General features: G+C 38.8%; 2 protein-coding genes across 2 annotated transcripts; one reads left to right on the forward strand and one right to left on the reverse strand.

The window, feature by feature from the left end:
* Positions 1-2,020: 2,020 nt before the first annotated feature.
* On the forward strand, positions 2,021-7,420 carry LOC134678751 (ADP,ATP carrier protein 2-like). The gene is made up of 6 exons (XM_063537446.1): positions 2,021-2,216; positions 3,016-3,139; positions 3,790-3,927; positions 4,915-5,055; positions 6,109-6,199; positions 7,157-7,420. The coding sequence occupies exons 1-6, from the start codon at positions 2,021-2,023 to the stop codon at positions 7,397-7,399; spliced, it is 933 nt and encodes a 310-aa protein (XP_063393516.1). The 3' UTR covers positions 7,400-7,420.
* A 1,480-nt stretch (positions 7,421-8,900) lies between these two features.
* Positions 8,901-86,189, reverse strand: LOC134678764 (dynein axonemal heavy chain 5). Its single transcript, XM_063537462.1, has 50 exons — positions 86,107-86,189; positions 85,173-85,310; positions 84,365-84,464; positions 82,553-82,724; positions 80,647-80,750; positions 78,828-78,988; positions 78,508-78,624; positions 76,990-77,271; positions 75,762-76,086; positions 72,685-72,908; positions 67,760-67,907; positions 60,814-60,995; positions 58,202-58,405; positions 57,777-58,050; positions 57,350-57,404; positions 56,829-56,968; positions 56,150-56,298; positions 54,969-55,107; positions 37,188-37,354; positions 36,334-36,609; positions 32,933-33,161; positions 32,338-32,537; positions 31,987-32,082; positions 31,635-31,820; positions 31,166-31,425; positions 30,688-30,907; positions 28,928-29,127; positions 28,110-28,585; positions 27,665-27,876; positions 27,077-27,301; positions 26,571-26,743; positions 23,247-23,402; positions 22,593-22,803; positions 21,135-21,329; positions 20,110-20,406; positions 19,703-19,821; positions 19,238-19,599; positions 17,950-18,936; positions 17,386-17,878; positions 16,666-17,308; positions 15,665-16,459; positions 15,302-15,550; positions 13,654-15,222; positions 13,255-13,423; positions 12,688-12,840; positions 11,494-12,469; positions 10,973-11,129; positions 10,365-10,517; positions 9,662-9,794; positions 8,901-9,154 (listed from the first exon to the last, which is right to left on the reverse strand). The coding sequence occupies exons 1-50, from the start codon at positions 86,173-86,175 to the stop codon at positions 8,901-8,903; spliced, it is 13,974 nt and encodes a 4,657-aa protein (XP_063393532.1). The 5' UTR covers positions 86,176-86,189.
* Positions 86,190-120,724: the final 34,535 nt, after the last annotated feature.

Consider the following 120,724-nt stretch of genomic DNA (forward strand, 5'->3'; position numbering starts at 1 on the left):
TGATAGCTAGACAGTTGAAATTTTCACAGATGATGTATTTCTGTTGCCGCTATAACAACAAATACTAAAAACAGAATAAAATAAAGATTTAAGTGGGGCTCCCATACAACAAACGTGATTTTTGACCGAAGTTAAGCTACGTCGGGCGGGGTCAGTACTTGGATGGGTGACCGTTTTGTTTGTTTTTTTTTTGCATTCTGGTACGGAACCCTTCGTGCGCGAGTCCGACTCGCACTTGTTTTTCACCAACTGTCATAGGCGTCATAGCATTTCTCCTTCGAAGTATGGAGTGTAGAAGTAATATACTGATATATAAATACTTATAAATACGAAAAAAGCTAATAAATGCTCTTATCGGGATTCGAACCCGGGACCTCCTGCTTCATAAGTGGGATCACTACCGACAAGGCTAGTTACCGTCAAAAATTGTTTCGCGATGCACAGTGGTTTAATGTTTTTGAGGGACACTTTTTAATATATGAAGATTGTTTTCCTTACCTCTACCTTCCATACTTCGAAGCTTGGTTTGCAGCTTATAACTACTCTTTGGTTTGCAGTGCCCGTACAGTCATAAATGAATACATTTTACTTTAATAATCGCAAGTATTATAGTTGGTCAATGGTCATGCAGATCTTGTCAGTAGTAAAAGGCGGCAGAAAAATGTAGGCGCGAAGGGATATCGTCTGATAGAAAATGTCGCGCCCTTTTCTACTGACGAGATTTGCTTGACCATCTATATACTTTGATCATAAATATCAATAATTCATTGTCTTTACATCTAATAAGCTCGGGTCACACTTATCCCATGCGTTGCGTTGCGTATTACAAGCAAAGAATATAATACTCATGACAAGTATGTTTCTAAGGATACACATTTCAGAGTTCAGAACATAAAGTCGGACCAAAAAAAGTCTGCAGCGGATTTGATAGCTCACGCAGTGCAAGTGTCATTTATACGTCATAATTTCATAGAAGTTTGACGTTTAAAATAACACTTTCAATGCGTGGGCTATCAAATCCGCTGCAGACTATTCTTGGCTCGGAGTAATTAACAACGGAGACGCCATGTCTAAAATTTTCGGTACAAAATAGTCTGTCGTTTTTTGCGGGGGAGGGGCACATCAATTGTATAGGTACGTCATGTCAGATAAACGTCAGTCCATACATATGGTTGACCATTGGCCGCCTATTTTCGACAGAGGGGAATGCCTGTTAATGGCGGCTCCATTCTTAATTACTCCGAGATTCTTGGTCTGACTCTACGTTGCGTACGTGGGATAAGTGTGTCCCTGCCTTTACATCATTATTCTAAATTCAAAGAAACCCCAAAAAAATTAAACCACTTGAAAGAAAATTTGACAGAAAGTCGCACGTCTTTTGTAACAAAGTCTCAAAGTCAATCAAAAGTCAATTTGTTATAAAAATTATCTTATTTCACAACAGAAAACTGCAAAATTTTGTTAAGAGTTGTGAATTTGAATACTAGAAGATGGATGATCAAAATAACATTGGAATAGTGTGATCAAGAGTTAGTAAGTGATGCTTAATTACCTACTTAACTTCTTCTACCTACTTCTTGTGAAGAATGGGAATTCATTTTAATTAATATAGACTAGTCTGTACGGAAAGAAAAGAGTCGTGGAAGGTACCTATACATATTTTCCACGACTCTATCACAACGACGACGATTATTAGACTCTATCCTAATGGTTAATCATATACAATAAGTATATGTTGTACTCGGTTAGTCTTAAAATTATTATGGTACGGTCGCGTTTTTATCGCCTGTTGAGTTTTGTCAGTTTCATACTTGTTAAAACATGTCAGTCATGGTGACAGCCGATAAAAATGAAACCATAACCAATATTATAGTACCGTCGAGCTGATCTGATGATGGAGACAGGGGGTGGCTAGGAATTTAACTCTGTGATAAAACAACAAATGTGTTTTTTTGCCAAAAACTTTGATTATACATAATATCGTCCTTTCAGGCTAGTGTATAAAGTAGATACAAGCACCATGGGTGACAAAGGTAAAGAAGGTAAAGGTAAAAAAGAAAAAGAAACTGGTACCGCGGCGTTCATAAAAGACTTTGTCGCTGGTGGGGTATCAGCAGCGGTGTCGAAGACAGCTATGGCTCCGATTGAGCGGGTGAAGCTGCTGTTGCAGGTGCAGCACATCTCCAAGCAGATTGCGGAGAAGGATCGTTACAAAGGTCAATATTTCAATACTAAATTAGAAATTTACTTTACTGTCCTGTATCCCCTAGATGGGCCCGAGGGAGTCCACAGCCAGGGCTATCTTAAACTATCCTGGGGCCCTTGGGCACATAAGAAGGTATCGTCTTGGGTCGTCCCCTTCGTTTTTCGTCAAGTTCTTAAATTAGTCCTATTCTGCTTTCATCACTCATGCTACATTCGTCACAATCGTCAGTGGCTTTCAATGTAGAATGAGTGACGAAAGTAGAATAGGACTAATTTAAGAAATTGACGAAAAACGAATGGGACGACCCAAGACGATACCCATAAGAATTTAGGCCATTTTGGAAAGTAAGGAAAGCGAATAAAACTAACATTTTTCTATTATGATCTTCTATTTATTATGTTATGGGTAATTAAATATACTGTTACTGTCCTTCGGGCCCCCTGAGGATGGAGGCCCTGGGCACGGGCCCCGTGTGGCTTATGGTAAAGACGGTACTGTCCACAGTGTGACGTTATCTGAATCGATCTTGAGCATCGTGCTTGAGTTCGCTTCAAGTCTTGAAAATAGTCTGCATAGCCAATTAGCCAGGTCTGCTTTGGACGGCAACGTTTTCGCTTTTCTTTGGGACTAGCCTAGGGATTCACGCAGTACTGTTGCGTCAGTACTGTTGGTCGTCAGCTTTCTGCTGTCAGCGTTATTATAAAACTCTTCAAGAACATCCTAAATCATCAGCGCAGACGCTCAGCGTGGCACTAAAACCATCCTTAATGTTTTAAAAGCACGCAGTGAATGTGACATTCTCCCTACAGGTATAATGGACGCTTTGGTCCGTATCCCTAAAGAGCAGGGCCTCGCCGCCTTTTGGCGTGGGAACCTCGCCAACGTCATCCGGTACTTCCCCACGCAGGCGCTCAACTTCGCCTTCAAGGATAAGTATGTTTACATTGTTTACTAATAATCATCAATGCTGTAGCGGCACTGTGAGCTGTGGACCTAGCGAGTCTATCAACCCCCATAGCTCCACCGTTTTAAAACATTTAAAAAACTTAATCGGCAAAAACTGCTCAGAATAAAATTTGCCGAGAGTCGGTTGAGAAATCGACCTGTAGAAAACGGTATCGTCTTGGGTCGTCCCATTCGTTTTTCGTCAAGTTCTTAAATTAGTCCTATTCTGCTTTCGTCACTCATTCTACATTGAAAGCCAGTGACGACTGTGACGCATGTAGAATGAGTGACGAAAGCAGAATAGGACTAATTTAAGAACTTGACGAAAAACGAATGGGACGACTGAAGACGATACCTAGAAAACAGCTGAGGGTCTTTCTCTCTCTCTCTGTCGCACTTATAAATTCGTACGTAAGTGTGACAGAGAGGCAACACGTCGAACGTGGTTCGTGGTTGGCTCTCAGGACACGAACGCATTTTTGTCAAAGCAAAAACGGAGACTCAGGGCCCGTGCCGCACTCGGTTAGCCAATTATAAATGCAAAATCAAGTCATCTGTCAGTCTTCGATTAAATTTGGACAATTTGGTGTAGAGACAATTTGAGTCTAGGGGAAATTATCATGTGACATCTTCCATAGGTACAAGAACCTGTTCTTGGCCGGTATAGACAAGAACAAGAATTTCTGGAAACATTTCGCCGGGAACTTAGCTTCGGGAGGCGCCGCTGGCGCGACTTCTCTGTGCTTTGTCTACCCTCTGGATTACGCTAGGACCAGGTTTGTACAACGACTATAATCAAATTATTTTATTAAATATCGACCAATCTCTCTCGCTATACCGTTATTCCGTACCTACTGCTCGCTCTTGGAAGTATGGTTAAAGACTCTTAGGGGCTGTCCATAAATGACGTCATCTGTTTTTGATGATTTCATCCAAAAATAATACTCCGATTTCCTCCTACTTCATGGTACCATCATCCGATGTCCAGATTACATTGAAATGACGTAATTTATGAATAGCCCCTTAAGGCCACTTGCAACATCGGACTAACCCGAGGTTAACCGGTTAAACCTAAAGCCAAGTGTCAAATTGTACTGGTAACCATGATAACTTTGCAAGTGGCCCTTAGCCTCACGATACAGTCGAGAAATTACGACCGATATGACGTCTGCCGCGAATTTAGAAGACGCAGCCGGCCTAGCCAAGGTTACAATCGCTATCGCTTCGACAACGAAAACCATTATGTCTCTCTATCACACTTCCATATTAGTGCGACAGTGACAGTTGCGTGTCGATCGCTACGGAGCGTTAGAGATCGGCATCTTGGCTACGCGGCCTGGTCCGAACCCAGGTCTTTCGTAAAGTTATCTATTTCAGTTTAGGTTCACCTCAACTCTAACTTTTTTTGCCACTACCCTTAACCAGGGGTGCGAAACTCTTGACTTCAGCTAAACCCGGCTCCGCTCGACTCAGCATTGCTCCGAGCAATTATTAGGGTTGGCATCACTTGACTTTCTTTTGCGTGCACGACCACAGATAAGATAATCACTTGAATTTTGATAGCCCTAAACAACCGAAAGGGAGAGTGCCATATATTAGAAAGGGATAGCATGATTCGACCCTGAACCGCTGTCAAACTTCGGTTTTGTAGGAAGTTTCCTTTCTGTACGGCAGTACTATTATTTATTCTGTGCCTTAACTTTCAGACTAGCAATAGGGTCTGAATCAGATTTTCTAACATATACTTTGCAATTCACCGCCAGGTTAGGAGCGGATATTGGCAAAGGCAAGGATAAGGAGTTTAACGGTCTCATCGACTGTCTGGCAAAGACCGTGAAATCTGATGGACCGCTCGGTCTGTACAGAGGGTTCATTGTCTCTGTCCAGGGCATCATTATATACAGGTATTTTTTTTTATTAAAAACTAATCGGCGATTGGCTCTAATCACACCTCATGGAAAGTGAAGACAGAGCCTAAGATGGAGCTCACCGGTTCAGTAATAGCCCATTCACTCTAACTTTAAAGAGACCGAGGTTATTTCTCAGGGAATACAGATGACGGGAGCGCATTCCATTCCTTAGCCGTCCTTACCAAAAAAGACGAGGCAAATCGTTTTGTGCGGTCAAATGGAATATTAACCACGAACGGGTGCATTCGCTCCCCGCGCCTGGACGTCCGATGATCGAAAGGGGATGGTGGGATCAGGTCATGCAGCTCTTGTGCGCACTCTCCAGAATTATATATATTTCCAGACTTCGTCTGCTTATAACTTCGAGCAACACTGGCTTCCGACATGCTGGAAGGGAGGACCCCAAGCGATACCTTTCCGTACAAATCATTCTGTCATTTTTTGCACACAGTCGAACTTCTCACTCACTACATACAAAATCCAATTTGCAAGTAATGACGACACAAATACATAGAAAATGACACACGTCAAAGACAAATCTTGCACGCTTATGCTTCGGCAGAGGTGTTAGTGGTGTTACTCGAAGGCGAGCATTGCATGTGTCGCTTAACTTCAAACCCGGGTAAATCCATTCGACCCTCTCAACAAATATCTACCCTATTACCTTATCTTAATACCAAAATCGCATAATCTGACAGATGGATTTACCCGTGTTTGAAGTTAAGCGACTCATATATGCACTACATAACAATAATAACTAGATGTTTTTTTATTCGTATTAACTCTGTAACTAGGCGAATTTCAAAAAAGTTTATAACTAAGACATTTTTGTCTCTAAATATGACCAGGCCCACTGTTAAAATTATTCGGTTTCCTCATGTTACACCGTGTATAACCCTTAGCCTGGTCCCTTACTAGTCTTACTACCTAGAACTTAATTTTAGCACATGGACGCTGGTTTTGCATTCTTGGGAGGCAAGCAAAGCTCCGGCTTTTTGAGAACAGTTTTAATGTGTTATCTTTTTAATGTAATCTCTGTCTGTACAGAGCCGCCTACTTCGGGTTTTATGACACGGCCCGCGGCCTCCTGCCCGACCCTAAGAACACCCCGCTCCTTCTATCCTGGTTTATTGCGCAGGTACGTAAATATTAGAGGTGCACCGGATATTCGGTTACTATCCGGTATCCGGCCTATCAGGACATTATTTTAATATCTAATATAATAACTTATTATCCGGCCGGATACCATATATATACTAACCTACTATCCGGCAGGATACCGGATAGTAACATTGCTTGATTTCGGAGTAAACAAATTGGATTTAAGAAACAGTCACGGTGTTAATCGTACTTGTTCATTATTTTAAAACAATTTAAACATTCCACTGACTTGCACACGCACTCTTTTCTAACCTAGAAAAAAGAAATGTGTCCGCTCGAACGTTCACTAAGCAACAGGTGAAACCTACACAATGCGCACCTGAAAATTCCGAAATGTATGTATATTTCCACCGGCCGAATATTCGGCGGCGGGAGACCGATTGTTCGGCCGATGATCAGGCCGAATATCTGTATCCGGTATCCGGCCAAACAACTATCCGTTGCATCTCTAGTAAATATTTTTTATTAAATCATAGGCTGATCTGGCTGATCAGTCACAACAAACCACGTGACTATCATTTGGACTATACGGCACAACATTCTGCACTTACAAAAGACCACCTCGGCTTAGCCGAGACCAATCGTTTGTAGAAAACGAAACAATTTTAGTTTTACAAGTTATTTGTTTTACAAGGGGGCAAAGTTGTTGTTTAACCCATGTTTAACCGCTCGTGCTAATATTGATACCCGAGCAAGCGAAAGATTCTTCGATAAATGGATTCTTCAGCGTTGTGAGGGTTTCAAAGCAAGAGGGTTAAACAAAGGCTTTAATTGGTTTGTTATTTTCTGATTTGTTAGGAGTGGTGAATTACTATGTAGTGGCCAATAACTATAGTGCCACCCTACTAACTACCCGACGAAACTCAATACAGCTTGGACGATTTCGGAGAATGTTCCGTCTTCCTAAAGTCCGCATGTTGTTCTTTTATTACAGACGGTAACAACAGTAGCCGGTATCCTCTCGTACCCACTGGACACGGTGCGCAGACGAATGATGATGCAGTCCGGCCGGCCGGTGCACGAGCGCACTTACAAGAGCACGGCCCACTGTTGGACTGTAATACTCAAGACTGAGGGCCCCAAGGCCTTCTTCAAAGGCGCGTTCTCCAATGTCCTCAGAGGCACGGGAGGCGCTTTGGTGTTGATCCTTTATGACGAAATTAAGAAACTCCTTTAAACTCTGCGCTCCTAGTCAGGGCATTTTATTGTGCTGAACTTTTTTCTCTGAACTTATTACACAAATATATTATATATTATAACAAATATACGTCATTTTTAGAAGTCTGTTTTTAACTGCATGCTACGCACTAAAAATACAATTTTCAATTTGAAATACAATCTTCCTAGAGTTCCTAGAAATAATGTTTGGTACAAAAAATTTAATAACCCTGAAAAAGTTGTCCCTATTTGCTTTCTGAAATGTTATGTTTGACGGGTAAATCTGCCGAGCATATATTTGACATAATGTCAATTATATTACAGATGTGGTGCATAATTATTTTCCTTCATATTTTCACGGAAACGTACGAACGTGTCTTGCTATTTCAGCCAGTCTCGGTACAAAAAGTACTGACGTTGACTGAAGTAGCATGACAAACGCTTCCTAGAAAATACGGTGGAATACAATTATGCGCTACGCCTGTAGTGTTATGCGATGTGGGGCAAGTTTAAACGAAAAATGTAATACAAACATGTAAATCTAAAATATAAAATTAAAAAGACCCATTGACGATCATTTGATGTAAATAGTTTGCCCTGTGCCGTTGGGTGATATAGAGACAGCTGGTGATTTTAACAGGTGATGTTTGACTGACGTCTGATAATGCATTTTAATGTCCATGTATTATAATTTTTGTATTAGAAAGAAGAAATAAATTACATTTATTCTTGTTTTTGTTTGTTCTTGTTTCAATGGTTTTATCGTGGTTTGTTATTTAAATATTGCGAATCTTAGTAGAATAAGTGGGTCATACACATTCCTGTAGACATCGTAAAGTTTAAGAGAATCAATAGTTATTTGTACAACAAAATATCAAAGTTTGATAGCTCTTCGAGTGCTTATTTTGAGTCCCTTACTACGCTCAAGATTCTAAATTAGATTCACTCGATTAGACCTCCCATGGTGACATGATATTTTTGACTATAAAGGTCACTTGATGAATGTAGTTTTGTGTCACTCAGTGAGCAAACTCGCATTTTGCTCACTCTTTATATTAGAAGCAAAGTAACCTTGTTCGAGCTGCTGAGGTGAATAAGTTATTCATTGAACTGCACCCTTACACCCTTGTGGTACTATCGGGCGGTTATATTTTTAGTAAGTACTTGACGCAAATAAGAAAAACGTGACTTAAATGGGCTATCAACTTTTGATATTGTGTCCACAGAAGTGACCTTTTTCAGAAATGTGTTTGACCCAGATACAGCCAAAGATTTTGCTCTTTATGATAGGCCTACAATCAGGAAAGATTCCCTGTGGTCCATTTATAGTTTGCCATTGGTCAAAGGCCTGTCTCAACCAGAGACACAGATAATCATAATACTATCTTTGTTTTACACTAGTACTAGCACCCAAAACAAAAGGATGAGTATAGTTTTCCTGGTTCTTACTGACTGACAAATCGGTTTGTCCAACTATACTGATGAAAAGAAAAAGCCAGTTCCACAGTAAACACCTTTATTTACTTAATATCGCACAGCAGCGCCACTCCCCTCAACGCCCAATGCCTCGGATTGCTGTCTGTCTCGAAATCTATAGAGCCCACGTATTTAGCATCAGTTCGTTGGGGTTTCCGATAGATGGGGCACTCGTAGAGCCTGGGATCCTTGCCAGCTGTGGTGTTGATGGCGAAGATGTAGATGATCGGCATTTGCTCGTACAGGACTTTGGGTTTTGATTCGATTAGCTTCCCCGACTTTCTGTCCAAGGATGCGCCTGGAAGATATTATATGGAATTCAGGGTATCGTCTTGGGTCGGCCCATTCGTTTTTCGTCAAGTTCTTAAATTAGTCCTATACTCTGCTTTCGTCACGCATTCTATATTGAAAGCCACCGACGAATGTGACGAATGTAGAATGGGTGACGAAAGCAGAATAGGACTAATTTAGAAAAACGAATGGGACGACCCAAGACGATACCGAATTCAGTGAGAAGCTTAAGATAGAGCTAGGATACTGAGTTATTTCACCAAAGCATTAAAAATGATTACTATAACGAGCTAGTTTCTTTTCTGATACTTGAAGATATTTGAGTATGTTGGATGGAATTTAACCTAAAAACTATAGTCAAACAACAATTGAAGGGATGTTTACAAAAAAAAACATAACTGCTTAGAGCGGTTGACACTTTTTTAAGAACATTGTTAATAGTTTCAGGTGTCAACCAGTGTAGTCATAGTCAGTTATGTTGTTTTTGTAAACATCCCTTCAATTACTCGTATACCTTCAAGAAACAGTCCGTGTACGTAAACTCCTTCGGCCGGGCCCTCGTGGACGTCCTCCCGGTTCAGCTTTGTGATGTGGTTCTGCAGCACCACGGAGTCCAGCGCCCACCCTTTGTGACTTCGAGTCACCTCCTGCCAAATTAAATTTTCGAATATCTACAGCTTGGCAAAAAAGAGTAGAAATTAAAAAGTGGCAACACCGTAGTGCCGTCCCGTTTTCTTATACATATTGGTTTAAAAGGGACGATACTACAGTGTTGCCACTTTTTAATTTCTACTCTTTTTTGCCAAGCTGTACTCGTATTCCGTTTTGAAACGGAATACTGTATTTACGGTTGAGATTGAGTTCGCACTAAAGCTTTCAAACTATGATTTTGTTTTACCAGTTTCCAAATTAAAATTAGAACTCCTATTTCACTGGTTGGTATCGTCTTGGGTCGTCCCATTTGTTTTTCGTCAAGTTCATAAATTAGTCCTATTCTGCTTTCGTCACTCATTCTACATTCTTCACAATCGTCGGTGGTTTTCAATATAGAATGAGTGACGAAAGCAGAATAGGACTAATTTAAGAACTTGACGAAAAACGAATGGGACGACCCAAGACGATACCAACTGGTTAAAGTCGAAATTTATAGCAAGTTTAATGCAAGGGTGTCAAAATTTCACGATAACGTGTAGTTGTTGTTGTAAAATGTTCTCTACCTGTCTCATAGCGGTGAGGAAACCCTGGGGGTTAAAGAAGCCGGTCATCCAGAAGGCGGTGGGGCGGCCGTTACGCAGCCACACACGGTACTGATGCTCCCGCTCCAATAACTCTGTGTACCAGAAACCTAGCGTTGCTGACTCCCATGATACCTATAATGCGAAAAAATATATTGTGAATGTAGTAAAATATATATTATAATAACTTTAACATATTCTCGTAACAAGCCAACACTTTAGTCTCAACTTGTATTGTAACCTAATTTCGTCGAGAACTATCTCAGTATCCCATTTAGTAATTATTTACCAATTAAAAAAGCTCAAAATTAATACTTATATGGTGACTTGTTGGAAATGTTGGATATGTATACTTGATATGGTCATTCCATGAGTTTACAAATGATAAACTCGTCTACTGGCCGTCAACTGCAGACACATCCAGCAATATTCGATGGCTCCTCTACACTAAGGGCCAGCGCCGGCTATTCCAAGAGACGCAGCCACACGGTAGAATGAAATAGCAATATCACTTGCTCCCTCTAACGCATAAATGCGTCCCTTGGAGTGGCCGGCGCTGGGCCATCGTTTAGAGGAGCCATGATAGTTACCTTGAGCCAATTCTGCGGTATCCTCGCATCATACATAGCGTCAAGACTCTCGCGCAGCCCCTGACTCATCACTATGGTCCCGTCGATGGCTAGCTTCAGGTTGCACAGAGTTGACTGCACTGACTTGATCACTCGCTGGATGCGGTCGATCTCTTGTCTGAAACATATTAATTATTTTAGCTCAACTTATATAATTGCACAAAAATAAAAGACCTTACGCTTTGGCATCAGACGATGATGCTTAGGATTGTTTGATTGATTGGTTTTTAGGTTAGGTTACTTGATTAAATCATCTAACCCTAACCACACATCAACACCTAGATCACCCATAAAAAGGAAGGGAAGCTCGGTCTTATAGTTAGATTAATTTCACTTATTCGAGAATGAAGACCTGACCTGAGATAAAAGTACAGCGTAATCATAAAATTGCTGCCACAATAGTTAAAAACCATTAGTGTTTAAAAAGTGAAATATTTTAAATAAAATGTTGGTTGACAACACTTTGACCGGCTCAGACTTACCTTAAAAAGATATTCATTGGCAAAAAAGCACCCATTTTCACTAAAGCTTCTCTAACTTCAAAACTCACGTATTGTTTTGGTAATTTTTCCAACATGTCTTCAGCTAGCCTGTACACGATACTTTCTCTTGTCTCGCCACCTTGGCTGCCACCTTCTTTCGGTTGCACGCTCAATATAGTGTCCAGTATATCTTTAGCACTATTGATCTGATACGTAATGTCAGCGTTCCCGTGAAGACCGAATACTTCGGGAGTATCAGTCAATGGAAGCTGATTGATATAATCAATATAGCCAGAGAGATTCCTTGTCTGTGGCACTTTGTAACCCTTATAGAATTCAAAACCCGGTCGTAGCAGTACATCACAGAACCACACGTTTGTGAAAGTCGTCAAAAGGCGTTTGTCGAAGTCATCAGTGACACGACCGCCATATTGGACTTCCCCAAGCATGTAACAGATTGTTGGCCAAGATATACCTTTTTTAGGGTCGATATCGTCGAGATGGTTTTGTATAAACTGCACGCTGGCTGCGTAATCGGCTTGATTGAACTCGTAGGGAATATTCCATCCTAGAGGCCCGAACTTTCGTCGTTCTTGCACTATAGTGTGTAGGAAAGCAACTGCATATAACAGCGGTGGCCATTGGGATAAAGATGAGTAATCTAACGTATCTTGAGTGATGTTTTGGTAAGTTCTTTTCATGCTAGCTCTGATGCCTTGAGGAGGTTCATTGGTGAATTTAATGGCCATTTGCAGTAGACCTATCGGGAACTCCGTGTGAACTTCAGTTGTGAGCCACAGCCTAAAAGATTCCTGTACATGTTCAGTTTCTATTAAAGCATCCATGGCTTCTACACAGAATGGAAGGGACAAGTGGATATTTTGTAGAAGTACCCAGCCCCCTTCGTTCATTGAGTCTGATATCATTTTTCTTGCGACGATTTCTTGACCCTGACCCATCGACACGGCTTTTATTTCTGGAAGAGGAGAAGTTTTTATAAGCAAGGTAGGACCGCAAAATGTTTTGATATAATTTTGGAGATGAAATATGTAGGTATATTAATGAAAGACTGATAGCTCGTTTAGAAACGCTGATGAGATATAAAGAGACGAATAAGACTTTAGCGGCTCGGTTGTCTGGATTTGGACGGTTCTTATTCTAGCTAGAATATTATAGCTAAGCCAAATTTCTTACGAATTTCCTTAGACTTGGCCAGTGATGCGATCTGCGCGGAGGGATCAGAGCCAATAGACAGGATGCAAATGAGTGGTGTACGTGGTTCTGATTCTTCCCAGGTCGCTTCAAGATTCAAAATGCAGCCCTCGCCGTACTCCGGGCCGAGGGAATCTAGAATACAATGTAAATAATAACAAGTAAGCATCCATCCATTACTCAAATCATCATGAATGTTGCCGAATGTATCAAGTCAAACTAGAGCAAGGGTTAAAATTCAATTCAATTTATGGCATTAGTATTTATGGCTATCACGTTAATTATATACAGGAATATTACATATAGTAAACAAGAGCTTTTGTAATATTCTCTCGTGTCCCACAGTCCTAATAGGTATTAGTATTAAATAAACGAGTTGCATTTGTTTCGATTTCAAAACAACAAATTGCATCCTATTTCCTAACAGTATTAATTCAAAAATTACTGACTTTTTAATGGTGTGCCGTTATACGTTATAAAATGGTGAAATGATTTGCCCGAAAAGCTGATTCTGTTAGAGGAAGTCCATCCTCTTCTACTTATACTTACCGACAATATACTTCCTGGCCTGCGACAGGGTTCGATCAGGGCTCCACGAGCGGATAAGCAGCAGCTTACGGAACACATCGAGGCTGTCGTTGTAACCACTGGGAATAGTTTCTTCTTCTGGCTTCGCCTTTTCATACCAGACTCGCCACTCTTTCTCGTTAGATGAGATCTAAAATAGGTGATAAAATAATAAAGTTCTTCTAATCATCATCATTATCATCATCATCAACATCATCACCAACTGGATTGTGTGTCCCAATCCAGGCCTCCTCTTAAAGTAAATATAAGATAAAAGTCCTCGTCGCTAAAGCTAACCCGACAGACTACCCATACAAAATTGTCGATCTAACGATGTTCTCTTAAATGACCTATATAATTATTGTTTCCAAACACACATACCTTTTGCAATACGTCAGAGAAAGTCTTCAATTTACTAATCTCCACCAGATTCAGCCATGTTATATCCAGAATCCATCTGAAAGGCTTCGGAGTCACTGCATTCAAATCCAGTGACGCGCCTCCTTTCACAAACGCCGTGAATTCGTCGTGGGATATTAATTGACGGTGACAATCGATTTTCATTGCCAGCATCAACGTGAACAGAGCCTTGTGACGTTCATACAAGCTTCGCAATGTAAATGCCCACACTTCATGTGTAAGGTATTTCAGTATTATATTAATACGCTCCTCAGTCACATTGGTTTTAGTAGACTTCGTTATTGAATTGTCGAATATTGTCAAAAATTGTTTTAACGAGTTCTGGTACATGATGTTCACATTGCTCATTTCTACTATTAAGAAATACAATATCGAGCCCCTTGCTGCAACTGCTCTAAACTCTTCGCGAGCTTTTATAATTTTCTTTTCTGTAACTTCTGCTACTTTTAGTTTTTCATTGACTTCTTCTGCTGTCGTTTTAGTTACTTGCAAGACTTGGATCAAGGCTTCGTCATCTACTAATGAGCCTTCAGATGATGTGAGTCGGCATAGCAGATTGCTTTCCAGTTCTTTCATGCTGCGCTGATTCTTCATTACGGATTCGAAAAGCGCCACTCTTTCTTCTTCTAAATCTGATTTCTCCATTAAAATCACACGACCTAACAGTTGATCTTCTAAACCTCGCATAGTAACAGTGAAATCAATTATCGATGTCTTAGCACTTATTTCAGGAGAATATGCGGGATTAGGTAATTTTGTTGTTATATATAGCATAAAGCCAGGCATAACATCGCATTCCTTATCACCGACGATTACCTTCTCTATTGAACCCGATTTAATAAAGTTCTTCTCTAACACATTGTCAATAACTGGATCTAGCTCTACGCCGACATCTTCTATAAGCAATGGTCTTCCTAGCGACAGACTGTCCTCTAGATGCGTTCTGAAATACTTGTGGTTGAGTGAAGTAATTTGTAATTCATTTGTACTTTCTTTGTTTTTTATCCAGTTCTTACCCTGACTCTGTGGATCGACTAATAAAGGGTAAGAGCTAGATTTAGTAACAATAAGAGCATTCTGCACTGATAAATCATCGTTTGGTAAGCCTTGCAGCGTCCATTCAGATATTGTAGCATTTTCAACCAGCATATTAGTTATATTTAAATTATCTGTCAAGGGTATCTGTTTGTTCTTTAATATCCCCATCCAGTTATTTAGTAAATTGTTCCTAAATTCCTGATTGTAAGGGCCACAGTACGAAAGGAATCCTGTCGCTAAGACGACATCACCTACCAGTCTTCCCAACTGTTCTTTGAAATCCTTACTCTGTTGCGTCCATCTGATCTTTTCTCCACCTAATCCATTAATCAGTGCAGTAGCGGCAGTCATTTTTCGTAAGCAAACGTTAGCAGCATCCGTTAACTGCTGTTTCTCAGAGACAGCAGATTCATATTGTTCTTTGACTTTACGAAGAGACATTTCACGTTCCTCTAATTGTCTTTCTGCGGAAGCCAAATCTTCCATTGCAACCTGAAAAAGTATAGATATAACTTATAAACGGGAAAAATGTGAAGACGTCTCAGAATAAAAGTATGTTTGTAAAAATCACCTTTAATCTTGCTTCCTGAAGTAGCAGATTTGCTTTTAAAGGCAGTACTTCCTTATTGACACTATGGAAGAACGCCATAGCCTTTGTCCACGATAACAACCCGGCGACGTCACCGCAAACTCTCTTTGCCGTGTCCATGTTGTAATCCTCCATCTCGAAATAAGGTACCAAATGTTCAACCATCTCATTGTTTATAATGTCTTTAGGATAATTCTGGAGTTGTAGAAGGAAAGTGGTACTGGCCATCATCTGAAAATATAATAAGTAATATTCATATACATCCTTCTAATATGTAATTTCAAACACAAAAATCGTACTAAGTACTTCACGCAATAGTAATAGGGAGTATTATTAGCCTTTTACCTTGAGAGATTCTGCCCATGAAGGCTTTGGACATGGTGCAGCCACATCAGGAATGAGCGGGTGTAATCTTCTCTGAAACAATATCAATACGCAATCCATGATCCTCATAATAAGATGCGGTGGCCTACCCAATTTTCTGACCGTGGCAATATGCGCTGGCTTTATAGTGTTAAGAGCAGCTTCAGCTTCTTCTAACGCCGGTTTAGCTGCCTCCAGTTTAATTTCAGCTTTTAATTTTTCTTCAGCTATATAAGCTACGAGGGCTTCTGCCTTTTCTTTTACTATTTGCACCTGATTCTTTACTATTTCGGCTTGCATTGCTCTTTCTGTGACTTCGGTGAGGACACGATCTGCTTTTTCAGAAGCCAATGCTAAATCCTGCTCCATTACTGCCAAATCTTTTTTTAGAACTTCAACGGATATCGATGCTTCACGAAGTTTTTCTAATCCAGTGTCCATGCGTAATGCACCATCGCCCAGCTCTTTTTGCTTCATTTGATAAATTGTTTTGTATCCTCCAATAAAATTGAGATACGATTTAGGAGTAACGTGTGACGATCGGCGGAATCTTTGGAAATATTCTGCAGACACTTGCGACACGACGTCTTGAATGGTTCCTAATACGGTGACGAGCTCTTTTTTGACTTCTTTTGTACATTCAATTTCAAACTCTGTTAAGAAGTGGTCAGCGACAGAAACAAGGGCATCCTTAGGCCAAGGTTGGAACCAGTCTATGGTGCAGCCGGAGATAAGCGCTGGGAAGCGAAGTGCGCGGTATCTAAAGGCTTCGCTAACCTGAAACCCATTAACAATTTTGTTATACAACTACTCTTTACAATAAAGTTGCGTCAAGGTCATTTTGAGCACCTCGCCCGCTTAGCAACTTCTGCTGCTGACTGTACAAACAACATATTCTGTTGGCAGAGTTAAAAAAATGTAATACCTATTGTATATAAGTACGGGAATAAATGAATATCTATCTAATTTAAATTCTTACTTACCGGTGAAAAACATAATACGACATGCAGGTTTTGGCATGTCCTGTTTAAAAAGTATTCCATTACTAATTCATTGTTGAGAGTTCTCTTTTGATTTTCCCGTTTCATAATCGGCGTGAGTTCCGAAATAATTTCTTGCTGCTCGTCTTTAGTGAACAAATTAGATATAACACCGGATGATAGAATATTGTTCAAATATTCCAGGAATCCTTCTTCCTTTATATCCAAATCTGTAAAGATGAATGTTGTTCCTTTCCCTTGAACACCACACGATCTATAAAGTAGCTTCAAATCTTCAAGGAAGTTACCAACATTGTACGATCTAGTAAGTGCGATTTGAAAAGACCGGTATCCAGCTATAAAAGTAGATAGCTTCGTCAAGGATTGTTTTCCAGAACCTCCAACTCCAACAAGCATCACATTGCCTCTTGGATGTCGTATCACCCTAGATATCTTCACAAGATGGAGCATAGCATCGGGGAAAAAAACTAAATCCATGCCCGACCCGCGGACCATTTCATTGAACTGGGACAGGAACATCTCTAATCTTTCTCTGAGCTCACTGTACTCAAACACGGGTTCATACACTTTTGGTAACTCCATGTCGGCATCTTCGCCTTCTTCACCAGTCGGTTCCGGTGCATCCCTAAAAATCAATTTATTAATATAAAGTAGCTTTGAAACTTTACTTGATGATGTCAAATTATTAGAAAACTACTCTACCTCATAAAATCTACAAAGACAGGCTCACTTTCCATCATCTTTTTGTATTCTACACCTAATATTTCGTCTGATGTATCATACAAAGCTTTGTTAAACCAATCTTTATCAACTTGATGTGTGAATCTGTCGGAGAAAACTCTAGAACACTCATGTTTCCACAGCAACATTAAACATTTTTCTGATTCAATAACAGTAGGTAAGGTTCCAACCATGCCCTGCCACACTCTGGACAAATCTCGAAGAGAAAACACGTAGTGAAACTTAGCCGGCGTCGGTAGAAGATTCAGTCTCGTTCTCATCCACAGCTCTCTGGTCAATGGAATCACTTTTTTAATAAGGTTGCGGACTTCTACAGTAAATCCTCGCTTGGCGTTGTAATGACCTTCACCAATAACTTTGAAAATTTTGTCAATCGCATCGTCATTAGGCAAAGGACAGTTGAATATTGCGAACTGGCGTTTCAAACGAGACGGTATGTCGTTCCTACCACCACCTGAAATATATAATTTTGTAAGTCCAACTGATGCAAAGAAATATAATAAGCAATAAAACAAATAAAATTACCTGGTTGTCCCATAGCACCAAGGAACTGTATATCAATAACCGTGGTAAAGTCTCCAGGCTTCTCCAGACTGTAGAATCCACTCATACTCATGGTCTGCCTAACAATTTCATTTGTTATTTGATCACCCCACTCATTGATCTGTGGTAAATTTATGTCGTCAATAAACACTAACATCTTCTTACCCCCCGGTGGTCCAAATGTCATACCACTACGTTTTTCAACGTAACTTTCAATAGTCTTTTGAAACTGATAAGGACTAGTCGCTGAAGAGAAATTGAAAGAACGACCCATGAACTGCTCTGGATTGGTATTTTTCATGTAGGCTTTCATCATGACAGTCTTTGCAGTGCCTTGTTCTCCAATTAACAGCACAGCTTTGCCTTGTTTAGCTATGCAGTGAATGAGGTAGTTTATTCTGACGTTGTCTACTATCGGGACCAGAATACTAGCATAATCTGGTGACGCTGTGTCCGGGTATTGGTAATTTGTCACTAAATCGTCCCAGAGTTCCCATTTGCCAGGGTGTTTTACATAAAAGTCGAAAACAATCGAGGGTTTATTATTAGGGTGTTTTGGTATGTCTAAAATTTCCGCAAAATTCTGTTTTAAGAACGCATCGTATCGTATTCTGTCTTTGGTTTCTAAAAGGGAACCAAATCCCCAAACTAATGTGAATACGTATACTTTGTGCAAGTGTTCCGGTGTAAAGAGTATGATCTCTTCAGTTTTCTCTTTTTCCTCTTCATCGTCAATATCACCGTTAACTGATTTGCTTGCGGACGGGTCTTCAGTTTCCTCTATCTGTGGAGGAACAAGTCCCTCCAAGAGACTGAGCATTTGCAGTATGATATTACTTTGAAGTACCCTCATGCTGAAGATCAGATTTTGAGTACACCACGTGTACACATTTGGAAATGTCTGATCAAAAAGCGTGCTAAATATTTCTAATTCTCTCTCTGACCGCGTCTTGAGCCAGGCACGGAGAACTAAAATATAAAAGTTTTCCCTTAACGTATACAAAAAAAAAAACGAAAAGTACCTACGACTTATGTAATAAACATAAAACTACTAGTGTGCAATCGGATAGTTCATAATTACAAAACATGGAATAATTTTGGAGAGTTTACAGTATTTTCAATATCGGAAATAAAATTTTCCATTCAACCATTTCTTGTAATTTTTTTTGAAAACTCTCTTTAACTTGCACATTTGTGCAGAGGAACAATAAACTATAACAATTTTAGTTAAAATTGATTCAACAGACAAGTGAAATGTCATATATATTACCTGGATCCCAGTCCAGCCCCGAAGCACTCATATACACCATACCATTCCTCGACACAGTAGCAGGTGATGCATTATCAATATTCTCCGGCTCAAACAGAATCTTAGAAGTCGGTGACATGGTCAGGCGATCACCATTAGCCAATGTCAAGGTTTTATTATCATCCAGCACGGAATTCAGGTTCTCAATCCATATGCTGTCCACAGGCCCATCAAGGACCAGCCATACGTGTTCACCTTCTTTCATCTTGAGGGTCTTACGCCATAGGGCCGAGAAGATGCCGTCAGTCCAGTCGTTGGTGGCTACGTCGAGACGGCCGAACATCTGGGCGGCGGTGATAGCTTTAGGGTTCATACGCATTTCCCTGGAAATGAAAGGGGAGTACGAGTATGACTTCATTGCATATTCACGTCATTTTACGATGCTATTTACTATATTACGTATACGCTGCGTCATACATTACTGACCTGTGCGGGTTCTCAGTCTCAGTAAGAGCGTTCATGAGGGTGTGTATGCAGGTCGTCTTGCCGGCACCGGGCGGCCCCAGTGTCATGATGCCGTGACGCACACGCTGCGTCTCGTACAGCTGAAAACAGAAAGGTTACAAAATGTTATCTATATTTTCATGAATGATTTCTATTTAAATGTAGTATAGTATCTTGTCTACAGTGCAAGTTTTGTCACGACCGTTGGTTGTAAAGCTTCTCAAGGCAAGCTTTTCTCATAACATAAGTAGTTGCTTTAGTTTTCACTAATGATAGTTATAGAGATTAGAAAGTGCTTTAGACTCCACTGATCCTTTTGGGAGGATTTTATAAATGTGTCCTTGGACGTGTTTTGTGGTCGGGGCATGTCACATGTCAAAGCTACTGACCTGGATAATCTTGAGAATCCACGGCGGATGGCAGATAAGCCCCGTCTCGTCGACCTGTTTCCTGATAGCTTCCTCCAACTCGGGATAGGTAGTTTTCTCCAGCGCCTGGTTAGGGAACAAATCTGCGACCAGTGATATAAAGAGCGGTTCATCCTCGTCTATCAGCTTCGAGAGATTCATGTCCCGGAGCACGCGCATGACGATGGTGCTCTCGTTGTCTTTGGAGTTGACGCGTTTGACTGCCCCGAGGGTCCGGAGGACTGAGAGGATGTTGCGGAGGCCGAAGTCATAGTGGACCTGAAAGCGTTCAGTGACGTCACTACAGCATTCCAGCAATGTTGTTTACGATCCTTTCTGTTTTTACATTTTTGGATACGATGAGAAGGCGATTATGGGTCTAAATCATGACTTTTGTTGGCTTGATTTTAAAACCATAGACAAATCTTTAACAACTCAGAAAATTCTAAACAATAAAGAACATCCGTAAAATTAACATTATTGATCGCGTTTACACATGAAGTATTTTATGTGAAATCATAATTTGATATATTTAGGTAATAGCTGGAATGTTTAGGTTTGAAAGAAAACAGAGAAGACCAAAGGAGATACCTGGAGCGTTCAAGCATGATGTGCGAAATTTGAATGCTACTTCCTAAAATTCTAGAAGTTTATACTTCTGTGAACATTTTTCAGCTTATTACAGCAATTATGAAAAAGTGACGCCTGACTACAAACTGTAAGTAACTACAGACGGATTGCCTTACAATATCTGTATTTCATATATAGGCATAGACTAGGAATCTTCTAGACAGAGTTTAGAGCAATTATTTAATGAAACCGATGCTGCCAAAAATACGTGGGTGCGGGGGACAAGATGAGCGAGGTCCCGTGCCGTGATTGGTGCGTTTAAGACACGGACGTCACACAAAGACACTTTCGACTTGAAAATGGAGTAAAACTACCGTATGCGTGGCAGAGGGGTTAGAGCTACTATGCTCAGTCATGTCTGTGTATATAGGGCTTACCTGCTTTGTAAGCTGTTCTTCACACAGCTTGTACAGTGTGTAGAACTTCCTGGCGAGTGTGATGTTCTCCAAGAAGCCGCAGGAGGCCAGCTTCACCCTGATGATGATCTGCCGGTCTGGCACCATCATGGCCACTGTACGGAACTGGATCTTTAAGTTTTCTGGTAACTCCTTACGGCCGGCGTAACCGGGATTCTGAAAAATGTTACGGAATTGTCAAGTATTCAATTTTCAACATCATTCTAGCAAATCGTGCTCTTCTCTAAAAAGTTTGGCGTAGTAACTAACTCGATCGGAACAATACAAATGCAAACTGTTCTATTTGTAAATGATTTAAAATTCATAAACAAAGAAACACTAATGATGAAGTAAATACAGTGGAAACTCGATAAGTGGAATCGCAAGGGACCGGCTGTTTAGTTCCCCTTATCCAGGTTTTCCATTTATCCAGTTTTCCACTTAACCAGGCTCAAATAAAACGTTTTCTCACTTACAGAGGCTCTCGCTAACAGAGGTTGTGGATGCTAGTAATGTCGCTTATAGAGGTCACGTAAAATATGTTCAAATAAAAGATCAAGACAAATAATCATCTTTTATTAAATATGTATGTAGATATGTATGTATTAACAAAAAATAGGTATGTAATCCTGACTTTAAAAAAAGCAATACTGTAAATAATCCACAGTAGTTACTCGTATACAATTTTCAATATTTCAAAAACAAGATCAATTAAACAAAATCACTCCTAATATTTATTTATGCAAGAGAAACCAGAATGGTTAAATATAAGTACGTAGTTAAAACACGAACCATATTGTTAACAAAACAAACTACCCTCCTTGTGAGGGTTTTTTTTTAATCTTATTTATTTTATAAGCCGGTTGACGGTTTATTAAAAATACAAATTTTATAACGCCGAGCTATTCCACTCATAGAGGTTTTGGAGACGGCTGCTTCCAGTTACAGAGGTAAAAATAATAAATTTTCGAAAAAATGGATTGCGCTTATAGAGGTCCCAAAATTCCACTTATAGAGGTAATTCGTTGCCAAGGGACTGGAACCGAGAACTTGGGTCCACTTAAAGAGGTTTTCCACTAACCCAGGTTCCACTTATCCAGTTTCCACTGTAAGTAAATTTAATATGTAAATAATATCTAGTTGTGACAGCCACTAGACATGTGTGACATGTTGCATGATGAATGCTACAAATACAAGTATCATCAGTTTCTCGCTGATTGATGTTTGATTTCTCTTTACCCAGGTGAGGTAACAAATGAAGCAGCGTCGAATATGCATAGCGTGTGTTAAAGGTGGTCAAGCGATCAGAAGTGAGAAGGCACATAGAGTTGTAATAGACCGTGAATGAAAACACATCCCTACAGCGTGTACTAAGAATGTTACATTTACACATGTACATTTGACGCACCCAAAATATGCAGTTTTGACGAATAAACTCACCATAGTAATAAAGATCCCGAACTCCGGACACATCTCCGAAATATCCCCATCGGTGAACACAAACGTCTTCTTCTTCTCCTTCTTGGCAGCCAGCACCACAGCCACTTGCTGCGCCGCTACAGACAGTACGGGCAGCTCTATGCGGTTAAACTCGTCGAAGCAACCCCAGGAGCCCGACTGGGCGAGGCCTTTGTAGATGCGGCCGAGGCCTCTGCCAACAAACAACTAAATAATGACAAAGAAGAGCCTTCTTGAGCTTACCGTGCGCCTTAGTCAATTTGTGTTAAAAAGTCCTATAATATTTATTATTATTTATTAAAGAAACATGTCCAGATTAATTAAAACCGTATGGTAATAATAATATAGAGACACGCGGCAACAGCAACGGTATAGAAACTATTGCTTGTTAATATAGTTTATGTTGCGTGGCGATTTCAGGGATCTATAGTAAAAGTCGTACTGTACTCATGGTAAGATTTAGCGCAAGTAGTAGGTATGGGTGACTGATTCCCTTCAAACCCAGAGAGGCCTCATTGTAGCGTTTTCTTACAGTCTTAAACGAGGAAATACTGGTTAATCATTTTCAAGAAACTTATTGATAGAAATCGGGATTCGGACCCAAGGCCCTAAAGACTACAAATAAGTTTATAAAACCTGTAATCCATCTGATCGGAGCAGTTGAACACGACGACGTATTTTGCGAGGGTCTTGCCCATGTCCTTGACGGTCTCGGTCTTGCCGGTACCGGCGGGGCCGCAGGGCGCGCCGCCCATGCTCATCGCCAGCGCTTGGGCTAGGGTTATGTAGCATCTGAAACATGTTTCAACTAACTAATACGGCTCAGCGATCCAAAGAGGGTCTTGGCCTCCGAAACGAGAGCACGCCACTTTTCCCGATCCTGCGCCGTTTCCTGCCAATTATTGGCTTGAAGCTGACGCTGAGGTATCTGGTGTGTTTCATATCAAAGAAAATGGAAAATACTTGAAAGCAATGGAAGTGACGGAAAACTAAACAAACAAGCGGCTAGAAGGCTTACAGCAGATAAAGATAGAATTCGGAAATTTTGTGTAAATTGAATTCAGGAAAAATCAGTAAGTAATTTTGAAAGCTATATTCGAAATCTAACCATGTGGACAAAATCGTGATTTTTAGTAGCGTTCGGTCAGCCAATTACTAAATAGAGTAGGAGGCCTAGCCAACAAGACAGCCGTATATCGACAAACGGCACATGAAGAATAAAATCATAACAGGTGCTGCGAAAAGATAAGTGATTATTTCCATACATTAGGGGTCATACATTAATTACTCGTTTGCGCCAAGAAAATGTGTCATGTTGGGACAAGGGGAGTAGGGGGAATCACAAACATTGTGACGTCACTTTAACTTATTTATATTATTTTATTTGCTGTAAGGTAGAAGTACTAGTGCTCGACGCTGCACTAGTATTCCATTGTCCAAATGGTCAAAAATATGCACAGAAAATTAATGGCCTGCTTTAACCCTTTACCCACGGGTGTCAACCAGAGTTGCCAGTAAGGCAACACCGCTGCAGTACGGGTGTCAACTATAAGGTTGCCTCCAGAAACTCGCGAACTAAATTGACAGGTCAATATGCACAAATGATACCACAGTTTGGCCAGTGCTGTTCGTATCGATTTTTTCAAAAAAGTTTGAATTAGAGAATATCGCGAGAATCCACCGCTAGCGGCGCTACTGTTGCGCGGTCAGTTAAAATGTATCTTTAAGTAATTTAAATTATTTTACAAATGTTACTTGGTATTTCGAAAATTGTGCAATTTTAAAGTAATAAATACTGGATAAACATATTGTAGGTAACGAAATAAATATTTTATTATATTTATTTTATTTTATTTGTTAGGAAAACTTACAGCTAGAGTAACAAGTTGTAGGTGATAACATAGAAACAGTGATTGTGGCTCAAAATACAAATAAGGCCGATCCAGAAGGGAAAATAAGATTAGGTCAGAATTTAAATACAGTTAGACCAAAAAAGTCTTATTTTATACGTCAAAATTCTATGAAATTATGACGTATTAAATAACAGTTGCACTGCGTGGGCTATCAAAATCGCTGCAGACTTTTCTTGGTCTAACTTTAATTATCGACCAATCTCATCTACCGGTCACATTGTATAAAATTAAATCACCAATTTTAGATTTATGGCGACAACCGCGAGCTCTTGATATAAACAACTTGCCCCCAAACCTGCATATTAAGAGCCAACAGGAGTGGTCATATCTCCATACAAACGTACTCGACTGTTTCCTCCGTGAGTTTTGATGCTAGAGCAATGATTTGTCGCACCGTTTTGCTTTTTTTTGATATTTTTGTTTTTTAAGGCGCTAGAGCCTTTCAAAAATGGACTCTTTGACTATGCCGCAATGAGAGACGTAGTATTCAAAACGGATATCAATTAGCCAAAAAAGCAAAACGGTCCGGCACAGATAATTTCATAACCATTTAGATTTCCAAATTTGGTTACGATTGGTTAAGTTTTGGAGGAGGAAACACTCGAGTACAAAACTTCGATTTTAGAGATTTTTAAGAAGGATTTTTACTTGTTCTTATCGCACTAGTTATAGGAGCCGCTTCCGTTAGCGAGATGTGTATATTTACCTAAAATCAGCTCCTGTTTCGTCTTAACATTGAAATTTGTCAGTTTCACATCCGCACCTCCTGATTTGATTGGTAACAATCTTACAATCGAATCAACGACTTTTCTCGTCACATTCATACGTCGAAATCGTTTGTGACCCTTTTATAATTAATTATCACATGGGTAGTAAGTGCATCTTACTTATCGATATCATTTTATCGACATATACCCCTGCCTATTTTTTCTTTGCTATTCCTGGTATCATTTTATTTGTCAAACTCATGTCAATTTAGTTCGCGAGTTTCTGGAGGCAACTGTAGTTGATCGAAGTTATGGTCATGTTCAACATTTTTTTTAAACAAATCGAGACCTTGTGGCTTGGTAATAGCGGTCACATTATGCACTGTGATTAGTATAGATACAAAGAAAAAAATATCATAATATTTCGGTAGATGGCTCTGACATAAACATAATTTTAAAATTACCGCTTTTTTGCTGGCAACTGGAGTTGACACCCGTACTACAGAGGTGCTAATAATTGAATTCAATATGGCGGACAAGAGTGTTGTTTTCAAATTTCATCAACTTCTTGTCGATATGAGAGTACGGCGTGGGAGTGTTTGGAGTGTTATTTTTAGTGTTTTTTACCGTTTTTGGTTCAAATATTGGAATTTAACATCTTATGAAATCATTATTAGGTACTATTGTACCTAATAATAATTTCACCACAATCCTAACTTGTTAAATTTCAGTTTAAAATTTACTAGGTTATCGATATATCGACAAATGTGTCGATAGACGCACATCACTATTTTCCATAAGTGGCAAATTGTTTTCGTGCAACGTTTTTTGTGATTGATTTTTATGCATTAATTTCATAATTATCGTTATTTAAGTGTTTATTTGTGTTAAGTATATTATAAACTAATGTTTTTAAACGTAAACTTGTGAGATCCGCGAGTAGTAACTTAAAAATCTTCAATTTCTTAGTGACTGGTATATTGCTTGATAGCAGAAAAAATAGTGAATATTATTACTCCAAGTGATTATTTATTGATTAAGCACATTATACTTATTGTGTGTGTGAAGTTTTAAGTGTGTAGCTGTAATACATCAAAAGTTACAAGTAAGTGAAATAATGCCTAACCGCTGACTCTCGTCAAAACATGCCCGTATTGGGCGGTGACGGAGCGATTAAATAGCCCGTAGGTAAAGGGTTAAATGCCGGAAAAAAAGTCGCAACACAAGAAATAAAATGCGTTTGTACGGAACAGCCCGTGGAATGCTCCTCAGGCAGATGGCCATCAATATGAAAAAGCCTTCTCAATCATAGGATGTATGTAGCCCGAAATTAAAAATACCTGTCAGTTAACGGCGTAATGACAAGCCGATCTGTACAGCCCAGATACTCGTTCTGATAGATGAACGTGACGTCAGTCACCGACACCCAAGTCTTGTCGGCATCCTCTTTGAAGTAGAAACGGCATTGCTTCAGCCATTCGAAGTCACTGGCTGCTCTGACATTGAGTCGGCACTGGAAGATGAAAAAGTTAAGTTCATATAACTAATGCTGAGTTACTAACTTGTTTTTTCTTACCCAATCACCATCGGCAACTATTAATGGAGATGTTTTTACAATGTTGAAAGTAGGTAGAGGTACTTTTTGATCTGATAGTCAAACAACAAACTCAGCACCGATTTAGCTAGTGACCGAGTGTGGAAGCACCGTCGTCAAATTATTTAATTATGTATAACGACGTTCAGGTATTAGCACTGCCCTTTTTTAATCTCCAGAAGGCTCGTATAACGTATAAGTAAATAAAGTAAAAAAAAACTTCCGTTTTCAAAAATTAAATCCAATACTCACCAGCATATCAAATATATCCCTCTGATGGACGTGAATGGTGATCAACGTCTCAAACTTTATCCTCTCAATCTTCAGCAGGTCCCTGGTTGTCTGATCGATGAGCGTATTGAGTAGCTCGAGGAACTTGTTGTTGGTCTCCATCATTATCTTCTTGTCTTGGCGGGCCTGCATCAAGGCTAGTTCGGCGTCGCGAGTCCAGATGATTTGGATGCCGAGTAGGCCCACCTGGAAAACACAGACATCACGGATTTATTTTTATTAACATTCAATAAAGCATAGTTTAATTCAGAGCAGGGTGTTTTCAAATGGTTTGACCTGTGGGCCACGGCCAGGGCATTCGTTCTTTTGCTGTCTTTCCGCGGGCTAGCAAGCGGTATCCGGAATTTGAAGACACCTAGGCTTCTCTTCTCACATTAGTTAATTTGAGAAGAAGTTATTAGCATATGATTTTCAATAAGTCCCAGATTCAAATTGATCCGATTACCAGAGAGAATAGGAGCGTGTACTGTTAGTTCATTTTGAACACCCGCTTACTGGTGCTTACTGTATCACTAAGTACCAGGCCACCAGAATTACCAAAGAGCTCACCTGTGCCGGCATCTTATCAAGGAACATCAGCAGATTGAAACCAGGATCGTTTATCAAGGACACGGAGGTCCTGATGATAGAGTGGAGACTGCTCTGCGCAGACTGGAGGAGTGATGTCAGCCAAGTTTCCACTGAGCCTTCGGCTCGAACAGGACGCTCTAGCTTGATCTCTTCACCTTCGGATGAAACTATGGCGATCATTTTATTGTACTCTGAAATAGAAATAAATTTCTTAGTGTCGGTTATATTTAGGTAGTAAGTGATATTGCGTTTAAAAACCCAGTAGATATATATGAAATACAAAGAACAAAGGCTTGTGGATATGTGTATTATTGAGGTACTACACTCTGTAGAATCAGTATCATAACTACAAAATCTTAGCACATACATTTTTTAACAGGATTTTGGCAATTTAGAGGTCTACGACTTAAATCACTTTACTCACCAATATCATGAAACTTCACATAACGAATATTATCAAAAATTGACAGCAAATGATTCTGTATCGTATGCGAATCCGACGCCTGTCCAAGAATCTCCAAAAGCGCTGGATCCGACACAAAGAAGAAGCGAGGAAACATCGTCCTCTTCTTCTCTAAATACCCGCTTAGACTTTTCTGGCATAGCTCTAACTGTTCCTGCAGATGTGGTAGTAATTGTCTGAGGAGATCGTCTCCTACGCAGCAAGAGACAACTCCAGGAGTTTCGTGAGCTCTTTGCATGATCTTTTGCCATGATTTGTCGATTTTAGAGAAGCGTTTAGCTTCTTTGGGCAGTTGCTTGGCGATGTCACCGCCGACGAATACTGCCTCGAGATATACCCACATGTTTTGAACGAGAAGCCACCGCTCAAGAATTTCGTTAGTGTTTTGGAGGTCGTAAAGCCATTGTTGAATCTGTTTTCGGAATGGAGCGTTGTAGCTGAAAATATATAAATGTTTAGATTATTATTATTTTTATTTACTCAGAAATTTTCTAATAGTCATTTCTTATAAGACACCTTTCGTAGTTTAGCTTCTTAGACAAAGTTAACCTGCAGATATTTACCGATTTGACAGCAAATAACCCAAGATCACGAGGGTGTCTTCCAGCTGCGCTATAGTCTCAGCTATGGTATAACCTCGTAGTAGCAACATACTGATTTTATCGAATTTTTGGAACGTCGCCTCACGTATAAACTCACCACCGCGAATATCTATTGAATTTTCGGAACGTCGAATTACGTATAAATTTGCCACCTTCTAAAAGTAGCCTGATATTTACCGGTTAGATAACAAAGAGCCCAAGATCATGAGACTGTCCTCCAACTGCCCTATGGTCTCTGCTGTAGTATCACCTCGTAAGAGCAACTCTCCGCGATTATTAAATGTTTGGAAAGTCAGCTCATGGATAGACCACTCGTTAGTCACTTGACGCAGCTTAGCTTCTATGTCCTTTTCTTTCATCGCCGATATGCAGATATCCTGTAAATATAGGATACGAAGTCAGAAAACATTCTACCAAAGTTTTACCAATGCGTTGCGAAGAAAATGTTTTTTGCTGATATGCTCCGAAGGTATATGAGATATGTAAGGTGCATTGGGGTAGGTAACTTCACAAGCGGGATAATTTTTCACAACAGAAGCATTTCATACTGTGGCAACACTTAAGCTCGCGCGTATTGTTTCTTCCGTGTTTAAGCTACTGCAAGGCTTACCAAGGCATCTTCAGTCTTCACTCCTGTTGCTACACAAGAAAATGTTTCTAATTAAGTAGATAAGATACATTATCAAATATGCCATTTTCACAATTATGCCGCATTTCAAGTTATCCCCATCCCCATGCACCTTATACAGTTATTTTGTATAGGTACTTTAAGAGCAACGAAACAGGAATGAAGAAAAATACATGGAACAACTAGCTAAATACTGGTATTAACTACGATAACTGCAAACATAAAAGTAAGTTTTGTCTTTCGCGGATTCACATTGTTCAATATTCGTTTCATTCAGTAGTAGATTACAAGTTTACCCCTGCAAAAATATGGTAGCCTGGTAGTTTTTAGTTTATAACGTGCTATAAATATTTAAAACTCAAAACCGGATCGATATTTATAATACTGACAACTGTGTCAGTATTATAAATATCGATCCGGTTTTGAGGTTTACCTAGCCAGCTACAATATCTAGTTTGATGCGTATAATATTTATTTGCGATCGTTCTGCGTGCATTTCACCTCCGAACCTTTCATGAATTCCTAGTACATTTGCCACGTGCATAACCTGTTGAGCTGTTTGTACTTGCGCAATAAAATTGAAGTTTGCTTTGCGCAAGCTCAGAATAAATTGCCTGCGAGAAACAGAGATGGCTCTGTTAGTTGAGGTTTCAATACTAGTATCAACATTGTATCTTTATCTCACCTCATCTCGCAGAGTTCTTAAATCACCGTGTATTGGTAAAAATTGTTAGAGGCACTTGTTGCTTGTTCAACATCGTATCGTTACCATAGCATCGAACATTATAGTTGTACCTTTAATAACTTAATAATTTTTCAGCTCAATAGTTATCCAGCAAGTAGTACAAAAATAGCTTGAAACTTTTGAACACTAAGATTTATTAGCAAAGATTCTATAAGTATTTATTTATTTAAACCAGAATGAGATTTAAGTAGAAACACTTGATCCACGGTTGTTACATTGTCCCTACCCAAAATAAAGAGAAAATGCACTGTGGCTTTTCCTTGAGAGCCGCAAAGTTATTACCTACATATCTTTAATTGACGACCGGTCTGGCCTAGCGGGTAGTGATCCTGCCTGCGAAGCCGATGGTCCTGTGGGTTCGAATCCCAGTAAGGGCATTTATTTGTATGATGATACAGATATTTGTTCCTGAGTCATGGGTGTTTTCTATGTATTTAAGTATTTGTATATTATATATATATCGTTGTCTGAGTACCCACAACACAAACCTTCTTGAGTTTACTGTGGGACTTAGTCAATCTGTGTAAGAATGTCCTATAATATTTATAAAAAAAAAATTAATACCTCAATATCTTCTTTATTCGGCAACAGTGGAGCCTCCAATATGTTCTTGAGACAGAAATCCTCGTTGTCCAGCTCGAATATGTATTTGGTGACCTCCATGATCCGCTGCCAGTGCCTCGGTTTCATAGCTTTGTTTGCCATCAGCTCCAACAGGGGGCACATATCGTTGAAATCGTCTATGGTTTTCTTTAGAGCGAAGAAGGCTGGCCACTCTTTTAGACTGGAAAAAGACAAGATAGCTGGATGAGGTTGGACATTTTAGGGTAAGTGAAAACTTGTGAAATAAATTTGTCAAAATCATTTGGGTACAATTCTTTCGCCAGAGGAATTTCGAGCTAAGGATTCTTGGGACTTTATAATTAAATTGTTAACAGTGATTCGCATTGTAAAATATTTGGAAGCACCCACTACTTCCCAGAAAATCATTTCACTTTCCGTTTGATCGTTTATAATAATTATGTACATTGCACTCACTCACCCTTTAGGCAGTTTGCGACATCTATTCTGGAACTCCATAAGCTCATTGTTGATTTCTTCTATATTGACTTCGCCCCAAGGTATATCATAGTAACTGCTAACTCTGTCAATGACGTCATTGTACAGTTTGTATAGCTTTTGCAGAAGGTTCAGTTCTTTTCTTATCTGAGCCAGTTCTGGGTACTCGGTATGGGGGAGACCGAAGAGTTCTTCGCCGTTTTGGTAGGTTTGCAGCTTACGCCACATGCCATCGAAGCGGTTCTGGAAAGTTCGGCGGTTGGGTTGAGTATTTGTAAAGCATAACACATTAATTACAAGTCACTTATCAGTATTTTGGATTATAATTTCTCCCAATATTGAGATTGGACAGCTTAAAAAATATGTTTCTCTTGTTTTAAACTACTTATATATATATATAGTTGGGTATTATAGATAGTTGGGTATCTTTCCTTGTTAGTCATTGCCCTTACCTGGAATAGTATGAGCCTGTCGGACGCTTCGCGCGGCGTCAACCCCGACTGCATGGGACCAGCGTTCCGGTACTCATGGACATATTCCCCGTTGTCCTCTCTGAACCTATCCAGATTATTTTTCAGGTCCTCTTCAAATTGCGGCTGCATTTGGAGCAGCTGCACGTGGGCAGCTAGCGCGGTGGCCTGGAATATATTTGATGTGAAGCAAAGTGCATAATGCATGCTGTTCGATAAACGGTGCATTTGCAAATTTTTGCAATTAACCTTAAGTTCTCCACATACCTATATCACAGCTTCCAAGGATAACTTAAAGAAGTAAAAAATAATTAATATGCAGTTATAATCGAACCTGAAGTTGCTGCCATGTGTAGCGGAGGCTGTCCACCTGTTCCAAGTCGGCCTGGCTTACCGGCAGCTCGTAGCGGGTTATCACATTGAATGCTTCCTGAAACATTTAGTTCCAAAATAAGTAATATTTATCATTCGGCAAATAGACTTCAACGTACTCAGTAGGTGTTGGACGCCAGGTGAGTTTCCACCAGGTGTGCGACGTGGTACATCCAAACAGGCCTTTGGCCAGCTCAGTCAATTCCATATAATTATTATATTTAATAGCCGGTACACTAAAAGGGCGCTAAAGGGTGATTGGACGCAAAAAAAAACCACAATCATCACAGATCAGATTGTGACCAGAATTTACCTCAACAGGGTCGATCTTCAGCTCCATATCGACTTCCTGCTCCCTAATTTTCTTCAGCGTCTCCATTACGCTCCTCACATCATCCAGGTCCCTGATTGGTCGCTCCAGCTTACGCTCGAGGTCGTTCATGATGGCGTACACATAGTCCATCTCTCGCTTGTACTTCTTGCGCATGGCTTGCCCGATCCGGTGAGTGCCGTCTAGAAATCAAATTATTATGTCATTATTCTTAAAGTTACGTCATATCTTCAAAAATTATTCGAGCTTGGCCTCATTGCTAAGAAAATAAGAGCGCGTGCTACTGACTGTTTGTCCAAATAAAATTCTATTACCTTTTTTCTAAAATCTTTTCTAAAGCATGCTTTCCATAGAACACTGTCGTATCGTGTCGAACCTAGTATTGTAAACGCCTTCCAATATCCCTAAAAGTATTTGCAGGATCTGACAGCGGTCCATAAACCACTATCATTTTAATGTATACTTAATAAATTGATTTTCCTGCTTTTGGGTTTAGGGTTATCATCGGGAACTTTTAACGGAAGAACATCTACTGACATTATGTCAGTAGGCATACCAAGACATATCGCGAACCTACTTTTGAGCTCTGTGCTGAGCCCAAGCTTGAGCCGCTCCGTGGACACGGCGAGGCAGCTCCCGATGACCAGCACGTCGGGCTCCGTGGCCAGCTTGGCCTCCAGCTCGCTGTGACGCTTCAGCGCCAGCTCGAAGTCGTTCAGGTTCCAAGCCAGGAGTTGACGGAGGGTTTTCTCGCACTTCCAGAGATAGTGGTAAGGGCGCCATCGCTTTACGAGATTGTTCAGCTCCTGAAATGTCATGTGGCTGTGAATGTGTGTGTGTGCAGTGGCGGATTTGCCCTAAGCCCCAGTACACCCGGGCTTAGGGCGGCAAGATATTAAGGGGCGGCAAATCGGGACAAGAAATAACTCAAAATGTAGTCAATATGATGGGTGCAGAGAAAGGGGCGCCTACAGTGCCTGGAGCCTAGAGCAGCAAAGACTGCAAATCCGCCACCGTGTGTGTGAATTATATAAGCCTGATTACCAAACAGGAGTAAAGTACTTAAACTGTTATTTGTTATTTACTGTTACTATACTGTTACTATAATAATATATTAATATTCTTGGTTGTTAATTGACTCGTATCATAACTCAAGCGGTAGCTATCGTTAACCTTGGCTTCAATTAATCATTTACAAAGGTAGATATAATAATAAAAATCTCCCTTAAATTTCATGGTCACCAATATAGGTTGTCTGGGCAAACTAAAGCCAACAGCCGAACTTCAAAGAACGAAAATCCTACAAATATGTAAGTAACAATTATGAATCATATACAGTGAAACCTGGTTAAGTGGGACCTGGATAAGTGAGAAACCTCTATAGCTGGGACTCATGGTGCGGTCCCGACACTTTAGCACTGAATTACCTCTGTTACTGAGAAAAAACGAACCTCTATAACTGGGATTCATTATTGTGATTTTATAGTCACATTTACCTCTATAACTGAGACAGAGAGTGTATTTTACCTCTTTTACTGAGACTATATTTATAAGATTACATTTTCCTAATTGTTTTTTGGAATTTTATAGGGAATTGACTTCTGTATCTGAGATAACGTCAATCTATGACCTCTCTAACTTGGACTTCATTGAACAATTTCCGTTTTCTTACTAACTCTTAGTCAATCCACAAATTCCGCATTTGCCTAATTGTGTCTAAACAACTTCAAGTTTGATTTAGTTAATTTATTATTATGTAGGTAAGTAGTTAAAACTATCGAAACGAAAGCTGAAATTTTGATAAGTAACACGAAAAAATAAATTTTCATTTATTAAATTTCTAATACGCATTGAAGTCCATATCAAATTTAATTTCATTTCATTTAATTCAAAATTAATTCAAAGAAATATTTAAAGAGACTGAAAAAATATTTAGGGACAAGGATTATTTTACCTTATTTATTTTTAAAGATAATTACTAAATACCCTATTAACCACCTCTATAACTGAAATATACTCTATTCTCACCTCTATTAATGGAACCCTCTGTAAATGAGACAGAAATTTATTTGTACCTGGCTAACTGGGAGCCTGGGTAAGTGGAAAACCTCTTTAAGTGAGACAAATTTGCTCGCCCCTTGAGATCTCACTTATCCAGGTTTCACTGTAGGTACGATTATTTACATTATTTTGCTTTCATAAATATAGTTACTTTTAAAAAGCGTTTTTCAATTAAAATACACGTCAAGATCGCGTAGTCTTTTTCTAATGCTAAAAAACTATCTAATAGAGGTTGTTTTAGGTTATGTTTTTGCCTTAACTTGCACTTGTTTACTTGCACCGCACATGCGCAATAAATCCTTTTTTATGACGAGATCGAGGGAGTTGACACCGGGCTTGGCCGGAAAAAGTACCAAGGACACATACACCATGAGGAGCTTTTTGATAACACCATTATGCAAAAAATTATGAACATTGAAACAATCTCCAATTAGGAATAAAATGTAAAATTAAATACCCGTAAGATGATTTCACTTTTAGCAATTATATTGCCACAAAAACTGGTAATATTTAAGTTATTTTAGGTTATGAGTAATGGCGGGTTGTAAATCGATGATAGCACAAAGCGCATGTCCACGCAGACCGTAATAATAGGTACCTGACTAGGTCCTAGGCTGTGCTATACATATGGTGGTGAATTAAGAAACCTAACTTTCTGGGTGTGTTGTATAGGTATATATTATGGTGTGTCGGTAAACGTATATTATAGGTATAAAACACTATACTTATAGATATAGATATTGATAAAAGATTAATGTTAAACGTCCTATTAATGTTATATCATTTGATTCTACTCAGGATTCTACTTACTTATTTCATAAAGGAAAATGTTTTCTTTAGTAGTTGATTTTGAAATTGAACGAACACGCAAAACTAAAAAAAAATAGCTCAAAATACGTCGATAGGTGTAAATGGGACCCTAGAAACGAGAGAGAAAATATGTTTCGATTCTAAAAGATGATTCTTATCGTATAACATAAATACGTAGGCAACTCTGAAAGTTCTTAGAAAAGGCTACTTAGAGATCATATAACAAAAAGAGGCATATTATTTATTAAAATATAACTCTTTATACTTTTTTTGAGGTATATGCAATTTGGTCGTTATCTGTGTTTCAGGATTGATGGCAATTTGGAAATTGTACGTCGAGCGTTATTCCAATTTCGACCTAAGAATTTTTTCGTATTACTATTTATAACGATTTTCATTGTGGGCTCAGCCAACAACAGAGTTACAGTAGGCTTCAGTTATAGTCTCATAATGAAACCTAGTTCTTGTACATTTGTTTATTTTTTAAATTACACATTTAATCGCTTTTGTAGTTATTCAACGGATGATCATAGAGAAGCATGTCATTCAAGAGTGACGTCAAAAGTTTACATCGCAAAGTTGTGCGGTGAATAAAAAATACTGGCAAAAAATTGTATATCAGTAGTTTTTGATATCCCTCAGTATCCATATGACACTGTTAAAAAAATCTTGCTTAAATTATTTTGTGTCAATAAAGCTTGAATCCCGATGGGTACCTCATGAATTTCATACAAAACCTCCGAGGACTTAAAATCGCCATACAAAAAAGGCATTGGAAGAATGAGCTGTGTGCGCTTCAGGGTAATCCTATCCTAATGAAAATTTGTACGCGTGGTCAGAAAGAGATAAAGCACGCATTAAAATAAAGAGTAACGTCCTAATTACTTCAGCTTTTTCTATTCTAAACACTTTCAGTTTGCCCCTCGTACGAACCCCCTTAATTATAAATGCACTACAAGCCTCAACTAGTTAATTTATATTTTATATCTTGCTTATACATGTATAAGTCCAAATGACAGACTAAGAGAAACGATTATTAGCTAGTTGGGAATGTATTATAAGGGCGGTAAATCTGCTAAATAAAAATCCTTTATTAATAATGCTCACCGTTTTAACGTTCTGCGTGCAAGTCGAGAGTAAAGACAAAGTCTTGGTGATCTCCTTATTCTCAACAATATAATTATAAAAGTTCTTCTGCTGCAGCGGAAACGTTGGCTTCTCCTCTGACTCCAGTCTATAATGCTTCTTCCTTCTCTGCTTCGCCGCATCCAGGACCTTCGACTTCGGAAGCACGCCTGCCACCGACTGAACCTGTTCGTCAAGCTTCGTCACAACCTCTAGAAGATGATTAGACTGGTGTCCGGCTATCTTCTTCCAGCTAACCTGCTCACGGACGCGAGGGAAGGAGAGGCAAATAAAGAGGAAGAGAAGCAACATAGAGTGAGCGAAACGAATAGAAAGCACAGAAGGGTGAGCGGACGGTTACACAGTCGAGCACGTGTGTAGTATGACGACACAATACAATTAACATTACAACATAAGGAAGAGAAACAGATACATATATCCATTAGACTGCTTGTTTAAACATAGTTTGGCAGAAATCAAGTCTAAGATAATATTCATCATCATAATCTTGACCTAACTTTAGGACAGCAATATTGTTCTTCCATACCTTTCGCCCGTCATAGACCATAACCGACGAGCATTGCTATTCTAAATATACCCTTGAGTATTACTATTATATCCTTGATTCTAAATGTTTCTTTCTTCCAGGCCTTTCTGTAGACCTTTAGGTTTATAAGCGACATCCTGAAGATGAGACTAAATACCCTGGAAAAGTGGGAAAAGCTCTTGAGTAGTTGACGAATCTTCTCTAGGGGGTAATTGCACAAAAGATCCCTATGGGTCGAAGTGTATCCACAAGGGCCCCCGAAAACAATAAGATAAGATAAGATAAACACCCTGGAACTCTTGCCGCCAGTCCACTGCGCCACGCCCTTGGCAAGCCCGGAGATGTGCTTGCCGGCCAGCACCAGGACTTCTTGGATCTCTTCTAGCGTGGGCTTCACTGACACGTTGGGGATCATCAGCGCGGCGTGGAGGAGGAACAGCGGCTTCTTCTGTTGTCCTGGTGGATATTAAACGACTTTATGGCTCCTCTACACGATGGGCCAACGCCGGCCACTTCAAGGGACGCAGCCATGCGGTAGAATGAGGTAGCAATATCACTAGCTCCCTCTAACGCATAAATGCGTCCCTTGGAGGGACCGGCGTTGGCCCATCGTATAGATGAGCCATTAAGAGTAAAATCATATCAATTTGTTTACGTTATGTGGGTAAGAAACAACTACTTTTGACTCTTTTTAAACCATAAACCGTTATTTTAAGTAGGGCCTGTGCAAATCGGATCGAAAAATGGAATCTTGAGAGTTGCGAGGGCTTCAAAGGACGAGGGTTAAACAAAATTTGCCCCCGAGTAAACACAATTTTTTTCACCACACCAACCCGAAGCAAATATTAAATGAAAAATAACAAACAAAAACAAACCAAATCAAATCCAAATTAAGGCGCTCTTATAGTTGAGTATTACGTTTCCGAGGGGGTGAAGCAGACGAGTGGTAGAACAGGCGGGCGGGCGCCCCGCGCGCCCCGCCGCACCATTCCCGCGCAGCACGTCTACATCCTTATTCTGGCGCCATCGGTATTCTGAATATTCTGATTTGTCAGTTCCGGGATTTTTTCCGGCAATTAATATCGAATAAGGTTTATTAACAAATTCGTATTTTAATGAGTATTTAATGAAATTATATACAATATGAGAGTATACCCCGACAAACTAAGAACCTAATCAAATTATACCCAATTATTATGAGACAGAAATTGGTACTTACTTACCTTAAAAATATAATAGAGTTAGACCAAGAAAATTCTGCAAGGATTTTGATTGCACACGCAGTGCAAGTGTTATTTTGAACGACAAACCTTTATGAAATTATGATTAATACTTGCACTGCGTGTGCAATCAAAATCGTCGCAGACTTGGTCTAATTCTAGAAGTCAATTTCGGGCAAGTAGGTTTGAAAATAAGGAAGAATACTGTAGTTCGTTTATTTTAGCATTAGAAAGTACTTGAAAGAAGGTAACCGATCATGACATGTCTTTTAATTGAAAAGCGCTTTTTAAAAATCAGTAACTATTACATATGAAAGCTTATTTTATATATTAGGACTTTTATTTTATATAAAATCAATCCACATTTGGCATTATGTGTCACATCCCCGTAGCTGCAGGCGTCCATAGCCTATGGTGAATGTGGGTCGTATGCTTGCTTGCCACCAGTGTGGTATATAAAAACAGTATTTTTTGGAATAAATTTCCCATATCGCACGGTACGGACTTGGCGGAAATAAGGTAGAAGTACTAGTGCTCAACGCTGCACTAGTATTCGACACGGGCACTTTATGTCAAAGTGACAAGAACTAAATTTGACTACAGAAAGATCGTCGCCGTTCAAATTTAACCTATATCTAGACACGCGGCAGCGTGTCAAGCCAAGTTCAAGCAAAGGAACTGGCTAGCCAGCGCCAAGTGTAATATTACACGAACCACTTGGTGCCACTTTTGACCCTTCTATAACTCAAAACATCTTTAACGTAAACACATAAAACTACGTGTGTTTAATTATATCCATAAGGACATCTAGAAGCCCAAATTTCATGAAGCTAGCTCAAACGGTTATAAAGATATGAAGGTCAAAAAGTCGTAAATTTTAAGACTGACTGACATACCTATAGTACCTAAACCTAACCTACTTCCAGATGACCTAGAAGGATGAAAATTGGAATCCAGCTCAGTTATTGTGTGAAAGCGTAGGAAAAAATCTAAAAATTAAAAAAAAGTTATAAAATAGGGGGGTCCCCATACAAAAAAAACCATTTTTTATTGTGACTGACATATAAGTACCTAAACCTAACCTACTTCCAGATGACCTAGAAGGATGAAATTTGGAATCCAGCTCGGTTATTGTGTGTAAGCGTAGGAAAAAATCTAAAAACAAAAAAACGTTAATAAATAGGGGGGGTTCCCATACAAATTTCTTTTTTATTGTGACTGACATATAGTACCTAAACCTAACCTACTTCCAGATGACCTAGAAGGATGAAATTTGGAATCCAGCTCGGTAATTGTGTGTAAGCGTAGGAAAAAATCTAAAAATAAAAAAAGTTAAAAAATAGGGGGGGTCCCCATACAAAAAACCTGTAATACGCGCTAAACAACCGGCCAACGGTGTGTCGTTGGCGGCGCGCGGCACCACATAATTAATACAAAGAACAGAAGTAAAAAACATGCAGCGGAAACACAAGAAAAAACATTAAATCTCAATACCTGCCTAGTTTTCTTTACAAAAAGTATTGATATCCCATCAAAAACATAAATGTAAAAAAGGAGAGCCAAGTTCAATACAAAAATTATGCTTGGCTGTGGGGTTCGCTGCAAAAAGAATGGAGATTTAAATGAGTGCCAAGTTCTATGCAAAATCCAAATATGTATTTATAGGAACAAAATAACATTATAAACAAGTATTAAACTCTATTTCTTTGCTTTATTGGATACCTATAACAATTGCTGTTATTTAAAAAAATGTGAGATCTTAAAGTAGGTTAGATTTGGCTTGGCCAGTTTTTATCAGAATTACAAAATATATATGTTGAATAACTTTATAAAATGACTGATGTAATGAAAACTGGCCAAGTCAAATCTAACCTGCTTTAAGATCTCGTATTTTTTTTAAATAACAGCAATTGTTATAGGTATCCAATAAAGCAAAGAAATAGAGTTTAATACTTGTTTATAATGTTATTTTGTTCCTATAAATACATATTTGGATTTTGCATAGAACTTGGCACTCATTTAAATCTCCATTCTTTTTGCGGCGAACCCCACAGCCAAGCATAATTTTTGTATTGAACTTGGCTCTCCTTTTTTACATTTATGTTTTTGATGGGATTACTTTGACATAAATTATAGTGTGTAGCTTTCAAATAGAGCTCAACGGCTAATCCTATTGTCTATTGTTAAGGGGCTGTCCATAAATTACGTCATCGATTTTTGACGATTTTAGACCCCCCCCCCCTTATAATCATCCAAAAATCATGCTCCAAATGACCCCATTTCCTCCTACCGCTACCTCCTACTGCTACCGTCATTCGATGTCCAAACCCCCCCCTCCCAATTTGAAATGACGTAATTTATGAATAGCCCCTAAGTAAAACCGCACGTGCTACTTACCTGCAAAAAAGGGTCTTAATTATTTTATTTGGCACCTGAGCGCGGGCTAGGCCAACGCTCAAAAAACCAGTGTACGTGCGCTCTCCGATAACGCGCCTTTGTTACGCATCTCGATGACACATTTTAAACTGGTTCTGTAGCGTTCGACTCGCCGGCACTCAGTAACCGAAGTACGTATTTTTTATGCAGGTGGTTGTGGCACGTGGCACGAGCGGTTTTACTTAACAATAGACAATAGGATTAGCCATCGAGCTCTATTTGAAAGCTACACACTATACCTTGTCAAAAACTAGTGCAGCGTCGAGCACTAGTACTTCTACCTTACCTAATATTAAACACGAAACCATTTTAGGCATTTTTCGACCACTTCCCTTAAAACGCATGTAGGTAACTCGGAAACTAAAAGCGGTGAAATGGTTACCACCATACACTAAACACTCCCACATAGTATTTGAATCCCGTACACATATGTTTAAAAATGATTCAATTTGATTAATTTAATAGCCTTTAATAAAATATGTTTACACAATTTATCAATCGTGACTGAATTCCGGATTGGTTAGATGGGTGTGTGCCTTTGCTTCCCAACTTGTTATAAATTGACAATATGACGGGCGAATGTCTGAAATGTCACAATAATTAAGAATTATTTTGCTTTTCTTCGTAAGTATGTTGAAAAACATTGTGTGTATAACATATTTGCATATTTATACAGTGGTTACCCATTTTATGAAACGTCCAGTAAACTAGCATAGGTCCGACGCTGGCAGTGGCCACGGGCGTACTGGCGCGGGGAATGGGCGCAAGGTATTGCCGCGTAGGGTGTCATTTAGTAGGCAAAAGTTGAATTCATAAAATTATGAATGAAAAGATTAACGTATCGATAAAAGGACCAGTAATAACGAAGATTTACTTAAAAGCTATCGAATGAGGTAAGTTTCATATCCATTTTCGTCGTAGTACTTCTAAAATATGGATCAAAAGACAGCTTTAAGCATGTTTTCAACTTAAGATTCTATCGAGAAAATAATGAGCCGTTGTGTTCCTGACAAGCAATAACGTAGTTCAAGGACTAAAGTTATACATACTAGAAAATCATGCTTAAAATCCTTGTAAAAGTCTGTAAATATGGTTACAAAAAAGCGCATTTTACTACACACCGCGCCTTAATGTTATTAAATATTTATCATCCAAAATCATCATTTAAAAGACAATTCTACCAGCACACATAAGAAAACAATTCAAAATTCGCATTGGATTACTTTGCCTCATAAGTGAATAAAATGCAACTTTGCTATTCGTTTTTGAATTGCAAAGTAAGCCTTTCCGAGCTGGTTTGGTGAAAAATTACTAGCAATGTTTTCTTATTAACCAAATACGAGGAATACAAAGATAGGTGATAGTTTATGTAGGTATTATAATACCTATACCTATCGACGTTGCCAGCTATCCGGGAGCGACGAAGGAACGGCAAGCCCCGACGTAGCGAACCCGGGTCCGCTTCGCTACCAGGCTAGCATAACTTATAAGGGGTTTCGTGAACTGGATCCTAGGTGGGAGTAGGTATCTAGGTATACTAAGTCATGATCTAGATGACAAAGACTTGACCTAGGTGAAGGGTCAAGCTAGGAATGAAATATAATAATATATACAAAGTTATTAAGGTGCGAAAACGGGAAGATATGGCTATTGTCAAAATGTGACTGTGCCAGCACTCACCGTATTACCTACGGTTAGTAGGTTCGTCTGGATTTTGAAAATTAATATTCATGTGTTATTTTCCTAACATCACAAATGACTGTAATTTTGGAAATTCTAATGGCTATTATTAGAAATTGCAATTAATGTTATCCCACATTTTGGAAGTTTCCATGCATTTTTCCTAACGTTTGCTGTGTTTTCCGATTTCCACGATTACAAAAGGCAAGAGCAGTCGCTTTATACCAAGGCCACAGAACCGACAAGGAGCTCGTTGTAAACACGTGGATACGTGGCGGATGTGGATACATCCGCGAAATAAAGTGGTTTATTTGAAGGCAACAGGGACGCTACTGGCTATAATTATATAACTAGTTATTATTACTTATTATGGCCCAAATTTGTTCAGTATGAAAACAAAATATCTGTTGACAGGGAACGTAAACAAACTACCAGTCATATTTCATGGTATCCTGATATCCAGACTTGGTTTGCGACGTAAAATTCACGTGGACTCCCGTGATACTTTTAGGATTCCGTACCAAAATAGTAAAAACGGGACCCTATTACTAAGACTCCACTGACCGCCCGTCTATCTGTCACCAGGCTGTATCTCATAAACCGTGATAGCTAGACAGCTGAAATTTTCACAGATGATGTATTTCTGTTGCCGCTATAACAACAAATACAGAAATAAAAAGTATTTGCCGCTATAAAAAGTACAGAACCCTTGGTGGGCGAGTCCGACTCGCATTTGTCTGGTTTTTAGACATGCGCAAGTAGGCGTGACGCGTGACAGTTCCTTGGACACATAGACCTAGTATTACATAGATGAGCTATACGCGTGTCTCCGTGAGGGAAAAAACATACGCAAAGCGACAATATTGAAAACACGTTTCAACATTCCTGACAACATACCAAAAACAATCTACGTAATTCGGTCGGGTTATTTGTTGCCCACCATAAACCATACTAAATTTTTGGTGGGGAACAAACAAAAAGTGAGACTGTGACAAGGACAAGCAATAATACCGCTTTCTCTGCTACTCCTACTGAAATTTCCATAAGTGCATCTCGTTCGGTCGTTTGGCCCCTCCCCCGTGTCATCTCTATATTATTGATTATTGTACCTCTATGCTTGGACATTACATTATGCACTAGTCTGTTCAGCATCAGTCAAAGCTGAAAGGTGTTTTACATACATGTTCTAGTAACATCTGCTAGCCTGGTATGTACTGCAACGTTCTTAGCCTAGGTTAGTTTAGCAAATCTAAGCAAAAAACCGTAAATCGAAATAAAAAACTTTATCTGCCTCGCTTTTCTATCACACGAATATGGAAGAGCGATAAAGAGGCAGACGAAATGTCGATTTTCTTTTCTCGAGGTAGAGTCTCAACTCTCAAGTTAGGCCCCAAGCTAAAGTAAAAAATAAAACTTGTCTAAAGCCGTTCTTGCTTACAGTTGTGTGTACAGTAGATTAACAAAACGCATTAAAAATTATCTTTGACTGTGATTTTATAATATTCGCACCGGTTCAATCTAAAAAATCCAGTATAGGATTACGGCCGCAGCAGGGGTCTCAAACGGGGAAGTCGCGGAAGACAAGAAGTGATCCCATAAGTGTTCCGTAAACAAAGTTTTGTACGGAACACTAAAAAGAGGTGTGTAGGTACAGATGATGAAAATAACATCAATTTTGTAATAAATCTCTTGTTCGATCGTTCAACTCATACTTGTCTTGTTCGACTCATATTCTATCAGGTGATTTATACTTGGTCAGGCAGATCTTGTCAGTAGAAAAAGGCGGCAAATTTGAAAAATGTAGGCACAAAGGGATATCGTCTCATAGAAACTTTTGAATTTCGCGCCTTTTTCTTCTGATAAGATTTGCTTGACCATCTACAATAGATATTATAAGCCATTCTATTTCTATACTGTAGATTCTGTAGATTCTACAGTATAGAATGGCTTATAATATCTATTTAATAACTTTTACTATTTAACTAACTCATAAGTCATAAATTACCATAAAAGGCTGTTTCATACATTTTGATTGATGAGGTCATTGGGATGTTGACCATTTCTAATTGAAAGCAACTTGTTTGGCGATTTCAGGGTCAAATCGCGGCGCGCTCATTCTTTCTTCCATGGTTGTTCCCAGAATGAAATTATGTATTGTTAGGGAACGTAAACAAACCTCCAGACATAACTTATGGTATCCTGGTATCCAGACTTGGTTTGCGACGTAAAATCCACGTGGAGTCCACGTGATACTATTGACATGCGCAGTAGAATAACTGGATAAAGAATTGCGAATGGAGCAGTAATAAATAGTACATTATTGTCGAGGCTCGGAAGTAGCTACTTGCAGGCTGAGGATTCGTTTTAAACGGACGACCTTGGGAGTCCGTTTAATTGAATCCGAAGCCAGCAAGTAGCCTTCCAGCCGAGTCATATATAGTGCTTTTCTCAAAAATGGTGCAAGAAATATAAATATCATTGAAATATTTTACAAAACGAACGTTCTTACGTATATATTTTCACAGTAAAAGCCCTTGCCGCCTTTTTATTTTTTTAATAAAAAAAATAGAAGTGTATTTTTCTGCCGATAATACGCCAACCTATTTGAGACAGCTAAATCAATACAAAAATTATGCTTGGCTGTGGGGTTCGCCGCAAAAAGAATGGAGATCTAAATGAGTGCCAAGTTTTATGCAAAATCCAAATATGTATTTATAGGAACAAAATAACATTATAAACAAGTATTAAACTCTATTTCTTTGCTTTATTGGATACCTATAACAATTGCTGTTATTTAAAAAAAATGCGAGATCTTAAAGCAGGTTAGATTTGACTTGGCCAGTTTTCATTACATCAGTCATTTTATAAAGTTATTCAACATATATATTTTGTAATTCTGATAAAAACTGGCCAAGCCAAATCTAACCTACTTTAAGATCTCACATTTTTTTTAAATAACAGCAATTGTTATAGGTATCCAATAAAGCAAAGAAATAGAGTTTAATACTTGTTTATAATGTTATTTTGTTCCTATAAATACATATTTGGATTTTGCATAAAACTTGGCACTCATTTAGATCTCCATTCTTTTTGCGGCGAACCCCACAGCCAAGCATAATTTTTGTATTGAACTTGGCTCTCCTTTTTTACATTTATGTTTTTGATGGGATATCAATACTTTTTGTAAAGAAAACTAGGCAGGTATTGAGATTTAATGTTTTTTCTTGTGTTTCCGCTGCATGTTTTTTACTTCTGTTTTTTGTATTAATTATGTGGTGCCGCGCGCCGCCAACGACACACCGTTGGCCGGTTGTTTAGCGCGTATTACAGGTTTTTTGTATGGGCCCCCCCTATTTTTTAACTTTTTTTATTTTTAGATTTTTTCCTACGCTTACACACAATTACCGAGCTGGATTCCAAATTTCATCCTTCTAGGTCATCTGGAAGTAGGTTAGGTTTAGGTACTATATGTCAGTCACAATAAAAAATAAATTTGTATGGGGACACCCCCCTATTTATTAACTTTTTTTTGTTTTTAGATTTTTTCCTACGCTTACACACAATAACCGAGCTGGATTCCAAATTTCATCCTTCTAGATCATCTGGAAGTAGGTTAGGTTTAGGTACTTATATGTCAGTCACAATAAAAAATGGTTGTTTTGTATGGGGACCCCCCCCTATTTTTTAACTTTTTTTTATTTTTAGATTTTTTCCTACGCTTTCACACAATAACTGAGCTGGATTCCAAATTTCATCCTTCTAGGTCATCTGGAAGTAGGTTAGGTTTAGGTACTTATATGTCAGTCACAATAAAAAATGTTTTTTTTGTATGGGAACCCCCCCTATTTTATAACTTTTTTTTATTTTTAGATTTTTTCCTACGCTTTCACACAATAACTGAGCTGGATTCCAAATTTCATCCTTCTAGGTCATCTGGAAGTAGGTTAGGTTTAGGTACTATAAGTCTGTCAGTCAGTCTTAAAATTTACGACTTTTTGACCTTCATATCTTTATAACCGTTTGAGCTAGCTTCATGAAATTTGGGCTTCTAGATGTCCTTATGGATATAATTAAACACACGTAGTTTTATGTGTTTACGTTAAAGATGTTTTGAGTTATAGAAGGGTCAAAAGTGGCACCAAGTGGTTCGTGTAATATTACACTTGGCGCTGGCTAGCCAGTTCCTTTGCTTGAACTTGGCTTGACACGCTGCCGCGTGTCTAGATAATCGCGGTACTAATCATCTGTTCGGCTGTTTAATGGGCCTGTGCCTTCATTTGATATGGTCATTTCAACTTTTAAAAAGTTTGGAACTCGACAAATAATGGAATTTGTATGCAACATTGCAGTCCCAAAATCGAGACTGCAATGTTTTTAACTTTTTAATTTTTGACTGTCCATAAACTACGCGCTTCGCGACCCATGTTTTACACGGCAAAGTCGACTTTGCCGTCCATTTTTGAGAAAATAATAAAATTCGACGACTCCATCGCTCGCTGGTTTTTACCAGCCAGGGTGCAATCAGTCCACTCAGGCAGGCGTGGCGTTGGCGTGGCTCACTCCGCGATTTTATCGCGTCGCTACAAGTATATTATGTAGCTGGCAAAGCCAGTGCTGTTCTTCCGTTGTGACCCAAGCGTACGCCGTTAGACGACGAGGCGGTTATGCTTTAATTTACTAAACCAATTAAAAACTAGAACTATACCTAAAACATAAAATTGAAACTTAAATTATTTATACAACTGCAACATTGCGGCAATTGCCGTATCTGCCGCCGCCACGTCCTGGCCATGTCACACGGCACGGCAGCAGCACGGCCATATTTGTGCTATGACTACAGAATAAATAATAATACTGCCGTACAGAAAGGAAACTTCCTACAAACCCGAAGTTTGACAGCGGTTCAGGGTCGATTCATGCTATCCCTTTCTAATATATGGCACTATCCCTTTCGGCTATTTAGAGTTGTCAAAATTCAAGTGATTATCTTAACTGTGGTCGTGCACGCAAAAGGAAGTCAAGTGGTGCCAACCCTAATAATTGCTCGGGGCAATGCTGAGCCGAACGGAACCGAGTTCGACCGAACTCAGGAGTGTCTCTCCACTGACGGCACCAGCACGGCCCTAGTGCTATGACATAGCTAGCAAGCCACGTGTACATTTTGTGCAGAAAACTTAAAAATTCTGGTCGTAAAAGTTTTACGTTTAAGTTTTATTACTAGCAACAAGTCTATTATCGTAATTTAGAATACCTATCGGGCTAGATCAGCGGTTCTCAATCTTTTTTGGTGACGGAACCCTTTCGGTAAGCGAAATATTTGACGGAACCCCAAATTAAAAATTTTCGTTCATCACTGTGGACCAGATATACCTATAGAAGAGCTGTTTTTTTTCTTATTATTACAAGTATATTTTCGCGGAACCCCAACAGAGGCTTTGCGGCACCCTAGGGTTCCGCGGAACACACTTTGAGAATGGCTGGGCTAGATCATTACTTTCATTTAACTTGGCCGTAGTCGGATGACAAGCTACGAAGTACATAAGAGTGCTACGTTTGAGGTACCAAAGGGTGCTACCAAAGAGAATTTAGACTAGAAGAATATTGTCAAAGTAAATTAGGTACTTAATATGTAGTATCAGTACATTTAGTACCTTTCCACGCAAATTATAAAACCTTTTAGAGCGCCATTTGTATTGAACAACAATTTATAACTAATATTAAAAGCGGCTGTGAAAAAGAGTTCCGGTTAATCCGGTTATAATGGCTGAAAATTGTTGAGCATGTGTTACACCGACTTTTCGGTCGGTACTAAAACTGAAGTATGGAGTGAGCACTCTACGTATTTATTTCTCTATGGTAGGGTAAAACGACGCAGTCAGCACGGATTTGGCCGTCTGCCAGTACCCGCAAGAACAGTTTTATCCGCACACGTACCAGGCTATCATGAACCCGAACAGCTACTGCTGAAGTAAATCTATATCTATAGTGCTGTGGGAGTGGTGTCTCTGTTCTGTACAGCACTGGAAATGGATGCAGTTATTTGTCCATGTGACTTCGAAAGACAACCCTGGTAACTTTGAGCAACTTTGAAATTGCCATAACAATATAATTCTTTTGTTTTGTCATATTGACGTGATAACGTCTTATAAATCGATGAACACCGGTAGCATGCATGAAAAAGTGTCACGTTGTGGACAGATCTCCATGGTAACGCTGTAGACAGATATCCATGGTAACGTTGTGGACAGATCTTCATGGTAACGTTACGGCCAAAGTATGTATGCAATTTTTCATCAATGTTTTCTTATGAAGTTATGGCGTTATCACGCGAAATTATCGTCCGTAAAAGTTGTATTCCAAATCGCATAAAAATATATTAAAAGTAATTGGTAAGTCTATAAAAAAATAGACTTACCAATTACTTTTAATATATATATTACTATCAACTTTTACTATGGGATTTTTTTTTATGAAGCGCTGGTGGCCTAGCGGTGAGAGCGTGCTACTTGCAATCTGGAGGTCGCGGGTTCAAACCCCGGCTCGTACCAATGAGTTTTTCGGGACTTATGTACCTACGAAATATCATTTGATATTTACCAGTCGCTTTTCGGTGAAGGAAAACATCGTGAGGAAACCGAACTAATCCGAATATAAAGGCCTAGTTTACCCTCTGGGTTGGAAGGTCAGATGGCAGTCGCTTTCGTAAAAACTAGTGTTTACGTCAAATCATGGGATTAGTAGTCAAGCGGACCCCAGGCTCTCATGAGCCGTGGCGAAATGCCGGGATAACGTTGATACGACAAGGTAAGATCACTAACCGTCACTGAACTGCTTGCTACATACTAGGCAGTCAGAATCGTGAGGAGATATGAAATTTCGTCTGCCACATGAAATCCAGCATAAAGATATGAACCTCAAGATGTGTGGTAAATATGCGTAGCCGGAGATCACACTTAAAATGGCCATTCGATATGAAGCACTGCTCGAACCTCTGTTATTTCATCCCTTTCTCTCAACAAGAGGAAATGCTGAGTGGGAAGCGCGCAATAGTATTTTACTGAACTTACTTTTGTTGTCTAAAGTAAGTATATCTCTTTCCTTTTCAGTCGGATATAAAAAGGGTGGATAACTTTGATCGGATTCACATTTATTAGTTTTTTGGACGTGGAAGGTAAAATAAGAGTAACAGAGACGAAAACTTGCATGAACTAAAATAAAAATCAATAGACAAATATTAAATACCTACATTTTTTTTTGTACGTAATGAGTGAAAATCGATTTCTAGAAGACTTTTCTTTCGCTGGCCGGCCTACTAGGTACTTATATTGTCACTTCAAAACTGTAGGGAGATACGACTTCTCAGAATAGCACAGTTGCGTACAGTCAGCAGCAGAAGTTGCTAAGCTGGTGAGATGTTCAAAATGATCTTGGCGCGACTTTAGAGCGTCAAGTGTCAAGGTAATTTTGAACACCTCGCCCGCTTAGCAACTTCTGCTGCTGACTGTACCTACTTGGTACTTACACTACTAATTTTCTATTGTAATTCCATTCCAACCTTTTTACCTTCACAATAACTTTCATTACGTTTGCTCGATGTCACCAGCACCTCTAGCACAACTGGCCGCGACAGGCGTGAGAAGTGACAGATCGGCGCGCCTTGGCGGCTTGTCGCGTGTTGGCAGCACAACTCACGCGCGAGAGCCGCGACAAACTCGCGATCAGGTGTCACTGTCAGAAAATGACAACGATCGCGACTTTGAACTAAAATCCGTAGCACAACTGCCTATTTAGAGACAAAATATTCTCTCGTCTTTATGTCAATCCGCGAGTCGAAGTCTACGCGACTTTATAACGCGACTCGCTCTCGCGGGTGGTTTGCTTGTACTTTTTTAACTAAACTCATGATAATTATAACTTAAAAACAAGTTTGATATATTATGCAATAATATAATTTGTATAATTACTTATTGCCCTAAGGAATAAGGAAGTATGGAACAATCACTAAATGCGCTTTACGCACTCTTATATCGATTATGCACGGTGATACCTACAAGTACCACAACACACCCATCATGTTTACAACTTTAATTTCAAACAGCTAGCTTGTAGGTACTCAATTAAGTAATTAGGTACATATGGAGGATTTTTAAATTTCAATTCAGGTTTGTAAGTTTGTAAAAGTAATCCTATGACTTCCTTACACCAAACTTTCATCAACCTAACAACGGAGGCCGCTTTGCTTGTACATAAATGAAGCCGATGAGGTGGGTAGGTACAAATGTTCAAAACAAACAATCCGACTTAGTAAGTAAGCCATAGTCTTAGTAGTAATATTTAGGATCACGGTTAGATGTCTAATTTCAACAATCTCTTACTATTTAGGTACCGTTTGGAACCTTCCTCGACTTCAACAAAACATACCTACATGTGGCCTGTGCCCGCTGCATCGTACTGTAACAGAATGATGTAATACGTGGCTATAACAGGATCATGTCCGGCTCAAAATCATGCTTTGTATGAAATATCAGTCAACTCCCACTAAACCATTCCGTCCCCTGCCAACACCATACCGTGACGTGACTGGACCGAGCCGACCAACAATATTTTGAAGGAGTCATTACGTTCATGTCATAGTCTGCGTAGGTAGCATAGGTACGGTTATCATATGGTCTACCATATTGAAACTCCTCTAAAACATACCCGTGTTCTAGATGTTTCACTTCATGTTTGACAGGGCCTGATACGATCATGCTATGATATGTTGCTGTCAACATTAGGTATGAAGTGGGCCTTGGGGAGCTAATTAATAATGGCTTCTAGGAGTTCTAGGTACTTACCTACCTACTTTATTTTTGTTTCTTTTCAGGTAAATATACAGGAGAGAAAAAAAACAATATTTAAATTAATAGTATATTGCTTTGCCTTATATATTCTTGCAATATTCGACTTCTTATTATTAAACCTAATATATGTATATTAACATCTAGAACCACTATAGAGAAATTGTAAGAATCTTCTTTATTACCCTTGAAAAGTATTTTCTCTCTTCCTTTTTCTTCGACATGCGGCGTAGGACAATTAAATATCACCCTGGAAAGAAAATTGGTTTGTAAACAAGACAATAAAATATGGTCATGACTTCATCAAGGACTATGAAATAAGCTTTTCATATCAATTTGTCAAATCATAAACAGTTAGGTACACAGTACACACACATGCCATCCATTATTGGCACAAGAAAAACTATATGAAACTTATTTGAGAGTTACTGTGGCAGCTTAGATAGGTACGCTATAACCATTAGAGTCATTATTAATAGTTCACTTCCTCGGTGGTGTTCTTAAAGCTAAAGCGCTTCTCACATCTTAGTTAATTTAGAAAAGGGGACAGCTCGGCGTTTGAAACCTACAAGCTTGCCTAGTGTGTTTCTTTTCCTGAATCTCCACTTCGGGTCCTGTTGGCACGTTCCTGTTAATAATATTTTCCTTTGGGTGCCGGGATATCAATCGTGTCTAGGATAATGCTGAACTTATTCTGAAAAAAAAAAACACTATTTACAACAGGAATATGAGAACAAAAATATTTTATTTTAAAGGTTTATTAAACAGAAATTTTTAAACAATATATATTTTAAGGAATATTATCAATATTAAGTATATAAGGCTCTATTACTTACATTTTTTCATATTTTTTCCCGTAATTAAATGTTGACAAAATTTGAAAGTTCCTTGGCTTTGACAGGAAAAACTTAACCATCGACAAAAAACTAGATTTTTTACCACCAAAGAACGAATGATTTAGCGCATCCCTGGTTTCCGATTCAGTGTTGCCACTTGCAAATATCGATTTGTTTAGACTTTGATTTCGCCGGGTAACACTGACGAGTCGCGCCGCGACTTTGAGTTCTCTACGCGGCTGTTGCAGTCGCGGGTACAAGTTATGCTATGGAAATCGACAGATTTGACAGCCGCGGAAATGGCGACTCGAGTCGCGGTCTAAGTCGCGGATGCAAGATGTGCTAGAGGTGCAGGAAGTATTGACGGGAAGTTACTTTAATCGAGAAACTTTGTATATTTTATGTGATCCTGGTGTAATGATCTTGCGCTGTGACCCGCCCCAGGGACGAATTATTATTATAATGGGGTCACACCACAAAATAAACCGGCCCGGCCAAGTGAGTCGGACTCGCGTTCCAAGGTTTCCATACGTTAAGTAGGTAATAGGTTTTCCTGTCATCTATAGGCAAAGAACTATTTTGAGTATTTTTTTCAAAATGTAGACTTAGTAGTTTCCCTAACCTATGTTTTTTAATTTTATAAAAAGTAATACATATATATTTGAAATTCTCAAATGAGTTCTTTCATTTATTTCTTTCATAACACGATATAATTTGAAAAACTTTATTTTTTAAGTTTTTCATTTATCCCCCAAAAGTAGCCCCTTGTTTAAAATTCATCTGTTTACGTTACATGATTGTCCATCTTTGGGTCCATCTAATTTACGAGTACATATGTGTACCAAACTTCAACTTAATTGGTTCAGTAGTCTCCGAAAAACAAGGCTGTGACAGACGGACAGACAGACAGACGCACGACGCACGAGTGATCCTATAGGTAAGGGTTCCGTTTTTCCTTTTGAGGTACGGAACCCTAAAAAAGGTTAAAGTATAAACTGTATAAACAATTATTAGCTAATATCCCTACTCCCTACTAATTTTTTCCTGATCGTGACAGACGCGTTTTGTTAGAGAGTGAGTCTTCTGTAAAGACTGACATCAGTTTATTTGACCCTCGCCATTTTGCGGATTTTCAATGGTACTAATTTCTTTTACTGGCTACAAGTACTCTTAGACAACGAACTTTGGATGTTATCGAATGTCACCGATGTTTCAAACAAACGGAAAATATCTACGAATATATTCAAATACTCGTATAAACGGTTTCATTACAAAAATGCCAAAAAAAAATACCAAAGATGCGAAAAAAAAAATTTAGCGAATGCAATCAAATACTTACAGCTTAAAAAAGACGAAGGATTACATAGCATTCCAATAAACAATGTTTTAAAGTTGGTTGTTGACATGACCGGTATTGACATTTTATAGTGCGGTTTTTTTGAACTGGTTAGTTGTTTGGTTTAAACTTTAATATTTCATTTAAGGTTTATGTAGATCGACGATTAAAATCCTATAATCGAATTAGAGACTGAACGTTTTATAATCGAGGTTGGTGGTCCTGAAAGCGACACAACATCTGATGAAAATCAGACTTCGTCAAAGTCAGAAAACGAAGAATATATAAATATTGAATAATTAGAAGAAAGGACATAGGATAGACTTTATGAAAAAGGAAATTAGCTATGGAAGCGTGATATTATATTAGCCGTTCGATTCCCGGTACAACAGAATGCAGTTTAATTTGTTTTTTTTTATAATTAAAATAATGTCTTCTTTCAATATAAGGTTCCATCTACAATATTCAGGGTACTTTCCCTCCATGTGGCATAGCCGTGGGACACTCTGTTAGTATAAATATGACGAATTGTACGCACTCGCAAGGAGAAGCTAGTAGGTATAATAGGTAAAGTAAGGTAATAAATAATAATAAAATTGTAGAACGACCGATAATAAATTCGTTTCTTAAACATTGACACATGACTCTTTCTAATATATGCAAGCCTGGTAGCCAGAACTGAATTTTTTTAGGAGAGATCTGCCTGAGCCACGCGATTTGTGTTTACGCCAGCGCCATCTTGGAGTTAGTGTCTTCTGCCTACCGCCTGATGTCTATGATCCAACTTTTTTATGGCACGTGTGTCGTTATTATTTTACTCTTAAAAATAAGTTTTTGGCAAGAAATTCATTTTTGGTACAAGCTTTTTATAGCTACGTCGGTCGGAGGCATAAACGACACATTTATGCCTCGAGCCAAAAATCTGACGGCTCCTATGCTGCCCCCTATAGTTCATGCACGGGGTCTACCGGGGGTTACCGTTTTTATAGCTGACTGTACATTTCCTTCCAGGCAACTAATACTCATCGAGACAATTCTAAAAACCCCAAACACAATTAGGTTCCGTTGTTTTCCTATGGCCATCTCCTGTCTGCAAAATTTCAGCTCAATCGGAAACCGGGAAGTGGGTCAAATTTAACTTGCAAGATTTGATTACAGACCGACAGACAGATAGACAAAGGGACAGGTGAAAAACTAAAATTAATTTAACTTTGACTAATTATGTAAGAACGGCTTACAGTAACCATGGATGTAGTAACCGTTCATATGCTACGATGTCCACTTACCAGCTAGTCGATATCATGCCGTCGTGTTTCTTGTGTGAAATAATCGCATAGGTTATGCAACGCATTTTGTTGTAATTTGAAATTAATTAGGTTTCAAAACTTTCAAACACAACTCGCAAAACAACTACCAACCCTTTCACGTTTCTGAACTCCGGGTACAGCGTGTCGGTAAGAGTCGACGTCGGCAATCGGGCGTGTTGCCTATCCGACCTCATTTAACCAGACCAACCTGCCAGCGTATTATGGACGGCTTTATCCATCTTTATCCACGTGATAAAATAACTGTCACTTTTTAACACCGTGGGATAGAAAGTGACGGACACCGTTTTATCACGCTGTCACGTAGACAAGAACGACCATCATATCCGTACAGACCCATTTTAACAGAATAGATGCCCCAAACAGTAGTTGAGTCGACCTAAGCTAAGCGTAATACCTTCGTCCGAGAAAGCTTCGGCTTCGGAGAACTGCTTGATGATGAGGTCCAGCGTGCGCCGGGTGACCTTAATGAGGACATCCACCACTTTGCGGCTGTAATATCGACGCATTTCGTTTAATGCGTTCTTCACCATTTCCTGGAATCAGAACAGTCTGGTGTTAAAAAAAAAACCTCGATTCTAATGGGGTTGGCGACTGTCAAAGATTCGTATGTTTGTACCTTGCCATCTATAGCTGGCGCCAGCATAGATGTTACCAGTGTCTATTTAGTTTTGTTCTGCTGGCGGTGGGGGCTCTCGAAGCACTCCCACACTGCAGACCAGTCCTGTTGTCTGTATGTGGACTCGTTTTTGCCTTACTTGCATGCTCTTGGAGAGACCTCCAGCCGGCATGGACAACAAGCGGTGGGGGCTCTCGAAGCACTCCCACACTGCAGACCAGTCCTGTTGTCTGTATCTGGACTCGTCGTTGCCTTACTTGCATGCTCTTGGAGAGACCACCAGCCGGCATGGACAATAAGCGATGCGGGCTCTCGAAGCACTCCCACAATGCAGACCAGTCCTATTGTCTGTATGTGGACTTGTTGTTGCCTTACTTGCATGCTCTTGGAGAGACCTCCAGCCGGCATGGACAACAAGCGGTGAGGGCTCTCGAAGCACTCCCACACTGCAGACCAGTCCTGTTGTCTATATGTGGACTCGTTGTTGCCTTACTTGCATGCTCTTGGAGAGACCTCCAGCCGGCATGGACAACAAGCGGTGGGGGCTCTCGAAGCACTCCCACACTGCAGACCAGTCCTGTTGTCTATATGTGGACTCGTTGTTGCCTTACTTGCATGCTCTTGGAGAGACCTCCAGCCGGCATGGACAAGCGGTGAGGGCTCTCAAAGCACTCCCACACTGCAGACCAGTCCTGTTGTCTGTATGTGGACTCGTCGTTGCCTTACTTGCATGCTCTTGGAGAGACCTCCAGCCGGCATGGACAACAAGCGGTGGGGGCTCTCGAAGCACTCCCACACTGCAGACCAGTCCTGTTGTCTGTATGTGGACTCGTTGTTGCCTTACTTGCATGCTCTTGGAGAGACCTCCAGCCGGCATGGACAAGCGGTGAGGGCTCTCGAAGCACTCCCACACTGCAGACCAGTCCTGTTGTCTGTATGTGGACTCGTTGTTGCCTTACTTGCATGCTCTTGGAGAGACCTCCAGCCGGCATGGACAGCAAGCGGTGGGGGCTCTCGAAGCACTCCCACACTGCAGACCAGTCTTGCTGTCCGCTGGATGTAGACTCGTTGAGGGTGGACGCCTGACCGCTCCCGGCTTGGGCTTCATCTGATAATGAAATTGACGATTTATCCAGGGACTGTTATCTCGGTAGATTTCTGCAGCGGTATCATGGTTGCGTTTTTATCACCTTCGTTTTCGGATTTTCGTGATCGGATTGTCTTGTCAAAAGCTTAAATTAAACAGTTCACCCATTATATTTGGCCACTCCCATTTTTTTTAGGTATGGATTTGGAGATTTTTTTAAGAAAGAGAATAAAGAGAAGAGATGGATTCATACAACCGATAGTATCGGTTGTATGAATCCATCCATCAGGAAGGAACCAGCATTGACATCGGACATCAATCGGTGGAGACGCCTAAAGACTTGCCAGTCACTTAAGTGACGCGTAAGATTGAAACTCCACTGCTTTCTACGCGGTCGACAAAGACGCGTTGTACGGTTTTGTTTTGCTGCAAACTTTTTTCCTACAAAAAATTTGAGCTTTTATGAGCTGGTGTAGTGAGAATAATTGAATATTAACTTCTTCAAACTGCTATGGATCAATTTTGGATTCTAGATATACGTGTTCTTTTACCATCAGCGATTAGGAACTCGAAATCCGGGTTGATCTCGACGGACTTGAACTGGTGAGCCGCCTTCTTGATCAGGTCCAGGACTTCCTCGACCGCCTCCTCCACCATGAGGCTCTTACGGTTCAGTTCCACGCATGCGTTGCTGAACGAAAGGAATAAAATAAAATAGTTACTTGACTTTACCATGAGTCCACATGTTTTGTCATTAATGCTGTTTAAGGTGTAATATTGATAGCTTATTATACAGTGACCTAACGTGGACGAGTGCAGAGGGGCTACCGCGAAAACAGAAATTCGCAAATTGCGGGGATCTTTCTCTTTTCCTCCAATGAAGGCGTAATTAGAAATGACAGAAAGAAATGCCCGCAATTTGCGAACTTCGATTTTCGCGGTTATAGCGCAGCTGATGATAAATTAGTCTTGAAACGCGTTCAACTGTAATGCTCTACGAGCACACTTTAGACATTATCGAAATCATCATAAAGATGTAAACCATTTTTTAAAGAAGAAAAAAATTACTTACCGACAGCCCGTCTCCACGTTTTCTATAAATTCGTCAACTGTCCATGGTGTTTCTTCTGCAAAAAAGGCTTATTGTTATGATATTGATATTATTCAACAAACAATATTAGAAGACATGTGACAAACAGTTTATCTATTCAGTAGTGACGTTACTGACATAAAAATATTTTGGGACACAATTTTTTATTGCTGATTGTTCTTCTTCTCATTTGCATGTCTTTCTTCTTCGCGAATGACTCTTAAACTCGATGTGTTTAAGTTTTTCCATCGAGGAGTTCCGTTAGTTACCTTCCGACTGCTTCATCAGATCACCACCGTGTTAGCATATTATTGTAATATCTTCGGAATTACAGAAGTAATCCCAGTTTCTACTGTACATTGAACCCTATACTTGCTAAATAAAAGGGCATTGGAATAGAAGAGCTTACCAGGTAAATTAATCAGAGTAACCTCTTGCATACCAGACAGCACATATATAATCCGATTCGTGTATATATCATGTACTCTAGTGACCAGTACATCAAAGCCTTTGATAGCAGCGTTGGCTCTGTCTATAAACTCTTCCCAGTCCTCGCTAGTCCATGACACGGAACGCAGCCCGGGGAGCAGGAGGGAAGATAGGCGGACCACTTGAGGCAGAAAGAGAGGGCGCACTTCCAGTTTCACTCGGCGTACGGTGCGGAGATAGTCTTCAAGGAGGAACTGAGGAAAATTAAAATAGATGTACTTAGAATAGAAATAATTTATCAGCTCAAACAGAGAAAAGAAAATCATACAATACATACAATTATAGGAGAAAGAGCCACGAAATGGTATTCAGCACGAGATGATGACGATGAGATCATCGCCTTACCTGCAGAGAATCATTGACCAGCGTAAAGTAATTCTTCTTAGCGTACAGCGAGTGGCAGACAATAGGCAGTTCCACGTCCATCTTCACCAGGCAGTCAGACTCCCTGATCAGTAACCTGACAGTGCTGTCCAAGTTCACGCTGATGCGGCCAGCTTCGTCGATCTTCAGCAAGGTGTTGTTGAGGCAGTCGTCCACGTCCCAGAGCTGTGGAATGACATGATGTCATTACACAAATAAATTGTTTATTTGTTTAATAAATGTTTTCATTGATTCATTCATTCATTACATAATGTGGACGTAGACCATAACCAATGTGAGAACTGAAAGTGAGGAGATAGGGTGAAACGGAACGTGAGAGAGAGAAGGATGACATGAGGTGCAAATTGACGTTGGCGGGGAGAACGATTTGTGTGATGACTTGATGAGCGAACAATTAAGTTGTAGACTTATCCTAGGGCGCTTTCTTTGCCCAGAGGCCAATGGCATTATTCATAGCTTTGAATCGTTTGTCTTTATCTGTCTTTTTGACTAATGTATTTGTAAGACAGGGATAAAACATAATTGAACTAAAGCCCGTAATGATTTATGAATAAGGGGGAAAGTCTGGCGATGCAGAGGAGTAACCGCTAACGTTTTTGCGATCATTCAATGCCAGAAGGGGGTGATTTGAAGTCTTTAATTATATTTATATTTTTTGGATTTTGTTCTGTTTTACCAAAATAACTTATAAATTTACTGCATCCCATCTACCTGCTACTGCAAACCATGCCTCCGGTGAAATAGGGCTACAAACATTGCAACGTTGCCAGCACATAGAAATGCATCACACATAGGTTGTTAGAACTATCATACCTAGTAGTTACCAGGACGATATGATATTGAGGAGTTGTGCCTAACTAACCTTATCTAGATCTAGGTCAAAGTGAAACCTATGTACTTGTAATCAATAGTTTCATCTCACTTGCTTTAAAGCACCGAGTCAGTTAGAAGCAAGTAACTAGAACTTTGGCTAGTTGTGATCACAGTTATAAAAAGTTTTAAAACTTGAAAATTATAAAAATAAACCTTTTTAATCACGATGGAATGACACATAAAAAAACTAAATTGACGATTGTACAGTTTTAGTAAGTTGTATATTAGTGTGTTCGTTCAGCTTTAAAAAGAGAAAGCAAGTACAAAATTATTCATGTGTGCCTGTAAAGGTTATGTTTAACCAGGACAATATAACATTGGAACAGGTTTTAAAAATATTTTATACCATCATAACGATAAAATGCAGTCTTGATAAAGATTATCGTGGTACAGGAGGAGACAGCAGGGCCATTGCATACAAACACATATGGTTAACACTGATAACCATACGTCGGACTCCAGCGGGCATTTTCGTGGCATGTCAGAATGATAGGTAAGGTTCGCAAATCAATCAATTCACTTTCGAGTATTTGTACTTAGTATTTGGTACCTAGTACATAGATATGCAAATTAACAAATAAAGCAAATCTTTCTATTGATTAGACGGCACTCTACCAACAAATATAAGTATGAACAACAGTCATAATGACGCATGTCAGCTATTTATTTGTTTTTTAAGTGGCCACTTCAGTGGGCTATCAGTCAACACTTTAAAGAGTATTTACACATTAAAGATGAATAAATGATAATGGGTAACTAATTTAATTAACTATGTTACAAATACTAGGTACATTATAATACTCGTAAGTTAAGATTTTTTTGTAAACCTTACCTTGCCCTGAAACTGCCCCCTATAGTCCGACGTTTGCTGATAACTGATAGCACTACTGCATCGCCGGAGAGATTATCAACTAGAGATAGAAGATAGTTGTATGGCCGGATACCGGATATTCGGCTAGACCATCGGCCTCGGGAATATTCGGTATCCGGCCGCCGAATATTCGGCCGGCGGAACTATACCTACATTTCGTTTTTTCAGGTGCGCATTGTGCAGGTTTTGACCTGTTTCGTAAAGAACAACGTGTAAATGTAATGTTTAATTTTTTTAAATAATAAACGACTACGACTATGACCGTGACTGTTTCTTATTCCAATCTCATTTCTTTTATTGATTTTAATTTCTTTTCCTTTTGTAAGATTTGATATGTTTTCTGAAAGAGCTACGTATTTGTGATTTCATGTACATATATGTTTATTTTTTTATATCAAATTCTATAAAGTTATGTACTCACTGAGTATAATTGCATGAATTCTATAGTAATTTAAATTGTATTTTTCTTAATTACTCGTAATGCATGTTAATTATAAGATGTAATAATGTTTTGAAAAGATGTGTCCCGCCGAGTTTGTTGCCGGTCCCATATTGGGATACCCTCCTCCAATTGAGGGGGGATTTAAATCTTCTCGGGGCAGAGGTGTACGGTTGGAGCCGGTAAAGGTTTATTTGACGTTCATAAGCGCATTGTAATATGCCTACTTGAATAAACTATTTTTTATCTTTTTATCTTTATCTTTATCCAATTTTGTTTACTCCAAAATCAAGCAATGTTACTTACCGGTATCCGGCCGGATAGTAGGCCACTATCCGGTATCCGCCGGATCTTAAAATTATGGATATCCGGTGCATCTCTACTACTCACGTTCTGGTTCATCCAGACGGCACGCATGGATTGATCATAGTTGGTTATAAGCGTCCTGGTGTTTGTGTATTTCCTCATCACGTCCATGGCGGCGGGAAGGGAACGTAGCACGGGATGCGCAGATACGCTCTCTACGGTCTCCGTCATGTTGTGGAGGAGACAGCGGGACCATTTTATGCGTCCTGGAAACGAAAATCCAATATGATCATGTACCTGAAGACCTAAGATGGCCGGCTTTTTATCATTTGTCACCATGCCTGTCACGTTCTAACAAGCATGTAAGTGGGAAAGTAACGAATGACATGGCAGGTGATAAAAACGCGTACATGATACCGCTTTTGATTAAAAACAAATTTCTGATTCATACGTAGTTCAATAGTTCAAGTACAAGTAACCTTATCCTCTCTCTAGCTAGCACATTCAGTACCAGCACGTGCGCGAAAACTCGCATGTAGCGAAAAGCGAGTACGGGCTGAGCGCCCGCCTCGCCTACCGGTTACTTTTGGCACTATTTTTATTTAATAAATCAGATTTAAGTACTGAGGTTAACTGTAGTAGCATTCTGACAAATACGAACGTATCCGAAATAATACGAAGGAAAACAATTATGCACTATATCGTATTTCTTTATAAACCTGTGTGTTCTATAATTTTATTATGTCGTAATATTTGCAGAGAAGGCTTTTCATTTTCATAATCTCCTGGTAGTTGTAGTGCAAATTTAGCCCACACAGTTACACAACCTAACAGCTTTTAAAAAGCGACTGACGCAAAATTGTAGTTTTTATATATAATTTTTACATGTTTTAAGAGGAAATGCCATGAAAAAATTCACACGGAAACTATTAGACTATAATTTCAAGGGTAAACTCCTTCGAGCAACACGGAAGGGAGGCGGCATTCGCACTATTTCCCCTCTGCCGAGGTACAAGATTAGCGCGTCAATTTAATCTAGCGCGGGTAATAAAACTAGTTGCACTTGGATTTTTCACTAGACCGAGTCCAGACGCGCGCGTGAACACTGCTGCCCAAAAATGCCTGTTTGCTCGGTTTTTTGTTATAAAAAGAGGTCGGGGACATCAAATTTACAAAAAGAAAGTGTTACATTTCACATGTAATATTTTTTTTTACATATCATACGTTAAATTACATTTAAATACAATTATTATATTTTAGTCTTAAGTAATTGTTGGATTTATCGATTTTGCTCGCTCAGTACAAATTGCGGATCGGTCGAGCGACAAATCCGACTTCTCATCTCCCAGAATACAATGACATACTTCAACGAAAATGTGTTAGTGTGCGTGTTGTGACACTAGTCACTCGTCCGTACACAAAAAGAGATCGAGGTTTGCAAGATTTGTCTCTGACGTGTGTCATTTTCTATGTATTTGTGTCGTCATTACAGATTGGATTTTGTATGTAAGTGTGTGAGAAATGCGACTGTGTGCACCTTTCCCCCCGCGAAAAATGGCAGAAAGATTTGTACGGCGAGATATCGCTTCCCTAATAGCATTTTCTTGTAGGGATTATGTTGGGCCTTTGTTTACGTATTAGTTGGGCAACCGTTATATTTGGCCGTACGATTTGCTGGAGGGCCCTCGACAAAGGCCCTCCCGAAGATTCCCAACAGAGGGCCATAAGAGTAATTTTTTCGTTGGGCCTATTTAAATTAATCATACAATTATTCAACGGTGGTGGTTTTGGTTGGGCCGTGGTTGGGCCTATACACATTTGTTTGATGGTTGGTTAATTGTTACATTTGGCCGTACGATTTGCTGGAGGGCCCTCGACAAAGGCCCTCCCGAAGATTCCCAACAGAGGGCCATTAGAGTAATTTTTTCGTTGGGCCTATTTAAATAAATCATACAATTATTCAACGGTGGTGGTTTTGGTTGGGCCGTGGTTGGGCCTATACACATTTGTTTGATGGTTGGTTAATTGTTACATTTGGCCGTATGGCTTGCTGTAGGGCCAACTGCAAAAAAATTAAAAAGTGCATTTTTTTCGTTGTGCTTCTGTTTGCAAATTCAACAATTACCCAACGGCAAGTCAGGTAGGTCGGTAGGTAGTCGTGCACCAGGTTGAAGGCCCAACACAGCTTGTCCCACAAAGGGCCAACATTGTAACTTTAACGTTGGGCCTTGTGTAGGATTCTTACAATACTACCGTAGGTAAATAGTTGTGTAATTTATAGTGTGCCTACAGTCTATTATGTAATGGGCTTTTGTTTACGAGTCCTACAGTTACCCTACGTTAAGTGGTTGTGTAATACGACGTTGGGCCTTTGCTGATAAATATTACAATTACACTACGGTAGGCATTGGTTGTATCCACATGAAGGCCCTAGGCAGCATGTTGTTAATCTTCTCTGTATCGTTCCAATTTTAGTATATGTACTGCCGAAGCAAGTACACTTACTATACACTCTAATTTGTATATATACTAACCGCACTTCGAAACTTCGTAAGCGAGATTTATGTTTTTTGAGATTTAAATTGAGAAAATGTTGGAAAAATTCAATTTTTTAAATTTATGTGTAAATTTTATAGTTATAGCTATTAGATTTATAAGTTACTTTTAAAAAATATTATGATTATATCCGGAATAATCGAGAAAATAACTATAACTTCGATGTTTGGAGACAGTAACGCCATCTAGTGACGCCACAAGCAAACTCAACTGGTATTGTTGGGCATCAGTAACACAGCCAATGTTGGTAAATGCGATATTCGTGCTCACTGGGCCAACGAATGTTGTCGTTGTTTAGCCACCGGTACCAAAATACACAAAGGCCCATTGTTAGGCGTCAGTGCCACAGCCAATGTTGGTAAATACGATATTTGTCATCATTGGGCCATCGGATGATATCGTTGATTAGCCAACGTTACCAGAATAAACAAAGACCCATTGTTGGGCATCAGTGCCACAGCCAATGTTGGTAAATGCGATTTTTGTCATCATTGGGCCATCGGATGATATCGTTGATTAGCCAACGTTACCAAAATACACAAAGGCCCATTGTTGGGCATCAATGGTACAGCCAATGTTGGTAAATGCGATGTTTGTCGTCATTGGGCCATCGTATGATATCGTTGATTAGCCAACGTTACCAAAATAAACAAAGGCCCATTGTTGGGCATCAATGCTACAGCCAATGTTGGTAAATGCGATATTTGTCGTCATTGGGCCATCGGATTATATCGTCGATTAGCCAACGTTACCAAAATAAACAAAGGCCCATTGTTGGGCATCAGTGCCACAGCCAATGTTGGTAAATGCGATATTTGTCATCATTGGGCCATTGGATGATATCGTTGATTAGCCAACGTTACCAAAATACACAAAGGCCCATTGTTGGGCATCAATGCTACAGCCAATGTTGGTAAATGCAATATTTGTCGTCATTGGGCCATCGGATGATATCGTTGATTAGCCAACGTTACCAAAATAAACAAAGGCCCATTGTTAGGCATCAATTCTACAGCCAATGTTGGTAAATGCGATATTTGTCGTCATTGGGCCATCGGATGATATCGTTGATTAGCCAACGTTACCAAAATAAACAAAGACCCATTGTTGGGCATCAGTGCCACAGCCAATGTTGGTAAATGCGATTTTTGTCATCATTGGGCCATCGGATGATATCGTTGATTAGCCAACGTTACCAAAATACACAAAGGCCCATTGTTGGGCATCAATGCTACAGCCAATGTTGGTAAATGCGATATTTGTCGTCATTGGGCCATCGGATTATATCGTCGATTAGCCAACGTTACCAAAATAAACAAAGGCCCATTGTTGGGCATCAGTGCCACAGCCAATGTTGGTAAATGCGATATTTGTCATCATTGGGCCATCGGATGATATCGTTGACTAGCCAACGTTACCAAAATACACAAAGGCCCATTGTTGGGCATCCATGCCACAGCCAATGTTGGTAAATGCGGTATTCGTCACCATTGGGCCAACGAATGTTACCGTTGTTTAGCGAACGGTAGCAAAATACACAAAGGCCCATTGTTGGGCATCACTGCCACTGCCAATGTTGGTAAATGCGATATATGTCATCATTGGGCCAACGAATATTATCGTTGTTTAGCCAACGGTACCAAAATACACAAAGGCCCATTGTTGGGCATCTGTGCCACAGCGAATGTTGGTAAATGCGATGGTGGGCCAATACAAAATTAATGTTGGCTACGGAACGAACCTCATCCCAACGTTTTCCCTACCGTTGGCACCGTGGGCCCCAACGAAAATGCTACTAGGGTTGGGCCCCTCCCTTCCGACATGTCGGAAGCCGGTGTTGCTCGAAGGTAAACTCTATAAAATATAGGTTAAATTCGAACGGCGAAGATTTTTCTGCCTTCAAATTTAATCGTTGTCACTTTGACATAAAGTGCCCATGTCGAATACTAGTGCAGGGTCGAGCACTAGTACTTCTACCTTTAGCTTCCGTCGCAAGTTCTGCGGAGCGCCGTATCATCAGCCTCCATCTGATTTCCTGGCTTTACGATTTACGATAATTTTTACGTTATAACTTCTTATAAATCGGTGAACACCGGTAGCATGCACGAAAAAGTGTCACGTTGTGGACAAATCTCCATGGTAACGTTGTGGACAGATCCCCATGGTAACGTTACGTAATGTAATGGTAATAATGTTTTCTTATGACGTTATCGGGCGTTTTCACTTTTAGGGACACCCCCCGTTTTTATGATGTCCCGCGTTTTCAAAATTTGTTTACTCCGTTATGTATTATTTTTTTCTGAGTTTAATAATTTATACCCATAGAACACATATTTAACTAATGGTTTCGTCTATAGTTTTAGTTAAGATAAGCATAATGTAATTATAATATATTTTTTAAACAGTTAAGATACCGGTTTTTAACGTGTCCCACCCTAACTTTAAGGTTTTGCAAATCACATCGTGCAATTTTTTTCTACTAAAGCTGTCGAGTTTAAATGTTACCTAGAATCTAAAGAGTCTTACGGGGGACATGAACAAAGTTTTGAATTGAACCTTGCTGCTTTTGAATTAAAAACTAAATTTAAATAACATTGCTTGAAAGTGATGCCACCTGACACGTCAGGTTTGTAACGATCAAAACTACATTTAAATTTCTACTAATCCACATAAAATTTTGGAAATGGCAACATTAATAACACGTGATCAGACGGCAAACAATTTTAAACCGCCAGTACGCGACAGGAAGTTGTGAAGTGAACTTATGTCAGTGGACTGCAGACCGTACACGTTTCGTCAGTCAGGTTTGTGATCAATTTTCTTTAATAATATTAGCTTTTACATAAAGTTCATATATTATAGATGGAAATTGATAAGCTCGCAACTGTTTTTTTTATAAAAACATAAATATATTATGTAAGATGAGTTCAGAGTTAAATTATGATTGTAGTAAAGTAGAAAAACGTGACGTCAGGTTTGTAACTAATCGCTCCGTTACGTATAGGCTGACCGACAATGTTACAAAACTGAGGTCTATAGGGTGGTATTACATGGGCGTTCCATTCGAAATCTTGATATCGTCTATAATATGAAAAAAAAACAGAAAGAAAATGTAGTAACAACGCATGAGTTGAATACATACTATTAGGGCGTTTTAACTTTAATTTTTATATAAAGTTTGATCTTTTGGTCATGATACGAGATTTTATCAAAATATTGACGATTATTATTAATTGTTTAGTAGTAGCAAAAAGAATAGCATAGTATAGAGGGGTCCTGTCATTGTACATTTTGTAGTCACAGTTAATTTACTGTCATTTATCGACACACAACTAAAACTCAAAATGAAAACGTATAAAATTATCAAAAAAATGTATATATATGGATAAATGATTTTATTATTTTTATATCATTTTGATCCATGTTCATTCACTGATATCTATGTGTTAAATTGTTATACTTTGGTGGATTGTTATAATAAAACGAATTAATATATATTTACAGTTTTCTCATTATGTAACCCCAGCCTAAGAATTATCAGCTTGTCAGTTTTGTAACTGTCCCACTTGCTCAGTTGCTTTGTTTGGTCTTTATTTCGTTTTCTATAAGCTTTTAACCCAAGGTTTTGTTTTATAGAGAACTATCTAAAAATATACATTAAAGCAAATGCAACTATAAACGATTTTTTCAAAATATTGATCGCAATAAACAAAATAAATAACATAATGGTATCAATCGTTACAAAACTGACAATAAAATTTATTTTTGGGCAATAATAACTGTTTTTTTTATGAAATGACCTGTTTATATGAAAATATAAGTCATTTGCAGCAAAAGAAATGCAAAATATTGCTAATTACTTTTGTAGTTAAAGCGTGTCAACAAAAATTAGATTGTTACAAAACTGACCAGTTTGGACTACACTGTCAGGTTCGTTTATCAATAATTAAAAAACTAAACGTATTTATGTGGGACTCATCACAGTTTTAGTAACTTTAGAAAATAAACTTCATTATGGATTAGAACATTCAGCATAAAAACATGTTTTTATTTTAAGTCGTCATTTTCATTCTGGTGCACGATTTAGTGAAAACGCCCTATCACGCTAAATTATCGTCCGTAAACCGACTTTACAAACAACCATATTTTTTTTATTTTAACAAGCTTTTATTTAGTTTCACCTGTCCCGTTGTCTGTCTGTCTGTCGGTCTGTAATCAAATCTTGCAAGTTAAATTTGATCTACTTCCCGGTTTCCGATTGAGCTGTAATTTTGCATGCATGTATAAATCGGATGACAATGCAATATTATGTGCCATAAAGAACTCTGTGACAAGACAACGTAATCTAATTGTGTTAGGGGTATTTTAGAATTGTCTCGATGAGTATTAGTTGTCGTAAGGAAGTACAGTCAGCGATAAAAGCTTGTACCTAAATGAAATTTTTGCCAAAAACTTATTTAACAAACATGCTCACCGGCCACGGGGGAGTAGTTTCTCGGCAGCGGCGGATCGTCTTTTTGCTTCTTGAACATCTTGGTGATCTTATCTACCTCCTTCTCGCAGTGGCGTAGGACTCTGTCGTATTTCTCGCCCAACTTCGTTATTTGAATCTTTTGACTCACCTGGAATTAGAAAACTAAAGTTAAAGTACAGAAAACTGATACAAAACGGTTCCTTTATATATAATTTATAACGGTACTTTTATTTATAATTATGTATAAGATAATATAATATACTCATCGAGGCAATTCTAATAAATCCCAAACACAATTATAGTTTGTGTCTTTAGGTATTTAAATAAAAGTAAACAAAATCTACTTTCAAATGGCTCATTAAGCCAGTTGAGGGTAGATGAAAACATTACATGATCAAATAATGTAGGTTAAAGTCAGGTCGTTCAGTGACAGACCCAAGCGCTTTTATAAGAACAGAAAACCAGCGCTGTGACAGCTGGTCTGTAACACAGAAATGCTGATGAGTCCATCCCTATTGTCACGCTATTGGTTGTTAAGGTTGTTTATAAGTTTTATAACATAGGAACGATTAACGCATTCACTGCCAGGGGGCGTGGCCTAGGAACTAACTTGTATGACGGTGAACGCACATGTGCGTTGGGGGCAGTGTCAAGCTTTGTTAATTTCATTGTTGCTGGTACAACATGTATTTGTGTATCGTTTGTTTGTTTTTCTTATATGTGTATGGCAATAAATAATTCTTATTCTTATATTTTTTTCCTTAACGAATAACTGTTATAACTACCCGAAAATGTATAAATTGTTTGTTTACTTTTAGGTATTTAAACACCTAAAGATACAAAGTTGTTTTATCATAGAGTTATAATGGCCACCTCCTGTCTTCATCATCAGATGAGCTTGATGATACCATAATATTGCATTGTCACCCGACTTACATAAGTATGCATATTTTCAGCCTCATTCGGAAACCGGGAAGTGGGTAATAAAACTTGCAAGATTTGATACCGACAACGGAACCGATGAAAGGAATAAATAAAAGCTTGTAATAAAACATCCAGGGTCCATTTCTCGAACGATATTATACTAATATTATTAGTCTACGAACTGTCGAATCGTATGGGTTGCCACGGCAACACACTAATAATATTAGACTAATATCGTTTCAGAAATGGGCCCCCAGTGAATGTGTGTGTGTGTGTGCATCAGCCGTGTACGATGCTCCTAAAGTTGGCCGTCTAATGCATATTTTTCTTCACGTTGGGCCAAAGCCAACGCCAACGAGCCTTTAGAAAGTTTTCCAACTGCTACTATTTCTGATAGCCTGGTAGAATCAACCACGTGCCTAGGTACAATGCGACGTTGCTCCGGCGACCTCCAGAAACGCGACGTTGCAGTATTTCAGTACAAGGCTGCGGAGTTGTTAGTACCGCTTGCGCCTAGCTACAGCGAACCAACTATGAGCTAGATATTATGTATACTTCGTTTTTTTTAGCATTAGAAATTAAGTAAACAATCTTGATGTGTCTTTTAATTTAATAACACATTTTTAAAATAAGTTACGGCAAATATGTAACAATTATGAATCTAATACGATCATTTATATTCTTCTGCTTTCATAAGTAATAGTTTTTGGTTTTTAAAAAGCGTTTTTCAATTAAAAGACATGTCAAGATCGCTTACCTTTCTAATGCTAAAAAAACGAACTATAGGTAGCTACAGAAAACCAACTGTGAGCTAGATATGTAGCTGTCTGTAGTTTAGGGCTCATTTAGACGATGAACTCGTATGCGATATTCATTACATTGCTGGTTTTGATCGATCGGTCGAATTGGACGTAACCAACAGACCGCATTGTAACTAAAATAGCATGCGATTTCGCGCGCCGTTTAAATCAGCTGTGTAACAAATTAAATTGAATGATGAATAGGATTATTCAGCGTTGCGAGGGATTCAAGGCACAAGAATTGAATAAACATTGCCACTGAGTGAAAAAAATAAACAAAATCATACCAAATCGAATCCAAATGGCCGTTCAAAGATGAAGGCGAATTTCAATATGTATTGTATATTGTCTAGGTAAGTGCACCATCAGACCCAATGGGTTAAACCGATAGAAATCAAAGTATCCAAATAATTTTCTACTACTATTTTAATACCTTAGCGAAAATTTAATGTAAGCTTTAACAAATTTCGTGATATTGCCGGCATAGTCACGAACTGTAAAAATAATTTCAAATCGTCCCTTGCAGTTAAACGTTACTCTTCGTGTCCTATGATAGCCTAGTATTTACACGTTCCCGTGTTACAAGTGACGTTTGCATTCAAGCCAGTTTGCTCGCAATTTCCCTTGAAAAAAGTTGATTGTTTACTGAAAGTTTTCAAGTTTTGAGTAGCTAAAATAAAATTATATCAGACAAACATCTTGCCCAGCATTACAATATTTGACGTTTTCAATCTGACCGTAGCAAAGTTTAGTCACACGTGACACAATATGACGTGGGGTAATATTTGAGCTTTAAGTAGCTAACACACTATCGCACCGCACCAAGGTCATTGTGCGACGCACCCATAAGTAAGAGGGAGAAAGAGATGTCGCTTTCTCCCTTTTACTTATGGGTGCGTCCCACAATGACCTTGGTGCGGTGCGGTAGTGTGTTAGCTACTTTAGTCCTGACCCTTATGACTTCTATAATAGGTATTCAAGGTCGTTGGGGATAATACAAAAATGAGACAAGTTTGTAATATTATCTGTAGGTATAGAAAATCGTCTTGGCGGGGGCACGGTCGTACTCCCAACTATCACAAATAGAAACTTTCTCGACTATGACACAACAGGAGGCCACCCCCACTCACTTTCCACTGCCCTGTGTCCGATGCACTGCACTTTCAACATGATCAACTCTTCAATAGTATGATATCCTGGTAGATGCAAGCCTTTGATCTTGCGTCGGACAACATGCAGGTTGAATTTAATTAGTGGTTAGTGGTTGTTAGTGGTGAAAGTCCACCGTCTGGTTTTCTCGCATACTTGCGCGAGATGGAGTCGCGCGCGAAAATCTAACTCATACTAGATCGCCTGATATTGTCAGAGTAGCGAGGGTGCTTATATTATTGGGTTATATAACACGCTCACTAGGAACTAGGGCTCGCGGTCGGGTCCGGGTTTCGGGTACCAGTTGCCGGGGCCCCGTTCTCGTGCTACACGAAACCGGATTTGTGGCCACACGAAAACGGGTAATTAGGATCCGTGTAATTAAGATCCCACCAAAAACATAAATGTAAAAAAGGAGAGCCAAGTTCAATACAAAAATTATGCTTGGCTGTGGGGCTCGCCGCAAAAAGAATGGAGATCTAAATGAGTGCCACTGCCAAGTTCTATGCAAAACCCAAATATGTATTTATAGGAACAAAATAACATTATAAACAAGTATTAAACTCTATTTCTTTACTTTATTGGATACCTATAACAATTGCTGTTATTTAAAAAAATGTGAGATCTTAAAGTAGGTTAGATTTGACTTAGCCAGTTTTCATTATATCAATCATTTTATATAGGTGTATTGTAATTCTGATAAAACCTGGCCAAGCCAAATCTAACCTACTTTAAGATCTCACATTTTTTTAAATAACAGCAATTGTTATAGGTATCCAATAAAGTAAAGAGATAGAGTTTAATACTTGTTTATAATGTTATTTTGTTCCTATAAATACATATTTGGATTTTGCATAGAACTTGGCAGTGGCACTCATTTAGATCTCCATTCTTTTTGCGGCGAGCCCCACAGCCAAGCATAATTTTTGTATTGAACTTGGCTCTCCTTTTTTACATTTATGTTTTTGGTGGGATATCAATACTTTTTGTAAAGAAAACTAGGCAGGTATTGAGATTTAATGTTTTTTCTTGTGTTTCCGCTGTATGGTTTTTACTTCTGTTCTTTGTATAATTATGTGGTGCCGCGCGCCGCCGACGACACACCGTTGGCCGGTTGTTTAGAGCGTATTACAAGTTTTTTGTATGGGGACACCACTTATTTTTTGACTAAACTTTATTTTAATATAGCAAATATAATATACATATATTGGGGTAGTTTCAAATATCTGCTTGTAACGGTTCCAACGCTACAATAAAAAAATATTTTTTTGTATGTGGACCCCCCCTATTTTTTAACATTTTTTTATTTTTAGATTTTTTCCTACGGTTACACACAATAACCGAGCTGGATTCCAAATTTCATCCTTCTAGGTCATCTGGAAGTAGGTTAGGTTTAGGTACTTATATGTCAGTCCCAATAAAAAGTGGTTTTTTTGTATGGGGACCCCCCCTATTTTTTAACTTTATTTTATTTTTAGATTTTTTCCTACGGTTACACACAATAACCAAGCTGGATTCCAAATTTCATCCTTCTAGGTCATCTGGAAGTAGGTTAGGTTTAGGTACTATAAGTCATAAGTCAGTCTTAAAATTTACGACTTTTTGACCTTCATACCTTTATAACCGTTTGAGCTAGCTTCATGAAATTTGGGCTTCTAGATATCCTTATGGATATAATTAAACACACGTAGTTTTATGTGTTTACGTCAAAGATGTTTTGAGTTATAGAAGGGTCAAAAGTGGCACCAAGTGGTTCGTGTAATATTACACTCGGCGCTGGCTAGCCAGTTCCTTTGCTTGAACTTGGCTTGACACGCTGCCGCGTGTCTAGATGACGATTAAACGAGCAATTCTCGTAGCATATTTGTCTTCTGTTCGAAAACATGGTACCTAGTACTTATTGAAAGCCTTTTCAAACCTGGTCAGAAACGTGATGCCTTGCGGCGTCTCCCTCACGCTGGAAAAGTTCTCATCTATAGTGTTCCCTATGGATTCCCGTAGCATATATGTCTTCTGCTCGAAAACCTGGTAGTACTTATCGAAAGCGCTTACCTTTTCAAACCTGGTCAGAAACTTGATGCCTTGCGGCGTCTCCCACACGCTGGAAAAGTTCTCCTCTATAGTGTTCCCTATGGATTCCCGTAGCATGTTCGTCTTCTGCTCGAAAGCCTGGTAGTCTTTATCGAATTCATTATTCCTGTAGTCCAAATAGTCGTACTGGCAACTGGTTACAGCCTTCTTTGCTTCGTCGAACGCGTGGACGGCTTCCTCGAGATCTGCGAATAAGAAATCCCATGAAAAACATAAATCTGAAAGAGCCAAGTTCAATATTAAGAGCCCATCAACGTGTAGACTAGCGCCACTGCTAAATAATCGTGATTATTTAAATTTAACGAAATATATTTAAAATAAGGAGCCTTAAACTGTTTTTTGACAAGTTGTCACAGACAATAAAATATGACATTGATGCATCAAGGCGGTTTGTTAACAAGGGCCTACCGGTAAACGCGAAAATCGAAATTTAGTTATCTGCCACTTTATCGCTCGAATATGCAAGAGTGATAGAGAGATTAGATAACGAAATTTCGATTTTCTTGTTTCGCGGTAGGCCATATGATTGACGTGACGTGTCATATGTCAATGTCGTTTGTATGTCGTTTGTTTACTGTTTGTGCCACAAAGGTGCCACCTACTCTGAGCTTTGCCTAATATTGTTTTGTTGCAACATCGCATCATATAAAAGCCAACATCAGCCGCCACTAGGCGGTCATAGGATAGATGAGTTAGACTTTGTAAACTAAGCCCGTTGATAAGAAATATGACCTCGCCGCATAATGCACGCGTAATCGCAATAGGATTTCAATCTTATGTAATCGCAATAGAAGTTAATTTAGTGCAAGTTCATGTTTGAGCTACCAATGTTTTAAAATGCCGAGTCTCAATTTACAGGGGCGTTTGTAGAGCGTGTAGGGTTTCTGGTTTCTCGACCTTTTTAATTTCTCGAGGCACGGAAATTCTCGACCATGATTTCTCGAGTTTCTCGAGTATCTCGAGAAATTTTGAAAGCTCCATAAAAACACCATGTTATTTAATATTTTTTGCTTTTTTACAAATCAGACTCGTAGGAATTGTAGGTGAGATCAATAATCAAACATATGGTACATTCTTAGTCACCATAAATTGCACTTAATAATCAAAAATACAACAGCAAAAAAAACTATAGGTGCAGGCGAGCGCACCGGCGATGTGTTATGCTATAGTGTATTTATTTAGGTATTCAACAAAATGTAAACAAACCATAATATGGTATTTTATTAGGCAGCAATAGTCAAGTCTATAAATTTAACTCGATGTGACAAAACTTACAGAAGTTTGACTACGTAATATTAATTACTCGTACTTACTCAACGTAATAATAAAGCTGCTAAAATTTTAATATTTTGCTAATAGGATTATATCGGGATGATTTGATTTATCTATTTAGTTTTGTAATATTTGTTATTACGCTTATTGGCGCTGACATGGTCCTATAATTCGTTGCAAACATTTTTACAGCTTTATTCAATAAAAAGACACTACATGAATGTTATGAATCATGATAGTTCAAAAAGTTTCAAAACATGAAGATCGGTTAAAGCTAGAACGATGGGTACGGATCAAGGTAGTTTTTTATTTGGTGGGTAATGTAAAAAAAAACATTGTTCATATTTATTTAACTACATACCTAAAGAAATACATTATAGACACATCATGTTATACGCATGTTTTCTTTTTACTTATCACAAGAGATTTATTTCTCGAGTTCTCGAGGCATTGAATATTTTTTTCCCGTCTCGACTTCTTAGGACAAATTTCTCGAGATTTCTCGCCTCGGGAATTCTCGAGCAGAAACCCTAAGAGCGTGTAATTACCAAGTACTCATAAGAGGTAAGGAGTTAACTGGAACTCGAAATACCTCTTGGGGGCTATTCATAAATTACGTTATTTCAAATTAGGAGGGGATGGGTCTGGACATACCGTCGGGACATCGGATGATGGTAGCATGACGTAGGAGGAAACGGGGTCATTCGAAGCATGATTTTTGGATGATATAGGAGGGGGGGTTCGTCAAAAAACCATGACGTAATTTATGGACAGCCCCTTATTTGTGACAGTTTTAACGCTTTCAGCGCCAAGCGCCTCATTTTCATTATAAAATGTACTCCCCTAGGTGAAGGGCTGTCTTAAACTATTCTGGGGCCCTTGCGCACATAAGAATTTGGGCCCTTTTGGAATGAAAATAAAGCGAATTAAACTAACATTTTTCTAAATGATAGTTTTTCTATTTTGGGTAGTAAAATATACTGTCTGTCCTTCGGGGCCCCCCGAGGATGGGGGCCCTGGGCACTGGCCCCGTCTGCCTTATGGTAAAGACGGTCTTGGCAGTGAATGTTAATAAGATTTTCCATCGAGCGACCTACGATTATATTTTATCGTGGAACTTATACTTCAGCAATGTCAAAACTTTACTTTTCTAAACTTAACATTACACAATTATAAAAAAAATCGCTAGATTAGAAATCGTATCGTGACAGTCAATTAAGTCATAAATTCGTAGATTTTTTGCTAACCCTTAATTTGGAAAAAATCACGGATGGCCGTGAGTTTAAACCTCCTCGGCGCCAGGCGTGGCTCGCTCACTTGCTAAAGGTAGCTAAAAGTACATCCGTTCGGCCCCAATTTTGGGGAAAGCCATAAGCCGCGCGTGGCGCTGTCGCCACCTAGTGGCCATATCTGTGCTGATCGTAACAGACGCGTTTTGTTAGAGAGTGAGTCTTCTGTACTTAGTACTATTATTTATTCTGTGTCGGCGCTCAAAATTATCAATTATTCTGGTTAAAAAACATACAAAAAGAGGGTATACAATTGTGTACAGTATTTCGCCGCCAAATTAAGAGCTTTGCTGACACTTAATATGTGACGTTCCACGATAAAAGGTACCTTATGGCGGCTGGCGCCGCAATAATATTGGAGCGGCGTTAATAATAGCGTAAGCGCCAACCGCCATAAGGTACCTTTGCCCGTGGGACGTCACATATAAATTCTGTAGTGGGAATATAATATATTCTGTAGGAATGTGGTAACCTTACCTTCACCAAGCAACAGCCCCTCCATCCTCTTCGCAAACAAATGATTATAGTCCTCCATCAAATCAAACATCGCTATAATCTTATTCACTCTCTTGCAGAACGTATCAAACTTCCCAAACACATAGTTCTCAGAGAAACTGAACTGCTCAGTGTTCGGCAAAAACGGCTGGTTTTTAACATACAGGTACGTTTCTCTATAGGTTTTGTTCAGGTTTAGGCAGTGGATCAGCTTGTCCCGGACCAGGGCTCGGTCTTGGGACCAAATGGTTTCTTTGAAGCGGCATGTGATGTATTGCTTGCAGGTTTCTATCATTTGATTGGTTATCTGAAAGTTGTGGATGGTTGGTTGAGCCAGCGATATAGTAGGTAAATATAGCTAAGTCAAATTTTCAACATTAGTCAAATAGGCTAGGTAGGGTAAAGGCACCAGTGCTCGGCCATGCACCAGTAGTCAGCCTTTCTTGTCTGTTTTTGGCCGTAAATAAAAAAGTTTTTCTAATTTTAATGTCAAAAATAGGTAATAATGTAGAATGATAAACTATTAATTGAAAAATACCTTATTAGTTTAAAAGAATTCTACCATGATCCTGAACACTAATTCAAAGAAGTGGGGTCTCCTGAATTCCTCCTGAAGGCTTATGAGATATGCGCCATTTTTTTTGGAGTGTCACATGGTATTTTGAAATAATGCTATAATATATTGATCAAAAATTTAAGTCTTTTAACGTACATCCCATGACCAGGGGGAGCAGTTTTCTGGATTCAGCCTAGTAGCAAACATATATAACTTTTTTCTGCAAATCAATTTTACGTGATCAATTGGTTGCAATTGTAGCACTTACATAAGTGTCACTAGTAGTATTTACGTTCTTTATGCCGCTGAATTCTGCTTTTTGCAATTGAAATGATGTAGTTGTCACGATCAGCATTGAGCATATACAGCTAAGTTGTTTGTTTTGATATTACAATGTTTCAAAGGATTAGATAGATATCCTCTCCGATGTATTATTGAATTTATAGAATTGCGACACACGCGCCGTCTGCCGAGCAGTCTGCAGGCTGCAGCACACTCAATATTGAGTTGATCTTCACCGGATCGTCCAGGTACAACGAATGACATAACTTCTCCATGGCCTGGATGAACTTGGCCTCGTTGTAGCAAAAGATGATCTTGTGATATGTGTCACATCATAACTTAGCATAGCATTATATTGGTGATAAATCTTACCTTAACCATCAACGAAGAAATCCTCTCCGACGTATTATAAAACTGTGACACACTATGAATCAACCGCACAGTCTGCAGCAGACTCAATATTGAGTCCTTGATGTTCACCGGATCGTCCAGGTACAGCGAATGGCAGCACTTCTCCATGGCCTGGATGAACTTGGCGTTGTCTTTGGCCTCGTTGTAGCAGAAGGTAATCTTGTGGTCCGTGTCACGCCAGAGTTTGATGACCTTGGAATTGGCTAGTTGGAGGCAGGTTAGTGTTAGTTGAACTTCATTGTCCTGTGCAAAACATTTGAATAGGTAATTTTTTTAGCTTCTGACGCAAATAAAGAGTGTTGTGAGTCTGACCCCTACGTATGTGTCTGTCTGTGGCACCGGAGCTCTTAAACGGGTGAACTGATTTGGATGCAGTTTTTATATATTTCAAAGCAGATTTTCTTAGACATGTTTCATCTGTCTGCATATCGGCCCCTGATTGCACAGTGTACGTTTTTGCCCATGCTAGTTATTGTTAGCTTACATGAACGGATGATCATGTTGATGAATGATGACATGATTTATTTAAAAAGAAATAGGTAGAAATAAGTGTTAAAGAAGATAAGTAGGTAATAGGAACCAACTGACTCCAAGAATATCCAAAATATTTGGAAGCGCGGGCCACACTGCAGTATGGATACATTCGGCTAGGTCGAAATTTGGAGTCTTGGGTTGCTGCGCGGTCACTACTGCTACTGCTAGGTTTGAAAGGTTTCGAAGGCCGGACCTCCACGGCGGGGCATTATATAGAAACATCTGACCTAGTCTATTAATAACTCCTGCTAAAATTAAACCTTGGCCTACGCATAGGTTATGAAATCGTTTGAATTGCGGAGCGGAGGCGGCCCTGGCCGTAATACTACTAGGGATACAAAACTAGAGAGAGTGTAAAAAATTTTGATTACGATCGGTATGCACAGAATTTAACTACGCAACGCAATTACGCATATTAAAACTTTTGAAACGCGGGGGCGGCCCTAGCCACGTCACTACTAGGGATACAAAACTAGAGAGAAGGTAAATATTCAGATTTTGGGCAGATATTCGGCACACAATTCAACTTTCAATTATGCAATAAACTAAACGCGGGGGCGGCCCTAGCCATGTGCCTACTAGAGATACAAAACTAATGAGAAGAACATTATTAATTCTGTATTAATTGAAATCATATTTTATTTATTACATGTTAAATATAAGATATGAATGATACTTCGGAATATTTTAATTTGTTTTTATTTCAAGTAGAAACACTGCTATATTTATAATTTATAAATTGTAAACTGAAATAAATGTCATATACTAAGAGAGAGGACGCTGGTTCAATTCCAATCTTGGGCTTTGGTCACTTTTTCTTTGTACCTAGGTACCTACATTTATTTAAGAGCCCATCAACGTGCACACTAGTTTGATGTATTCAGAAGGTACTTAAATACACAATCAAAGTACTTCGAATAAAAGATTTTTTTTTAATTTATTTACCTGTAAGTAGGAAACTAGTTGGGAGAACTGTGCCCCCCTTTTCTTCCAGTACTCTAACTCGTCCTGTGGACCGCTGGAATCTACTTCTCGACGCAGCTGCTCGCTTTCGCTCAGTATCTACAACAAATACACTTGTTATGATAATTCTGAGAGTTTCCTGTGTTATGGCTATGTTATGGCGTCCGTCTTACGTCTTACGGTCACGTGACACCAGAGTTTTTTTCCCATCACAAAAAGTGAACAGCACCGCTAAAGAAGTTTCCACTTCAAAAAGCTTGCTTAGGGCTCTTAACTTCACAAAATGAAAGCCAGGTACCGACCTCCATAACTTTCTTGACCCACTCGTTGACCCGGTCCTCTAGCACGGTAATGGTGCTGGGGTTCTTGGTCATCTCTTTGAGCTGCACGTGGTCTGTCACGGTCGCCATGTGAGTCTGGCCGTCTTCAAACAGGTTCACTTGCCCGCATACGTCCTCGCATACTGCAAGTTGCATTAATAATAAGTAAAATACATAATAATACATAAAATTCTCGGAATGTTAATTTACTAGTGACTTTTTTTTAAATATAGTTCGTTTTTTTTATTAGCATTAGAAAGAACTCCACAGAAGCAAGCGTGCAGTTTTTATCAGGCTCTTTAATTTTTAATAATTATTGAATTATGTAATGTAGCATAGTCAATACATATAATTTACTTCAAATTGTTACCGCTAAAAGTGCCGAATTTGGAACCACAAGCTTACTTCTGCGAAGTTCTTTCTAATGCTAAAAAAAACGGACTGTAGTTAGCGAATTCCATAGAATGACGCTTTAGGTAATTCAGCGTATATACGTATAAAAAATATTTTGGCAAACTTCCACCGAAAATTGGTTTCAACGAGATCTAGTAGGTAAGTATGTAGTTTTTTTTAATACGTCATAAATCGTATACCGCAATTTTATTAATATGTTACTTGCTGCTACGGAACCCTTCATGGGCGAGTCCGACTCGCATTTGGTCGCCTTTATAAACTTATTTGCGGTTAGTTTTTGGTAAATGATCGCGTGGATGTTATATTTCAGCGCGAATGAAAAGTGCAGTTCATTTGACTTAATCAATATCGATTCCATTTAATCATATTAAAAGTCACGCAATCGTTTGAAATGCCGGCTATTTTTATATTTCTTTACCAGGAGTTCAGGAAAATAAGAAGCCTTGAATATTTCATAATATTATGCTTATGAAAGAAACTTAGAACGAAAGTGAAGTGACTTCTGCATGTGTGTGTAGGTTACACACACATGCTTGAAGATAAATTTATAATAAAGTGTCATTTTATGGAACTTGCTAACTATGAAAACAACCGCCATATTAAAATTGTCTCGGAATGTCAATTTACTAGTGACTTTTGTTTAAATATTTAGCAAGTTCCATAGAATGACACTTTAGGTAATTCAGCGTATATACGTCAAACATTTTTTTTAAATATATTTACATTTTTCGCCTTATTAGGTCAGCCAAGAAAGTGGTCTATAACTTTTCGACTCTATCATCTGATTGACTGTACAAAGGAGTATTGTACAAAAGTGTAAACATATATATTTGACGTCGACTGTACGTCCCACTGCTGCTGGGCACAGATCTCAATATGCACGAAAGGGATTGGGCTAACTATAGCCCCCAACTATAGACTACCCCACGCGGCTCTATACGGGTCGGGGACTACACATACATCTGTCTTTACGGCCCGAAGATACGTCAGTTAATAGAGCCGTCCGCGTTGGGGCGCGCAAGCGCGCTCATGTACACGCGCGCTCCACTGTTGCCTGGCAATTGACAACCCTATTGCCAAGACATACGGTCCACTGAGTCAGGAGTGTTACCTTTGAGAGCGGAGCAGAACGACCTCAGCCCCGGCAGCAGCTGGTTCTTGACGATGGGGAACCTGGTCTCGTCCTCGTCGCCGTCCGCGCTAGGGTGCGCGAGCGCGCTCATGTACACGCGCGCTCCACTGTTGACTGGCAATTGACAACCCTGTTGCCAAGACATACGGTCCACTGAGTCAGGAGTGCTGTTACCTTTGAGAGCAGAGCAGAACGACCTCAGCCCCGGCAGCAGCTGGTTCTTGACGATGGGGAACCTGGTCTCGTCCTCGTCGCCGTCCGCGCTAGGGTGCGCGAGCGCGCTCATGTAAACGTGTTCCACGATGCGCTCGATCGCTGTCACCAGACCCACCTTCTCGGCATTCAGGATGCCGCAGAATCTGAAGAAAATAGTTTATACTCGTATAGCCGGTCAAACAAGTTTATCAGTATAAAAAGGCGTAAAATTTAATTTTTTTGCCACTCTTTTCTACTAACGGTTCGGAAATGGCTTGACAGAGTATTGTATTTAAGAAATCATACTATTGGATGGGATCACTTGCTAGGCTCGTGGTTTAATTTTGGAATCTTTCGTTTGCTCGGGTATCAATATTAGCACGAGCGGTTAAACAACAACTTAGCCCCGTTGTAAAACAAATAACTATTATCAAGTAATTACTAATTACTGACAAAGTACAAAGTAAATAGGAAGATTACGATACTATTTCATTATAATTTCCTATCGAAGAGTTTATAAAAGGGAGACTTTATTTTATGACTAAAAAATTTTTCAAAATTGTTAGTTTAGTTTAGTATTATGTCACTACGTGTGAGTTCCTATAATTGGTTTCCCGTATCTATTATAATTTCTATGTTAATGTCATAGCTGTTGTAGATACAAATATATTAAAAAAAAATACAATTATCCGAGAGAATACAATGGTCTACTCACAGGTCCTTGTGGAAACCCTCCTCAGGCAGTTGTTTACTGACGTTAATCCGGAACATGTATATGCAGACGCCTGTGAACTGGACGTCCCATTCTGAGAGTCGGACAGGAACAATTTCTATGTTAATGTCATTACTAATTATACGAGAGAATACAATGGTCTACTCACAGGTCCTTGTGGAAGCCCTCCTCAGGCAGTTGTTTACTGACGTTAATCCGGAACATGTATATGCAGACGCCTGTGAACTTGACGTCCCATCCGTCGGACAGGAACAATTTCTATGTTAATGTCATTATCCGAGAGAATACAATGGTCTACTCACAGGTCCTTGTGGAAACCCTCCTCAGGCAGTTGTTTACTGACGTTAATCCGGAACATGTATATGCAGACGCCTGTGAACTGGACGTCCCATCCGTCGGACAGGAACAATTTCTATGTTAATGTCATTACTAATTATACGAGAGAATACAATGGTCTACTCACAGGTCCTTGTGGAAGCCCTCCTCAGGCAGTTGTTTACTGACGTTAATCCGGAACATGTATATGCAGACGCCTGTGAACTTGACGTCCCATCCGTCGGACAGGAACAATTTCTATGTTAATGTCATTATCCGAGAGAATACAATGGTCTACTCACAGGTCCTTGTGGAAACCCTCCTCAGGCAGTTGTTTACTGACGTTAATCCGGAACATGTATATGCAGACCCCTGTGAATTTGACGTCCCATCCGTCGGACAGGAACAATTTCTATGTTAATGTCATTATCCGAGAGAATACAACGGTCGACTCACAGGTCCTTGTGGAAACCCTCCTCAGGCAGTTGTTTACTGACGTTAATCCGGAACATGTATATGCAGACGCCTGTGAACTTGACGTCCCATCCGTCGGACAGGAACAATTTCTATGTTAATGTCATCATCCGAGAGAATACAATGGTCTACTCACAGGTCCTTGTGGAAACCCTCCTCAGGCAGTTGTTTACTGACGTTAATCCGGAACATGTATATGCAGACCCCTGTGAACTTGACGTCCCATCCGTCGGACAGGAACAATTTCTATGTTAATGTCATTATCCGAGAGAATACAATGGTCTACTCACAGGTCCTTGTGGAAACCCTCCTCAGGCAGTTGTTTACCGACGTTAATCCGGAACATGTATATGCAGACCCCTGTGAACTTGACGTCCCATCCGTCGGACAGGAACAATTTCTATGTTAATGTCATTATCCGAGAGAATACAATGGTCTACTCACAGGTCCTTGTGGAAACCCTCCTCAGGCAGTTGTTTACTGACGTTAATCCGGAACATGTATATGCAGACGCCTGTGAACTTGACGTCCCATCCGTCGGACAGGAACAATTTCCTTTTCATTGTGACTAGCGGCGGCGGCTGTCTGCCCTGACCCTGTTGGCGGGGCTTTGTGCCTGTAACCATATTTATTTCATTATAGTTCGCTTTTTTAGCATTAGAAAGAACTTGGAAGAAGGTAAGCGACCTTAACATGTCTTTTAATTGAAAAACGCTTTTTAAAAATCAGTAACTATTACTTATAAAAGCAGAAGAATAAGTAATGATCGTATTAGATTTTGTTACATATTTGACGTAACGTTTTTACAATGTGTTTTTCAATTAAAAGACACATCAAAATTGTTTACCTTATTTCTAATGCTAAAAAACAGAACTATAGGACGTAAACAGCACTTGATGCAACCGGTAAAGGTTGGAAAATAAAATATTAACAGTCTGATTCAGGTACCTATAGATCGTTTTTTTTAGCATTATAAAGAACTTGGAAGAAGGTAAGCGATTTTGGCATGCCTTTTAATTGAAAAACGCTTATTAAAAATCAGTAACTATCATTTATGAAAGCAGAAGAATATAAATGATCGTATTAGATTCATAATTGTTACATATTTGCCTTAACTTATTTTTAAAATGTGTTTTTCAATTAAAAGACACATCAAGATTGTTTACCTTATTTCTAATGCTAAAAAAACGAACTATAGTAGAAGGTGAATTTTTTTTATAAGATAATTAAATACGATAACGATGTCTAAAACGACAAAACAAAATGCTTGTTCCATATTTAAGCCAATCAGATGTCGATGTTGCCCATATAAAAGCTATTTTTTCGTTATCTTGGCGTTGATCCTAGTAAAAGTTATTGAGTGATCTATTCGACACCGTGTTTTTATTGAATTCCGTTAACTTCGGGGTATGGTTAAGTACGTTTAAGAGAACTAAATGGCAAAGTTAATTAAAAAAAAAACATTTTTGTTTTTTTTAAACTATATAAGTTTAAAAAGTAATTAAATGTAGCATATAGCATTGTTGTAACACGGGCATTACATTTAACTCAACCAAACAATTGAATTCTGTGACATATCGATGTCATTTTGAACATCGATCGACCGAGATTGTACTTAAGTTTAGTAGCAAATGTATGAACTCATTCTAACCACTAATCAATATGTAAACCGGCCCTAAGGCAAGTGTACACGCTTGTAGAGGCCTTATAGGAAAAAAATATTGATTATCGCCGAAATGGAGTTAACTAGAATATCGGTATCTTTGAGAAAGTTACTTGATTTAAGCTCAGGAATGCACTCTTGAAAAAAAACACGGTGTATATATTTCCCTTACAGAACAGAGTATACAAAAGTTGCTAGGTAAGTAAATATAGTCGTCGACTTGTTGCTGTGATTGGAGAGGTGCCCAATCCGATGGAGTAAATAGATTGACAATATTCTCAGTAACAAACATATTTATTACGACTCCTTGCATGTCACCGAAAAATCATTGAAAGAGAAAGGTCAACAACCAATCAGCCCTTAGTCACAGAATAAATAATAGTACTAAGATACAGAAGACTCACTCTCTAACAAAACGCGTCTGTCACGATCAGGACAGATATGGGCGCTAGCGCTAGGTGGCCATAACGCCACGCGGGGCTTATGGCCAGCCACCAAAATTGGCGTGAAACGGACGTACTTTTAGCCACCTGTAGCAAAGCGACGAAATCGCGGAGTGAGCCAGGAGACACAAGGAGAATTATTAAAGTTACCTTCGACTGGCGCGCGTTCTACCACTTCCTCCACGTCCTGGTAGTACCAGAGGAGCTTGTTGCGCATGTGCGGGAGAAACAGCTGGTTGATGTCGTCCAGCTGAAAAACCATAGTTTATTTTACAGTAGGAGGTTTACCTTTTCTTACTACCCTTGGTACTTCACGTGTGTGGAAGGTACCCTATTTGTTTACGTTTTTATTTACCACTTGGTCGGCCTAGAATAGAAAAGTGCCATTTTGATCCCTCCTAACAGGGAAGATAGCCGTTTTTCGAACAGGTGATATGAAAACAGTATGTCACAATTTGCGCAGCGGGCGCAGCACGGTTCCATTTTTATCGACTATCACTATGCGCGTCCCTTTCGCACTAACATACTTGTTAGAACGTGACAGGCATGGTGACAAGGGATAAAAATGCGACCGTGCTACGCCGCCAGGTGACAGCTCTGTTTTTTCACAGCACTAGGTAGCACCGCATGTACCAGGATGCCAGAAACGCAAGGGTCTCCCTCGAGTTTAAAATCGACACAGTGTTGAATCTCGGGCGCAAGCCGTCACTAACATTCACGCGGTTTACTAGGACTACATAGGATTAATGTATAGTTACAGTCGTGCAAGAGTTGGAAGCTGAACTTCTGCACTTCACTTCCTCGCCTTATCACTCGGCTCCTTTACACGATGGGCCAGCACCGGCAACTCCAAGGGACGCGTTTATGCGTTAGAGGGAGCAAGTGACATTGCTATCTCATTCTACCGCATGGCATGAGCCATTACCCTATACCTAGTTCCTGTGGACCACCAGCTCACCATGTTCCCCTCGAAGACGTGGTCCATGATGGCGTGCCGCGGGAGCCCCGTGCCATCGATGAGGAGTTGGAAGGTGAACTCCAGCCTGGGGTCCATCTCCCCCCTCCTTGCTTTGCGCTCGCATTCTTCTCTTCTTTTCTAGAAAAACATACCATAGTAAAAGAATAGATACTTTGAACAGCTATACAGGGTCATTTTTGGATCGTTAGCCATATTATGCGAGGTGATTAGGTATAATAAGTCATACTGAACAACTTTTTTTAGAGGACTAACCCCGAAATCCCAAAAAAACATTTGGCCTTCCCATAGAAAACGTCGACATCCAGTCGAGCAAAATGTATGAAACAGCCAAAAAATTTTTTGTGATTTCAGAGTTGGTCCCAAAGAAAAAGTTGTTCAGTATAGCCTACCTAATCACCTCGCACAATATGGCTAACGGTCCAAAAATGACCCTGTATATTATTATGTATGTATTGTTTGCGAATCCCGACAAGGTTCGGATTGACGCGCCGCACACGACACCGTGGCGTTCAATGGTTAAAGTCTACTCCAAGCACTAGAGCACTACTCAGAGCGTTTTTACATTGTCCGATCCGATATCGCTCAGGAGGGGAGGATCATCACTGGTCTACAAAACTGAAAGTGTTACAATAAGAACAACCACTAACTTTGTACAATTTATTTATTCTTATTATTTACATGATCTTTTTTCCATATTGCTGCTTGCTGTTAGCGTACTGACGTGTATTCGTAAGTTAGCGCGGTGGGTGTGTGCGTGGGCACACATACATATGCAACACATATAAGGAAGGATGGCTATGATTTCAAAAAAAATACTTAAACCAGTCAACTATTCAAAAATCCAATGGCAGTTACCACACTCTTATATCCAAATATCAAACGTAAATAATGTGTTTTTGCGTATTTATCAGACCTGCAAAATGTCCATAACATCTTCCTCCTCTTCCTCACTAGATCCCGCTTTCAAACCGGCCACGAACATATTCGACTGCCAAGCTACTGGTAGCTAACTAACGGTAATTGTAATAGCTATCACTGCCAACTGATATCCACCACAGATCCCAGAGTAATATGTCCACTAAATAATCACTTCAGTTATTGATGTAAATTAATGTTATTGTACGTTTTTGTTATGTTTTGATGATGTTATGTTAGTTTATTTTTTTAATATTGCATCATGTAGTTTAAGAATATTGTACGCCTTAAAGGCAAGTTATAATGGACATAAGTATTTTAGAACATCTGTATTACCTACATATAACTCACAATAAAGAAATTGAAATTGAAGTATAAAAAAACTAGAAAAATTACAACTGTAACTAGAGTTACGTTAGAAAATTTTAAATGTGCCTTCATTTTATTGAACCCAGCTACAGACGAGTGGTGTGATGACTTGATGCACATAACTAAATAATTATGTACCTGATTGTATTATTATTGTGATTTGTTACTAATAATATAGACCTGTACCTACTTAAAATGTATAATTGTTATAATAACCAAGTTTGAAAATGACCCAGCACATATCGACTATTTACGTTAGATCCAAATTTTGTATCTACTAATTAGTAAAAGTATCAAATAATAATTAAAAAAGTTAATTATTTCTCTGTCTTTACGACATAGATGTTTAATAATTTATTTATTAATTTATTTATTTATTTAAACTTTATTGCACAAAAGAAAACTTATCGTACAAAAGGCGGACTTAATGCCAAAAGCATTCTCTACCAGTCAACCTTAAGGCAAAGCAGAGAGATTGTGGGCGGTGCAACTGCTACTACTACTAACAAAATTTAATATAAGAACGCAACGCTAATTTAAGGAATTTTAACATACATACGCAAGTACATCAAAATATACACGATACATATAATATAAATATAAATATATATAATTGTAATAAAATTCAATAAATATTTATCTGAATCCTGTAAAATCTATACCACATATTTTTGCGCCGCCTACAACTTATCTGCTTTGCCTAAAGGTTGAGTTGAACTGGTAGAGAATGCCTTATGGCATTAAGTTCGCCTTTTGTAAATTGTGTTGTCTTATGTGCATAAACAAATAAATAAATAAATGAGCCTTATTAAGTTTAGTGAAGCCAGGACGATCCTCGGGGGGCGTCCAACGCGAACTATCGGGTGACAAAGGTTTGAACCTTTGGCTTTGGCTTTATAGTTGACTATAGTAGTAATATGCAAAGTGAACGGACAGACAAGTGGGGGTGACATTAAAGGGGGTGGTACGGAGTCGCACTTGCTTGTTGTCGCACGCAATGGCTTGGAATTAATTGAGTTTTAATTTGAGTTAATGTAGGATTTATAAATAGGATACAGCGTAGCGGCTTAGTTTAGATAATTATTTTTTAACTTTGGATTTGTTTTTATTAATTACCGTTCTTATTTACGCCAATTTGCCCTTTAATCCAATATTGGTAAGGTTATTTACTTTACACCTGAACTAGCGACCCGCCCCGGCTTCGCACGGCTTAACAAATTATACACTTAAACCTTCCTCAAGAATCACTCTATAGATAGGTGAAAACCGCATGAAAATCCGTTCAGTGGTTTTTGAGTTTATCGCGAACATACAAACAAACTCACAAACAGACAGACGTGGCAAGAGATTTTGTTTTATAAGGTGTAGTGATTTGATTATGATACTTTTAATGCTATCAAAGAGAATAGATAGTATAGAGGGCTATTGCCATAGTAAATTTTGTAGTCACGGTACATTTATTGCCATCTATCGACACACGATTAAAACTTAAAATAAAATTGAAAATGTATAGATTAATTAAAATATGTATACAGATAAATTATTTTTAATTTTTATTGTTCCATACTGACCCATGTTCTTTCACTGATATGTGTTAATATTATTAAATATCAAACGGTGTTGTCAACGCCATCTAGCCGAGAATAGGCCAAAGGTAATGGCGCCATCTATTCGAGAATTACTTTTTCTTGATTTCCGAGGCAGTATTTTTCTTAAACTTTATTTATCTTATACGGAGTTACATATATCTTTGATGCTATGAATTGCCAGTACTAGAGTCTGGCTACTGAAATATTACACAAATGTTTGGCGGGAAATTCAAAATAATTTGGGCTGGTCACACTTTGTGTAGTAGGAATTATAGTTTTTATACTAGAAAATATTTTTGATTTTCTGTGCAAACGTAAGGTACCTACCTAAGGATATAAGTTAAATATACGTTGACGTGAACTCAAAGTCAGCTCACATAATGCCTACCACTATGTAAAGTAAATAAACAGATATGTTAACACTTTCTCACCATATATGTACAATTGTAACAAGGCGAAAAATGAAGTATTAAAATATTTATAGTGCACCTATCTCCTAATTTGTTTACATTTGTTTAGGAGTTGTAAACATTGCTGTCGTAAATAGCTATTAGGGTTCATGCATGTGTTAAATTAGTCTTTACGTTTAGGTTGCTATTTTTACTTTTGTATATTATGTTTTACTTTGTGCTCACATATTATGTCAAATGAATTGCGTGGAATGTTTTATATCTAGTTATAAGTCTAGGATTCATGCTCCTTTCATACGTGCTTAATATTGTATCTATTTATAAGTCTAGGATTCGTGCTCCTTTCATACGTGCTTATAATTAACGAGATTGACAGAAATAAATAAAACTCACTCTGCATATAATGCCCACTAGTTCAGAGATACAAATCGCCCGGCCATTCCTATATAAACCCGCGCCATTTGTAGCATATTCAGAGAACTCAGAGAGCTTAACTCTATCACTTGCCTGAACACTCTCCAGTAAATAAACTCAGATATATGTGTTTTTATTTCACACAACACATATTCCGGTAAATGGAGGTATAGCGGACTTCGAGACAGCACGACGGCCAGCGCGTTCCAGCGGCGAGTTTCTACGCTTCACCCAACGAACCCCTCATCACGAAAAGTTACAGTCTACACTCCACAGTTTGGTCCTTTTGAAGCCGGATGAAGATAGAAAAACGTACGCGCTGAGTTTCAAGCGACATAGCTTAACTCAGAATCAAGATAGAAAAACGTACGCGCTGAGTTTCAAGCGACATTGCTTAACTCAGACGGCAAGAAAGAAACAAGTACGCGCTGAGTTTTAAGCGACATTGCTTGACTCAGACGGCAAGACAGAATAAAGAACGCGCTGGGCCTAGAGGTTCGCTTCGGCTTAGACCCAACCCCAATACCTTTCCGTACCCATTTACCGGCTTGCCGGTCGGACCGTGCAGCGTGTAGGTCGTCCTCCGCTCACGTGTCCTGGCAACTTTCGTTGCATGTGTCACATGGTTGATACCCACACACTGCTTTCGAACGTTCTAGGCATAGCACTTTGCCATTGCGGGAGATTCAGTGCCACGAGGGATCCACGCTACGCTTAGGGCCTGACGTTACGCTCAGTAACGGTCAGTCATAGATATAGGCAGGTCAAGTTAGGGACCCCCGCGTGTGTTAAGTGAAGTGAAGTGGTTCCAGCCAGAAAGATGTCCGAAAAGGAAGCAAGGAGCCTACGACCACGCACCAAGGGCCCGCCTGCGCCCGCAGCCAACATGGACACCCCTACCCCCTCGTCCGGTAAGACTACGTCCGGCGAGACAAATACGTGGAGCAAGGGCACCAGTGGCAACCCGAATACTACCGGTGGAAACGAGTCGGTACACTCGGAAACGTTAAATGCCACGGTAGTAAATCGTAGTAGATTAGGTACGCTAGTGAATAAAGACATCGATGCGCCGCCATCGCCGTCGCGGGCGCCGTCTAATCGCGATTCACATAGGAGTCGCAAATCGGTTAGGGAACGCGATAATCAATTGGCCGTGCTAATGGCCGAGCTCGAGGTTCGTAAAGCCCGTCTGGCCGTTGCTAAGACAGAGTCCGACACTGCAAATGTACGGCTGCAGATTGCGCAATTGAAGGCGCAGTCTGTCGGCAGCAGTGACGCGACCGTCGAAGCTACTAAGACAAAGTCCGACACTGCAAATTTACGGCTGCAGGTTGCGCAACTGAAGGCGCAGTCTGTCGGCAGCAGTGACGCGACCGTCGAAGAACGGACTAGAAGTTGGGTAGAACGACAAGCTAGGTTACAGCACGAGATCGCAAAGGAAAACGTTAAAATCCCGCCGCCGAAAGAGACCGCGCAAACGCAACCGCCGCCGCGTGCAGCCGTCGATCGGGCTAGCAGACCACCCCCGCGCATTGTAGAGGTACCGCACGGTACCTACGCGCCAATGTACCATAAACCGCCGGAATTGCCTACATTCGGCGGAGATATCACCGAGTGGATATCATTTAGGGCAGAGTTCGAAGATGCGTCGCCCATGTTTAGTGCCGTCAATAACGTCAGTCGGATTAGGCGCGCACTTAAGGGCGAAGCTCGGACGGCCGTAAAATCAATAATGTACACGGTTCAGGATCCGTACGAGATAATGGAAGCGCTGGAACGGCAGTTCGGCGACCCTGAGGAGATTGTTCTTACGGAAATTCATAACGTTAAACGCATGCCGCGTTTATCCGAAGACAATTCTAATATAACCTCATTCGCCGCGCATGTAGCGAATGCCGTCGCCACCATTAGATCCTTGCGTCAAGAGAAATACTTGCACGCGCCTGAGCTCGTGAATAAAATCGTGGATAAGTTGAATCTGATAGTGCGCTATGAATGGGCCAAATACAGGCAGTCTAACGTAGAATCACCCGGGTTAGTTGCGATATCCGAGTTTCTTAACGAAATTAGCACTGCGGCCAAGCGCATAAACCGACATAAGCCGTCTAACAGGTCACGGAATGCAGTGAGCGCGGTTTCCTCTGCGCGCGAACCGAGAAGATCGAGCCAAGCTCTCTCTGGGTCTCGCGCCCCCGCGTTCTACCGTGACACGTCTGACGAATCACGGAGTGTAGTGAGTGCGGTTTCCTCTGTGCGCGAACCTAGAAGATCGAGCCAAGCTCTCTCTGGGTCTCGCGCCCCCGCATTCTACCGTGATACGTCTAATAGATCGCGAAGTGAACGAAGCGCGGTTTCCTCTGTGCGCGGGCCCAGTCGATCGAGCAGCGCTCTCACTGGGTCCCGCGCCCCCGCGTCCTTTCGCGACTATAGTTCGGATTCGGAGTCAGATTCCCGCGAATCATACACACGTGATACGAGAAATAGATCGCGTTCTAATAAATCGACTATAGCTCAAGTAAAGCACCGCGATGGTAATTTAAAGAAAAAGCCAGCGTCAACCAGAGCTCAGCCCAGGCAGCAGACATCGTCTGTCTCTGTCTCGCGCGATGCGTGCGCCATATGTAAGAACGGCAAAGAACACAAAGTTAGTGAGTGTTCGAAATTTCTAGCCGCGACTATATCTAAGCGATGGGACTTGGCAAAGGGTGCTAAATTGTGCTGTAGATGTTTAGGCGCGAGTCACCCTAAGCCTTATGGGTGTCAATATGTCGCGTGTGGCATGAATCAGTGCGAAGCCGGACATAATAAACTATTACACGGTCGAAACGCGGCCGCGTCCGCGAACGGTAATAGAGTCCCGGCAGCACCTGCAGTACTCAATGTTAGACTGCCGCAGACGTGTCACAAAGTCATGCCTGTAGAGGTGTCGGAACCGTTAGGTACCGTCCAAACCCTCGCGCCACTTGACGAAGGCGCGACAATGACTTTGACGCTACACGAAACTGCGGACAGAATCGCGCCCGCGGTACAATTGGTTGGGCACGCAAAGCCTAATACCGCGGACGACGAGGCCTTACAACTTGTGAAACGGCATTCTGAGGTAGAATCATTAGGCGTTTCGCAAAAGTTGCCTCGGGTCGACCCCGACCAACGTGCGCTAGATTTACTAGAAGCCACCTGCGAAAAGATACCGGGGGAGCAAAGGTATCGCTCGGGCTTACTTTGGCGGTCAAATGACGAGAAACTCCCCAATAACCAAGCGCAAGCATTGCAACGGCCGTACAGTCTAGAACGAAAGCTAGACCACGATGCGAAACTTAAAGCCGAATATGCAAAGTGTATGTTGCTTGACAAAGGTTACGCGGAGAAAATAGACTCGCCACCGCCCCCCGAGGCACCCCGGACGTGGCCTCTGGCGCATTTCCCAACTTTTCACCCGCAACGCGGCAAAATGCGATTAGTTTGGGACACGGCCGCCACAGCTTGCGAACGTTCGCTTAACAGCGCGCTGTTGGCTGGCCCCGACCTGTTAAAGTCACTTTTTGGCGTATTAATGCGCTTCCGCGAAAGTAAAATCGCGGTGTTAGCCGACGTCAAACAGATGTTTTTACAGATTGAAATAACAGAGCAAGATCGCGATATGTTACGTTTCGTTTGGCGGACAGGGATCGATTGGGACAGGCCTATATCCGTCTCACTCGCACTCGCGTGGCGATCGTTCATTGATAATGTACGGTTAGTTCGCGCCACCGCTGGTAGTCTGGTTGCCGCCGAGGTTTTCAAAGCCGTATTGCTCGCTAAGAAAACGTAAAGAAACTGCATGAGGGTGACGTAGTAACGAGGAACGTGGCCCAGAGGCGTAATCGCCCAGCTATATCCTGGCCTGGATGGCCATTGTTCGCACACGCGCAGGTGACGTCCGCCGCCCAGTTTCTAGACTCATCCCCATTTACTCCGCGCATGAAGACGGTGTTAACACACGTGGGGGAGACTGTCGTAAATAGCTATTAGGGTTCATGCATGTGTTAAATTAGTCTTTACGTTTAGGTTGCTATTTTTACTTTTGTATATTATGTTTTACTTTGTGCTCACATATTATGTCAAATGAATTGCGTGGAATGTTTTATATCTAGTTATAAGTCTAGGATTCATGCTCCTTTCATACGTGCTTAATATTGTATCTATTTATAAGTCTAGGATTCGTGCTCCTTTCATACGTGCTTATAATTAACGAGATTGACAGAAATAAATAAAACTCACTCTGCATATAATGCCCACTAGTTCAGAGATACAAATCGCCCGGCCATTCCTATATAAACCCGCGCCATTTGTAGCATATTCAGAGAACTCAGAGAGCTTAACTCTATCACTTGCCTGAACACTCTCCAGTAAATAAACTCAGATATATGTGTTTTTATTTCACACAACACATATTCCGGTAAATGGAGGTATAGCGGACTTCGAGACAGCACGACGGCCAGCGCGTTCCAGCGGCGAGTTTCTACGCTTCACCCAACGAACCCCTCATCACGAAAAGTTACAGTCTACACTCCACAATTGCCGTTTTCCGTTATACAACGCTACACGTCGACTTCGCACATTGTCATAATTATTTACGAGCTTAAATAATAGTTTGCGAACCTCACTCAGTATAGACATTATTAATATTATTTAAAATAAACCCCTTATAAACCGCAAACAGTTTGAATGAATGACATAAATTGACAACTGACTTTTAGTTTTTTTTTAATCATAGACAATTGGTTATACAACAACTCGGAGTAATTAACAACGGAGACGCCATGTCTAAAATTTTCGGTACAAAATAGTCTGCCGTTTTTTGCGGGGGAGGGGCACATCAAATGTATAGGTACGTCACGTCAGATAAACGTCAGTCCATACATATGGTTGACCATTGGCCGCCTATTTTCGACAGAGGGGAATGCCTGTTAATGGCGGCTCCATTGTTAATTACTCCGAGTACAACAACGAAATATGTGCGTCAAGCAAATCTTGTCAGTAGCAATGTAAAGCAAACTAAAGAAGGGCAACACTCAAAGAGTAGTATTGCGCTAAGAAAAGCAGCAATGTACAATGTACATCGAACCAAAACTTTTTTTTCCGCTGAGCGCGCCTTGTCACGTACGTCAATTCAAATTGTCACTCGCGGATTCTCTATTGAAAATGTTTGAAATTGTTATTAATACGTATGGACGGACAATTTAAAAGCGGTGTGTGATGTTGATAAAAATGATGAACTAATTTGAAAATCTCAAAATAAAATTGTAAGTGGACTATGCCGTTAAACAAGAATGTATGAATAAAATCATTGCTTCAGCAGGTAGATGTCATACTGGATTTTCATATTTTATTAGATTTCTCAGTTGGCACTGTAGGCATTGTAGGCACCTTAGCTTTAATTAAGCACAGTCTTATTTAATATATTGGTATTTAATGGTGACACAGCAGAAATATCTCTTGAAATAGAATCGATTCAGAATGTAAACATTGTAAACCATTTGTAAACAAACAAGATGATGGCTGTCATTCGCGATCCACATTCCACAGATAAAACACAGATGACACGCGACTTTCGAATTATTCGAACACAGTGTTGCTAACCCGCGATTTTTCAAATTTGCCGCCGTTTGCTACTGACAAGATTTGCTTGATCCAGTTATAGTCAACAATTTTTGGCTAGCCAGACTCAACCACATCGAAGAAAACGATAAACATACTTTTTTATTTCTCAGTGTTTAAAAGTTTACTTATTGTTTATCTATGTAGCGGGTTGAAAGTGATACGTTTCGGCGTGGTTTCGGCCCTAGAGGGAGTTTTACTTTCCAAATATAATACATACTTGAGCACAATCCTGTTAGTCACTCACTAACTCAATGACATGACCTACAGTGAAACACGAAAATCAAAAGTTCGGTTTATGCCTCCCTATCACTCTTGCATATTGATCGATAGAGAGGCAGATAACGAAATTTCGATTTCCGCGTTTCGCGATAGACCACCTGTAAACAAACCGGCTTGCATCAATGTCATAGTAAAAACTTGTCAAAAAACTGTTTTTCTAAGCGTAGGTGTAAGTTACTGTATGGTTTACTAAACAAATTAGTGCTGCACTCTGGCGGCAGAACATTGCAGTAATACTCCCTATTATTTCCAATTTTCACTTTTCCAATAAAGGCCCGCTGAAAACTATTTTACCAGGATGGCATAACGCTCAAAGAACCATGTTTTAAATCCGTTCATAATGGAATATAGACTACAAGTCTTCCAAATTAGGGAATATTTTAGCTTGAACTGCATTATTCTCTTAAAGTTTCAACCATATGTATATAGAAGTAAGGTTCCATTTCGTTTGATATGACTAAAGTATTAGTAAATTGACTTGATACCTAGATGTCTGCGTTATACAAATGATTGATTTATGGGTGCAAGCGGGACGGATGTACTTCCGTTGCACCTGCACTTAAAAGAGGATGTACCCTGGCTATTGTGGATATAGAAAAGGTTTGCTATTGGAGAAAATTCTATAAATAAAAGCTATACAGAAGTAGTATACATAATTATTTCCATCGTACTTTCACAGAACGTGTCTTGCTATTTCAGTCAGTCTCGGTACAAAAAGTACTGACGTTGACTGAAGTAGCATGACAAATACTGAACGCTTCCGAGAAAATAATTATGAACTACGTACACTGTATATGTGTGTGTGTGTGTGTGTGTATGTGTGGAAGACGCTGGATGCGGGTCGCTTCCAACCGGCACGTATGGAGATCCAAAGGGGAGGCCTATGTTCAGCAGTGGATGTCTTATGGCTGAGATGATGATGATGACGCTGTATATTGTGTGCGCGTTAAATTTAGGTGTGTGAGATGCATTCAATGTCTGTTAAAGTCAGTCCATGAAAAGTCTGCAGCTGATTTGATAGCCCACACAGTGCACGTGTTTTTTTAAACGTCAAACTTCTATGAAATTATGATGTATAAATGACACTTACACTTCAGACTTTTCTTGGTCCGACTCTAACAACACACTTTTTACACATTTAGCACTTACGAAACAATTATAGATGTGCAAGAAAATCTTGTCAGTAGAAAAAGGAGCGAAATTCAAATTTTCTATGAGACGATATCACTTCGCGCCTACATTTTTCTGCCGCCTTTTTCTACTGACATGATCTGCTTGACCAAGTATAAAGGCTCCTCTTCACGTTGGGCCAAAGCCAACGGCAACGAGGGACGCAGCCATGCGGTAGAATGAGATAGCAATATCACTTGCTATCTAACGCATAAATGCGTCCCTCGTTGGCGTTGGTGTTGGCCCAACGTGAAGAGGAGCCCTAAGGAAGCCATATCCGGTATAGCCAATCAATAGGATATTTTTAAAAATATAATTCGCATCGATTCTCTATAAAAGTTGTTTGTTTGAAAGGCGTAAGGAGTTAATATATTTTGCATTTAATACGAGATGTTTTTAGGGTTCCGTACCAAAAAGGCACAAAAGGAACCGTTATGGTGCGACTCTGTCTATCCGTCTGTCACAACGCTAAATATCTCGAGAACTACTTAAATTTGAAATAGACTCATAAATAATAGGACGCTAAAACACTTGATTCCTCACTACGCTTAGGATTCCTATTCAGTTTCCCGCGCTACGCTCGGGATTCAATTATAGAATATTATACAATCCTTCGCTTTGTTCAGTATGCAATGTACGCCCACGCCGTATGTCATGTAGCTCAATTTTGCCACAATAATTTCAAACCTAACCTTAATGTTACACGAGGCACGAGCGGGGATAGTACCTACCAACTACCAGGAAACTATAAGACAGCAAGAGTAATCTACATTCAATGCACACATGCACTTGCAACGGTATATTTGTCTCTTTTTATCTTCAGCCGTTTAAAGTTGAACAGAAAGAGTGCAGCGTCTTTTTAAAGACTGAAAGAGCTGATTTCATGATTAGCTGCATTAATATTTAATAAGATGACGTCATAAGGCGGTTGAACTCTCACGAATGTAACGGTCAAGGGTAGAGCGTAATTTTCTAATCCCCACTTGCACCATCCCACTAACCCGGAGTTAAGCGGTTAAACCAACGTCAAATTGTACTGATAACCATGGTAACTCCAGGTTTAACTGGTTAACCCCGGGTTAGTGGAATGGTGCAAATGGCCCTAATTAAAGTTACATTTTCTTGATGTAAAATGTAATGATGTTTACCATTATGTCGTAGACCAAAGCGTAGCGTCGTAGCCAGTGCTACGAAATAACGTAGCGCTTCAATTTGTATTGTTAAACACTAAGATTAGACAGACTTGCGGCCCGATTCGGACAATGTTTATAAGAAGTCACTGCGGTACGATAACAATCTGTCAACGTCAAAAGTTACGTTTTTTCGTATGGTATCGGGCCGTTCTTATCATTGTAGGTAATAAGGTAATATTATAGGTATGGTGCAGCGGGACAATTTCGACAGCGAGGTTATTTCAACTAATGAAATATCTTCGAATTTTTACATTATTAACTAGAGTGCCATATATGTCCAGATAGCGAAAAATATGTGTTGTGTGTTACTCTAGTTAATAATGTAAAACATAATGATATTTTAATTTGTTGCCCCCCCAATTGAAATTGCCCCGCTGCACCTTATGGAATATATTTGTACAATTAGCAGCAAAAATTGCTAAAGAGTGAGGTGTACAAATATTAATCTATAAATTCCGTTATTGCTGAGGCAGTATCCCTTTTGGGCAGGTACAGTCAGCCAAGAAAGTGGTTTACCACTTTTCAACTCTATCAATCAGATGATGGAGTCGAAAAGTGGTAAACCACTTTTTGGCTGACTGTGCCTGTACATATAGGTACATATGCAATAAGAACTAACTCCCTTATTTTTTTAAACTTAGCAATCTCTTACAAACCTCTTTTACATTTTGTCTCTTCCTAACAGAATTGTTAAAAAGACGGTTTAGGGACAAACGATTATCAACTCGATGGTTTATTATTTAGATTTGACAGACGTATGATTATGATTATTATGAAAAACGCCAAATAAATGTTCAATAGGGTATTTGACTACTATACTTGCAAATTTAAAAAATGTAGGCGCGAAGGTTTATCTTCCCGTAGAAAATTTGAATTTCGCGCCTTTTTCTACTGACTAGATTTGCTTGACCATCTATAGTTAAAGCAGTTTCTTTTTTCGAACGATTTTGCTATTATGGAATTTATATGAAACCTAATCAAATTACCTACTCTTTATAGTTTTATACGGGTTTTAAAATAGAAATTGTGTCTAAAAATAACTGCTGTCAACGTTTCTCTATTAATCTTCTGGTGCTTTATTTCTTGCATGGTGTACAATAATTTATTTTAAATACAGTCAAATATCGTAAATAGGCGTGTTCTGATATTTGCGAGCGCCTTGTCTGCTCAGAAAAATCTGATGAAATAGAATAGAAAAACATTAATTGCAAAAACCATCTACATACATGCACCACATAGATTAAAAAAAGTTTTTGGTACAAGCTTTTATCGATGACTGTACTTTTCTTACGACAGACAACTAATATTCATCGAGACAATTCTAAAAACCCCTAACACAATTACATAGGTTGCGTTGTTTCATCACAGAGTTCCTATGGCCACCTCCTGTCTCATCATCAGATCAGCTCTGTGGTACCAGAATATTGCATTGTCATCCGATTTATACATGCATGCAAAATTTCAGCTCAATCGGAAACCGGGAAGTGGATCAAATTTAACTTGCAACATTTGATTACAGACAGACAGACAACGGTCGGGTGAAAGTAAATAAAAGCTTGTAAGAAAATCTTATTCACTAAACACGGCGACTGAATATCTGATTAGTAGGTATTGGATCTCAGTGTCGCTTATTTAACGCTGCTGTTTTAATGCAATTTACAAAGGAGCGTGATGGGCACCTTTGCGTCGGGGGCAACCTGGGACGGGCTTCAGTAGGTAATTTATTTTATACATATTTAGTTTATATTTAATTTTAGTTTTTAATTAGTTTTATGACTTTTATGTTTAGATTATGTGTTATTTGAGTTATGAAATACAACACTTATTTTAAATTAATGTACATTTATGTACTTACGAAATTGCTTATAGCCTTCCCCACCATTATAAAATCCATTTCGAACAATCTTCAACACAAACTTTTAAAGAAAATACAACTTCCACATTCAGTTCAAGGCCCGATGATGGAAAAACTTATACCGGGTGTGGCCTGTAACATGAGCAAATAATTAAAACATAAATTGGACTCCTCAAACGGTGACACTTTTGTTCAACAACTTTAAAAAATTATGAAGTATTTAGACTCCCTATTTTTCATACAAAATAAATATTATTTTCAATGGACGCCATCACCACGCCGTATCATTTTGATTGACGTTGCTTGTCACGCCTTAAACCACAAAACAAAGAAGTAATCGGCGCGCTCATTCTTTCTTCCGTGCCTTAAACATAACAAAATTCGCAATACATTGCGTCTTGGAATAAACTTTAAAGTGTATTAAAAATCAAACCACAAGTTATTTTTAAAAGTCGCTGAACAAATGTTGGTGATGAGGAGTACTTACAGCCTACACTTAAATTTTTCGCTCATATTACACGCCACACCCGGTATTTGAATCGGCTTTCATTAACGCATGCTAAGTGAAACGGCATTAAAATAAATTAGATTAGCGTAGGTCGGTACAAACTGCAAAACTATACATCATTGGACCTTATTACAAAAGGCATAAGGTCCACAAATGTACAGTTAACAGTGTGGGCGAAGGTACAATAGTACTTCCACTCCTATTTTCGATAAAAAGCCGTTTAGTGCGTGCGAAAGAATTTCTTAGACTAAACGAAAGCACACTCGGTAAAACTAACCATCGCTGCGGGTGTATTTTATTATTCCGCATATAAGTACGTTTCGTGGCTGTCACTGGATATAGTGGCACTTTGCACGAAAGCCGTAAAAAGTTGGATATGTGACCTCCAGGCCTTTGAGAGCATACTCTGGTTTGCAGTGGCGGCGCGTCCATAAAAGCCGATTCCCACCGGCTTGCCTGTTTTTGGCCGTTTGAGCAGAGTTATAAAGGAAATATGTAAGCCAAATTAGCCCCGGCTTGCCTGTGGATATATTTGACGCGCCGCCACTGCTGGTTTGTAAAGTTTGGGGAGAAGGGCGAAAAGTGTGTAATTGTTCAAAAACAATAGTGATAACGGTATAGCTTGAAATTCGGGAATCAGCTGCAAATAGTGTTAAAGGGTATGAAAATCGGCACGATTAATCTTTAGACCCGTAGCACCAAAAAAAACAAATGGAAAGGACTTATGACATCATCTTTTTTTTGTATGGAAAAAACAAATTATTGTTTAGATACCTATTGTGTGTGATATTAAATGAAAGGGCAGTTTTGAGCCGGTTCTAAAAATATATCACATTATTATATTTCCGTCACTTGCATTCAATTAAAATTAAAATAATTTTCAAAACATACCAAGTTTGGGCTCCTCCAGATACGCCCATATCGACACAACGAAAGTGTTGAAGAATTGCAACAGCCCGGTAATCTAACCAGGGCTATAACCGCGAAAATCGAAGTTCGCAAATTGCGGGCATTTTTCTCTGTCACTCCAATTACGCCTTCATTAGAGTAAAAGAGAAAGATCCCCGCAATTTGCGAATTTCGGTTTTTGCAGTAGCCCCTCTGAACCACTACCACCAGTTTTGACATTGACAGATACGCTCACGTCTTAGTAACTGACTTTCTATGCATCTCGCTCGTACTCGCATGTTAGTGCAAGCGAGATGTATATAAAGGAAATCATGGGCGTCGCGTGTGGGATTACAAAGAACCACCTTTAACCAGGGCTTGTTAACGTTACCAATTCACATTATAAAGTAACGTTACTTAACGTTAAAATCATAAATATACCTTATTACCGGTAGTAAATGGTAACGATACTTGGTAACTTAACATTATTATAACGTTAAGCTAGTTACCGTTAATTTTACCGGTAAATCTACTTTTTATTGCAGGGCTTCTTAACGTTACCCAATTCCCATTATAAACTAACGTTACCCAACTAACGTTAACACTATGGTTCATTAAGCTGATATTTGCTTGTAATTTCATATACAATTTTAAGGCCAGTAGACCTTATTGACCATAAATACGGTGGCTTCTGTCAAATTTAAATCAGTCAAAATACATTAAAGATAATTATGTACGTTAGTAAAACTCAACTTTAATTCTAGTAGTTAGAGTTCATAGTCTTTTGTCATTATTCTTTATGTTTATCAAATGAAAGAGGTGTATTCTACTTGTTTAAGATCTTTGTCTAATATGCATTGCGTCTCCCTCTCTCATTATGCAAAATGTGAGACGCGAATACACATTGGACCGAGATTGGACAGATAGAATACCACCCGGCTGTGTCGGAATATATGTATTTGCCAAAATAAGGAGGTTGCAAAACGTCATAATTTTGTTTGTTAAATATGATGGTATAGCTAATTCGTTACTTGGTCGGTTTATATTAGGTACAGGCGTCCTTGATATAAAATACGTCAAAATTATATAGGTTGGATAATGTCTTGATTTATTTTGTGAAATATGGAGGTGTTACTGAAATGTAATTTAGTCGGATTATATTAAATGAGACACTGTTTATTGATGTCATTGCTTGTTTGTAAAAATGATTCCATCAAAAACATTGTAAAAAGATGAAAGTCTCGCAATGCAATTCTTCTACTACAAAAAAGTTTTTAGATGTAATGTGAAACCAAGTCGGTTATTTTAGTCAGTGCCAGGGGGTGTTAAACCGTATCAATAAGATATCTTTAATTTTTTCACCACACCAGCTCGGAAAGTCTTACTTTGCACTTCGAAAACTGATAGCAAAGTTGCATTTTATTCACATGTGAGACAAAGTAATCAAATGCTAAGTTTGAGTTAGTTTCTTATGTTTGCTGGTAGAATTGACTTTTAAATGATGATTTTGGATGACAAATATTTAATAACATTGATTTGGATTTGATTTGGTTTGATTTTGTTTGATATTGTACATTTAAAATTTGCTTCGGGTTGGTGTGGTGAAAAATTTTGTGTTTCATTCGGGGGCAAATTTTGTTTAACCCTCGTGCTCGCTACGCTCGTGGTTCAATTTTGGAATCTTTCGCTTGCTCGGGTATCAATATTAGCACGAGCGGTTAAACAACAACTTTGCCCCCTTGTAAAACAAATAACTATTAATACGTAGGTATAATGACTGCCGTGCCCCCAGATACAATAATGAGCATGTAGGTTTATAATGAATATATTAAGGCCCCGTTCACACGGCAGCTTTTTCAACGCGCGTTAAAAAAGCGTTTGAATGACGCAAATGGATAACCATGTATGTATTCACACGAAGGCGGTTTTTAAGCGCGGCGCTTTTTTATCGAGCACTGGGGGCCGATTTTTGAATTTCGATCGCTCGATTTCGTCACTCGAAAATCGGTGGAAAACGGTGAAATGCTAATTTTTCAAATACGAGCGTTAGAAATTTGGAATCTATTGGTATTGACCACTCGATTTCAATTCTTTTAGTAGAATTTAAATGCCTAGTAGTGAAGATATTCTTTAACGAAATACACGAAATCGAGTGGTCGAATTTCAAAAATCGGCCCCCAGTTCGTTTTTGGGCGCTGAGCGTTGGCGTCAAATTGAATAGAACATACGGAACTCTGTGTATCTGTTCTCACAAGCGTTAAAAAAGCGCCGGCGCTGCTGTCAGTTGGCTGTCAAGTGTCAATTTTTGGTGTCAATCGTCAAGATTATTATTAGTTTCACCTTAAAAATGTCAACTTATGCTTACAAATTCCTGAAATATTCAAGCTATATTCAAATAATACATCGTAATAGCAAATAAAGTATGGCTTTGCTGAGATGCGTACGTGGCAGTACGACTCACAAGTGATGTTTAAGCGTTCATATGAACACAAATATTGGAAACGGTAAAAAAGCGCCAACGTCGGGTTTTAACGCAACGCTTTTTAAGCTGTCGTGCGAATGGGGCCTAAGATACTAAAGTCAGAACAAGATCAGCCGGCAGCGGATTTGATAGCCCACGCTGTGAAAGTGTTATTTCAAACGTCAAACTTCTATGAAATTATGACGTACAAATACAAATGACACTTGCACTGCGTGGGCTGTCAAATCCGCTGCAGACTTTTTTTGGTCCGACTATAGTTTTTTCTCACATTCCCACTTATTACTTAGATGAGTTAGATGCTTTTTAGGGTTCCGTACCCAAAGGGTAAAACGGGACCCTATTACTAAGACTTCGCTGTCCGTCCGTCCGTCCGTCTGTCACCAGGCTGTATATCACGAACCGTGATAGCTAGACAGTTGAAATTTTCACAGATGATGTATTTCTGTTGCCGCTATAACAACAAATACTAAAAACAGAATAAAATAAAGATTTAAATGGGGCTCCCATACAACAACAAACAACGTGATTTTTGACCAAAGCTAAGCAACGTCGGGAGTGGTCAGTACTTGGATGGGTGACCGTTTTTTTTTGCGTTATGGTACGGAACCCTTCGTGCGCGAGTCCGACTTGCACTTGCCCGGTTTTTTTATTTCGTACGAAGTTCATGAAAATGCACGTGTAGATTAAGATAATAATGGTTTGCAGGCGGCACATACAATAAAATAGCCGTGGCAATTTTGACACCGGTATTTTACCCGGCATACCTTTTGTTTGAAAAAAGAAGTAGACGTGCTGTTTTACAAACAAGAATTGGATATTTTTAGTTATTTTGGAGGGGGCAGCTTTTGAACTCGCAAGTATCCCTACCCCCTACCCCTACTTAGAACCAACAGATATTTTCAGACGTTGATTAATTGTCATGTGCTTGTGGCGGGTCTCTATTGGTTCCCATAATTTTTTTGTTCCGATTTATTCAGTCCATAACGTTTTCCATCATAATTTTTATTAGTCATATTGTCAATAGTCATAAATGTTAACAATATAAATTGCAGTTCCGATATTTGCAGGTCATTATTATTGTTAGTCATAAAATTTGTTACTCATAATATTCAAAGTCCAGAAGGTATACCATTACATAATGTTGAAGGCAATAAATTTGCTTACAATAATCGTTGTAAGGTCTTTTATCGCAGGTTATAATGGTAAGTAGGGGCTCTATTGCATTCCCTAAATTTTAAGTTCCGATTTTTTTAGACCATAACGTTTTCCATCATAATTTTTATTAGTCATATTGTCAATAGTTATAAAGTTAAACAAAACAAATTGCATGCTTGTCTACCTTGGCTTACTGATTTCCCTTCCATTTCTTATTTTTCATGTAGTTTATTAAGCCATTTCGTCCCGCCAACGAGTCGACGGAGCCCCGCGAAGCGGGGCTCCTATTTCCGCTCTGAGGGACACAAGGTAACTAACGAACCTACCTGAGGAAACAGATTTTTTACTGTTTGGTTTACTGATTTCCCGCCATTTCTTCTTTTTTATGTAGCTTATTAAGCTATTTCGTCCCGCCAATGAGTCGACGGAGCCCCGCTTCGCGGGGCTCCTATTTCCGCTCTGAGGGACACAAGGTAACTAACGAACCTACCTGAGAAAACAGATTTCATTTTTCTTTACTTATATGAAGGATGTCATTAAAATAGCATTTTGTTTGACATAATTATTGAAAGTCATAATGTTTAATATTATAGCTCCTAAATATTAGAGGATATCATTTTCTGACTATCGAGATTCGAAACAGTAAGTTTATGGGGAACAAAGAGATGACATTAAAACGATATGATTAATGACCATTAGTCCGATAAAATATATGCCTTAAAATATTTCTGAATAATTATTGATATACCTTTGAATGTTATACTCAACAATTTTATAACTTTTGAGATTACAGCGTTTAATATTATAGATGTTTAACATTAGAACTATGAAACGTTATACTTAACAAAAATTATGACTATTGATGTTTATGTCCATAAATTATATGGATATCAATTTCTGACTATCGAAATTCGAAACAATAAGTTTATGGGAAACAAAGGGATCCCGCTTGGGGGCACCCACTACATCTGTTTTGAAAAAAATTTAGCTAGTGACAATGATTCTGGGTTCAAATCACGACGGTGCATAATTTTTTTATTAATTTTTATTTTTTTATTTTAGCGCAAAACTAAACAAATTTTTGTTTCCCTTTAGGAAACCCCAAAGTAATATCTAAAAAACACAAAAAAAGAAAACAAGCAAGAAAAATATTTATAGGTATGTATCTCCTAAACCGTGCGTCGTAACGCAAAAATAATAAAATGTTCGTTCCCCTGTAAGAAACCTCTACTTGATAATAAAAAAAATAACGAAAAAACTTTATAATGCTGTATCTCCTAAACCGTACGAAGTAGCGCAAAAATATTCAAATTTTCGTCCCCCTTTAGAAAACCCCAAAGTAATATTTAAAAATCACAAAATAGGAAAAAAAGAAAAAAAGCAAAAAGATATTAATAGCGCTGTATCTCCTAAACCGTACGTCGTAGCTCAAAAATAATAAAATGTTCGTTCCCCTGTAAGAAACCCCTAATTAATATTTAAAAAAAAAACAGAAAAGAAAAATAAAAACAAAAACATACTTTATAATGCTGTGTATCTCCTAAAATATCCTAAACCGTACGTCGTAGCGCAAAAACAATGGAAAACCCCTTTAGGAAACCCCTTAATAACATTTAAAAAACACAAGAAAAGAATAAAACGAATAAAAAGAAGAAAAAAAATGAAAGAAAAATCTTTAAATAGGGCTGGATCTCCTAAACCGTGCGTCGTCACGCAAAAATAATAAAATCTTCGTTCCTCTTTAGAACCACACGCACTGAACCTATCACATTAGGACATTATTATAGTAATATTTTAAGGACATTATTATTATTTCATTGCATGTTTGAGAAAAGCACTATACATGCCTAGCCGTGAAAAGGTCTTACCGGCTTCGTATCACTCTCTAAAACCTATAAAACGACACCCATGATGACTTTTATGTTAAAGCACACGGCAGACATCTTGGATCCCAAAACTGTCATGATTTTCGAAACCGGCACTCCCTAAAACCTATAAAACGACACCCATGATAACTTTTATGTCAAAGTGCACGGCAGGCAACTTGGACTCCAAAATGGTCATTTTCGAAATCTGCACACCTGATTCAAATAAGGTGCATTTATATCTAGTAAGCCAACATCAACAACATCTATACATATTTACAGTCGAAATGTACTTTTGATAGTAGTAGTACGAAATGTAATCTGAAAGGAATCAATGAATACATTCCTGTAGTGAGGAATCGACATTGATTCCAATTAGTAGTAATTGTAATATTAGAAAAGATGATTCCTGATTCAAGTGATCAGATTACAAAGTAATTTCGGGTAATCGTAGAATCAGGAATCAATTACGAAATGCCCATCTCTGCTTGAGCTTGAGAGTGAATGAATATTCGCTCGATTGTCAACGATGATGACATCTATCAGTTAATCAAACGGGTAATAAGCAGCTGTTAACGTTACCAACTAACGTTAAAAATGGTGTATCGATACCTTTGACTTAACGTTAGCTCAAATTGACAGCTGCTAACGTTACCATTTTATTACCGGTAAAGAGTAGTATAACTAACGGTACCTGGTCTGACGTTAGTTACAACTTAACGTTAAATCTGTCACCTCGTGGTAACGATACCAACTTTTTAACGGTATTTAAAGCCCTGCCTTTAACGTTAGCGTTTCATTGTCATTGACTGACATCCATTAAAGACGATATAAAACCTCGCAAGTGAACACGAATTTTTATTTTGTGGCTCATGGTGAACCATTAGGTCGCTTCTATTTAACGTGTGATAGCTCCTCTACACGATGGGCCAACGCCGGCCACTCCAAAACACGCATTTATGCGTTAGAGGGAGCAAGTGATATTGCTATCTCATTCTACCGCATGGCTGCGTCCCTTGTAGTGGCCGGCGTTGACCCATCGTGTACAGAGGAGCCATAAGTAACGTGTAGGTATATAACTAATTTGAAGTCATCTTCATTCTCATCAAGGTCGCACCTGGCGGAGACGGTTTGCAGTTGATTCCAAGGTCGCACCTGACGAAAACGGTTTGCAGTTGATTCCAAGGTCGCACCTGACAAAGGTAGTCCGCAGTTGATTCTCAAAGATCCTTACATATAGTCGCCTCTCCTTCAAGTCGCCAATTACTTAATAAGTTGTAAATACCAACCACGGAGTCATCTTCATCCAGCATAATACATCTCGCGAAGGCGCTTCGTATAGTTCGTTTTAGGGTTCCGTATTTTTTAGCATTAGAAAGAACTTGAAAGAAGGTAAAGCGATCTTGACATGTCTTTTAGTTTAAAAACGCTTTTTAAAAATCAGTAACTATTTACTTCTGAAAGCAGTAGAATATAAATATAAATGATCGTATTAGTTAGATTCATATTTAATTTGTTACATATTTGCCGTAACTTATTATTAAAATGTGTTTTTCAATAAAATGACACTTGAAGATTGTTTACCTTATTTCTAATGCTAAATTTCAGGTCACCAGACAGAAAATTAACGTATAACTGACCTGCGTCGAAGTCATATTCATCCTCATTGAGGCCGCACTCAGCGAAAGCGGTCAGAAGTTACGTCACCATGTACCTTTACCATGTACTTTTTGTTTTACGCGGCGTTAAACGCTAGCGACTGCATCAACTCAAACCGAGCGCATCTCGCTTGCACCAATGTCAGTACGAGGGAGATGCTTGAGATGTTTACGCAGTCGCTAGCGAATATATCAGTGCCAAACTTGTGATAAGGATACAGGTAAGTACCGTAAAACGGGGTGAGTAGGTTTCGCGGGGAAAGGTGGGTTATGAATGGGGAGAGAAGGTTTGAGAGGTGAGAAGGGATTTTAAGGCTACTGCTACAAAAATAATGTATTCCAATTGAAAATGGGGCTATAGGAATACGCATAAAAAAAAATCTAAAAATCTTCTCCAAAATCACCTTTGTATGAAAATCCCTCTCACCCCAAATACGAGGCACTACGGGGTAAGGTGGGTTCTCCTCTTTATCGTCAAAGTTATGAAATGGAACTACCCAAAATAAAATAAAAACTAAAATACAAACGTCCGGAACACTTATTATATACACCATTCAGTTTTCATACGTAAAAATAAAATGTTATCGAGGTTTGAATTTCAGTTTTGACCCTACTCACCCCATTTTACGGTACCTAAGTAACATGCCTAAATAAAATTAATGTATCGGTTTCTACCTCGTACCTCCTCGGCAGTTCGCAGTGTTTAGGCCGTATATGTATTTGAAGTGTATTACCTCAGAATCATCTTCATCCTCATCCGGGTCGCACCTGGCGAAAGCGGTCCGCAGTTGGTTCTCAAAGTGCTCGCGTGCTTGCGCCTTCTCCGCTGCATTTAGGTGCATTCTTTGGACGAACATTGTTGTTTAGATCACGAACTAACCACATGTCTATCTATGTATGATAGGGATCCTAATCGAATTTTTGTTCATCTTTTATGAATGTTTAGGCATTTTTTTCGAGAACCTTTTTTCTGATGTGTAGGTACAGCACGAAAATGAGGTTCACGATTTTTGACCATCCATCCATATGAAAGGTCAAGAGCTGTTTATGGTTTACTCTGAAATTGTGGTACTCCGTGGTATTAAAAGAAGCTGTATTATTTGAAAATGATTGTATCTTTCTTAAATAAAATTTACTTTATGAAGAATTTAATTTACTATCAATGTTTTTGGTTTTTGTTTGTGTTTTACCGACATGGATTTTTTTCTAAACTTAAAAACAAAGAAAACCGAGAAATTAAGGAACTCGCTAAAGCGTTTTATTAAAATAAATACAAGTTTATACGTCAGTAACAGAGCATTAGCATTTTTTCTATAACATTCTTTGTCATAATCATAACTGTCAAATTGAATTTTGAAATTCAACATTTTTAAACAAAATAAACACAATATTCGTTGTCAACATTCCTAAAACTTTTATCATTACAAAACGCCAACCCAAATTGTAAGCGTCTTTCATTATCCACTTTAAGCATCAACACGCAACAGCAGTTCTAGTACAACAACTAACTTGTACTTTAAGCTCTAACTAGATAATAAGTAGATAACACATTCTTGAATTTAATTCCAAGAAAAACTCTGATTTAGAACAATTTTACATCACTTTGCAAGCAATGACTTTGTTAACTTATACACCCGTATTCATATAGTATTATTAAATGACGATTTTATACACGTTTCTGAATACCTTAGTATGTAATTAATTAAATGCCGCCCAATTTATTACACCTTACTAAATTTAAAAACATTTGATTATAAAATAATAATCATAATTGATAATAATAATAAAATTCAACTGAGTAAAGATTCAATAACAAAACTTAATTTAAACTACATATTATTAAATTAAATTCAACTAAATATTTCTAATGAGAAATATATACTTATACGTACTTATTAGCCTTCATTTTATTGTTTGTATTTAGGAGCTCACGTTTTGCAATACAAGGTCGTCACAGTTTAAATTTTGACTGATTTTGAAGGGTGTGAAAAGGGTGGTGGTATCGATAAAACAAGGTGTTGGCACATAGCCGTGTAGCTTGGATACACTTCACACCACCGGCGCGATTCGAAAAGTGAATTAGAGATTAACTAGACACGATATAGTAAAGATATGTGACTTCCAACGGATAAAGGTACCTTATGGCGATTGGATCTTACGATTATTAACGTCGCTCCAATATTATTGCGGCGCTTTGCGACGTAAGCGCCAGCCGCCATAAGGTCGTGGAACGTCACATAACTTTACTATTTCATATCTAGTGAATCTCTAATTAATTTCCGGAATCGCGGCGCCAGCCGCCATTAGGTACCTTTTGCCGTGGAACGTCACATATCTTTACTATTTCATATCTAGTGCATCTCTTATTCATTTCCCGAATCGAGCCGCACCACTTTAATAACGACGGCCTCAAATTAAAACACAAAGAAAGCAATATTTAACATTTTCGTACATAATAATTCATTAAGCCATGATAATTTAATTTATTCTTAACTTACTTAACTTATTTAATTATTTAATACGGATAGGACACGTCACCAGGACTACAAAAAAGTTTTAAAAATCCGTCCATATTTTAGTGACCAAGTTTGTTGTATTATAATATAATAATCATTGCAACCTAATTATATATATCGGCACCGTTTTAGAAGGCAAATTCAGTCACATTATTTACGTAATTTTTTTGTCCATTCCACTCCTCAGTATGAAAACCAATCAACTCGTGTAACCGTCAAGGACATGGCCTAAATATCATAATCACAACATTGTTAGATAATTTTATAAATGTAACTCATTTTCGCGTTAATTACGTGGTATGTCATACACGACACTCAACACCTAACTGCATTAATTTTAAGTATAGATCTTTTGGTTTTCTCGGCAACGGCACTGCTTATTTCTCTACACAATATGAAATCCCCGCAGAGACCACACGGTACTAGACACAGTAACGAGAAGTATTTGCGTCTAGGACTTATATCTTTGGGCAAAAGTGCTTTGATGTTAGTTCTTATTTCCATATAAGCTAGACTAGACAAGGTTGAGGCCTCGAAGGAAAAATGTCGACGTTGTCTGAATTGGAAATGTTCAATGTGACATAACATAACATCAATATTTCGGAAAACGAGCTTTGCTCGGAAACTCAAAAATGCGCGTTTTCTTAGAGATAAGACCCAGCTAGATCGATTTTATCTGTAGAGCCAATCCATAAGAGCGTGTCATATATTTTTGCGGCCTTCAAAGAGTAACATACTACGTATTACCCGAGACATCAAACGGTCTTTGAGAAAAACGCATTTAACCGATTTGCAAGACCGAAGTGTTCCCATAAGAGCACCGTGAACAAAGTTTTGTACGGTGCTCTAGACTATTACAGTACATATGGTCCTATTTTCCCGCACTAGTGCGTAAAATAGCACTTTTCGTGCGATGTCAAAAGTTTAAAGGGCCATATGTACTGTAAAACGATGCACGTGCGAATAGGTAATTCGCAACTCGTTTCGATTTAAAACACTCCCTTAGGTCGTGTTTTTTAATTTATCGCCACTCGCTTCGAATTTCCTCTTTTCCGCACTTGTATCGTAAATAACTATTGTAGTGACTGTATCACTGTGAAGGTAAACTATTATTTCAGTGACAACTTTATCAATACCTAGGCAGCCGTAATCACAAACTGAAATAAACCCTATAAAAATCAGCAATAAGAGCTAATGACTGTGTGTCGCATTTTTAAGAAGTAAAATACTTTGCTGTATAACCAGCCTGGCTTATGATTCCCTGGTGATTGCATTTCACTTACTTTTGTGCAATGCTTTCCTGTTACTACGGTGTCGTTGGTCGGTGTTCATGGTTCTTGTTATTAGAGATGCAACGGATAGTTGTTTGGCCGGATATTCGGCCTGACCATCGGCCGAATATCCGGTATCTGGCCGCGGAATATTCGGCCAACGGAACTATACCTACATTTCGGTTTTTCAGGTGCGCATTCCGCAGGTTTGACCTGTTTCCTAGTAAACGTTCCGTAAGGACTCATTTCTAGGTTCGAAATAAGTGCGCGTGCAAGTCAGTGGAATGGTTAAATTGTCTTAAAATAATAAACAAGTACGATTATGACCGTGTCTGTTTCTTAAATCCAATTTGTTTACTCCGAAATCAAGCAATGTTACTATCCGGTATCCGGCTGGATAGTAATTCACTATCAGGTATCCGGCCGGATATTTGGTGACTATCCGGTATCCAGCCGGATAGCAAAATAATGGCCGGATAGGCCGGATACAGGATAGTAACCGGATATCCGGTGCAACTCTACTTGTTATTAATATGCAGAAAATTATTTCATCTTATTACAACGACCCGCCCTGGCCGTGCACGGGTTACCTTAGCAGACTATACACTTAAACCTTTCTCAAGAATCACTCTATTGATTGGTGAAAACCGCATGAAAATCCGTTCAGTAGTTTTTGAGTTGAAAAGACTATTCTTTTCGTAGTCGACATCTAGCATCGAGTAGCGGAATTATCAGTACTGCTACTTGACAATAGATGTAGCACCGACCGAAAAGTCTGATGCTCGACAATTTTCAGCTAATATTACAACCGGATTAACCGGAACTCTATTTTCAACGTCTTCTGCTTTTAATATTAGTTGTAAATTGTTGTTCAATATACGGCCCCGACACTATCATTAACAATGACATGAAATTTCATGACGCTCCAGCGTTTGGTCCATTCACGTCATGACATTCCTAAATCTCCCCACACACTTATCAGTATTTCTATCAGTATTTTCATCATTACCTTTCACGGGGAATTTTAAGTTATTATTTTCCTAACCGTTCTTAGTTATGTTGTAGTGTACGTTTTGAAATACAATTTTCGTGAGTCACGACACTAGAGAATTCTAGTATCGAGTACTTAGCGGTATTGATCATTCCGCTACTAGATGCCAGATGTCGACTGCGAAATAATAGTCGTTGTGGTACCAAAACTGATGTATGGAGTGAGCACTATATTCTTACTATATTTTTCTATGACCATATAAAACAAAGTCCTCCGCTGCGTCCGTCTGTTTGTGTGTATGTATGTTCGCGATAAACTCATAAATTACTGAACGGATTTACATGCGGTTTTTACCTATCAATAGAGTGATTATTAGGGAAGGTTTAGATTGGGTTATAATTTGTTAAGGTTTTGAGAAACCCTTGTTTTATAAGATGTAGTGAAAATAACGTAATTTAATATATTTATTAGTGCATTCGAACTTAATATACATACTTATAAAAACATAATAACTAATACTTACATCTATATCCATCTTCGACTCCATTCGTTGTTCTCTCTGTCACCAATAGTGGGGGAAGCAGTGTCACCCAATGTATGGGACGTGTAAATTACGGGTCTCTATTGTTTCCCAAATAGTTTTAAGTCATAATGTATTGTTTGTCCGAATTTCTGTTAGTCATAATTGGTTTTTCTCAGAAACGCGTAACTTTTCAGGATTGCCATAAAACAAACTTAACCTAACCTAACCCATCTATAGAATAACTTTACGAAAATCCTGAAAAGTTAGCGGTTTCAGTTTTATGACTAACGATAATATGACAAACAATACATTATGACTTAAAACTTTATGGGAAACAAAGGGACCCCGTAAATTACACTTAGCACAGATGTAGTATACTTAATAGATTGTAAGAAATTACAATCTTAAATTATTCTCATAATTTTTCACAACATTAAACGATTAACATTAAAAAAAATACACAATACAGTACTTTCCAGCTAGAGTTTTACTAAGAGAAGTCTGCAACGATTTTGATAGCGCAGTGCGAATTATTTATACGTCATAATTTCATAGAACATTGACGATTAAAATAACACTTGCACTGCTTTTGTTGGTCTAACTTTAACTTTAAAAAAACAGCGACCCATGCTCTGCCCCGATACAAACTGAAGACAATAAATTTCGAAACGAACGTAATCTTCCATCCATATGAATTACCATCAAACGCAGGGGGAGGATAATAATCCAAAATATGCAGGGTGTTATTCACATATGTTGGTTCAACGCTGCGCGGCTGACGTACCAGCTATCATGAGCTACCACAATATCAGGCAAATTGACTAACTCCGCGATTTTGTCGTTTTGCTACAGGTAGCCTAAAAGTACATCCGTTCCACACCAATTTTGGTGGCTAGCCAGAAGCCGCGCGTGGCGCTGTCGCCACCTAGCGGCTATATCTGTCCTGATCTTAACAGACGCGTTTTGTTAGAGAGTGAGCATTCTGCACCTAATACTCGTACTATTATATTATTTATTCTGTGGCCTAAGGCTCATACGTGCCAATGAAATTTTCGCGGTCAACGGATGAGACTCGGTAGCTCAGTTAGTAGCAAGTCTCGCAAAGCAAAAATATTTTTTTCTCAAACATGCAATGAAATATTGATGTTATGTTCCTTATAATAGGCTGCGAAGTATGACGTTTCAGGTGCGGCTAGGACAAAAGGTCGTTAATGGAATTTCATACACATCTTGCAGGCCTAGGCCGGCAAAGTCCTCTTTTTTAATTTTCATTTCACAGATATTTGTGACACAGCATCGTGGCATTCATCCATTAAAAAAAAATAGAGGCAGTATTTGCTTTATGGTTCGTAATGACATTCTGCCACTACGCCTATAAAAAAAAACAAAAAACAATGTTTGCTTTAATTTGCAGTTTTATTTGTATAAAATCAACATGAACTTAATAAATAATACATTCTATAATTTTATAAATTTAACTACACAAATAAATAAATTTAAAATATTTCATCTAAACGTTAGCGGTAAAAAGATCTACTCAAACACGCGTAGTTATATTTTTTAAATTGTTATGGAGGTAAAGTTGAAAAATATTCATTCTATTTTATTGGATTTATGGTGCGTTGTTGATTTTTTGACTTTAATATGAGTTCCGACGAAATAATGAAATTAATATTAATTGTAATCGTAGGTGTTGGAATTGGCAGCGTAAGCAGAATTGATTTTAAATAACTTGCTGCCTCTGCCGCTAAGTCAAAGACGAAGTATGTATTAAGGTTGCTTATGGCAATTTTATTATTTGAGAAACTAAGAAAAATGGCTTACAGTTTATTAGAAACAGTTTTGTGGCATATTTTAAATGAATGTAACTACAAATTCGTCAACACTGTGGAAATTATACTTATTTACTCCATGCATAAAGCAACGATGTATGTGAAACATGATATCAACATGAAAGACTATGTAACCTTATGTGACGAAAACGACAGTCAGACGGATGAGACGGATACAAGGCGAAAAAATCAAAGATACATGAAAATATACGGTTAGTAAAAATACACGACTCGTGTAAAACATACGCGTGATAATGATATAGGTACGTGTTGGTTATATTTTGGGTGTAGTTTACTTTTAGTTTTTTCTATAAATAATACTTGGGTTTCGTGGATTTTTTATTTTATTTATTTCATTGCATGTTTGAGAAAAGCACTATACATACCTCGGCGGGAAATGGGGTTGCCCGCGCTCAGACCTCTTCGGCCGGCAACCCCTTTCGTCCCGGCCTCTGTAGCAATGTACTATTCTTCAAGCTAGAAAACTAAGTACCTACCTAATAAAGTAATACCTAATCACAAGATGTAACATTACTTTCTGTGCATCTCACTTGCACTAATATGCGAGAGCGAGATGCATAGATAGTAAATTACGTAGACGTGAGAAAATGTGTCAATTTTGTTATTTAGTTCTTTAGGTGAATCCTAGAGGCGCTGTAAAAAACTCCGATATAACTCTTGCTCTGTTTTTTAGTATACTTAGAAAGGGACAGCATCGTTTGGAGTGGAGTGAAGTTAGGTACATAAGACCGTAAAGAAACGTAAAACGTGACATACGGCACTTTTATTCACTGAAAGTAAGTGAAAAATACTCTGCCAACTGATGGTAGAGGCACTGGTGTCAATTGTTTAAGCTAGAATCATTTAAACTAGAGATGCCACGAATATTTGGCAACTATTCGGTATTCTGCCTATTCGGCCACTTTGCCGACTATTCGTTATTCGGCCAAATGTTGCCTACTATTCGGCCGAATACCGAATATCTGTTGCACCCACCTAAAAAGAAACGGATAGTTTTACTAGCGACCCGCCCAGGCTTCGCACAGGTTACACAAAACCTTAACAAGTAATACCTACCTACGCCTAAACGTTTCTCAAGAATCACTCTAGGTATTGAGTGAAAATCCCTTCAGTAGTTTTTTAGTTTATCGCGAACATACACACAAACAGACAGAGGCGGCGGGGGACTATGTTTTATAAGGTGTAGTGATGAACGTATGAGACCAACTTATAATGGATATTTTCCTGGCAAGTCGTACATATTGATTGCAGCTCGGATATGGGGCAAACATTAAGTAACTGACACCGGTGAAATTGGTGCGTGTTTCTGAGCCATTTTTCCATTTTAGTTTTTGTTACAGAAGAAATGGACTCCGTCTCTAACTTTGCACTGACTTGAATAGACCAAAGTTCAAAGTGAGGGAGATAAAGATAAGATAAGATAAAAAATAGTTTATTCAAGTAGGCATATTACAATGCGCTTATGAACGTCAAATAAACCTTTACCGGCTCCAACCGTACACCTCTGCCCCGAGAAGATTTAAATCCCCCCTCAATTGGAGGAGGGTATCCCAATATGGGACCGGCAACAAACTCGGCGGGACACATCTTTTCAAAACATTATTACATCTTATAATTAACATGCATTACGAGTAATTAATACAATTTAAATTACTATAGAATTCATGCAATTATACTCAGTGAGTACATAACTTTATAGAATTTGATATAAAAAATAAACATATATGCACATGAAATCACAAATACGTAGCTCTTTCAGAAAACAAATCAAATCTTACAAAAGGAAAAGAAAATAAAATCAATAAAAGAAATGAGAATACATATTATATGAATCTAACTGATTGTTATGAGATGCTTTCATACAATTTGATGTGCTTTCTTACCTGAGCTGAGTCACCTTTAACTCTACACATAATACAATGTTTTTAATTGCTACTTGTCGTTATTACAGTTTCTGGTTTGGACCATGCATGTTTGTCTGTCAAGTAGTCCTCGACTCTGTAATAAGCCTTCAACATCAATGACTTTTTTAAGTAATTCTTAAGAGCTGGAAAGGGTAATCTTAAAGCATCCTCAGGTAACTTGTTATAAAAATGAATGCATTGCCCAACGAATGACTTCTGTACTTTACGAACACGAAACTTTCTGATAGCAAGCTTATTTTTATTTCTAGTATTATAGTTATGGACATCAGAATTCTTAGTGAAGGAGTCTAGATTCTTAACAACATAAATAATACTATCATATATGTATTGGGAAGCTACAGTTAAAATATTAATTTCTTTAAAAAGTTCTCTTAATGATTCACGCACCCTTAAATTATATATAGAACGAATGGCTCTCTTTTGTAAGACAAATATAGTCTGTATGTCAGCTGCTTTGCCCCAAACCAGAATACCATATGACATTACACTATGAAAATAACTATAATAAACAAGGCGAGGTGTCTCAACATTAGTCAATTGTCTAATTCTCCTCACAGCGTAAGCGGCCGAACTTAATTTGTTTGCTAGTGTTCTTATATGAGGACTCCATTGTAGATTTTTGTCCAATGTTAAACCAAGAAACAGTGCTTTATCTACCATCTCTAAGCATTCATTATTCAAAAGTATCTTAGTATCGACTGGTTTAACATTCGGCAAAGAAAATCGAATGCATTTAGTTTTCTTAGCATTAAGAAGCAAATTGTTCATAGTAAACCAGTTTAGTACATTAACGAGTGTGCTGTTAATTACACTGTAATCGGTAGATTTACGATCAACCTTAAAAAGTAATGATGTGTCATCAGCAAAAAGAACAATTTCACAAAGATTTTCTACTACACATGGCAAATCATTTATATAAACCAAAAACAGGAATGGACCCAAAATAGAACCTTGTGGCACTCCTAATTGGACTACAGTACCGCTAGACCGGGTTTTGTTTACAACAACTGTTTGTGTTCTGTTGCTAAGGTAAGAAGACATAAAGTTTAGGGCATTTACTGACAGACCATAGTGTTCTAGTGGTCTAGTGGAGTGTCTTTAATAATCATTATATTTTACGTTATTGATACACTGTCACACTTTGTCATTGCAAATTCCATGATTGGTCCGTCTCTCTGCAGAGTACGTGGCGCGTAGCGTGTGCCAACGCCAAGCTAAAATATCGTGCTTAATGGAAAGTTTTATTCCCTAAAAATAATAGATGACCATTTCTCATAAAGTTTGTACATTTCGATCACCTCTTAGATTTTTATAAAAATTGGTATTCTGGTAAAGTACATGAAGCTGAACAACTTCCATATTTCCCAAATGTCCCAGAAAGTTTTTACGAAACATTCCTTTATTGTTACCAGATTTCCTTACACATTTGGTTGCTTACACAATTGAGAAATGCTCAGATTATTCCAAAGCTACATGCTACACATATGATATAATGTTTAAGTCTGAAAACTTTCTATGTGCACATCAAATAACTACAGCGAAATCAACCAGTATATTTTTCTGGAATCGAATCACATTATTAAAAAAATAATAACTCACCTACTTCTTATGTTCTCCACAAGCACCGTGAATGATGATATAGGTCTTCTGTGTATATCTGGGGCTATTTTAGTTTAGTCTTTTTTTAGGCATTATATTTTTATTCACTTAACACAAACCGAACCAGCACATCCATGGATAGTTTCAACCACACCATAGTTTACCATATTTAATAACTGCACGAGTCAGTAAAAAAAAACATTTTTATAAGGAGGACTGCTTTGACCGGTAAAGACATTAAAATCATAGTTTACCTGTGATAACCAATGGGCTACAAATATAATGACCACCAAAAAATACTTTGGTACCCTAAATAAAAAAATCATGCTTACCAAAAAAAATTACTGAACACCAAAAAAATAAGGCCTAAAATTACAAATGTACCACCATTTTAATTACGACTGCACTTCAAATTGTATTCGAATACCAAATATATTGAATGATTACCAAAAATCATTAATGATCACCAAATCTTCAAGACCAAATAAATGCGATATTTTCACCTAAATAAACCACTGTGATACCAAAAAATTTATACATATTACCAAATAAAGTAAAATGATGCCAAAATTACTAGCCCCTCCCGCTCAAACCCCGTACCCCGCACCGCATAACTTAGGTAGGCATACTGAAATGCTACTAGAAAAGTATGTTAGGTTAGGTTTGTACTGCTATCAGTTAAGTGGGCTAGGTTAACACTGCGACCCTTACAGAAACGAATTGCTACTAGAAAAGTGGGTTAGGTTAGGTTTGAACTGCGACCCTTACAGAAAAGAAATGCTACTAGAAAAGTGGGTTAGGTTAGGTTTGAACTGCGACCCTTACAGAAACGAAATGCTACTAGAAAAGTGGGTTAGGTTTGGTTTGAACTGTGACCCTTACAGAAACGAAATGCTACTAGAAAAGTGGGTTAGGTTAGGTTTGAACTCCGACCCACACAGAAACGAAATTCTACTAGAAAAGTGGGTTAGGTTAGGTTTGAACTGCGACCCTTCCAGATAAGAAATGCTACTAGAAAAGTGGGTTAGGTTAGGTTTGAACTGCGAACCTTACAGAAACGAAATGCTACTAGAAAATTTTGCCTTGCTTTAATAGGATAGCAAGCTTTAAAAATTTGGTTATAATTTTACATTAAAATGGAGTTCTAATTTTGGTGGTCATTTACTATTTTTGGATTTACAATGATTATTTTGGTGTCATTTTATTTAATAGGATAGCACGATGTAAAAATTTGGTTATCAATTGACATTAAATTGGGGTTTGAAATTTGGTAATTATTTACAATTTTTGGGTTAATAATGATTAATTTGGTGTCATTTCCTTTAATAGGATAGTAAAATGTAATAAAATTGGTAATCATTTCACATTAAAATGGTGTTATAATTTTGGTGATCATTCATTATTTTAGGGTGGTAAAGTAGATTTTTTTGGTATTAAATTTTATTAAATCTGGTGATCAGTTAAATAGCAGCCATAACATTGTATAGTTCGTTTTTTTAGCATTAGAGAGAACTTGAAAGAAGCTAAGCGATCTTGACATGTCTTTTAATCGAAAAACGCTTTCTAAAAATCAATAACTATTACTTATGAAAGCAGAAGAATATAAATGATCTTATTAGATTCATAATTGTTATATATTTGCCGTAACTTATTTTTTAAATATGTTTTTCAATTAAAAGACACATCAAGATTGTTTACCTTATTTCTAATGCAAAAAAAAGAACTATAGTTTTTCTTGTTAACAGTTAGACAGACGGCTAGTGAGTGTTAGAGAGTGGGTGTGAAACATCCTGCCCAGTGCGAGACTATTTATCCTTTGATACAGTATCGATATCAGGATCTCGTTTGAACTAACGTAGAATTGAAGAGTAACAATGATAATATAAATTTATATGTATTTTATATGTGTTTATATGTATTTTTTATTGTTTTGTAAGTGTTTTTATATTTTACTTTCATATTATAAATGACCTAGCCTAAGAAGAAAGATAAATAAAGAATATAAATTTCTTATTTTTACTTTCTAGACGCCTTACGCCACCGGATATTTACTATCCGGTATCCGGGCTATCCGGCTATTATTTTAATATCCGGCCGGATACCGGATAGAAACGTTGCTTGATTTCGGAGTAAACAAATTGGTTTTAAGAAACAGTCACGATTATAATCGTTTATTATTTTACAACAATTTTTTAAACATTCCTCTGACTTGCACGCGCTCTCATTTCGTACCTAGAAATGTGTCCACGCGAACGTTCACTAGGAAACGGGTCAAAGCTGCACAATGCGCACCTGAAAAACCGAAACGTTCTAGGTATAGTTCCGCCGGCCGAATATTCGGCGGCCGGTCCGGTATCCGGTATCCGGCCAACAATAACCGTTGCATCTCTAGTAGGTACATAATACCTATAAGCACACGAGCGCGTTTATTCACCGTCTGGCTCTATTTTTTGTGATGAA

The sequence above is a fragment of the Cydia fagiglandana genome, chromosome Z, assembly GCF_963556715.1.
Source record: "Cydia fagiglandana chromosome Z, ilCydFagi1.1, whole genome shotgun sequence".
Classification (NCBI taxonomy): Eukaryota; Metazoa; Arthropoda; class Insecta; order Lepidoptera; family Tortricidae; genus Cydia; species Cydia fagiglandana.

What these genes read in the sequence shown, in the direction of transcription:
- LOC134678751 (XM_063537446.1), top strand. Translation starts at nt 2,021, where the DNA reads ATGGGTGACAAAGGTAAAGAAGGTAAAGGTAAAAAAGAAAAAGAAACT. An exon ending in AACTTCGCCTTCAAGGATAA is followed by an intron (nt 3,140 to 3,789) that starts GTATGTTTACAT and finishes CATCTTCCATAG; the next exon opens with GTACAAGAACCTGTTCTTGG. An exon ending in CAGGGCATCATTATATACAG is followed by an intron (nt 5,056 to 6,108) that starts GTATTTTTTTTT and finishes CTGTCTGTACAG; the next exon opens with AGCCGCCTACTTCGGGTTTT.
- LOC134678764 (XM_063537462.1), bottom strand. Translation starts at nt 86,175, where the DNA reads ATGTTCGTGGCCGGTTTGAAAGCGGGATCTAGTGAGGAAGAGGAGGAA. An exon ending in GGGTCAAGAAAGTTATGGAG is followed by an intron (nt 78,625 to 78,827) that starts GTCGGTACCTGG and finishes TATTTGTTGTAG; the next exon opens with ATACTGAGCGAAAGCGAGCA. An exon ending in GGATTCTCAAGATTATCCAG is followed by an intron (nt 19,822 to 20,109) that starts GTCAGTAGCTTT and finishes TTCTGTTTTCAG; the next exon opens with CTGTACGAGACGCAGCGTGT.